Source organism: Sardina pilchardus, chromosome 12 (assembly GCF_963854185.1).
Source record: "Sardina pilchardus chromosome 12, fSarPil1.1, whole genome shotgun sequence".
Classification (NCBI taxonomy): Eukaryota; Metazoa; Chordata; class Actinopteri; order Clupeiformes; family Clupeidae; genus Sardina; species Sardina pilchardus.
In genome coordinates, this window is record NC_085005.1 from 31119791 (window position 1) to 31263969 (window position 144179).

The following is a 144179-nucleotide window of genomic DNA, read 5'->3' on the forward strand; positions in this document are numbered from 1 at the left end:
GTTAGCAATTTTAGCATGGTTAGCATAGTTAACATGTTTAGCAGTATTGCTAGAAAACATCAGTTAAGTTAGCTAATCAACCTGGTTAGCATTGTTAGTAAAGTTAGCATTGTTACCATAGTTAACATTGCTAGCATAGTTAGCATTTTTAGCATAACTGCTAGAAATCATTAGCTAAGTTAGCTAATCAACCTGGTTAGCAATGTGAGCATAGTTAGCATAGTTAACATTTTTACCATAACTGCAAGAAATCAGTACCTAAGTTAACCAATCAACCTGGTTAGGGCCCGAGCACCGAGGTGCGGCCGCTGTAGCAGCGGCTGCACCGTAGGTGCAAGGCCCTATTGTTTTTGTACAGATTATTAGGGCCCGAGCACCGAGGTGCGGCCACTGAAAGTGGCTGCACCGGAGGTGCAAGGCCCTATTGTTTTTGCTCAGATTATTAGGGCCCGAGCACCGAGGTGCGGCCGCTGTAGCAGCGGCTGCACCGTAGGTGCAAGGCCCTATTGTTTTTGCTCAGATTATTAGGGCCCGAGCACCGAGGTGCGGCCGCTGTAGCAGCGGCTGCACCGTAGGTGCAAGGCCCTATTGTTTTTGCTCAGATTATTCTTATTCTCTTTTCCTCTTAGCCCGTGCGGCCGTTTCACCAACTTGGCATGCTCCAAAACTCTTGTAATTTGGCAGGCATATGTAGAATTGCATTTGATGCTCAGAGACAGAGCCCTGGCCTAGGGTGTGGCTCAGGGGGTCTATAGCGCCACCTATCGCGCTGTCTGTTGTGGTTGACATGTGCATGCACGAAAATTAACCAAATTTGGTAGGCAGATGTGTTGTATAAATCTGAACAACTTTTACATTTACACTACATAGTGAATCTTAAACAAATTTGAGTTATGATTATGATTATGATTTTTGCACATCATGTATTTTGAAACACTTCTCCTAGACGGTTTATCGAAATCATGTCATATGAGCAGTAAAAGGATCTTGAGGGGTTGCCCGAGAGGAATTGCGAACAGATTTTTGAATTTTCGAAGCATATCGAAATGGCGAAGGTTTGAATTATGGCGTCTTATTACGAAACAGGAAGTTGGTGTTATAAGCAGAAAAAAGGTTATAAATTGGATGTAATTTGGCAGCTACATGTGGAATTGCTTCTGCTAGTCAGGGACAGAGCTCTGGCCTAAGGTGTGGCTTCGGGACTCTATAGCGCCACCTAGTAGCACGTTCTCTGTTGTGGTTGACACAAACATTCAAGAAAATGAACCAAATTTGGTGGACTTGTGTGTTATTGCTATGGCTAGTCAGATACAGAGCTTTGGCCTAGGGTGTGGCGTAGGGACTCTATAGCGCCACCTAGTAGCACGTTATCTGTTGTGGTTGACACAAACATTCACGAAAATGAACCAAATTTGGTGGACTTATGTGTTATTGCTATCGCTAGTCAGAGACAGAGCTCTGGCCTAGGGTGTGGCTTAGGGACTCTATAGCGCCACCTAGTAGCACGTTATCTGTTGTGGTTGACACAAACATTCACGAAAATGAACCAAATTTGGTGGACTTGTGTGTTATTGCTATGGCTAGTCAGAGACAGAGCTTTGGCCTAGGGTGTGGCATAGGGACTCTATAGCGCCACCTAGTGCGTTGTCTGTTGTGGTTGACACATACATTCACGAAAATGAACCAAATTTGGTGGACTTGTGTGTTATTGCTATCGGTAGTCAGAGACAGAGCTTTGGCCTAGGGTGTGGCTTAAGGACTCTATAGCGCCACCTAGCGCATTGTCTGTTGTGGTTGACACAAACATTCACGAAAATTAACCAAATTTGGTGGGCTCGTGTGTTATTGTTTTTGCTAGTCAGAGACAGAGCTCTGGCCTAGGGTGTGGCTTAAGGACTCTAAAGCGCCACCTAGCGCATTGTCTGTTGTGGTTGACACAAACATTCACGAAAATTAACCAAATTTGGTGGGCTCGTGTGTTATTGCTTTTGCTAGTCAGAGACAGAGCTCTGGCCTAGGGTGTGGCTTAAGGACTCTATAGCGCCACCTAGCGCATTGTCTGTTGTGGTTGACACAAACATTCACGAAAATTAACCAAATTTGGTGGGCTCGTGTGTTATTGTTTTTGCTAGTCAAAGACAGAGCTCTGGCCGAGGGTGTGGCTTAAGGACTCAATAACGCCATCTAGCGCATTGTTTGTTGTGGTTGACACATACAGTACATTCACAAAAATGAACCAAATTTGGTGGGCATGTGTTTTGTTATAGCTATTCAGAGACAGAGCTCTGGCCGAGAATGTGGCTTATGGACTCTATAGCGCCACCTAGTGTGTTACCTGTTGTGGTTGACATACATTCACGAAAATGAATCAAATTTGGTGAGCTTTTTTGTTATTACTGCCGCTAGTCAGAAACAGAGCTCTGGCCTAGGGTGTGGCTTAGGGACTCTATAGCGCCACCTAGCAGATTGTCTGTTGTGGTTGACACACACATTCATGAAAATGAACCAAATTTGGTGGGCTTGTGCGTTATTGCTATCGATAGTCAAAGATAGAGCTCTGGCCAAGGGTGTGGCTTAGGGACTCTATAGCGCCACCTAGCGTGTTGTCTGTTGTGGTTGACACATACATTCAGGAAAATTGACCAAATTTGGTGGGCATGTGTGTTGCTCATGCACATGCTCACCAACACGCACGTGTTGCTTTGTTAGATTCCGAAATGTCACAGGTCTCCGCACCACAGGTGCTCGGGCCCGCCATCGCCGCTTGCGGCTATATTTATTATTCTTTCTTCGTCTTAGCCCGTTTGGCCGTTTCACCAACTTGGCATGCTCCAAAACTCTTGTAATTTGGCAGGCATATGTAGAATTGCATTTGATACTGAGAGACAGAGCCCTGGCCTAGGGTGTGGCTCAGGGGGTCTATAGCGCCACCTACCGCGCTGTCTGTTGTGGTTGACATGTGCATGCACGAAAATGAACCAAATTTGGTAGGCAGATGTGTTGTATAAATCTGAACAACTTTTACATTTACACTACATAGTGAATCTTCAACAGATTTGAGTTATGATTATGATTATGATTTTTGCACATCATGTATTTTGAAACACTTCTCCTAGACGGTTTATCGAAATGATGTCATATGAGCAGTAAAAGGATCTTGAGGGGTTGCCCGAGAGGAATTGCGAACAGATTTTTGAATTTTCGAAGCATATCGAAATGGCGAAGGTTTGAATTATGGCGTCTTATTACGAAACAGGAAGTTGGTGTTATAAGCAGAAAAAAGGTTATAAATTGGATGTAATTTGGCAGCTACATGTGGAATTGCTTCTGCTAGTCAGGGACAGAGCTCTGGCCTAAGGTGTGGCTTCGGGACTCTATAGCGCCACCTAGTAGCACGTTATGTGTTGTGGTTGACACAAACATTCACGAAAATGAACCAAATTTGGTGGACTTATGTGTTTTTGCTATCGCTAGTCAGAGACAGAGCTCTGGCCTAAGGTGTGGCTTAGGGACTCTATAGCGCCACCTAGTAGCACGTTATGTGTTGTGGTTGACACAAACATTCACGAAAATGAACCAAATTTGGTGGACTTATGTGTTTTTGCTATCGCTAGTCAGAGACAGAGCTCTGGCCTAAGGTGTGGCTTCGGGACTCTATAGCGCCACCTAGTAGCACGTTATGTGTTGTGGTTGACACAAACATTCACGAAAATGAACCAAATTTGGTGGACTTGTGTGTTATTGCTATGGCTAGTCAGAGACAGAGCTTTGGCCTAGGGTGTGGCATAGGGACTCTATAGCGCCACCTAGTGCGTTGTCTGTTGTGGTTGACACATACATTCACGAAAATGAACCAAATTTGGTGGACTTGTGTGTTATTGCTATTGGTAGTCAGAGGCAGAGCTTTGGCCTAGGGTGTGGCTTAAGGACTCTATAGCGCCACCTAGCGCATTGTCTATTGTGGTTGACACAAACATTCACGAAAATTAACCAAATTTGGTGGGCTCGTGTGTTATTGTTTTTGCTAGTCAGAGACAGAGCTCTGGCCTAGGGTGTGGCTTAAGGACTCTATAGCGCCACCTAGCGCATTGTCTGTTGTGGTTGACACAAACATTCACGAAAATTAACCAAATTTGGTGGGCTCGTGTGTTATTGCTTTTGCTAGTCAGAGACAGAGCTCTGGCCTAGGGTGTGGCTTAAGGACTCTATAGCGCCACCTAGCGCATTGTCTGTTGTGGTTGACACAAACATTCACGAAAATTAACCAAATTTGGTGGGCTCGTGTGTTATTGTTTTTGCTAGTCAAAGACAAAGCTCTGGCCGAGGGTGTGGCTTAAGGACTCAATAACGCCATCTAGCGCATTGTTTGTTGTGGTTGACACGTACAGTACATTCACAAAAATGAACCAAATTTGGTGGGCATGTGTTTTGTTATAGCTATTCAGAGACAGAGCTCTGGCCGAGAATGTGGCTTAGGGACTCTATAGCGCCACCTAGTGTGTTACCTGTTGTGGTTGACATACATTCACGAAAATTAATCAAATTTGGTGAGCTGGTTTGTTATTACTGCCGCTAGTCAGAAACAGAGCTCTGGCCTAGGGTGTGGCTTAGGGACTCTATAGCGCCACCTAGCAGATTGTGTGTTGTGGTTGACGCATACATTCAGGAAAATGAACCACATTTGGTGGGCATGTGTGTTATTGCTATAGCTATTCAGAGACAGCGCTCTGGCCAAGGGTGTCTTAGGGACTGTATAGCGACACCTAGCGCATTGTCTGTTGTGGTTGACACACACAGTCACGAAAATGAACCAAATTTGGTGGGCTTGTGCGTTATTGCTATCGATAGTCAAAGATAGAGCTCTGGCCTAGGGTGTGGCTTAGGGACTCTATAGCGCCACCTAGCGTGTTGTCTGTTGTGGTTGACACATACATTCAGGAAAATTCACCAAATTTGGTGGGCATGTGTGCTGCTCATGCACATGCCCACCAACACGCACGTGTTGCTTTGTTAGATTCCGAAATGTCACAGGTCTCCGCACCGCAGGTGCTCGGGCCCGCCATCGCCGCTTGCGGCTATATTTATCATTGTTACCATAGTTAACATTTTAACATGAATAGAAGTCATTAGTTAAGTTAGAACTGGAATGTTTCAGCTTTAAACTGTCTACCTTCACACTATCAACTCTCTGTAAACTATGCAACAACCATGTTTACCCTAGCTACACCTTAGTAACCATATCTACATTATCTATCTATTTTTGCATTTTCATGCACTGGTAATTCCTTGGAATTGCATTTCTAGTTTTTTCTGACAGCCCTAACCATCATGTTGTGACATTCCCTATTCACAGACATTTCATGTACACAATATGCTCATGGAAAACATAAGGAAGTGACACCAAACAGAGGTGACGTGTGGTCCTGAATGGTCCTGGTGACAGAATCTTTTTTGTATCTATTTTATTCCTTACAGGCTAGACCAAAAATCTCTCTCGGTCAATGAGAAAACATTGGTATCACAAATTTGAGAAATTGAGTAGGATAATTGTGTTATTCTTAACTATATGTCATCTTATAAAGGATAGATATGGTCTTTACTAAACCTGATAACAGTTTCAGTCGGTCATTTTGTTCCATCATGAGTGACTATAAATGTTTATAACTGGCAAGATAACAAAGCTAATATCAGTATTGCATGGAGTGCAATATTGCAGCCACTGAGTGGAAATTCCCTCATGCTGTAAACTAAAATCTTTGAAATCATTTGCTGAAAAGGGAACAGAAAACATAGGTTACTCAAAGAAGTAAAGGATCAATTCTGATATTATAGCACCCATATTACACTTTTTGAAATGTGCACATCCAATATTACCCTCATCAGCATGGCCACTAAAGTCAGTACCCATATGGCTTGTCTATGCTTAACCATAAGCTGTCCACTTTGCACTATATTGACATTCTAAACATTGTACTAATAACCAAATATTCTAGACACACTGAAATAAAATACAGTACTTTGCGGTTTCAAACTGCACTCAACATCTTTACATGTCACACAATCGCTGAAACAGAAAAATTCTGCACCAAATCTGCCAAACCATGAGTTACCTACAGTATCAATCAGTTATTTGCAAGACATTACACACATAGTTGATATTCTAAGACACGACTGGGCAGACTTTGATTGGCCAGATTGAAATAGTTTGATTGACACTGTAATTGATGCTGACGAGACCCAAACAGGAGACTGGGCATGGCAGTGTGTTCTCATAGGGCTGTTCTTTTCATTTTCTTTAAACGTAACTTTCTAGAACACAACAAATGTGTAAAGTATGGCGGTGTATTGCGAACATACACTATCATCACAGAATCAATAAGTGCTTTATCTCAACATTATCTCTAATTATTGTAATACAATCAAATAATCAAATGTAACTTGTCGATGTGGAAAGGCTATTGGCAAAACAAGTGCGCCAATGAGAAGATGAAAGTCCACAGTTTCACCAGGAAAGCAGTGATGTTACAGGATGACATTCTGACTGAAAATAATAAAAGTTTTTTATAGTCCTTTTGGATGAAATCCCACTATTCATTCCGCATATCATGTTGTATCGGGCATCTAAATTGCTTAGATTATTGTTATTGTCTCGCAGACCTTTGCTTTTACAGCTATTGGCATCTCTACTTCAGTTGACCAACAGCATTCACTTCCAGTTTGCTTTGTAAGCTCTATATAAAAACCAGCCAAAGGTGGACTCTTCCATCAGCTTGGTTAGACACAGTAAGGGATTTACACGGCAAGTGCAAAGGCAAGATGGAGCGAGTGTCGTGGAAAAAATGTTCCACTATGCGAATCCAATTATCACTAATTAATACTTAACACTTAACTATATACTAAATAGCACTCCGGAACAAAGCGTCCGTAGGAGACAATACAGACAGGAGACTTCTGTAGACTGTTGATCTTTATTCCCCATATTGCAATGATAGTACAGCGAAAACAAAGTTTCAGGCTGACAGTCAAGACAATAGGGAGAAGGTGAGGTGTCATCCGCTGGCCATCCCGATGAACGTCCTACCTAAGATGGCAGGGTCTAATCTTATATACCTAATGCACACTTCTTGGCGTCCCCGCTCGCATCACCCCATATTCTTTTAGCCAATCAGCGTAAAGTTTATGTCATTTTCCTCGGACCTTGTGTTCTTGTGTTTCTTTGCTTTGATATGCCAGGGGATGATATAGACTCTCTCTCAGACACTTTCTTCTTGACATTTCTATTATGGATGGTTGTTCATAATTAGTTGTGTGGCGAGTTTTCTGGTACCTCAGACAGTGTGCCTCCCATTGTCCTCTATCGGACCCCGCCAGCTCGGACCCCGCCAGCGGATGACATCCCCTCTCCCTTGATCATGAAGATTCACCTGGTCCTTTCTCGGACCCGACCAGCGGATGACCTCCCCTCTCCCTTGAACATGAGGGTTCAGCCCTAATATGGCTTTCCGTCCCATATAACTCTTTGGTTTGCTTAGATGGTCAGTTAAGATATTCTAGATGAAAGTGCATTCAGCAAAACCAGATGCTAATGCTGGTGCTGATGTTTGCAGAAAAATGCCAGACACAGGAACACACAAGAACATACAGTACTGTATGCAGTAGGCCCCATGTTACAGCTTATGAACCACACTAAGATCAAAGGCAGTAGGCCCAATTTTAAAGCTTATGAACCATGAATGCATCCTGTGAATTCTGACTAAAATATCACATATAATCTGAAAACCACCACATATTCCCCCCTTTGAGGCTAAACTAGCCTCACTCCACAGTTGACAGCATATACGATGCGCCATGTGACTGAATATACTGTCATGGCATTACATCAAAACGCGTGAACATGCACTGGGGAACACCACATATAATTGTCCCCTGAAACAAGTGATGATTATAGTAACTATAAAACGTAATATACCATGACTTCAGGGAATTAAATGATGACAAGACATTATTAATATGAATAATGGTCATATACAAACATCATGTAGGAATTGTCACAAGTTTTTTTTTTTTTTTCAACTGGCTTACACCCATCCGTGTGTGCCCAGACAAGTACCCTTCTGAAAAAATGGTTAAACGATTCCATAAACATACATAATTAATATCAAGCATGTGTAAATAGTAATATGACCCATATTATGTTAGGCTATGTGTGAATACTAATACTATCAAGATTATGTTTTGTGTAATGTGTTCAATACTTTTAAGATTATATTATGTGTAACTATTAATACTAATGATCAAACCTGGGACGCCCAGATCGGGTGACAGAAAGACCAATTTCCTGCTATGAACAATGGCTAGGACCCGAGACGGATTTGTCCCTAGAAGTGACTGGTAAGTTAGTCCTTCTAAACATAAAATACAATTTTATGCAACGGCCATCATGCCAAATCAGTGGTTCTTAACAATGTCATGAGTATTTTTGTCCCTAATCTGACAATCCGTTCGCTACGACTATATGTGATATAATCAGTAGATATGTTGATTATATATCGATTATAGTTTGGTTATACTACCTACATGCTCCACCCGCCTGTTGTCCCGTAGCATCACTTCCCTTGGATATCTCACAAGTACCACCACATACATGCCCCTTTCGGGCTGGGTGGGCGTCACTGGTCGCAAGTGTACGCCACACCATGGAGAAGTGCTGCCAGTACCCTGTCTAGGTGGCCCCTGCTGACCAAAGTGGGGTCCTACCCGTCCTTGGGTACTGTCTGAGCCACAAACTCCACCATATCTTCAGGCGGTTGGGGTGAGCATATGGCAGGCCGGGGTGAGAGCATCTTTTTGTAGGTTCCAAGCAAGCATTACAAGCAAGAGTTATCCAACTCTGCTGGACGGTCTTGCAAATGAGGGCTAATCCTCCACAACTCTAAGTTCCATCTACTAAGTAATAATAAGAGTAATAAGTATTTGTTTGCGCGGCTAAAGTTTTTGGGGCGACTTATTCGTTTCAGGTCACAGCCCATGACTGCTATTTTTCCTCTGTCACCTGGGCGTGCAGGTACATGTCTTGTGAGTTACCTGTCAGTGTTGTGCGGGGGTGTGTGCAAAAAAATAGCACTTGTGTTATCTACCATTATTGTGTGGGCGTGTGTAATCAGTGTTTACATAAGTGTGTGGACATGTGTAAACATAATATTTATGTATCATTGTGTGTAGGGATGGGTGCCTCTAAGGGCTAGATAAATCATTTCATTTTTCCCTAACTGTCCATGTCTTCATACACATTCTCCATGACCATCATTTTTTTTTTTTTTTTTTCACGGTCGTTGAAAAGATCTTTCTGCAGCATTGGATGAGTCAGTAAAACAGTCCTATCACAAGGACGGCCCCAAAGTAGTATCTTCAGAAGAATCGCCACAATCTGTGCTCTCAGTGACCCATAGGTGTTCTTCAGCCACTGAGTCACTGGCCCAAAAACACTTGACACGTCGCCTATGTTGAACGTCAGTCCTTTTCCGGAATTTGCGTGAGCTTCTTTGTTTAGATCTTTAATTCTGTTCATCGCCTTCGTGAAATCCTCCATGTCTCCATCTTCTCCAGGTATATACGTGCAGCATGACTCTGTCCCCACGATGGCACATACTCCTCCTTCTTTGGCCACCAGCCCGTCTAGTACCATCCTGTTCTCCATTACCATCCTGGTGGTTCTATTCAGCCTGTGTCCACTGCATTAAATGCATCAGAGGTGGCATTCATAAACCGTAGATGGTTGTAGTGGATTGTGTTGATCCATTCTGCATTCTTAGCAATTCCTACGGCTGCTCCATAGATTGGGATGGCAGCCGCCTCGGATCCTGCGACCACCTCGTCACATACTTTGAATTCCTTTGGAATGTTCTTTGGCTGTCCAAATACGTCCAAGTAGATTCCTCCAGAGGTGGCTGCTCTAGGCTTCCTTTTCGGGCTGCCTTTCAGACTCTTTGTTCGTTTTTTGGAGTCTTTGAGAGTTGTTCTGATCGGCGTGGGAGTTGTTGTGGTTGGCTTGGGGATTTTATTGGTCACTGTCCCATTGCTTTGCTTCCAGGGGATGATGTGGGCCGTCTGGGCCAGCATTACTCGGGCGCATTTTCCGGTCCAGTATAGGGGGAGTGTGTTTCGCGCTCCCCTCTCTCGTCCACACACCCACCAGGCGTCTGCTAGAGGAACGTCTTGTGGGTAGTAAGAGAATATTCTCGTTGTTGCATTGTCTGGGGGTGCGACTGTCCATTTTTGTCCACTTTTTTTTTAACTAAACGGAATGTGAAATCCTTTGGCTGGCGAACCCACTCTGCTGAACAGTTTCCGTCAAATACTCCTACCTCCTCCATTTTTATTTGTGGTCCTTTCTGCTTCATATTTGGAATGGCTTTCATTATATGTTTTATTGCCTGTCATTATCTTTGCTGCCTTACTTGCTGTGCCTGATGACATTTTTAATGGGTCGTGTTGGAGGCTCAGTGTGCCTTTTCGTCCATAGGGGCTCTCAAAGCACTCAAACTGTGCATCTTCTGGCACCTTGATGTATGGGTGGGTTGTCTGTATTGTTGTGGTTCCCAACCCTGGGTAATCCTTTGCACATCTCGCACCGTTATTCTTCGGTGGTGGTGTTGGGCTTCATCCTTACTGCTATCTCATTTAGTCTTCGCCCTCTTCGGCTCCCCATTATCATACGGCAATGAAACGGGGAGAAGCGGTCCTGTAGAAACGTTTTCCCTGATCTCATCTACAACTTCTACGCATGTTCCAGTCATGGGCAGCGCTGTCAGTTTTGGTGCTATTGTCGAGCACACATAGCAGTTTCCCTTTGGGTGTATTTAATGTAGCCTATATATACAGCAGCATCTGAATTTTCTATATACAGAATATCACTCTGTTCTTCTGTGTGCAGCGTATCGTTTGACAGGGGAACCATTCTATAGTGTTTTCATGGCTGAAGTCTTCTGTTGAGGCTCTATTACTGGGAAGACTTAGAGAGTACCAGGTGTCCCAGTCGATTGTGCTTTCCTGTTGGTGCGGGGGCGGCGACCACGGCACTTCCCCTCCTTCTTCCGGTCCTCGTGCTCCTTCCGGTTCCGTTTCTTCTGATCCTGACGCTCCTTCTGATCCTGACGCTCCTTCCGATCCTGCTCCTTCTGATCCCGACGCTCCTTTCGATCTCGTTTCTTCTGATCCTGACGCTTCTGACGTGGAGTTGGCTGCAGGCATTTCAGAACTGGCTGTAGGGTAGTTGGCTGTCGGGATGGCAAAAGAGTGGTTGGCTGTCGGGATGGACGTAGGGACGCTGGCTGTTGAGTTGGATGTAGGGACGCTGGCTGTTGAGTCATACGTAGGGATGCTGGCTGTTGAGTCATACGTAGGGACAGTTGCTGAGTTGTTGGCAGGGACTTTGATAGAGTCGGCTGTAGGGATGGTGGTGGGGTCGACTGCAAGCCTCATCTTGGATACCTGGGGTTCGGGAATGGCTTCAGCATCGGGTGAATGTGTCCACCTCCTCCTGTCTGGACCTGGTATGATCCCCTTATCACCAGCACCTGCAGAAACAGATAGGGGAGAGAGAACACTACGCCTCCTAGGCACATCATGCTGTTCTGGAGGTGGCCTGGGTTACTCTGTAGCATCCTCTGCTCTGGGTCCCCTCCGGTCTCCTTTGCCTTCTCCTCCGTTCTCTGAAAATTGCCCTGTGAACTTGAGAAAGTTGTTTAATATGGCTGCTCACTTCCTCCTCTAAAATGTCTCATTGCGCTGGTGTGATAATGTTTCAACACATGAGTAATACAATCTCGACGTGATGGTGCCCAAAACCCTCGGCTGCCTAACCTCCCCCCTTGCGCAATGATTAACATCATGCGCACCATGAATAAGGAGATCAAGCAGCTGATTCAAGACCACCATCCTTCAATCATGATTTTTCCACACCCCATCAAACCATATTACGTTACCATTACATGAAACAGCCTAGTTCTGGAGGAAACATCCTTATTGTGCTCAAATAGTCATTTCGATGGAGTAATTACAGTAGCTTTTTCTAATTGAATCAAGTAAGGTAAACATATTTACTAGGGGTAAAAGGAAAAGATTGATTGTCATATTTACTAAACCTCAAAACATTAATTTAAACAACAATGATGTTACGTGGAACTAACGTATTTTGCCGCAACACTGAATTCATTCAACAAAATCATGTTAGTGTGAAGACCAGTAGAATTTGGAGTCAAGTTTTTTCTTATGTTATGCTTTGAGATTAACCATGCTTTGTTCCTACTTCCTATCATGAATGTGTTAAGTATTGAGCATGCACAAAGTAAGTGTTTACACAGTATTTGAGTGAACTTCAATGAATGCTTCTTAACACTGTTGCACACTATGCTTAAATATTCTAATTGTTCTGCAACATTTATGTTGCTATACCAAGTACACTTGAGTGTTTACTGCTGTATTACACGATGACGTTGAAATTACATAAATACTTCCTTCTGTCCCTGGGGCCCTGCATCCATAATTTTGATCACCTGTGGGACTCCCCACACAGTGACCGGGTTGTCCAGTTTTATTCTGAACATTGGGCCGCTTTCTGGGTCGTTGGCCGTCTGGAATCGATCATTCAAGGTGTATTTCCACTTAGCACATCGAGCTCTGAGCATTGCTGGGCCTATCTGTCTTGCTCTGTACCCAACTGCCACCCTTAGGGTGATATGTGGCATTGTTCCAGGCATGTCAAAATGCACGCCTATATCCCATCCTTTCACGAATTTCACTAGAGCAGCGACTCCCTCTTTGGCCACTACTATTGCAAATATGTCCAGTGGGATACGTTTCCATTCGCCCATCTCTCTGTTCCACTTTTCCTCTCTCTGCTCGTTTGGCGTCTGGTCAAACTTGATTGTGCAGTGAAAAGGACATCTTGGTGCGCGTAGGCGGCCATGGAGGTTGTTTATTCGATATTCATGCTTGTTGTAGATCTCTTGTTCCAGGTCTGGTTCCAACTCACCGAGCCAGTAAACTTGCCGGATGTAGTTTTGTGAGGGGTCGTGTATCATCATAGCCGTCTGGGTTGCTAAACCTGTTATCTGTGTTCCTGACGGGGAACATTCAATTTGGTGCCTGAGATTACACAATGCGTCTCGTCCCAGCAGTTTGACAGGTGTGTGTTCCGCTATTAAAACTGGTATCCTAATGTCCCTGGGGAGGTGTTGGGCATCATTTGGGTTTGGGTGAAGACAAGTGTACGTTGCTGTCGTGTCCACTAGACATTTAACCTCTCTGCCCTGTATTAGAACCTGCAGCATCGGTTCTGTATCAGCTCCCTTTGTCAGAGCGGGGAACTGACCCTCCCATGGGTTTTCCGGACCTCGTAAATAGTAGGCTGCCCCATAGGGAGAAGCCAGGCCAGACTGAGTCTGTCCTTGTGGTGGATTTCCTCCATAGTGGGTCACCTGGTTTCCGGACTGGGCTTGGCTTAGTGCTGGATGTCCTCCATAATTCATAGGGGCCTGACCACTCTGTCGAATTTGCCATTGTGGTGGTGGTGCTGGTCCCCCTTGGCTGTTAGCCCTAGTTGGGCATTCCCTGGGAATGTGTCCTACTCCTCCGCACACCCAGCATTGGATGTCACTTTGTCCTTGATTTTGTTGATTCCATTGTTGTCCTCTTCTGTAGTCTCCTCTTCCTTGTCCAGATCCTCCTCGGAGGGGCCCACCTCGGCCTCTTGACTGCTGGTACCATTGCTGACCTTGCTGTTGTATAGGCCCATACATCACTGGTTGAAGTGTCTGCCCTATCAGTGGCATTGGCTGTGACTGTACTATAACTGGTTGCTGTAACACCACCGGTGTTAGCTGTTGCTGTTGGGCAGGAGCTTGGCCAGCCGGCACAGGGTCTGTGACTGGCATCACTGGGGCTTGGGTGGCAGCCTTCTTTGTGCTTTTTGTCTCTTGTAGCTGCATTTGGATGAGTTTTCGCATAATCTCCTTCTCCTGTTGCTCCTTTTTTTCCTCTCTTTGTCTGTAGAGTGTCACATGGTGTGCTACTGCTAGCCTGAACTCATCCCTTGTCATGCACCTGAGGCGCCAGTCTTTTTCCAGCTGTGCTTTTACTGGTCTTGGCAAAACGTCCATAACTGCCTGTCTGAATTGTATTGTGGATGCGTATGAGTCCTCCGGCCGCTGCTCCATCCTGGCGGTCCATTCTTGGGCTGCCCGCTCCACAAAGGCTGTTGGGTTATCATCGTCCTTGAGCTTCTCTAAGTAGACAGCTGTGGGGCTGTACTGATTTGGGTAGGCTGCTCTCAAGGCCTTCCATATTCGGTGCCGATAGCTATCGAAGTCCCTTGCGTCTAGGCTGCTGTCTGTCATCAAATACCCTAACTTTTCTCTTTCTAGCACAACCTCTGTCTCCGCCTTTCCCAGCACCATACTGAGTACATATTTGATGTCTCCTACCGCCAACGTACGGCCTTGGACCTGAGTTTCGAACTGAGAAATCCAGTGCCCTCCGGCCTCGTGTAACACTGGAAGCCGTGCTAGGAGACCGCTTACGTCCGAGTGGGCCCATGGTTGGTAGTACGATTTTCTCTCTTTTATTATTAGTGGTGCCATCACATGTGTTTCTTCTGCATCTGATTCTTCAGAGGCCTCTTTCTGCATTCTCTCTCTGTCCTTTTGTGTCTTCTCTCTTTTCTTTTTGTCTTCTTTGTCTAATTTTTCCAGCTCCCTTTTGTTTTCTTTTAAACTTTTCTTCACTTCTCCTTCAATCTCATTTAGTCCTTTCTTCATAGCTTTCCAAATTTCCTCCAGGCCTTTCTCCATCCCGTTCTTTACTCTGCTTAGTCCCAAGAGTCCAGTGGTGATCATACTGGGTGGGATCATCGCTGGGAGCATCATTATTCCTCTTCCTCTGCATTCCGGTCTCCTGCTCTGGTGGATTCGCACTCCTTGTGTGCCTTTAAAGTGTTTATGGCACCCTGCACATGCTGTGTGTTGGCCCCGCAGATTTGGTACTGTTGCCTGGGTCTGGGTCTTCTCCGGCAATTGCGGTTGTCCCTGGAATAGTTCCATGAGGTTATCTTGGTCCTGCTCCGTTGCCATGTCGTCTTCCTCTTCACTGGGTTCTTCGCTTTTGTCTGTGTCCAGATCTGTATTGGGCTTTTCTATACGGATTTTCAGTAAGCACTCCTGCTCTTGGCTTCTGTCTCCCAAACTTTGGGGGCACTTATATATTTTTCCCAGGGTCTTATGAGTTTCCTTTGTTAGCTCTCCCATTTGGATTTTATCAGCTGCTTCTTTTGATGGCCTTTCTCCCTCTTTTGTCTGTCTCAGCTGTTTCTCTTCTTGTTCCAGGAGCTCTGTCCTTATCCTTTCTTCTTCACAGTTCTCCATCTCCTGTATGACCCCATCTAGTCTCTTCCTCTGTTCTTGTATGAACTTCAAGAAGGTGTCTTTATATTTCTGGTGTTGTTCGGATTCCCACACGTTTACTCTTCCTTCTATCCATCTCATAGCGTCATCCATTGCTTTAAGAGCTTTGCCTACCAAGTTTTCTTTTTCTGACGCATCATCTTCTGTTTCCATGAGTGTATCTATTAATTCCTTTGCTTCGAACGCTTTCTTGTCACTCCAGCGATCAAGTACTTTCTCAGCCTCTCTTTGTGATGTTACATTGTATTCTTCTTCCAGTACTCTCTGTTGCTCCTGAGACGTTCCTTTGTTCTGTTCTTGATCTTTTGTTGCCATCTCTGTTCCTCTCTTCCTTTCTGGGGTTTTTGGAGTGCTGGTGTGGGTCATCCCGTCTTGCCATTGCATTAAAGCGTGCCTATGGTTCGCCGCCACCTCCTCCTCACTTTGAAACACCTCTCTCCACTTTCTGGCCTCTTCTGTTTCAGCCCTCCGTGTGTCCACTGGACTCTCTCTGTTCATCTCCATGTCTTTCGTGGCCTTTCCGGACCTCTCTCTCCTTGAGGGGGGCTCATGGACCTCGAGGTTGGTGGGAGGCGCTGATGGTCGTGAAGGCTGTGGTGCTTCTGATGGGGATTTGTGTTGTATTTCCATCATTCTTTTTATTTCTTCCCACACTTCTATATGGTCTCCTCCCAGGGTGACTTCTCTTAGCACTAGGGCTGCTTGGATTGCAGGTACTCGTGATCCCTCTACCCCTTGACCTTTCTTCTCTGTATCTTCACTCTGTTGTGGCATCATCTCAGGGCACAGTCTGTCCTTTTCTCTGTATGGAGATGGTCGTTGTCCCTCCGTGTATGAGACTCCTGGTGCTGTAGCCTGGGTCGGGGATGTTTGTCCTTGTCGGGCAGGCTTGCTGTGGGCCTCATCTTGTGTTGTTTGTGCACTTGGTGTTGAGGGCATCGCTTCGTTCGGGTCATCCTCCTCTCTCCCTTCTTGCTCAGCTAGTTTTGCAAAGGCTGCTAGAGTCTGTAATTCTTCTTGTCTTTTCCTTTGCCTTGTGGCCCCCTTGTCGTGGGATTTGTGGTTTATGATCTTTTCCTGCATTTGAGCTATTACGTTCCATTCAAATGTCCCATCATACGTCCAGGGAGAGTGGTCTTTTCGTGTCCTTTTTTCCCATTTCTTGCTTATTTCTCTGATCCTTTTTTCAGAACTTTTGTTTTCTCTCAATACTTCCTCCAAAGGTGTCATTCCTTCCTCCTCCATCTTCACAACCTTGTTACCAGCGAGTACTCTTGGTCTTCAGACTGGCTGTGGTCCTTTATGTGGATGTTAGGATTGTTTTCCTTCTTCCACTAGATAGCAGTCTTCCTTTGCCTTTTGTTCTCTGTGATTACGTTGTTATCTTCTTTGTTTTTTCTTTGTTGTCCTCAAGGTTAGAGTGGTCTCTTTTCCTTTCTTCTCCCTTCTCTTATTTATGATGACTCTACCGTACTGTTTATCTTGCCCTGTCTCAGGCTAAGCTTCTGTAGTTTATGTACTTTATACAGTTTTCTTCTCTGCAGACAATTCTCAGAGCTTCTGCTTGAATGGTGGGGTATGTGGTTGCTACCTCTGTTCCTTGTGCTAACATCAGTCTATTTCCAATGTGGTGCACTTCAGGACCCCTACTGGAGCTCTAATTATTATTATCAAGTGCCTATGTTGATAACTTGACTCTTTGCTCTTTAGGGATGTTTACTGGTTATCTTCTGTAATTACAAAAGGCTTTCTTTTCCCCTCTCTTTCAACTGTGCCTCTGTGTAAAGGGCTAACTAACTAGCCTGGATGTGTGAGTGTGTAAGATTGTCAATGTCAATGTCAATTTATTTATATAGCACATTTAAAAAACAAACACAGTTGACCAAAGTGCTGTAAAATAAAATAAAATAAAAATAAAATAAAGATAAAGTAAAATAATTATAAAATAACTTTAAAGAAACATAGTAAAGATTACTGTCAGCTAATTATTGTGTCAGCTGTGGCTGTGTATCAAACGGGCCTAGGTGTGTGTGCGTCAGGTCCTTTGGCCTACTAGCCAGTGTGTGTGTAAAGGGGCTAGCCTGTGTGTATAGGTGTGTAAAATTCTTTCAGCTGTGGCTGTGTATATGATGGGCCTATTGGTGTGTGTGTGTGTGTGTGTGTGTGTGTGTGTGTGTGTGTGTGTGTGTGTGTGTCAGGTCCTTTGGCCTACTAGCCAGTGTGTGTGTAAAGGGGCTACTAGCCTGTGTGTATAGGTGTGTAAAATTCTTTCAGCTGTGGCTGTGTATATGATGGGCCTATTGGTGTGTGTGTGAGAGAGTGTGAGTGTGAGTGTGTGTGTGTGTGTGTGTGTGTGTGAGTGTGAGTGTGAGTGTGAGTGTGAGTGTGAGTGTGTGTGTGTGTGTGTGTGTGTGTGTGTGTGTGTGTGTGTGTGTGAGTGAATGTGTGTGTGTAAGGTCCTTCCAGCTGTGGCCGTGTATATGAAGGGATCTACTAGCCTATGTGTTTTGTTTAAGATTATTTTGGCTCTGAGCCAACTCTGGGCAGCGAGCCAATTTTTAGCCTGTGTGTGTGAGATTTCTGATCTCCCCCGAGTCCTCCCCACCTTTGTGCTTAGTAACTGTGGGCAAATACTGTTGAACACAATTATTGCTCTTTTCCTTGTTTGCAATATCTTTACATATTTATGGTCTGGCTCTTTCACCAATTGCCTTGTTTGATATCACCGACTCATTTGAGACCTTTAATTTTTATTCTGAGTGGTCTGACTTTTACTCAATTGCCTTATTTGGGACCACAAACTTTCTAATACATATGCCTGTCAGAGCAATAAATGTATTCTTATACAGTACATATACCTGTCGGAGCCTCTCTGGTCACTCGACTTTATTTGAAACAAAAATGATATTCTTACACATATACTTGTCAGAGCCTCCCATCCAACGTTATTTGAATCAAAACATGTTATTCTTATACACTGTATACTTGTCAGAGCCACTCTGGTCACCCAACTTTATTTGAAACAAAGAGAAAAAAAAATTCTTGCACATATACTTGTCGGAGCCTCTCTTGTCACCCGACTTCATTTTAAACAAAAAATGTTACTCTTACACATATACTTGTCAGAGCCACTCTGGTCACCCAACTTTATTTGAAACAAAGAGAAAAAAAAAAAAATTCTTACACATATACTTGTTGGAGCCTTTCACCCGACTTTATTTTAAACAAAAATGTTATTCTTATATATACACTGTATACTTATCAGAGCCACTCTGGTCACCCGACTTTATTTGAAACAAAGTAAAAAAACTTCTTGCACATATACTTGTCGGAGCCTCTCTTGTCACCCGACTTCATTTTAAATAAAAAATGTTACTCTTACACATATACTTGTCGGAGACTCTCTGGTCACCCGACTTTATTTTAACCAAAAAATGTTACTCTTATACTTGTCGGAGCCTCTCTGGCCACCCGACTTTATTTTAAACAAAAAATGTTACTCTTACACATATACTTGTCGGAGCCTCTCTGGTCACCCGACTTTATTTTAAATAAAAAATGTTACTCTTACACATATACTTGTCGGAGACTCTCTGGTCACCCGACTTTATTTTAACCAAAAAATGTTACTCTTACACATATACTTGTCGGAGCCTCTCTGGTCACCCGACTTATTTGAAACAAAACATTTTATTTGTATACATACTGTATACTGCTGATAACATAAAACATAAAGCTACCATATAAGCGTAAATGTACATGCGCTTTTAAAGATCAACAGTATAAACAAATCTCCCCTCTATGTCTCCATTATTCTTTTTGAGGACTTCAGTAAACAGCCCCGTCCCTAAGCTACTCACAAGTCAGCAGCAGCCTGATTCCCCCACATATAAGCAAAAATCGCTTACCTTGTTTTTTAGGGCCCTTGGAGAACCGGCTGCTGAGACCTGCTTCACCCGGGGCGGTCACTGTTTTCTTGATGAGTCCTTTTCAACATCTCGGTCGAGAACCTCCAATTCTGTCGTGGAAAAAATGTTCCACTATGCGAATCCAATTATCACTAATTAATACTTAACACTTAACTATATACTAAATAGCACTCCGGAACAAAGCGTCCGTAGGAGACAATACAGACAGGAGACTTCTGTAGACTGTTGATCTTTATTCCCCATATTGCAATGATAGTACAGCGAAAACAAAGTTTCAGGCTGACAGTCAAGACAATAGGGAGAAGGTGAGGTGTCATCCGCTGGCCATCCCGATGAACGTCCTACCTAAGATGGCAGGGTCTAATCTTATATACCTAATGCACACTTCTTGGCGTCCCCGCTCGCATCACCCCATATTCTTTTAGCCAATCAGCGTAAAGTTTATGTCATTTTCCTCGGACCTTGTGTTCTTGTGTTTCTTTGCTTTGATATGCCAGGGGATGATATAGACTCTCTCTCAGACACTTTCTTCTTGACATTTCTATTATGGATGGTTGTTCATAATTAGTTGTGTGGCGAGTTTTCTGGTACCTCAGACAGTGTGCCTCCCATTGTCCTCTATCGGACCCCGCCAGCTCGGACCCCGCCAGCGGATGACATCCCCTCTCCCTTGATCATGAAGATTCACCTGGTCCTTTCTCGGACCCGACCAGCGGATGACCTCCCCTCTCCCTTGAACATGAGGGTTCAGCCCTAATATGGCTTTCCGTCCCATATAACTCTTTGGTTTGCTTAGATGGTCAGTTAAGATATTCTAGATGAAAGTGCATTCAGCAAAACCAGATGCTAATGCTGGTGCTGATGTTTGCAGAAAAATGCCAGACACAGGAACACACAAGAACATACAGTACTGTATGCAGTAGGCCCCATGTTACAGCTTATGAACCACACTAAGATCAAAGGCAGTAGGCCCAATTTTAAAGCTTATGAACCATGAATGCATCCTGTGAATTCTGACTAAAATATCACATATAATCTGAAAACCACCACACGAGCCGATGGTGTTTTCCACAACCACTATGATGAGCGAGTCCGGCCATTGATAGATGTCATCGATGCCCTCCGCTTAGTTGGCATCGATCAGGATCTGGCCCTGCCTGCGATAGCTGTGATCGGAGACCAGAGCTCAGGGAAGAGCTCTGTGCTGGAGGCGCTGTCTGGAGTGGCTCTACCCAGAGGCAGCGGTGAGGATATTCATATAGCAGACACATGCTTTACTTTCAATATACATTACAGTACAGCATCCGAATGTGTGGTCCCTGGGTATCAAACCCATCACAGGCTCATCAATCATTTTCCACACAAGCACTTTTTTGACATTATGATGTCAAAATATATTTTCCTATCCAATTTTGGTAACACTTTGCCGTAAGGGTACATGAACAGTGTTGGGTAGGTTACTTTAGAAATGTAATGTGTTACAGTTACAAGTTACCCTGTCTAAATTGTAATAGTAGTGTAACTATTTGAATTACCTTTTCTGAGTAACGTAACTAATTACTTTTGATTACTTTTTGATTACTTTTCCGATTTTTTTATGATATATATAGTCCCCAAATCCATGCGAAGATTTCGGCCTTGGTCTACAGGCTGCCGAGCAGTTCTATACAAGCGCACAAGGCAGCAAGGGCATTCAATACATGAATTAGCATCACATTTTTTGTGAGGATAATATAATGATAATCATAACACGTTTACAGGCAGGCATGTAGGCCTACGCTGATGGCGCTGTAGACGTGATAGAGCATATCAGAAGGTCCCGTATCAAACTATGGCTGTGGAGGGAAACAGTTATTTTTACATACAATATTCTTTGCCAGGTTTTGCTGACAATATTGAGATGTAATTCAAATTGTAATTTTGAAAAATTTCAAAAGTACCTGTAATTGAATTACACATTTTTCTACAGTAACTGTAATATATTACTGTTACATTCATTTTGTAATTAAATTACGTAACTCAATTACATGTAATGCGTTACTCCCCAACACTGTACATGAATCATCATGAATTCATACATGAATTCATTCATGATTTATGCATTACTTAATGGCTTAATATCTCATGAATCATCAGGAATTGACATGAGTTCACATATGTCATTCATGACATCCTGCATGAACAACGCATCAACTAAAGCATTAAGTATGGTGGCTACATCATTATGAACTATGGTTTATTAAGCATGATCATGCTGATTTATTTTTCTGTACATGAATCATAATGAATTCATGCATGTAAGCCTTCCTGAATTATTAGGAGATTAACTAAGCATTAGCTACTATGACTGTTGGGCTTAATTTGTACAAACTCTCTAAACACACTTTCTTAAACTCTTTCTCTAAACACATGTCATTATTCACCACTTTAGTTGAGGGGCCACAAACATGATGAACTCATGAGTAACTAATACTAAGTTAATCCCCTAATATTTCAAGAAGGCTTACATGCATGAATTCATGATAAATTATGTACAGAAAAAAAAATCATCATGATCATGCTTAATAAACCATAGTTCATAATGATGTAGCCCCCATACTTTAGTTGATGTGTTGTTCATGCATGAGGTCATGAATGATATATGGTGAACTCATTTCAATTCCTGATGATTCATGATATATTAAGGCATGAAGTAATGCACAATTTATGAATGAATTCATGTATGAATTCATGATGATTCATGTACCCTTACCGTAAAGTGTTACCCTAATTTTTAACAAAACTTAAGCCATAAACCATAACCATACATTATGACTGTGTATGATATTATTCCTAACTAAACTCAATATCATGGCTGTGTCTCCTTCAGGTATCGTGACGAGATGTCCACTGGAACTGAAGTTGAGGACGCTGAAGCCGGGAGAGAAATGGACTGCTATCATCAAATACAGCGGGACAGAGATCAAGTTTGATGACCCTTCCCTGGTTGAGGAACGTGTCAGGGATGGTGAGTTAAAAGGGAGGCTTGAAATGGCAACACTGGAATACTATCATATTTTAAAACCTAAAGTAATTACAGACATGGACTTTTATAAAAGAGTTCAAAAAGTCATTAAAGTAGACTACATCACATGATTACTACTACACTATATGTAAGAGAGATGGGATGTGTCTTTACTGGATAGGAGTTAGTATAGGAATAGCCTCCCCTAAGAAATAAAAAGAAATATATTAATGATACATGTAGTAAAGTGGGTTTTCTTTGCAATGTTTTGTTATCCACTAGATGGCGCTAGTTATTGGGTGGGTTAACCTTACGGCTGTGTTCCAGAATAGAGCGAGTAACAAGTAGCTATGAGCCGCAAGATGATACTGTTCCTTGTTACGTTGTCTTTCAAATAAAAAAATCTATATTAAACATGGACTCGGTTACTACAATACAGAAAACTAGTCAGTCAGCTCCGAGCCTAAATAACTGATTCAAGTATGGACAGAACAAAAATGGATGTGGGGGCCAGTTTGACCTCCTCCTGAATGTTCCCAAAAGCCCAGGATGAGTTGGCGGGAGATGGCGTTGGGATCAGCAGCTCTCTGATCCATCTGGAGATCATGTCTCCTGATGTGTCTGATCTCACTCTCATTGACTTGCCCGGGATCACCAGAGTCCCAGTGCCTGGACAACCAGACGACATCTCAGACCAGGTGATGGAATTTATGAAATTTTATAAACAACTTTCAAATGTTCATACACTGTATACAGTCCCCTCCAAAGTTCAGTATATATAAAATCATCTTTTGGAAATTAATCCTAATGCCTTAAATGAAAAAAAAGACCAATATCCAACCTTTAAGGCCTATGTTACTGTAATCCTATGTGCTAAAATTCCCATAGAGGCTAGCAGAATTGCATTTGTTTTATTTTTTAAATGCCAGTCATTTCATGGATCCAGGACACTATGCACCCTGATGAAGTCCCCTTGACCTTTGGAATTAAAATAACCCCACATCAACACATACCCTTCACCATACCAAGAGATTGGCATGGTTTTATTTCAGTTAGCCTATTAGCTGGTTTGAATTGCATTGAGTTCAGTGAGAATGAAACCAGCTGATAGGGGACCAAGGGGACTTTATCAGGGTGCATAGTGTCCTGGATCCGTGAAATAACTGCCATTCAAAAAATAAAACAAATAAAAATCTGCTAGCCTCTATGGGAATTATGCGACCTTGTAACCGCAGGGTTTCCGGTTCAATCCCTGACCAGTAGAAACAAATGTGGGCAGGGGGAGTGGTTGAGCACCGCTCTCCCATGTCCACATCCACAGCTGAAGTGCCCTTGCGCAAGACACCTAACCTAACCCCTCACTGCTCCCCAAGCAGTGCTCTTGAGCAGGCAGCTCTCTGCTCCGGGTTAGTGTGCCTAGTGTGCCTAGTGTTCACTAATTCACCGATTGGGATAAATGCAGAGACTGAACTTCCCTCACAGGATCAAAAGAGTATATATGCACTAATATTATTATTAAATGTATTTTAACAATGATTTCTTTCTTATTAAGATTAAAAAGCTCATATTGCACTTTATTGAGAAGAGTGCAACGATTAACCTGGTGGTGGTCCCATGTAATGTTGACATAGCAACAACTGAAGCTCTCAGAATGGCCCAGGAAGTTGATCCAGAAGGGAAAAGAACTTTGGGTGAGAACACTGGAAACAATCTCCTTCTCCTTATTAACCACAATGTGGGAAAATGTCATTAAATATTTCGGTAACACTTTACTTGACGGGTTCATTCATAACACATTCATAACAGCTGTCATGAACTGCACATGAAGCATTCATGACTGATTCATGAAACGTGACTCAACATTCATACCAACACTTTCATGAATGTGGAAGACAAAACGACGAAAACTTGTCAAAATAAAAGTCCAACAATCTAGTAATCCATATACAGGGTATTATGAATCCTCTCCAGCATTTGTAAACATCTCATGAATATTTTATGAAGTCTTCTTCAAATGTCACTTTACTATACGAGTTGTGAAGTATTCATCATACTGGGAGGTGAACTAGGCTACTGACCATTTGTGGACCTCTGAATGGTTGGACATTCCTCTTTTATATATAATTTTGCATTCTTCAGAGGTTACTATCATAAAATAAACAAACAGACAAACTAAATTCTCTTGGACACTGGACTTCCCCGTTGACTAAGATGTGACATGATCAGGTTGGCTAAAACAAAAAAGACAGCAATGCTCCTTTGCGATTGTTGGACTTTTATTTTGACAAGTTTTTGACGTTTTGTCTTCCACATTCATGAAAGGGTTGGTATGAATGTTGAGTCATGCTTCATGAAACAGTCATGAATGCTTCATGTGCAGTTCATGACAGCTGTTATGAATGTGTTATGAACGAACCCGTCAAGTAAAGTGTTACCAATATTTCTAATTCCTGTTATTCTGTATGTTCTTATACAGCCATTCTGACAAAGCCAGACCTTGTGGATGGTGGAACTGAACCAAACATTTTAAAAATTGCTCTAAACCAAGTTATCCCGCTCAGCAAGGGATATATAATGGTGAAATGCCGGGGTCAACAGCAAATTCATGACAAAATGTCCCTGGCTGAGGCCACTCGGATGGAGAGAGAGTTTTTCCAACGTCACAAGTATTTTAGGCAAGTTGTTTCTTTATCCATTCTTTTTATCATCTTAGTTGAGAATACTGAGTCACTTTTCTGCCTTAATTAATTGAAATGATAGTCACAATTACAATTCAATTAAAGGAGACATAGAATGGAAACTGTCTTGGTTTTCATGAATCAGGAGAGGTTGTGCATAACCAAAGAGCTATCATGAACACGAGGCATGGTTGTGCCCTCCTTCATATGAAAATAGAGATAGGGCGTGTTCACACGGGGATGATTTTTCACCGGTTGCGGGTGGATGTTTTACATTATATTCCTATGATACAGAGAGGTTTTCTTAAAAAAGGTACTGGGCGCTTTTTAAACCACCGCCACCGGCGTTTTTTTCCACCTACCCCGGGTGGTTTTCAAGTTGAGAAATTTCTACTCTCCAAGAAAAAACACCCCACGTCAAGTGTTTTTTTGACAGCTGACCAATGAACAAGAGTTTGCGTCACAGTGAAACTTTATTGAAAGTTCTTTTTTCAGAAAAAAAAATGGCGACCAAAACAAAGAAAAAAGATGCCAGCCGAACAGCTAGTTGTTCTTGTGAGTGAACATGTAGAGTTATACGACATGACCAACAAGTTATACCACAACATTTACCATAAGGAGACCATCTGGGGGTCGATTGGTGGGATTTTGGGCCATAATTGTAAGAATTAATTCTCCGTTTTCATCCGCTCACCTGGCAAGCTAAGCTAACCAGTAGCAATCACGTAACGGTACTTGTGCTCTAGAACGGCAGTTGTCATGGGAATTGAAATCAACGTTCGGTGCTGTTTTGGGGGAATAGAAAAACCCCTGTCGGCTTTCTATCTTTTAAAAAAACACCCAGGTCAAGTGTTTTCTGTAAATAAAAACCTCCTCGTGTGAACACCTCCATAGTCACTCAAAAATGGACAAATTAGAACAAAGCCTGTTTGTGATGTCAGATATCGCAAAGCCATTGAAGTTCAATTGTGGTGGCCAAAGAGGGCGCCATTTAGTCAAACTGACCATTTCTACCCAGACTAAATGTAAGGTTTTAATTGGAATTGAGTTTTTTTTAATGTTTTTTTTTGTATTTTTTATGAATCAAAGTTGAATATATACTATTTGTACACCAGAGAACACAGTGCAATACTCAATTCATCCATCTTATGTCCTCTTTAAATCAAATATGAATAATTCCCAGCTGCCTTCTAGAAGAGGGAAGAGCCACTACCCAGTTCCTTGCTACTGAACTGACCCAGGAGCTGGTGAAGCATATCAAGGTGAGTAGTGATGTTCAAGAGGACAGGCCTCTGCTATGACAGTATCTACAGGGCACGGCAGGTTTTTACTCATTTTATACGATGACAACCTTCTTGCTAATTATATTTGTTTAGATTATGAGGTATGGCATAAACAGAGCACTACTACTACACTTTACTTGATGTACTGTATTACTGTAAAGGATTTGTCAAAGGAAGTCTTTATTTTAGTTCAGTTTCTGTTCTAACTCTAAAACTAAATGTTTTTCACTGTAACGTTCACATTATCATTCTGAGAGTGTGCCTGTGTGTGTGTGTGTGTGTGTGTGTGTGTGTGTGTGTGTGTGCGTGTGCATGTGTACATGTGTTTGTGTGCGTGCGTGCGTGCGTGTGTGTGTGCGCGCGTGTGTGTAAATTTGTCAGGATTCTCTTCCAAGATTGTCTGATCAGGTGAATTCAAAGCTGAGCGATACCAAGCAACTCTTAACTAAGTTCAAGAAAGGTCCTCCACTGGATCCTGAGGAGAAGAAGGAGTACTTTGTTGAGGTACAGTAAGGACATAGGATGACATGTACACTGTAGGATGACATGACTACATGACAGGAGTGCATGCAGTGTTGGTTGCTCAGAGCTAGTAGTGTTGAGTTGATCTGTAATGCTGCTGTTTCTCCACAGACCATTAGCCGGTTTAATGACAAGATCAAATGCCTGGTCTCAGGAGAAGTCATTAACAGTGAAAACCTCTATGTGCTCCTTCGTGCCCAGTTTGGAGAATTTAAAAGGGTCCTTGAAAACAGCAAGAATTCATGTAAGTGCAAGAGTTCATTGTATTAAGCAGCAGATGAATTCACACTCTTAGTGCATTGACACTATGATTTATCACATGAAGAGAAATCACTGTAATGTAGCTGTTCAATGTGATAACCTAAAACACATATGGAAATTAACAGTTGGCCAGAGAGTGGAAGAGGTTGTTGCCGACTATGATGCAAAACACAGAGGAAGAGAGTTACCTGCTTTTAGCGATTACAAAGTATTTTTGAAGACAGCACAGGATCTGGTGATGGAACAACAGCCTCCAGCTCTTGAGACTTTGAAGAACATAAAAGGTGTCTGTTATTTTTCGCTTTTATGTACGCTATCACAATGATCAGGATTACTTATTTCTTTCAAAATAATCTCATCTCTCTCAAATGAGAGTATTGCCTTATTTTGCTTTATATATTCAGGTTGTGAAAATATTTCTTCCAGATATTGTCCAAGATCAATTTAAGGAAATCTCAAAAACATGCTTCTCAAACTATCCTTACCTCAGACGTTTCACAATGGTGATTATGACTTATCTTATTTAAAAAAATGTTGGGGGGTGGAAAACAATTCATCTTAGTAGTCATCCACATGAACAAATATTTTACATGATCTCAGGAATCAGTAATACTCCATAAAACAACAATGCCATTGTTACTGCCTGTTAGAAAACAATAGAAGATATCCAGTCGAGACAGGAGACCACAGTGGCAGAGAGAATCTGTGAGCAGTTTAAGATGGAGAAGCTGGTCTTTACACAGGACAGCATCCTCAATGAAAGACTGGACGCTGCTGAAGAGAACTATGCTGATTTAGACAGCAGGAAGAACTACCCCAAGATACTTAAAGAGTATTACCAGGTACTCACACAAACATTGTCAAGAAAGGACCTGCACACCTTGATAGGGTTTTTTGCAGGTGCAGCTTTTTCACACAAACATTAACAGTACGGTATTTATTTTTTTCTCTCTCCCTCCCTCTCTCTCTCCCTTTCCCTTTTTATTTGCTTTTTCCCCATTTGTTTGTTTCCTTGGGATTTGTGTATTGTATTTTTGGCTTTCCGGTGCTTGAAAATGTTAACTCACTGCAATTCTCCGTCTCTCCTGTCCTGTCAGATTGTGGTGCAGCGGCTGGCAGACCAGGTCCCCATGCTGATCCTGCACTTCCTGCTGCATGAGTCCATGCGCATCCTGTGCCTCAAGGTGCAGGGCCTCATGGAGATCCACAAGCTGGACGAGTATCTGGAGGAGAGCACGGAGAGCAGCCGCCGTCGCAACGAGCTGCATCACCGCCAGGAGCGCCTCGTCTTCGCGTACGAGAAGCTCAGTGTGTTCTTCTGAGGAGATCATAAGTGAGAAGCTCAGTGTGTTCTTCTGAGGAGATCAGCAGTGAGAAGCTCAGTGTGTTCTTCTGAGGAGATCATAAGTGAGAAGTTCAGTCTGTTCTTCTGAGGAGATCAGCAGTGAGAAGCTCAGTGTGTTCTTCTGAGTAGGTCAGCAGTGAGAAGCTCAGTGTGTTCTTCTGAGGAGATCAGCAGTGAGAAGTTCAGTGTGTCCTTCTGAGGAGATCAGCAGTGAGAAGCTCAGTCTGTTCTTCTGAAGGCGTTAGGCCAAGTTAATCACATTTCTCTGATACAGTTTTGAATTACTTTTTTTTTTTAGACTCATGTGTCATGGTTATATTATGAATTCAGTCACAACAATTATGTGCACAGTTGCCAGTACTTGGAGGAGGAATTCCAACAGGATCACATATGACCAGGCAAACTCTGTAAGGGCCCTTAAATGTGATAAAAAGATGTAGGGTCTGGGAACTCACCGTAGGCAGGGCTCAATCCGAGGGGTGGGATATAAACAGTTGTCTTTCAAATTCCCTCTCCGCAATATAATACTAAACGAATTGTCTTCTTGTTTTCAAATAGCAGGATGTGTTACCGTCACAACTTCTGGTCGCATGTCAGTCACCATTATGTTAAGCCCGCCCCCCGACTCTATACACGCTGTGATTGCCCGTCCGTTTCTTGGTTTCTCAGCTCCTAAGCTCAATGGAGCGTAGCTAGACCAAAGACCATAGACTTCAATGGAACAGCTCTGCATAAAGGGGGATTTTGCCCCCCCCTCCCTCTTGCAGGAAGTTCCAGGAAGTGACTTCTCATGAAGTATCTTGCTCTGCCCTTAATGATCTTTTGCTAGACTGCCCCGCCAGCCAAATTACATTTGCTGCCACTAGGGGCGTCTAGATTTCTAGGCTACTAGAGGCCTCTGGACTGGATGACCAACTGAAGAGAAGAGCAGGGCTGCCCTCTAGTGGCTGGACTGGGTGCCTGACCAATTGAATGTAAGAGAAGTGCGGTGTTGCCCTCTGCTGGCTGGCTGGAGCAAGCTGTGTGTGTGTCAGCCATTCACATACAGTATTGTCAGTGTGTTCATGAACATTGCAGGTGAAATGAAATGCAGGTGTGTGCTGGTTTCTAATAGCTGTTTCACGTACATTACAAATGGGCAGATTAAGGAGTCACACCTTAAAATGGCATATTCAGGTAAAATTATGGGCCTGTTTTCCAAATTAAGGACCACTTAATATAACTTTAACTAAGTGGTTTTAGTATGTTTTCAGGGGTAAATTAAAGCAACACTTTTCACCCTTTCACCCTTCACATACACACTATTTGTTTTTAAAAAAACTCTTTAGTGTTGCTTTAAGGTAGATCTAAGTACATCAGGTTTTGTAGGGACACATGTCGTGCCTCTACCCGGGTAAATATGTCCGGGTGACTTCTAGAAGTCATGTGGGAAAGTGGCTATAGTTACTAGTGTTCCTTGCTCTCGGGGCTGAGGTCACTCCTGAAGATGAGATTGTACTGTATCTCCAAGTGTTCAATTTACCTAATAAAATAACAAAATGACACAATAAATGAATAATGGACAAACATTGCCTTTCCTGTTTTTTTTTTTTTTTTTTAAATCATATGACTGTGGCTCCGTTCGAATCGGGTAAAACTGCTGCCTTCTAAGATATCTAACTAGAGAGCAAGGCAGCGAAGGCCGTTCGAAACCGAAAAAACGATTTTCGCTGCCTTCTAAGATATCTTAGATTTCCAAAATAACGGTCATTTTTGAAGGCAGCATTGATGTACACTACAAGCTACCTACTACCCATGATCCTCTGCGGTCAGCTGTCAAATCCATAAAAAAAAAGATGGCTGACGAGACAGCAAAAGCCGACTTCGTGTACAAATGTAAGTATTTACTTTACTTTTCATACACTTTTTCACTTCTTTCTCTGTATACTTACCGACAAATACATAAAATACTATCAGATAATGTCGCTATTGTAACCAACAGTTTATTACATATGTGAGTTTTCACAACTTTTAGCCAGCTAGCTAATAGGAATGAATGGAAACCGTAACGGAACAGTAAGCTAACCTCGAGACGACGTTAACGTTAACGTCTTTGCCAGTTTCATGATACAAATGTCTGAATTCACAATGAAGTTATCAACAAGTTTCCAGTTATGATATGATACGAATCTGAGCTGCAACTCGATCCAGTAGTAAATAGCCCTGTTAACGTTGTTACGTTACGATGGCAAGACTAATCACTGTGACATTAACGTTAACATTTATGTGTTTTTCGCAAATTACGTTAGCATCAATAGGTCGCTGCTTAGACTCGGCAAAACAAACCACTGTCATCAAAATAGTTAGCCCATTAGGAGCATCAAGCTATCGTGTAGTGAGAAAATAATAAACTAAAGTGTTTGATGGCTGTTTCCTTGTAGGGACATCCAATGACACAGGGAGGTTCATCCGGGCGAGGGGTGTGGCAGACCGGCTCTTCACAGGGCAGAGGAACAGCGCCATGGATGGTTGGAAGTAAGTTTAAGTTAACTGTTACTGTTAGAGGCTTTGAAATCAAGTGTCTCGTAAAAAGCTCTGGATATTAAATAAGCATACTGTGACCTTCTTTATATGGTCTTAGCTCTGACTCAATTGACTGTTTGTTTTAGACAGGTCCTTAGGTCTGTTGACCTGGAGGGTAAAGTGACCCCACAACAGGCCCGCAAAAAGTGGGACAACCTGAAAAAAAAATATAAGGTATGACCAGACCATCGACCCAACAGTAACATTTTTATGTTTTGGTGTAGGCTACATTATGATCCAACAGATCATTAGGAAAAATAAAAGTGTAGGATAAAATAACAACAAATAAGACTACTACTTAATTGTCTGTGAATTCTGTTACTGTTACTGGTTACAGTAAATGATAATGGTAGCTGAAAAGCTGATTTTTCCATTGTTTTATTGCTAATTACATATTCCTCATACCTGTAGGAACTGAAAAACCCACCGACTGGGACAGGGACAGATGCTGGGGAGGACACGGCAGCCTCGTGGCCATGGTTCTGTGCCATGGATGAGTTTCTGGGGCAGAGGCATTCCATCTCCCCTCCAATCATCAGGTCCTCAATGCCCCAGAACTCATCCAGGGAAGCAGAGCCATGCCGCGAAGCTGCCGTGTCCTCCCCAGCATCTGTCCCTGAGACAGACAGAGAGCCGCAGGGAGAGGCCAGGGGGCAAAAGCGCAGCAGCTTTGCTGCGTTCCTCAAGGAGCAGTTTGAGAGGGAGGAGGCCATGGAGAAGGAGAGGCAGAGGGCAGCCGACGATCGGTTTGCCCGTCTGCTGGCGGTGTTGGAGAGGATGGCAGAAAGATAAAAAAAAAAAAATATTTTTAAAGTAGTTTTTAAAGTAGTTACACTGTATTTTGTCACTATTAAGTGAGTTAGGTTACACTAGGCAAGAGGGACATCAACATGACATTTACTGTGAAGTGTAGTTAAGAAATTATACGAATAATGTGACACAACAACAGAGTTTATATAAGGTTAAAAACATTTATTTGGTATGTATCTAATCTAGTTATTAAAAGCTCCCCAAGCAAGCCGAATCTCTACACTAATTTAAGTGGCGAGGGAAAACTCCCGCATGGGAAGAAACCTCGGGAGGGCCCAGGCTTGGGGAGCGACCACCCTCCTTGGTCATGCTATTTAAAAGTTCCTGCAACGACATGAACAACAGGTTATTCAACATTGTGAACTGATTTCATCAACAGTGATTACAAGTGAAACAGGAATTAATGTGGTAATGACAATATTTTGATGCAACAACATGTAACTTAACAGCAAGATCTGATTTCTGACAACAGCATTCAGGGAAAAGTTTTTTAGATTGTGCTAAAACGAGTAACCCAGGCTCCTTTTGATGCTCCTATAACAATATGATCAGGTTATTAAACAGTGTGAACTGATTTCATTAACATTAACAGTTATAACTGGAATAATAATAATATAATAATAATATAATGCCATGCTAATCACAGCAACTCACACACACACGCACAAGATGACTCTCCTCTCCCCTCCTCTCCTCTCCTCTCTCTCCCCTCCCCTCTCTCTCCTCTCCTCTCCCCTCCTCTCCTCTCCTCTCTTCTCTCTCCTCTCTCTCCTCTCCTCTCTCCTCCCCTCCTCTCTCCTCCCCTCTCCCCTCCTCTCCCCTCCCCTCCTCTCCTCTCTCTCCTCTCCCCTCCTCTCCTCTCCTCCACTCTCCTCTTTTCTCCTCCCCTCTCTCCTCCACTCTCCTCTCTTCTCCTCACCTCAGCCTCTCCCCTCCTGACCTCCCCTCTCCCCTCCTCTCCAGGTAGACAGCACAAGATGACCTGCCAATTACAGTGAACTACACAGCAACAAATTACAAGGTCAACTCATCTGTAATTCTGTCTCGTAGTGCCATCCCACTGGCAGTCTCAGCCTCGCCACATGCAGGCTCGTCAGGGTCCATGTCGTCCACTGCCAAAACATCATCATTGCCCAGACAAATGTTGTGCAGCACGGTGCATGCAACAATGACGTCTGGGTCGAATGAGACGCTCACCTCCAAGGCATGCAGGAAGATGGCCCGCCACCGAGTCTTCATCATTCCAAATGCCCGCTCTACTATTGCGCGGGCTTTGGAGTGGTATCCGTTAAACCTGTAGGTAAGTGTTGGAAATAAATTGATGTTTGAATAATTGCAATGTTTAACATTTCAATTGGAATCACATACTTTATGGAGTACTGACCTCTGCCTGTCCACTCCCCTAACAGGGTTCTTGTATGGAGTCAGGAGACCGATGGGCTGCTCCAGACAGGGGTAGCCTCCATCACCCAACAAGAACGTACCAGGGGGTGGATAAATGGCACGGCGGTAGAGCGGGCTGCTCCTGAGGACCCTGGCATCATGGACCGAACCTGGAAAACCAACAAAAACATCGATGAAACGCCCGGCGTGATCGCAAACAGCCTGTAACTGGTACGATGCAAACAGCTTGCGGTTCATATAGCACTGCGCATGAGGTTGTCCCGGAGCCTTGATACGAATATGGCAGCCATCGATGGCCCCCATGACCTTCCGGAACACCTCATGCCCAGCCAACCGAGCAAAGCCGTCAGATACAACCTGCTGCTCGTCTGCAGTGGATGGCACCCTGATTACTTTTGGCATCACTGCCACGATAGCCTCACAGACACGGTGCACAACATTGTGCACCGTAGTCTTTGGCATATCAAATGCTCGAGACACAACCCGATAGTATGCCCCACTAGCCAGCCAAAACAGGAAAACCAGGACTTCGATAACTGGACCCCATCCATGATGCCGCTCTTGCTGCAGCAACACCAGCAGACCTGTGATGGAGGCCCTGCTCAGCCTAAAGTCTGCCCTGGTTTCCTCCTCCGCATAGAAGAGCCTGAGGACAGGCATGGCCCGGTTGATCTGGGCATACACTGTGAGACTCTGTAAACAATATGGCATGAAATGATAATATAAAACAATGTTAATAACAATGTTAATAAATTGATTTGTTTATCTATGACAATACGCATCTTTAATCAATGTTGTACTTTGCGCATTATTATGTATTAGACATTAATGTTGATTATCTTTAGTTGTATCTATAACTATATCACTGTTCATTATTCACACTGCAGTTGAGCCGGCAATTTATATCACTGCATCATTTCAGAAATGTGACTTATATACTATTGCGGGTTTTTTTTACTGAGGATGTATGTTTATGGTAGTCGACTTATCAGTGAGCTTTCTGGCTAAAAGGGACTGAGTAATGACTTCAGTAAGCAGCAGCCTATCACACATTACAATTTACAAGAGCAGTAAACAACAGTTTATTGACTAGTCTAATCGTTAGCACATAATATTGTTAATATCGTTAACTACATGGAACTATAGGCGATATTTTTGGCCAGCTAGGTAACGTTAGTCACTGTACAGCTAAGCATTTACCTCAGGAGGTCACCTAACGTTCTGGATGGAGATGCCGCCGGACTTACCTCGATATTCGCCAGATGCCAGTAAGCAGCTAGCATCATAACACGTCTCCGGTGGGCTCTTCTGCGGAGGGCTTCCTCTTCCTCCAACTCCATTAACTGGTGAAGGACCATGGCTATCACGGTGGTCTCCATAATTAAGATTCCGGTATGTAAATAGGCTAGTAGAGTAAAGTGGTGACGGGGAAATTGACGGGACGTCAGACGCGATAGAAAGCTCGGAACAGTAATGGATAGTGACGTACCTGGAATCCTAGATAGAATGTTTGTTTAGGCAAAGACGTCAACGTGATGACGCCACATATTCTCGCTATCTTAATAGAGAGTTCGAAACCAACTGCCTACCGAGATATCTCGTCGCAAGTCATGTCTAGTGAGAGAGCTCTCTACTTAGGGAGGGAGGCAGTAGGCAGCTGCCTTCCGATTCGAACGGACTGACTGGACCAGTGGCCCGACCCCAGGTGTTCGGATAACCCCACTGTTTACCAGATTGGGTTTTCAGAGACCACTCCCTGGGAAATCCCCTGGACTTTCACAGATTTCTAAACCATTCTTTCTCTTTCGAGTGCACTGCCTGATATTGAATACTTTGCAGTCATGTGACTTCCATGGATACTTGGTGGGCAAGAGACGCTGCCGGCGAATGACAACTTGATAAAAAAAAAATAGATAAAAAAAAAAAAAAAAAACATAACACCGGTCTATCCAATCAATTATCTGGCATGTTGTTTTCACGTCAAAACAGCAACTTTCGCATAGTTAAACTTGTGCCATCCTGGCAAGATCTTTCATCAGTTTACTGGGTTTCGTTGCTGGAGAATGATGCCTCCCAGGCACCAGCCAGTAGTAATTGTGGCGTCTTGTCTCATGCATTAACAGATAGGCCTATGGAAAAGCAGTTGTACGGACAAACATTAACTTTTGACTATGTACACTACACCTTATACCTGCACCAGAAGGATCTAAGACCATAACGTGAATGCTTGACGTTGAGGTATCCCGAACACACTTCTTTTTTCCCCCATGGTTTATTTAAACTTTTTCAGTTACACAATCCATGCAAAAATTAAACTGTAAGAATAACATGTACTGTATGTAATAGTATACAAATGTTCTATTTAGATATAGGCAATACAGTCTGTTAAGCAAAAAAGAGAGAGACAAATCAACAAAGAAAGACAATCATATAAGTCCCCAACACATTTTGTGTGTACAGAGAGAGTGAAGTGACATGCCCCGCACAGGATGGAACAGTGTTTGCATGTGGGTCTTTTTCAGGCCTTAAGGCCATCAGGGCATACAGGGAAATTCCCATCCGTCAAAAACACACAAGGAAGCATTTTAAACGCCGCTCCGTCTGACATCTTTTATCTTGTGTGTAAATCTTGTACGCCCTTCAATTTGGCATGTTTTTATCTTGTGAGTGGAGCACTTTGGGTTTGAGTTGAGTTTGTTTGTTTATTTTGTAAACCACTTTGTGCTATATGTTTGAAAAGTGCTACATAAATCAATTTCATTATATTATTATTACATCAGATTGAGCAGCATCTGCACCCATCAGATTAAGATAGTGTCAACTTCCCCAAAACTGCAACACACACACACACACACACAAACAAACAAACAAACTATACATACCTGCAATTTCAATGGATGAACAACAACCTACAGTATTGTGTTTCTAAACAAAGGATAAGAATATAGTTTATACGTTACTATCATCACTTTTTGACATTAACGTGTTGCCTCTTGTTTGACAGGGTAGTGAATATTGACAAAAGAGGACAAGAATAGCCTTGTTAGCTTATGTTACTGTGAGTCAACACTGGAAGTTCCTCCAGGAGCTCTTTCAGTTTCACTATTAGACAACAGGATATAAATATGGGTGAGCAAAACTGCCTTTCTGCACTGATTATTGGCAGAGCTGGGAGAAGTAGGGTAAGTTTTCATCAGTTTTGCTAAAATAATAAGTTGTCTAGATGGGGCCAGGTCATAGAATCCAACAATAGATAGAAATTCATATTTGTATTGGATGAAATGCAATTAAACAATTAATTTGTCTTCAGAACCATGGACAAGTGGAACCCTGTGGATAGCGACGAGGAAATCCAATCTCTCTCTGAGGAGGAGATAGGGAAAGGGTATGTATCTCAGCCAGTAACACAATAGTGCACACATTGTGATTCGCCTGCTTTTGATAGAGTGACGGTCCTTCCCTTTCTCTTGTATAGTAGCATCAGAAAAGAGATGGATGGGGTGTTCCATAGCCACTTGAGTGGACGGGTGCGGCCCTATTTGGACCTCATCGACTCACTACGCCTGATGGGTATCGACCAGGATCTGCCCCTGCCAGCGATAACAGTGATCGGGGACCAGAGCTCAGGGAAGAGCTCTGTGTTGGAGGCGCTGTCTGGAGTGGCTCTCCCCAGAGGCAGCGGTGAGATCATATTACCAGACTTAGCCCAGTTTATATAAACATCTACACTCTGCACACAGGTGGATGGGTAATTAGAGACACTTTGCCCATAGAAAATGTCCTATTTGTTATTTATTTACTTATTTTTTGTTAAAGTCTGTATAGAAATATCTTCCTTTCTTTTCCCTAGTATGGTGAGGTTTGCTATTGAAAAAAGAAGACAATAGCCATGACCCTTATTTTTCCTCTCATGACTGTTGAATACTGGTAGTTTTCATTGATACTGTCTTTTTGTATCAGCCACAGGCACTTTGAGACACTTTGTCTACAAAAGACATTCTATTGTTTATTTGTTTTGTTTTGTTCAGAAAGAGTGTCCTTGATTTGCCCTGTTTGGTGAGGTTTGCTATCAAACATTCTATTGAAAAAAAAGACACTTTGCCATCACCCTTATTTGGTTTTCTCATGAGAGACCTGTTTTATTCTGTATCTATGGTTTTGCTTGCTCACTGTTACTCCTTTGGTGGCCAAGCATTCATTTCCAAGAGCATAATCACAAGTGGCTCAATCACAAGTCTCTTTCCATCAGGCATTGTGACTCGATGCCCACTGATGCTCAATCACAAGTGTCTTTCCATCAGGCATTGTGACTCGATGCCCACTGATGCTCAATCACAAGTCTCTTTCCCTCAGGCATTGTGACTCGATGCCCGCTGATGCTGAAGTTGAGGAAGCTGAAGGGAGGTATGCAGTGGAAAGCCATCATCTCCTACAAAGACACGACTACTGAGTTCACAGACCCCTCTCTGGTTGAGGGCTATGTCAATGAGGGTAAGATGAATAGTGTATTGCACTTGGAAACACAATCTTTTTTTAATGTGATGAGATGCACTGTGAATTATGGTGAAAAAGACAGTATGTGCCTCGTTGATGGCATGTCTAATAGATCATTACGAAGATGATTGCATGTTATCTCTTCTTTAATTTAGAAATGTTAAAAACCATGGCACTGCCTTGTAATAGTCAACTATTCATACAAGAATTCAATAATTATTTTGTTAATGCAAATTTAAAACGTATTTTACATAAGTAAACCCTGTCATGACAATTATGGACAGGACACTTGTAATATTTTCACTCTAAACTTTCCTTCTTCAATGTGTCTGTTAGCCCAGAACGAGCTGGCTGGAGACGGAGTTGGGATCTGTGATGAGCTGATCATTCTGGAGATCCTGTCCCCTGATGTGTGTGACCTCACTCTGATTGATTTACCCGGCATTGCCCGGGTTCCTGTTAAAGGACAGCCTGAGGACATTGGAGACCAGGTGAAGAATATAATTTAGGTCTAATAGGCACTTTTCTAAGTTGAAATACATTTTGATCCTATGAGACCAAGGTTAGGGGAAAGCAAAACATACTAAATTGATATGATGGATGGTCTCAAAACCGATTTTAGTTGTTGATGAACCTGCTGAAATGTATTCATAATAAAGAAATATATTTCTAAAATTCAGTTATTAGACTATGAACCCCTTCTCAATTTTGTCTGTTGTAGATTAAAAGGCTCATCCTCAGCTTTATTGAGAAGAGTGAAACCATCAACTTGGTGGTGGTCCCATGTAATGTTGACATAGCGACAACTGAAGCTCTAAAAATGGCACAGGAAGTTGACCCAGAAGGGAAAAGAACTTTGGGTAATACATTTCTCAAACTGGATATCAATATCCCCTCCAAAAGATATTAATATGTCCAGTAATCCGAACATACATTTCTTAAACTGATAACATCCCCACTGAATTATATGAATGTATCCTAATCAGATTTGTTTGTTTTTACAGCTATTCTGACCAAGCCAGATCTTGTAGATCGTGGCACAGAAAAGAACATATTGGAGATTGTTCACAATCAAGTCATCCCGCTGAGCAAAGGCTACATAGTTGTGAAATGCCGTGGTCAGCAGCAAATTCAGGAAAAGGTGTCTCTAGCCGAGGCCACCAGGATGGAGAGAGATTTCTTCAGACAACACAAGCACTTCAGGTAAATGGGTATATATAAAAACATTATTTGATATCATCCAATTGAGTAGTTACTGTAGATGTCTTTACAAGACACAATCTGTTGCAAAATAATATATTCACTTCATGTTTGGGTTCTGAGTGCCCTTATACTGTATCATGACAATGATTAGCATACAATACATGATCCCTTTCAAGGTATGTTTGATCTTTTTATTTTTTGTTTCTATTTTTCCTCATTTCCTCATAGCTGTCTTCTCATTGAGGAAAAGGCCACAACCCAGTGTCTTGCTACTAAACTGACCCAAGACCTGGTGGGACACATCAAAGTAAGTATTTAAGATCAGTGCAAAACTAATATGTGGCTGTGGGGATGCAGGAAAACTAAAAACTTATTTCTGTTTTGTTGTTTCCTGGTTGTTTTCTCACCTGCATGGCCGCCTCTTTTATTCTCTTTTTTAAAATCTCGTATACATACTGTATGTGGCAATCTTGTTCATCAACTTTCAGGAAATTGCTAAAATCTTTTGACATCACAGTAGATTCATAATATGATTATAACTAAAATATGTTTTATGGTATGTGTGGCAAAAACACAATGAATTGACAATGTCAATGACATTTATGAAAAATGTTAAAATGTTTTAGATACCAGATACCATAGAAACTATAAACTCGTAGTGCCATCTAGTGGCTGTAATCTAGTAAAGCACTGCATCATCAAGAGTAGCTGGTCTGTGATATTGTTTTCCCCACAAACATACAGATAACTTATTCCGATGTCGTGAATTAAATTAACTGACTTTTAATGTGTTTGAATTAAATTTTGTCCTTGTTTGGAATTGTTTGGAAGTGAGCAGGGATTGATGTATTTGTGTTTGTGTGTATGTGTCCTTACTGTTGTCATGTCCTGTCTGCCCTGATGGTGTCCTGGGGGGTATTCCATCAAGCGAGCTAACCGTAAATCGCGGCTAACTTTGATAAGCCTCGCTAATTTTAGAGAGAGCTCGGTTCCATTACTCCCGCTAACAGGAATCTCAGCTGAGTTGCTGGGGTAACATATGCTTCTGAACTAACCTGGTCGGTGGCAGGCTAACTGCCGAGCTAAATTAATCTGTGTTGCAAATAAAAAACACCAGTCGGAAAACGAGTCCCAAACCGTTGGTTCCGTCAACCTGTGCTTTCGTCACCTGTAGCCTACAACTTAAAAAATAGAAGGAGAAACTTTTTTCCGACAGTGTTGCAAGCATTGATTAAGGCTACCTATCCGCTAGTTTAAATGGAATTCTGAAAATTATGTGTGTGGTTCAAGGAATCTTGCGGCTCTGCGCAACGTACGTCTTTCGTGGTGTCATGCGCAGCGTGACAGGAGAACAATCGAGGCATGTTTTGCGTGTTCTCGGGTTCGGTTCCCATGCGATGACTTTACATAGACTATGTTAACACATTAATATTGCCATGTTTAGTTATACTCTTTAATGAAATGCATCATTATTAAGGGTCATATACAGTAGCTTCAGTGACAGTAGGCAGGCTGTCAGTGTGCTATACGATGCAAGGCAAGCCAGCCTATAGCCTAATTCTGTAAAGGCTATAATAATTAAAACCGCTTCATATAGTCGAATTAATTATGCATGTAGTTCGGATATCAAACCAACGGTATTACAGAAATTAAATATGAAATGACATAGCCTATTGAAAGCCAATATTGCATTTCAGATAGGCTAATAGGCTATTTCACAAACACTTTGGCAGAACTATATGCTTATGGGAGACAATAGGCTAGGTTTTCTCCCAATACTCCCAGGACAATATATAGGCTACCAATTTATTTTCTGACCACCGAAAAAATATTTCAGAGTGAACCCTTTTAATTTACAAACGTAGGTTATCTTTATTGTTGAATAGCCTATGCCAAAGTTGTTTTGAGCTTAAATAGCCTGCTTATTCACTCGTTTTGTTCAGAGTGAAGACAATCAAAGTCCCAATTCAAACTAGGGTGACCACCTCCAGTCAGACAAAATGTGGGACAAGTAGCATGGTAAAGAGGGACAATGTGGGACAGACGTAGTAACTTTAAACTTAAGATAGCCTATATTGCCAGATCTAATTTACTAAGCAACATTTTTTTTAATCTACCGACATAAGATTTAAGACACTACCTAGGCTAAAAGACAAAACATTAATTTTGCAACATCTCATCTTTATTGGGACTATCAAAATTGTCAGCTGTCCAAGGGACCAGGCATCATGCAGCTGAAAGAATGCACTCAGTGAATCAAATTCACTTTAAAATACAACACACAAAAAAATATTAGACCCACCTAGCCTAAGTTCAACAAAATACAAGGCCTAGTCTATACAGTGCAAAATGTTACGGCTTGCATAGAAAGTTGAACTATTTCAGTGCAAATAGGTAAACCAGAATATTTCTTTGATGTGCTTTTTATTATCCGCCAATGAGGCTATTTTCATCGGGGCTTGTTTGTCTGTTTGTTTGTCTGTCTGTCTGTCGGTTCGCAAGATAACTCAAAAAGTTATGGATGGAATTTTCAGGAAAGGTCTGAAATGACCCACGGAACAAACGATTAAATGGGAGTTATCCAGGAGGCGGTTGTGTTTTCGCTTGGCTTAGATCTGCGCTCTCGGAGTGTTTTTCTAGTTTTGTAGGACTCACTTGCACCATGTCGCTTCACATCGTATTCTCCACCATGCCCCAGAGAAAAACGTAAATGCAAAATGCGTCTTTGCCAAGAGTAGCCTATATGTTGCGGTCCATTCGCTAAAAGCGCATCTTCTCTTTCTCGTGGCCACACTGGCCATGGCTGCTTAACCTGACCGAGGAGCGCGCTCTCCAATAGGGAGGGAAAGTAATCTCATCGCCACCTGGTGGTTGCGTTCCTAGAGGCTAGCAGGAGTGGATGGGATTTTCTTCTAGAAAAAATATATCTCGGCCCATGATGGGAAGTTAGTTAAATGCCTTCAATATGCTATACATGTAGGTCAGCTCTATTGCTTCGAGTGGTCATACTTTATTTTTTAGGATCAGTTTAATTGTTTTGAGTTTGTTTGTAACATGGTGATAACGAACTACAGTAGCTAGCTACAGTAGCATTTGACGTCACCAGTTTGGGCGCTTCATCTCCAACTGATCAAAACGGCAATTTGCTTAACTGGCAATCATATTTTTGTAATAACAGAGAGCGATGTAAACCGCGTGGTAATTACCTTTATGTTGGGATAACTTGTGTTGTGCTCCTACTCACACAAGAGCTGGCAGTAAGTGTGATTGTCTACTAACTAACCAACTAGCTAACAGGCTAATAAACAAACCATGCTAGGCGAGTAACGTCGTGGAAGGGTGTCACGTCACTTGAAGTTGTAGTCCATTTATGAAATGAAACGAGCAATTACGGTTTTTTTTAAATAAGGCGAAATAGGGTCTGATATTTTCACAGTTAGTAGATTATTACAGTATGCAGACTGAAAAATATTTTTGGTGGATAAGATCGCTGGTATAGCTGCGTAGTATTTTTTTGAAAAGTCGGTCTATGGGACTTAACATTGGAGCTGTTCTTCGATAGGAACGCAACCACTTGGGGCGCTGGTTTTCACTTTCCCTCCCTATAGACCTCTGAAGTTCGCCTACAAAAAAGCTACCATCTTTGCCCATATTTGGAGTTACGGTATCTGACGATTTTTCCTATGGGAAATTAACATGGGGATTTGGAATTATCACACCTGTTAAACTCTCGCGGGGATGACAAAATCGGAAATTCAGGTGTTTTCCTGAACACACTTTTGTCCTCTGCCTTCGAGAGGAATCTGTGATCTCCGGTACGCGAAGGCGGCAGACTTTGATTTTTGCTACCCCAGAGCTAACTTGCGATGCAACTTGCCATTAAGTTAGTTAGCCAGTTAGCTCTGGGGTAGCAAAAATGAAAGTGTGCCGACTTCACGTACCGGAGATCACAGTATGCACAAGAAGGCAGAGGACAAAAGTGTGTTCAGGAAAACGTCTGCATTTAAGACTTTATCGTCCCCGCGAGAGTTTAACAGGTGCGATAATTCAAAATCCCCATGTTATTTTCCCATAGGAAAAATCGCCAGATACCGAATTTCAAAGATGGCAGCTTTTTTGTAGGCGAACTTCAGAGGTCTATTTGAGATCTTTGACAACATTGCGGAGGCGTCATGCACCAGGCAACAGTTTCATTGACGTACAACTCAGCCTATCGACTACCGATTTTATTGCTCTCCTTTGAACTATTGGACATAAGTTAACACTACGCCTATGGGCGTATCGTTGTATTTATTTTCAATTGGCCAGGGTCGAACGAAAAAGCGGGACAGATGCTCAATTTGCGTGAGGCGGGACAAAGGGTAAAATTGCTGTACAGTACAACGTAAAGCGGGACAGGTGGTCACCCTAATTCAAACCATCATAATTACTGTTTCGCGATTTACGGTAGGCCTACGATTTCGTTATTCTCCCTTTTAGGCAACTACTGTATCTATTTTTTTCTCTCGTGTTCAATTTGATTACTTCCGATGAAAATCCTGTAGATGGCGCTTGTAAATCGAACTGAAATCTTCTAGTTTGCCTTAATTTTACGACATGCATCCTCTTTTCGTCAATCTATGGTTTTGGTCTACTTTTCTACCTCGTGCACGAGCAGACATGAAGCTGATTTTAGCCTCGTTTGAATAAACGAGGGCAAGATGCAGCTAACTTGAGTTAATGGAACGGCTTTAGCTTCAAGTGGAAGTCTACACTAGTTCAAGCCAGGCTATTTCTGTTGAGCGCCGCCTTGTTTAGCGAGGTTGATGGAATACCCCCCTGTTCTGTCTTGTCTGGATGTATGTCTACACATGGGATAGCGGGGAACGTAATTTTGATTCCTTTGTATGTATAAACACATGTGAAGTATTGACAATAAAACTGACTTGACTTGACTTGTGTGTGTGACTTGACGTGTGTGTGTGTGTGTGTGTGTGTGTGTGTGTGTGTGTGTGTGTGTGTGTGTGTGTGTTTCAGAACTCTCTACCAACACTATCAGAGCAGATTAAAAAGGAGCTGTGGGAGTCAAGGAAATGCCTGAGTGAGTGTGTGGGAGGTCCTCCCATAGACCCCCCTCAAAGAAAAACCTTCCTTGTGGACGTGAGTATTAGTGCGATCAAACTGAAAAATGATTGAAAATGAATCAACCATAGTCAGTCCAGATGGCATTGCTGTGCCTAAAACAAACTCATTTCAAAAAATGAAAATAGATATGAAATCTCTTCACAGACCATAACTCAGTTCAATGACAACATCAACCGGCTGTCAGCTGGTGAAGTTGTCAATGACGACAACCTGTTTGTTCTCCTGCGACACCAATTTCAGAATTGGAAAGATGAACTTGAGAGGAGTCAAAACTCATGTGAGTGCTACCAACTAAATCAATCTCTACATTAAAAAATTCTCAATAACAAAGAATAACTGGAAGCCAAAAATAATAATGCTATAGTATTCCAAAACCTAAAGTATTTTCTTTCATTTACAAATGATTTGCTATTCTTCTACAACAGATTCTGAAACGGTACAGGATGTGGTGAACGAGTATGACTTGAAGCACAGAGGAAGAGAGCTCCCTGGTTTCAGTGACTACAAAGTGTTTGAGCTGGTCGTCCAGAGACTGGTGATGAAACTGCAGAGCCCTGCTCTTGACACTTTGCGAGTCATCAGAGGTAACCTAACAAGGCCTCAATGAGCAACCTGGTCTCACAGGAATCCATGAAATGTCCAGGGGGCCCCAAACTCAAAATCCGTGTAGGCATCACGGAATCGCCCAAAATTCCGTTTTGCTACCATGTAACTCAAACGCAAGTCGATGTCACTCATCTTACGTGGACCAGACACAGGTGCCCGTTTCAACAACGGAGCACAGAACCAATGAGACATGTTCTCATTAATTTGTGAATCTCTGTCACCTAACACACCTTAATGTTTTTAAGTGGTCCTTAGATATAACAGTAATAAACAAAAAAAAAATTTAGAAGCATGTGAGTTGTCATACGTGTAATAATAGACATACTTTTTTTTTTGGTAGAAACCATCGAGAAGCAGTTCAGCGAAGTCTCAAAAACCTGCTTCTCAAACTACCCTTTCCTCCAGTGTGTCACAATGGTAAACCTATTTTAATTGCTTTTTCACATGGTATGGTTTCACTGTGCTATTGGCAAAGACCTCTGTCAGTTATAAACTCATTCCAAAATGTTCAGTCCTGTCGCACAAATGCCCTGATCTGCTTTCATTTCGTGTGCACTCCCAGAACAAGATCGACAAAATTCAGTCGAGTCAGGAGGCCAAAGTGGAGGAGAGAATCAAGGAGCAGTTTAAGATGGAGCAGCTGGTCTACACACAAGACAGCATCTACTTCAAGACCCTGAAGAAGGCTGCAGCCCCTGTGGAGGGTGACCCATCGGCAGTGAACTGCGCTGAATATGATAGCAGGAGCAAGTATCCTGAAATGCTTCAGGCGTACTATGAGGTAACGAATCAACCTTATGTTTGAAAATAAAATGAATGTTGTGTGACGGTAGTTATGATGTATGATAGTATTGATGATGGCAAATGATTTTGTACCAGTGGGATATAATCCTGGAATTTAATATATGTCCTGTATTATTATGGAATAGAAAAATAAATTGTTAAAATAAATAAATTAAATAAAATGAATGTTAACCTGAAGGGATAGGCCATCTGCTTCTGGAAATATCTGAAAAAGTCAGGCCGGCTCTGCTAACTCCAGTTGCTTCTGTCTCTTTCAGATAGTGATTCAGCGCCTGGCGGACCAGATCCCCATGCTGATCCGGTTCTTCCTGCTGAAGGAGTCGGCTCGGGTGCTGTGCAGTGAGATGCTGGGCCTCATCGAGGGGGTGGACGTGGACAAGGCCCTGTGCGAAGTTTCAGACTGCAGCCGTCGCCGTAACGACCTGCAGAGCCGCATCGAGCGTCTCAGCCAGGCTCAGGAGAAACTCAGCCATTTCCTCTGAACAGCTGAACCATTGACATGTGACTGTTACTGTAGTGGTATGGTTTATGATATCAAAACATAAAGCTAAAGTTATGATCATACTATACTATAGCCCATACATTGAAGTGGTGCTAGGCAGTTTCCATAATTCAGACACTGTCATGGTCTTAGTAGACCATGAATGAAATGTATATTGTTTCTTGATTCATTTCCTATGTTTACTACTGGTCACAAGTGATTATTATGAAATATGGGAATATGTTCAGCTCACTTCCTGTTCACGTGTGGAAAATAATTACGGTTTACTGTACGTGCTTGTTCATTGTGTCATGTAAAAGTTTACAATAAGAATAAGTTGCTTTAAAGATGATTCCTTTCCCTATGAGGGCAATGGCTGTAAGAACTATTTGTTTTCATTGCATATATTTGTGTAACATTACTTATGACATGTAATAGGCCATTTAGATTTGGGCTGAAATTATTGTCTGTTACTGTTATGTTGGCTAGCATGGTTTCAGTTAATGTAGTGATGAAGCGTATATGGTTGATATACATACTGTATTCAATGATGATTTACACTTTTCTAGAATAAGAACATTATTTCTTGTACAGTTTTGCAAATTATTAAAGGAATGGGAGAATAGAAACAAAAGATCAAGCTGCATCCTTTGTATCCTATCACCTAATGTCTAACTTGCTGGATAACTAAGTAGCTACACTTAGTGTGGCCACTACAGACATGAATATGATTTACACAGCTACAGTAGCTTTTCTTTTTAAATATATATTAACAAATCTTAGTCTGTTTGACATTCTGGTGTCCATTCTACTGGAACACTCTTTTTTCTTCTTGTACTGTATATTATAAGAGGGCATTAAAAAGCCAAGCTATCTTTGAAAATCCTTCAATTAACCATTGGTCATACTCAACTAATTCTACAAAGGACCTCATATCATGGACGGTGGATGGGATTTTCCAATTTTGCACTGCAGATCCAACCGAACTCCCCCTGAATTCACCAGGTGACCCCTGCTTTTGGAAGAGTGAACACTTTTTTGTCTGAAGGAACACAACCTATCATATACCTTTTCTAGATGTTGTACATGACTTTCAAAGCTGGGAGAAAATACAGTCACAACATCAGAATAGATTCATACAGTATCTAAATGCAGGTCCCTCAAGCATTGCTGCCTCAGTTTTTGAAATACCACAGGTGCTTTTCATAACCCAAAAGACATTCTTTGGAATTCATACAGGCCCATGGGTGTGACAGAGGCTGTTTTCTCTTTATCCTATCCTTCAACCTCCACTTGCCAATATCCAGATGCCAGGTCAGTTTAGCTCCATTGAGATTTAGGATCTCAATGGAGCTAAACTAGAGCCCCTTCAGTTCTCAGGAGTGGGTATGCATCTTTGTAGGTTACAGAGTTTAATTTCTGGTAGTCTACACAAAAACAAAGACATCCCACTTTTTTGAATGTGGTTCCCCCCAGGGTCCTCTAGCTTAAATTCAAGATCTATTTTGTAATACCACTTAGAATTACATTTAGTAACAACTTTTTGTACCTTTTTACAACCAGCGTATCCCACTTCAGTGTCACTATACAGTATGTGTGTGTGAAAATGCAGTCCAGTGATTACGACCACCTGATCACACACCTGGAGGACCCTTCTAGAGGCCATAATAGAGTTCTGCTTCTCTTGCGTGACAGAAAAGACAGTCAAGCATTGGGATGGAGCTTTAAACAGTCCTTTCCAGCAACACACAATATTGTGCGTTTGTAAACCAAATTGCTCACGTCCGCCAAAGCTTGAACGCAGAATCCAGAAAGGCTTTTTTTTTGGTAAAGAAAGTGTGTATCATATGCTTAGGTTTATTTACTTTAAACAGTTTAGGACCCATTTCTGTTGCCTTGTTTTCTGTTTTTGATATACCCAGTTTTTCCATGACGACATCTTTATTTGACATTCACCACCAGCTGTTCTGCATGCACCTAATTCAAGTTATTCACATAATTCTAGTTCTAATTTCGAAACGCAAAGTGTACTGTAGCTATTTATGCACAACACTGAACTTTCAAGAGGGGTAAAACATAAAGGCCATATAATTTAGCCAAAAATGATGTATAACCACGGGTTTGTTTATTTACAATTCAGTAATGGTCCCTACCAGAGCTCAGACCAAACCAACGCCCTTGCTCCAAACTCTTTCAGTTTCATTTTTACACAAGGGTATATATATGAGGTGGCAAAGCTGCCTTCTGCACTGCGTCTCTGCCTCTCTGCACCGATGACCAATCTGAGACAAACAGGGTAAGTCTCATCAGTTTTGCTAACAGAATAAGATGCCTCGATGGGGAAAATGCATAAGATAGATACATCCATATTTGTGTTTATTCAATGCAAACCAATTTATTTGTTTTCAGAACAATGGATGAGGAATTCCAATCTCTGTGTGAGGAGGAGCATTGGAAAGGGTTTGTATCTCAGTCAGTATCACAGTAGTGCACACATTGTGACTAACCTGCTTCTGATAAAGTGGTGATTCTTCCCTTTCTCTAACATCAGTAAAGCAATGGATGGGGTGTTCCATAGCCATTTGAGTGGACGGGTGTGGCCCTATTTGGACCTCATCGACTCACTGCGTCTAATGGGTATCGACGAGGATCTGTCTTTGCCTGCCATAGCTGTGATTGGAGACCAGAGCTCAGGGAAGAGCTCCGTGCTGGAGGCGCTGTCTGGAGTGGCTCTCCCCAGAGGCAGCGGTGAGATCATATTGCCAGACTAAACTCAGTTTATATCAAGACGTATTTGTTGCTTTTGTTAAATTCTGTTTAGAAATATCTTCCTTTATTTTCCCTATTTTGGTGAGGTTTACTATTAAAATTCTTATGACTGTTGAATATTGGTAGTTTTTATTGTTACTGTGTTTTTGTATCAGCCACAGAAATGGCTGAGAACTATGGCTAATGGCTAAGAATGTGTATAGAACACAGACAGAATGCCAAATGGTGTACCTAACTAATTGCTTACCCCAGAGGAGACATCTTATTTAAATCTACCCCAATCAAAAATTAAATCAACTTAGTCAGATCGGTGTCTCCATTTTGGAATTAAGGAGACAGTTTTCAATAGCATTCTTTAAAAGAAATGTTTTATTCTGTGTCTGTCATATGTTTTTGCTTGCTCATTGCACTCATTTCTTGCAGCATAATCACAAGGGTAACTCAATCACAAGTCTCTTCCCCTTACTCATTGTAACACAATGCCCACTGATGCTCAATCACAAGTGTCTTTCCATCAGGCATTGTGACTCAATGCCCACTGATGCTCAATCACAAGTCTTTTTCCTTCAGGCATTGTGACTCGATGCCCACTGATGCTCAATCACAAGTCTCTTTCCATCAGGCATAATGACTCGATGCCCACTGATGCTCAATCACAAGTCTCTTTCCTTCAGGCATTGTGACTCGATGCCCACTGATGCTCAATCACAAGTCTCTTTCCATCAGGCATTGTGACTCGATGCCCACTGATGCTGAATCACAAGTCTCTTTCCCTCAGGCATTGTGACTCGATGCCCACTGATGCTGAAGTTGAGGAAGCTGAGGGGGGGTCTACAGTGGAGGGCCATCATCTCCTACAAAGACACGACTACTGAGTTTGCTGACCCTGCTTTGGTTGACACCCATGTCAGAGACGGTAAGATGAAAAGTGTATTGCACTTATTGCCTTTAATTACACCTTCTTGGCTGCTATCAATCCTCTCCTTCATTTCTATATTTTAGAAATGTTATAACCATGGCACTGCCTGGTGACATTCAACAGGGCTAATTTGTCCAAGAAGTCAGGAATTATTGTCTTAGAGCGAATCAAAATTTCGCTTCACATAGTCAAACCCTTTCATGACAGTTATGGACACTGTTTTATGATATTTTCACTCTAAGCGTCCCCTTTTCACTGTGTCCATCAGCCCAGTTATGGACACTGTTTTATGATATTTTCACTCTAAGCGTCCCTTTTTCACTGTGTCCATCAGCCCAGTTATGGACACTGTTTTATGATATTTTCACTCTAAGCGTCCCTTTTTCACTGTGTCCATCAGCCCAGTTATGGACACTGTTTTATGATATTTTCACTCTAAGCGTCCCCTTTTTCACTGTGTCCATCAGCCCAGTTATGGACACTGTTTTATGATATTTTCACTCTAAGCGTCCCCTTTTCACTGTGTCCATCAGCCCAGTTATGGACACTGTTTTATGATATTTTCACTCTAAGCGTCCCTTTTTCACTGTGTCCATCAGCCCAGTTATGGACACTGTTTTATGATATTTTCACTCTAAGCGTCCCTTTTTCACTGTGTCCATCAGCCCAGTTATGGACACTGTTTTATGATATTTTCACTCTAAGCGTCCCTTTTCACTGTGTCCATCAGCCCAGTTATGGACACTGTTTTATGATATTTTCACTCTAAGCGTCCCCTTTTTCACTGTGTCCATCAGCCCAGTTATGGACACTGTTTTATGATATTTTCACTCTAAGCGTCCCCTTTTCACTGTGTCCATCAGCCCAGTTATGGACACTGTTTTATGATATTTTCACTCTAAGCGTCCCCTTTTTCACTGTGTCCATCAGCCCAGTTATGGACACTGTTTTATGATATTTTCACTCTAAGCGTCCCTTTTTCACTGTGTCCATCAGCCCAGGATGAGCTGGCTGGAGACGGTGTTGGGATCTGTGAAGAGCTGATCAGTCTGATGATCCTGTCCCCTGATGTGTGTGACCTCACTCTGATTGATTTACCCGGCATTGCCCGGGTTCCAGTTCAAGGACAGCCTGAGGACATCGGAGATCAGGTGAGGGAAAGATTATAAATCTACCGAAGGTCTCCAAACCTTTTTGTGGTTGATTAATCTGCTGAAATGTAGGTACAGTACATTCGTTTTACAGAAATACAATTTCCTGTCTGAAATGAAGTGCTCTGTCAAATAAACCCCTCTCAATTTTGTCTGTTGACAGATTAAAAGGCTCATTCTCAAATGTATTGGTCAGAAAGAAACTATCAACCTGGTGGTGGTTCCATGTAATGTTGACGTAGCAACAACCGAAGCTCTAAAAATGGCCCAGGAAGTTGATAAGGAAGGGAAATGAACTTGGGGTAATGTTCCAAACATGTTTCTTAAAATGACTATTAACATCCCCTCCAAATTATATGAATGCACATTTTACACACTGAATGTTTTTGTTTTTACAGCTATTCTGACCAAGCCAGATCTTGTAGATCGTGGCACAGAAAATAACATTTTGGAGATTGTTCGCAATCAAGTCATTCCGCTGAGCAAAGGCTACATAGTTGTGAAGTGCCATGGTCAGCAGCAAATCCAGGAAAAGGTGTCTCTAGTCGAGGCCACCAGGATGGAGAGAGATTTCTTCAAACAACACAAGCAGTTCAGGTAAATGGACACATAGTTGGACTTAAAGGGATAATCCGCCATTTTTGGAAATGCGCTCATTTTCCACCTCCCCTCGAGCAAAACAATCGATATTTACCTTGTTCCTGTTCATCCAGCCACTCTGTGAGTCTGGCAATACAACTTTTAGCTTCAGCCTAGCATAGATAATTGAATCTGATTAGACCATTAGCTTCTCACCTGCTAGCTTCATGTTTAAAAGTGACTAAGATTTCTGGTAATTTTCCCATTTAAAACGTGTCTCCTCTCAAGTTAGAAAGTGCAATAAGACCAACTGAAAATGAAACCTGGCGTTTTTCTAGGCTGATTTGACATGGAACTACTCTCAGCGTATTTCCAAAAATGGCGGAATATCCCTTTAATGGACTTAACATAATGATGACTGACCTGCGACCAGAAGTTGCGACTGTTAAGCATCCTGCTAAAAACAAGAAGATGATTCGTTTAGCGCTATCCTATTGTGTGGAGAGACCATTTGAAAGACAACCGTTTATCCCACCCCTCCGATTGAGCCCTGCTATGGTGAGTTCCTAGACACTACATCTTGGTGTGGGTGTCTGGCTCGTCAGGCGATGTATCCTCTGTTCTTTGGACAGAGGCACCATTAAAAGCATATACTAACCGAATGCATATCTCTCTGGTATGGGAACTGCAGTGCTCACAACCGCAGAGTAATTCAAACGGTTGTGAAGACAGCACAGAGATAGCTCTGTGGCTGTGAGCTCCCTGGTTTACAGAACATATTTGAGGATCAATGTAAGTCATTAAAGACCCCAGCCTTCTTCCACCAGGCAATACGCCTGTTAAACACCTCCTAATGTCCCTATTTGTTTTAAGGTATTTTGGTATTTTGGTATTTTTTAATATATGCAATATAAATTAAAATGCAACAATAATGAGATCTGAATCTGAATCATAGACTATGTCCTTCCTGGCTATATAGTATTTGTTCACATTTATTGTAAAAACAATTTTGCATCATTACTTCATAGCTGTCTTCTCAATGAGGAAAAGGCCACAACCCAGGTCCTTGCTACTAAACTGACCCAAGACCTGGTGGGCCATATCAAAGTAAGTACTTTTCGATAAGAGCAAACCCAATATCAGATGCAGCAGTGGTGATAATTGTCTGTGGAGATACAGGAAGACTTTAATTAATTATTTCGGTGTATTTCCTGGTTGTTGTCTCACCAGCATGGCCCCATATACGTACATTTTACTGTTGATTTTATTTTAAAAAATAAACTACAAAATGGTTACGGTATTGGCTGCAAACAAGCAGATTACTGTAATGCAATTTTTTTTCATTCAGTCATTGTTTGGAACTGTTTGGTTGTAAACATGCATTGATGTATGTGCATGCATGTGTGTGTGTGTGTGTGTGTGTGTGTGTGTGTGTGTGTGTGTGTGTGTGTGTGTGTGTGTGTGTGCGTTTCAGAACTCTCTACCAACACTATCAGAACAGATTAAAAAGGAGCTCTGGGAGTCAAGGAAAAAACTGAGTGAGTGTGTGGGAGGTCCTCCCATAGACCCCCCTCAAAGAAAACCCTTCCTTGTGGACGTGAGTATTAACAGTAGGCCATTTTTTTATGTACTGTATGTAAAATACAAAATCAAACTGAAAAAATGTAGACATGAGTATTTGACCTACTGTAGGCCAAAAAAGTGTAGACAATCTTATCAATCAGACTGAAAAAGGAATCAGATTGAAACTTAATCAACCAGTCCAGATGGCATTGCTGTGCCTCAAACAACTGAATTTTCCAAATATCTTCACAGACCATAACTCAGTTCATTGACAATATCAACCGACTGTCAGCTGGTGAAGTTGTCAATGATGGCAACAACCTCTTTTTCCATTTGAGGGGCCATTTTCAGAAGTGGAAAGATGAACTTGAGAAGAGTAAAATCTCATGTGAGTGCTACCAACAGCTAGCCTGGCTAACGGCCGACCTCATCTTGATTGAGGTGAGGTCTGGGAACCAGGCAGCCATTTTCTCATATTTGACGCATGGTTTACATACTGTATGCCCAGAGCTGTTCACACAGGCAAGGGGGCCTTCAAGGGGAAACAAAGTTGGTAAGCAGTGGGCTAACCAACAGCAGTATCTACATTAAAAAATGTCACGAGTGGGCGCTGTGGCACAACTGGTTACAGCACCTGAACCATATTTGATTGCACGGGTCTATGAAGACCTGGGTTGGAGAGTCCGGCCCCGGGTCATTTCACAATCCCACTCCACAGGCCTCCTGTTGCTCTCTCTACTATCCTGCCAAATGAAAGGCATAGAGGGCCAAAACATGTACAGTATCTTGTCCACAGCAAAGAACAACTACAAGCTAACTGTTAGTAAGTACTCCAAAACCTAAAGCAGTTTCTTTAATGTACAAATGACTTGATGCGTTTTTACAACAGATTCTAAAACGGTACTGGATGTGGTGAACGAGTATGACTTGAAGCACAGAGGAAAAGAGCTCCCTGGTTTCAGTGACTACAAAGTGTTTGAGCTAATCGTACAGAGACTGGTAATGGAACTACAGGGCCCTGCCCTTGACACTTTGAAGGTCATCAGAGGTAAATTACTGTAACAAGGCCTCAATGAGTTGTGTTCACATTAATTAGTGAATCTCTGTCACCTAACACCTAACATACCTTAATAACTCATTATTATTTTTAAGTAGTCCTTAATAGGTGAAACAGTAATAAACTAAAAAGTATGCATATTTCAATTTAGACGTCTCTGAGTTGAATAATAAATATTGTACTTTTTTTGGTAGAAACCATTGAGAAGCAGTTCAACGAAGTCTCAAAAACCTGCTTCTCAAATTACCCTTTCCTCCGGTGTGTCACACTGGTAAATGTCAAATCTATGAAAACAAATAATGGTATTGTATAACATTTACCTTTTAATCTGGTTTTGCTATGTTATTGGTGAAGATCACAATCAATCATGGATTTTATCCATTCCCTGCTTTTATTAAAAAATGTTCAGTCACCAAGCCTTGATTTGCTATCATTTCGTGTGCACTCCCAGAACAAGATCGACAAAATCCAGTCGAGTCAGGAGGCCAAAGTGGAGGAGAGAATCAAGGAGCAGTTTAAGATGGAGCAGCTGGTCTACACACAAGACATCATCTACTTCAAGACCCTGAAGATAGAGGATGATCCCTCTGTGGAAAACTCTACTGAATATGACAGCAGGAGCAAGTATCCTGAAATGCTTCAGGCATACTATGAGGTAACGAGTCATCCTTGTGTTTGAAAATAAAATGAATGTTAAACTGAAGGGATATACAGTATAGGTACGTATAGGCCATCTGCGTCTGGAAACATTTAAAACAAGTCAGGCCAGCTCAGCTAACTCCAGTTGCTTCTGTCTCTCTCTCTCTCTCTCTCTCTCTCTCTCTCTCTCTCTCTCTCTCTCTCTCTCTGTCTCCCTCTCTCTCTGAGTCTCCCACTCAGATAGTGATTCAGCGCCTAGCGGACCAGATTCCCATATTGATGCAGTTCTTCTTGCTGAAGGAGTCGGCTCGGGTGCTCTGCAGTGAGATGCTAGGCCTCATCGAGGGGGTGGACGTGGACAAGGCCCTGTGCGAGGACTCGGACTGGAGCCGTTGCCGTAACGACCTGCAGGGCCGCATCGAGCGTCTCAGCCAGGCTCAGGAGAAACTCAGCCATTTTCTCTGAACAGCTGAACCATTGACATGTGACTGCTACTGTAGTGGTATGGTTTATGTTATCAAAGCGTAAGTTTTTATAGTGCATGCATAATCTGTAGGCTACTATTACCCTAGAAACAGTCATCTCAATCACCCTAGCAACCAGTAACATAATGTCAACCTAACAACCACCATATCAACTAACTTGATTATCCTAGCAACTATCTTAGCAACCATTTAAACACTATATCACCCTAGCAACCATCTCAAGTACCCTATCAACAATGAAGCAAGGATAAGCAAAATGTAACCTTCATTGTGTCCAACATCATTACCCTAGCAACCAGCATAGCAACTACTTTATATAGCGTAGTAACCACTGTTATTACCCTCTTTACTATCTCAATTACCCTAGCAACACCCTACCAACCACAACTATGATGTCAACCTAGCAACCACCATAGCAACCAAGCAATGACCTCTGTGCTTGCATTATCTATGTATAACTGAGATTTTTGCATTTACATGTTGGAATTGCATCTCTAATGTACATTCTACATCATAAATACTGTATGCCCATACATTAAGTGATACATTGATAAAGTGGTGTGAAAAAGTTTGTGTGTGCGTGCGTGTGGATGTGTGTGTGTGTGCGTACGGGTGTGTCTGTGTGAGTTTGACAGTATCATTATTACGTAAGCAACCCTTCGCTCAATAGCATCACCTGCAGGCTGATGGGTGTATAGTCACTAAATGTACACATACATTTTTTATTTTATTTTATAGCCCCCCATGGATGAAATTCCACAAAACTTGGCATACTCCCAGAGGATGTCAAGTTAATCATGCACAGGAAATGTGATATATTATATTTATTTTATATTTTATTATATATATATACTTTTTGTAATTAAAAGGTGTGTGTAGAGGGCGTGGCCACCAATCCATCTCTGCCAGAGCTCTGTGGGCCCCTGATTGGTCCAGGCCCGTGAGAGATTGAAGTCTATGAATACTGGATACACACCTTCATCTACACACACACACACACACACACGAAAACACACATACACACAAAACACACATACACACACACACACACACACACACACACACACACACACACACACACACATACGCACACACAAACACACACACACACACACACACACACACACACACACACACACACAAAACACACATACTTGCCCAATGTGTAATCAACATTTTGATCTGAGCTTTGCAGAAATGTCTATTCTGAGACTGCATGAGAACAGACTGCAGTGTAGAGACTAGAGAGTGACCCTCCCAGAGGAAAAGTACACAATGCAAATATGTCCACTTTACAGCAATCTCACCTAAAGGGGATAACTGTATGAACGAAACACATTACCGTGAGAGAAAGCTGTGTTGGTGAGGTCTTTGATGCTAGAGTCACAGGAGAGGGTAGAGTTGATTATGCCACTTAGGTTTAGCTGAGACACACAGTGTCTAAGGCAGCTGGGAGCTCCAGCAGGATAAGGATGCTCAGATGATGGCATGCAGACTGATTACTATTCTATATGTTACAGTAACTAGATATTGTTCATAAGTGTTGTGCCTACAACTGAGTTGTTGGGTTACGTTGATCAGGATGCAGCGCTGTGTCATCTTATCAGGAAGTGATGCGTGTGTGACAGACAGATACATTCTCATCACACCCTGTGTGAGGCTCAGAGCAGAGACACTCCAGCTCAGAGAGCAGAGGAAATGGCAAAGCTGCACATCCCAACAGTGGGACGACTGCTGACTGTGCTGCTGCTACTGCAAGGTGAGACCAGGACACACACACATTAGAGGATGGAGCATAAACATTTCTCATACTTCAAGGTTGGGAAAACCTATTAATGGGCTTTCAAGGTGATTTAGACTAAAATAAAATCATTAAACATTTGTAAAATGTAGATAGAGCGCACAATTTTAAATAGTTTTGTGTTTTATAATGTCTCTGAAATGTTTCCACTTCCCAGGTACCAGAGGAGACCCTATCACTGTGTTCTCCAGTGTTGGAGGGGCTGCCACTCTGCCCTGTAAGAATGTGATCCCAAGTTACCCAAACTGCTCATCAACTACATGGACCTACACCAGAGACGGAGTGGATACTGTTGAAAAAGTCACTCATGGGACACTCAAACCAGACACATCCAGAGTGAAGAGACTGAGTCTGCTCCCTAACTGTTCTCTCCACATCACTAATGTCACCACTGGGGATCATGGACTCTACACCTGTCAGCAGCTCTCAAATGGAGGACGTCAATATGGACCTGATGCTCCAGTTCATTTCTCTGTTCTCAGAGGTAAGTGTGATAAATCAGACTCTCTCACTGAAAAGCGTTAGCTTCTGCTGTAGGATCATATTTCATATCCAGCTGCACATATGGGTCATTACTTGTGTTACTTGAGGAGATGGATAAAACATTACTGTACAAGACACGTTCTACACACTGTAACAACCTGTGATGATGTGATCCATTATTTACAGTAATTAGTAAGTACACATATCCACAAAAACTAAATCTGACACAGTGGCGGAACCAGGTGTTTAACAAGTCTGTCTGTAGCAGTAACAGGTGTGTTTATAGCAGAAACAGGTGTGTGTGTGTGTGTGTGTGTGTGTGTGTGTGTGTGTGTGTGTGTGTGTGTGTGTGTGTGTGTGTGTGTGTGTGTAGTAGTAGTAACAGGTGTGTGTGTGTGTAGTAGTAACAGGTGTGTGTGTGTAGTAGTAACAGGTGTGTGTGTGTAGTAGTAACAGGTGTGTCTGTTGTTCTTTCTCTGTTGTGTAGTTTACTCAGGACAGAGAGGAGAGAGAGATGGCTATGATCTGTACCTGGAATGCAACCTGTACACCTATGGAGACTGTAAGACTGTAGATAGTTTTAGTAAAATTCATCTGAGCTGGGTGGATGAGGGAGGGGCTGAACTGAAGAACAGCAGCAGCCTCCAGATCAGCAGAGTATCTCCCTGTTACATCACACTGACTGTGAAACCACATGATCCAAACCCCACTCACACTCAGAGGACATGGAGATGCCAGCTCACTGTAGGAGGACAGACTTCTGTCAGAGTTCCAGGTCAGTGATTGTGTGCTTCTCTCATGTCAGACACATGGTGTGTCCTAGCATCACATTCACTATAACCTCCAACTCCACATCCACCAGACTTCACTCTTCTTCCACCTTTGCAGTGAAACCAACTAGAACCCCAGTGGTGACGAGAGGACCTGCACCACCACAACCAGCACCTCCACCCAAAACACCACCACCACAACCAGCACCTCCACCCAAAACACCACCACCACAACCAGCACCAACTCCAACATCTCAAGTAACTCCACCACAGCCTCTGTCAACCCTGCGTAAGCTCCAATGTAGTGTTCAGTCAACAAAGAACTCACACACCACATATTGCTGCACTCTTTCATGCAAGGAAACACATATACAGTACATATCTTTGCGTTGGCGCGGTATCTGGTGTGCAGGTGCTTTTTGGAATTTGTGGAAGTAACATCAGGGCTTTTCAGTTGCTGCATCCAAACCACTTCTCTCCAACTCCGACTAAACTTCTTAGAACACCCTCAGTAACCCCACCCCTTATTAAACACTGACATACCAGAAATACTGATTATTTTTATTTGATTTTATTTGATTTTATTTGTTTTCCTGTTTAAAAACTAGCAAAGATAATCTCTGAAGAGCCTTGCGGACTGACAAGGTAATAATGCCCCTCTCCCCTGGTCAGACACCTTACTGTAACTAAAATATATCCCGTGGGAAACACTGACTGCAGCTTCTGAGTTGAGCAGCTTCTGTTCTGAGTTGAGTGTATCGTTACATCCCAACTCCCATCAAAATGACTTCAAAGCTGTTATATGAGGGTAAAAAAATGTGCATAGGATGCCTTTACCTTATGTTGACTGCTATGATTTGATGTGTGTGTGTGTGTGTGTGTGTGTGTGTGTGTGTGTGTGTGTGTTTGTTTCTGTGTACCCCAGAGACTGCCATCAGACTCAGCATCTTCTCCATGGTGCTGATTATTCCTGCGCTCATTGGAACTGTTCATTTAGTGAGGAGGAGGAAGCAGACAAGTAGAGGTTAGAGTGGTACATACACACACACACAAACACACACACGCGCGCACACACACACACACACACACACACACACACATACACTCAAGAGATGACGTTACACAGGCATGATCTTTGAATTTGCTACGCCCCCGCCCCTGAAGCAGACCATTGGAATACATCAACGTGGGGAGTGAAAAGGGCTTATTATACTCATGAAATCTTTGAGTAAACGTAAAACAAAAGGCACAAAATAAGATTGGAGTGGGAGTTATCTGTGTGAACGCTGCATTTAGGATTTAACACTTCTGTGAAGATCTGTCCCTTAGCTAGAATAGTCTGTTGTTATCACAGCTGCGCTAGTTTGTGACTGTTACTGACGTTCTTAAATAATTTTCTTCATTTCTGTCCATCCACAGATGACCCCCCAGTCATGGCACTACAGGTACTGAACTAACCGGATGACCTCAGAGTCCGCATGATTTCATTATCCGTGCACCTTTTCCAGCTCAGTATGGGAATAGATGTCGACTTTTAAAATGTGCATCTTCATTCTTCTTTTTTCATATGAAAAGGAACAGTTTGTGTTGTATGATTGTTGTATGATTGTATGACTATGATGTTGATTTTGTGATGTTCATTCTGAATATTTAGGTCCAGCGCCATTACGAGTTGATTATGAGCTTACGACTTATCGTCTCAGAGTCCCAAAAGGCTTCATGCTCTTGCCAGTGCATTTGTCAAAGAAGTTTCTCATCAGTTTCCTCCACTGCCACAGTTTTCATCTTTGTGCCTCTTCATCTGATCATCTGATCATGTTTTTTTTTTTTACTGCCGCACTTCTAAAGTGAAGGAGACCAGTGATGCATTCAGTAAAATAAAGTTAAGTTCTTAATGCCATATTGAGACCTCCGCCTCTTGTTATAAATTAAAGAGTACTCCACTAAACACACTTATACAGAGGAGTACAGAGTGTTTTAAAGAGTACTCCAGTAAACATACTTATACAGAGGAGTACAGAGTGTTTTAAAGAGTACTCCACTAAACATAGTTACACAGAGGAGTACAGAGTGTTTTAAAGAGTACTCCACTATACATAGTTACACAGAGGAGTACAGAGTGTTTTAAAGAGTACTCCACTAAACATACTTACACAGAGGAGTACAGAGTGTTTTAAAGAGTACTCCACTAAACATACAGTACTTACACAGAGGAGTACAGAGTGTTTTAAAGAGTACTCCACTAAACATACTTACACAGAGGAGTACAGAGTGTTTTAAAGAGTACTCCACTAAACATACTTACACAGAGGAGTACAGAGTGTTTTAATGGGTACTCCACTAAACATACTTACACAGAGGAGTACAGAGTGTTTTAAAGAGTACTCCACTAAACATACTTACACAGAGGAGTACAGAGTGTTTTAAAGAGTACTCCACTAAACATACTTACACAGAGGAGTACAGAGTGTTTTAAAGAGTACTCCACTAAACATACTTATACAGAAGAGTACAGAGTGTTTTAAAGTGTTAAAACAAGTTAAAAGTGTTCTTCACTATAACACACTTAAACAGGTTAGGGATATTGTACAGAACTTTTCACAATAGCAGAGCAATGCCAGCAACAAAAAAGAAAATAGAAACAGGGCGTCCGACAGAAGTTCTCTCAAAAACGTAGCGTTGCATCATGCTGCTTGCGTCAGGAGTCAGGACACTCCAATTGAAAACAATGTTTGCTCGCATCGCGTCCGGTTAGGACAAGGTGTTACTTACTAGCTGACTAGCTTCAATGAAATTCCATTGTAACAAGCGAACAGACTTGTTGCGGAGTGATATGAATTAGAAGCACAAACTCTATTGCCACTGACAGCGGTCATTATTATTTATTTATATTTTCACAGGTCCTCTAGTCAAAAATAATGACTGGTAGAACTTTGGGAAATCCCATTGAAGTCAATGGACCATTCTTGTTAAGAGCCGTATAATAAATGAGCTTAATTTACTCCACTAAAGGTTTCTTCTCCAGAGGGCCAGAGAGCTGCACTGAGTTGTTGAGGGAAAGGTGGGGGTGGGTGGAGAGACAGGATGTTACATCTCTAAATGGCGCTTGCGTCTTTAACACAGACATCAGGTCACATGTCCATATCTTTACCCATCTTGCACCACTGCACTAGGTCCTCTGCTATCAGATTTGACGCTTGTTAGATATGCAGGTGTTGCTTGTCATGACACACATTGGGATTAGGTCACAGTAGTCACCGTAGAAATAGGACTGAATTATGAAAAATGAAAGGGCAGCTTTAAGGGTAACTTAACAAGAGTTGCTCTTGGAGTACCCCTCTGGAACTCAATAACGAACTAAATATGCATCTTTTGCAACAAAGCATGATCTCTGAATGTGTCTCGGACATCAGACTTGGAATATGGCTGTAAGGGCAGCAGAGAAGTGATGGTGCGGAGGATTTGTCCCAACAACAAAACCACAGCAGGGATTTGAATCCATAGAGAGAGAGTGTGTTAGAGAGAGTGTGTGTTAGAAAGAGTGTGTGTTAGAGAGAGTGTGTGTTAGAGAGTGTGTGTGTTAGAGAGAGTGACAGTCATAATGCTGTTGGTGCATTCCCTCTATATTAAATCAGTGTAGAGACCGAGTGGTGGTCACAGGTGGTCACAGGTGGTCAGAGGTGGAAATGACCGATAGAGCCGTAGCTCATCTGCACAGCAGTGATATGAGAAGCAAAGCAAGCAGATTATGGGCCCCAGAGAGCACTGAGACTGTGCAAACCAGGACATGTTGAACAAGTGCCCTGTGAGCTATAGGATTCAAACCAGGACATGTTGAACACGTGCCCTGTGAGCTACAGTAAGATTCAAACCAGGACATGTTGAACAAGTGCCCTGTGAGCTACAGTAAGATTCAAACCAGGACATGTTGAACAAGTGCCCTGTGAGCTACAGGATTCAAACCAGGACATGTTGAACAAGTGCCCTGTGAGCTAGGATTCAAACCAGGACATGTTGTACAAGTGCCCTGTGAGCTACAGGATTCAAACCAGGACATGTTGAACAAGTGCCCTGTGAGCTACAGGATTCAAACCAGGACATGTTGAACAAGTGCCCTGTGAGCTACAGGATTCAAACCAGGACATGTTGAACAAGTGCCCTGTGAGCTAGGATTCAAACCAGGACATGTTGAACAAGTGCCCTGTGAGCTATAAGATTCAAACCAGGACATGTTGAACAAGTGCCCTGTGAGCTACAGTAAGATTCAAACCAGGACATGTTGAACAAGTGCCCTGTGAGCTAGGATTCAAACCAGGACATGTTGAACAAGTGCCCTGTGAGCTACAGTAGGATTCAATCCAGGACATGTTGAACAAGTTGAGAACGATTGGAAGAAGTCACACAAGTAGTTCATAACTTAGATATATGTACTGTATACTGTATATATCTCACTTGTAAAGTGACACACAAAGACTAGGCGGTGGTCTTGGTTAATAGTTTGGTTAATATAAGATTGGTTAATAGGAGCATGCACATGAATAGACATGGTGGCATTAACCAATCGGCTTTCTCTTTTATTGGTGTAAATATGTCATGTCTTGTACAGTATGATGTGTTGCTGTCCTCTGTGCACCAAAGCTCTCAGCAACAGACAGACAGACAGCTTCACATTTACACAAAACAGACTATTTTGGGAAAAGAGTATTTTTATATCAAGGTTAGACTGACTCAGGCCTGTTACTTCAGAGATCCCTGTCTCACACACACACACACACACACACACACACACACACACACACACACACAGGCCTACACCTTTATCATGATAGAACACTTCATTGCACGTCAGGACTCTGAGTGTTACTGATCTGAGGTTACCACATACTGTAAGTGAGCTCCATGGAACTCTAGCATTACCTTGACAACCACACGCTACATTCTGTCCTCTGTGCATGAGACTACCAACCCCAAACTACAGAGGGAACCACCAATCCCCCAGGAGAGACACAGAGAATCACCAACCCCCCAGCACAGAGACACAGAGAACCACCAACCCCCCAGGACAGAGACACATAGAACCACCAACCCCCCAGAACAGAGACACAGAGCTTCGCTTTCACACATAGACTGTATATTTATACAGTCTATGCTTTCACACATCAACAGGCAGCATTTTGAGGAAGGAGTATTTATAAACAAGTGAGACTGGTGCAGAATGGTTAGTTTACCGACCCACTCATTACACACACGCACTCTCTCTCTCTCTCTCTCACACACACACACACACACACACACACACCCACACACACACACACACACACACTTTGATCATCACCAGTAACACATAATTGCACGTCAGACTTGGTAAGGTCTGGTAATTCTCTTCATGTTTCTAAAGCTGAACATGCAGTGTGTGGGTACTCCGATAGTGTTGTTGATTTGCCTCAGTCAGTTTTTCCCTTCTACTTCGACAGTCTTATCCATTTATGGCTAGTCATCTTTAAGTTCTGTGTCTGCATACATGGGGAGGGCTTGTATACAGCTTCCCAAATGGGTTGATCACTGTCCTGAGTTGGCACAAGCTGCCTAGACGATTTCCTTTTTAGCAGACACGACCTGCCCCTGAATAGATCCACTCCAGTCATCATAAACAGCCAGCAAATAGGGCTGAGTGTGGCTGGGATGAGTACCCACTCCTACTCACACACACACACACACACACACACACACACACACACACACACACACACACACACACCACTCTCTCTCTCTCTCTCTCTCTCTCTCTCACACACACACACACACACACACACACATGCGCGCACGCACACGCACACACACATACCACTCTCTCTCTCGCTTTCTCTCTCTCTCACACTCATGAATAGAATGAATACATACTTTTTTGATCCCGTGAGGGAAATTCGTTTCTCTGCATTTAACCCAATTTAACCGAATTAGTGAACACACACAGCAAACAGTATACACACAACCCAGAGCAGTGAGCTGCCAACCAGCGGCACTCGGGGAGCAGTGAGGGGTTAGGTGCCTTGCTTAAGGGCACTTCAGGCGTGGACTGGTCGGGGATCGAGCTGGCAACCCTCCAGTTACAAGCCCCAAGCCCTAACCAGTAGGCCACGGCTGCCCCAAATGCACCTGCACATGCACGCGCGTGCGCACACACACACACACACACACACACACACACACACACACACACACACACACACACACACACACACACACACACACACACACACACACACACACAGGATAGACTGATCAGATCAGCCCTCATTCTGACTCCGCTTCCGTGTTGTAGGCTATTTGATTGGTCCTTACTTTCTGGGTGTGGTCTGACTACTCAAGCTAGAATCCCCATTGGCTGTCTGGACCACAGCATTGGTGTTGGGGTCAGAGTTGTCACAACATACAGCAGCAACAGGTGTGTCTGTAGCAGGAACAAGTGTATCTGTAGCAGTAACAGGTGTATCTAACAGGTGTGTGTGTAGCAGTAACAGGTGTCTGTATCAGTAACAGGTGTCTGTAGCGTCGAAACGTTAGTCAATGTTTTGCACCTTTTAAATAAATACTAAAGAAGACATCTGCGTTGCACCGGCATTCCTCTTCTTTTCATAAGCTTCATGTGCCTACAACTGAGCTATTGGCTTATGTTGGTCAGGACGCAGCGCCGTGTCATCTTATCAGGAAGTGATGTGTGTGTGATAGGCAGATAAATTCTCATCACCCCCTGTGTGAGGCTCAGAGCAGAGACACAGCAGCTCAGAGAGCAGAGGAAATGGCAAAGCTGCACAACCCAACAGTGGGACTACTGCTGACTGTGCTGCTGCTACTGCAAGGTGAGACCAGGACACACACACACACATTAGAAAATGGAGCATAAATATTTCTCATACTTCAAGGTTGGGAAAGCCTATTAATGGGCTTTGAAGGTGATTTAGATAGACTAAAATAAAATCATTAAACATTTGTAAAATGTAAATACAGCGCACAATTTTAAATAGTTTTGTGTTTTATAATGTCTCTGAAATGTTTCCACTTCCCAGGTACCAGAGGAGACTCTATCACTGTGTTCTCCAGTGTTGGAGGGGCTGCCACTCTGCCCTGTAAGAATGTGATCTCAAGTTACCCAAACTGTTCACCAACTACATGGACCTACAGCAGAGACGGGGAGGACTTTGTTAGAGAAGTCACCCTCGGGACAATCAAACCAGACACATCCAGAGTGAAGAGACTGAGTCTGCTCCCTAACTGTTCTCTCCACATCACTGATGTTACCACTGGGGATCATGGACTCTACAACTGTCTGCAGTTCCCAAATGGAGAATCTCAATATGGGCCTGATGCTCCAGTTCGTTTCTCTGTTCTCAGAGGTAAGTGTAATAAATCAGACTCTCTCACTGAAAAGCGTTAGCTTCTGCTGTAGGATCATATTTCATATCCAACTACGCGTATGGGTCATTACTTGTGTTACTCAAGGAGATGGATAAAACATTACTGTACAAGACATGTTCTACACACTGTAACAACCTGTGATGATGCGATCCATTATTTACAGAAATTAATTTCCACTCAAGCATACACACGCACACGCACACGCACACACACACACACACACACACACACACACACACACACACACACAGACACACACACACACACACACACACACACACACACACGTACACATATCCACAAAAACTAAATCTGACACAGTGGCAGAACCAGGTGTTTAACAAGTCTGTCTGTAGCAGTAACAGGTGTGTTTGTAGTAGTAGCAGGTGTGTCTGTAGCAGTAACAGGTGTGTTTATAGCAGAAACAGGTGTGTGTGTGTGTGTCTGTAGTAGTAACAGGTGTTTCTGTTGTTCTTTCTCTGTTGTGTAGTTTTCCCAGGGCAGAAAGGAGAAAGAGATGGCTATGATCTGTACCTGGAATGCAACCTGTACACCTATGGAGACTGTAAGACTGTAGATAGTTTTAGTAATGTTCATCTGAGCTGGGTGGATGAGGGAGGGGCTGAACTGAAGAACACCAGCAGCCTCCAGATCAGCAGAGTATCTCCCTGTTACATCACACTGACTGTGAAACCACATGATCCGAACCCCACTCACTCTCAGAGGACATGGACATGCCAGCTGACTGCAGGAGAACATGTTCAGACTTCTGTCTCCCACACAGTCAGAGTTCCAGGTCAGTGATTGTGTGCTTCTCTCATGTCAGACACATGGTGTGTTCTAGCATCAGATTCACTATAACCTCCAACTCCACATCCACTAGACTTCACTCTTCTTCCACCTCTGCAGTGAAACCAACTAGAACTCCAGTGGTGACGAGAGGACCAGCACCACCACAACCAGCACCTCCACCCAAAACACCACCACCACAACCAACACCAACTCCACCCAAACCACCACCACCACAACCAGCAACTCCACAGCCTCCAGCAACTCCACCACAACCAACTAGAACTCCAGTGGTGACGAGAGGACCTGCTACACCACAACCAGCACCACAACCAACACCAACGACAACTCCAACACCAACTCCATCACAAGCAACTCAACCACAGCCTCTGTCAACTCCACCTGAAACAGCACCCACTTCCACTCCAACTCCAGGTCCTCAAACTGGTAAGTTTGGAATGGATCCCATCTAATGTTGTATATACACCAGGAAATTGGTATTGCACCAAGACATCAAAGCCTGGCAGGTGTGTAGGTTCCAATGTAATGTATCATAATCTATTATTATAACTGTCCAGAATCAACAATGTATCGTAAATAAATATGTTCTTCCTTAAATGCTAGGGCGAAGGAAGAATTTGACCCCCATGTAACACTATGGGAATTTAAAGGAACACTTCACCGATTTTTCATATTAAACTGCGTTATTCCCTTAACTAAGACGAGTTGATACATACCTCTCACGTTTCAATGCGTGCACTCACTGGCTCTGGCGCGCAGCGCAACTTTGATAGCACTTTGCTAGTCCAGTTCATTCATTAGGATCCAAACAGAGATGAAGTTAGAAGCGACCAAACATCTCCATGTTTTCCCTATTCAAATACAGTTAGACGAGTAGTCACACGACCAAATATGGTGAGACAAAATAAAACGTGATGTATTTCTAAGCAGGTAAGAGGGATATATTCTGTGGCGCAGTAATATCCTCACTCTTGCACTTTCAGTTTCATTTTGGAGTGAGGATATTACTGCCCAGAGTCTAAGTGCTCCCAATGTTATTCCGCCACACAATATACAACGTTTTGCCTTGCATGGTCACATTATTATTATTATTATTATTTAGTAACTGCTCTTTCCGCCATCCCTCAGTCTTGCTCGCTGTTCTCATCTCTACTGGGCTGCTGGCTGTTGTGGCTGTTTGTGTTGCAGCACTTGTGGTGAAGAGGGCCAGAGCACGTGAGTGGCTGAGATCCATCTGTGATATTGCACTTTAAAACACTGGAAAACACCTGATCATGTAGTTGATTCTGTTGTGTTTACCTGAATGTCCTGTTATCATTTACCGCATTGAACAGGTGGAACCAGAGATGGAGGACGGACCCCGACAGGCACCGTGAGTCACACACACATCACCTGCCAACTCCATCACATACTGTAGAACCCAACCCACACACACATATCACCTGTCTCCTCTGTCACACTCATCACCTGTCTCCTCCATCACACTCAACCCAACCCACACACAAGACTGTAGAGTTCATCAGGATTGGCCCCATGAGAGAGTGTTTCTCTAGTTCTAGAAGACTAAAGAGTACATGTATGTATTGAGTGTATCATCCTGTGTGTGAGTGTCATGGCTGTTTAGATGAGACCATGTAACCCTCTCACACACTCTCTTTCTCTCTGTGTGTATCATCCTGTGTGTGAGTGTCATGGCTGTTTAAATGAGACCATGTAACCCTCTCACACTCTCTCTCTCTCTATGTGTATCATCCTGTGTGAGTGTGTCATGGCTGTTTAGATGAGACATGTAACCCTCTCACACACTCTGATCTGTTCACACTCAGGGTGCAGGAGATGTCCTCTACTCCACTGTGAATAAATCAGCTGCTCCTGCCAAGTCTGCTGGTCATGTGAGTTTGTGATGACGTTAATCTCTAACTTTAATTCACACACGCTGATGGTCTGTGTAACATGTAGGACGTTTGCCACTGGAACCGTACTAATGCTCCCATGGATGAGGCTAATTTTCATCATTACTTCACTCTGAGATCCAAACATGTTTCCCAAACACTCCTGATTCCAGATGAGAGCATTTAAAACATGCCTACAGTAGTTATCTCAAGCGTTGTGTGTCTCTACAGAAGAAGTCCGGAAACGTAACGTATGCTGAGGTTGCCCACCATTCTAAAGCACACGCCCTCCCTCCTAATGTGAGTGTACAGTGTGGACTGAGTTACCTGTGAGTTACCTGTGGTCACAGGTGATATATTTCATATGTAATAACCCTGTAATTAACTGCCCCACTTTGATCTGTGGTGCAGGCTGCAGACAGTGTGACCTACGCCACCGTCAACATCACCCATTAGGCCTAAAGCAAGAGGAGACACCAGGAAGAGGATCTCACAGCTATTTCCATTGTGTTTTTGTAGTCACCATTCAAATTAAGTTTGTTTGTTCTTTTAGCAAAATATTAGCTACAGAGTCATTGGAGAGCACAACACAACACCATATGCCACATACTGTTCAAATTCAGCTCCACCCTATACTGCTGTTGTGTGTGGGCTAGTGGAGAGAGAGGAAGTCCCATCTCCAATAGCACTGGTCTCTACACCACAGGCCTCTCTGGGTCAGTTGGCTTCTTCACACGTCTCCATTCCTGCTGCAACACCTCCTCACACCCTCCACCCCTCCACATCCTGCACCACCTCCTCACACCCTCCAATCCTCCACATCCTGCAACACCTCCTCACACCCTCCAACCCTCCACATCCTGCGCCACCTCCTCCAATCCTCCACATCCTGCAACACTTCCTCACACCCTCCAACCCTCCACATCCTGCAACACCTCCTCACCTCCTCACACCCTCCACATCCTGCAACACCTCCTCACACCCTCCACATCCTGCACCACCTCCTCACACCCTCCACATCCTGCACCACCTCCTCACACCCTCCACATCCTGCAACACCTCCTCACACCTCCTCCAACCCTCCACATCCTGCAACACCTCCCCACCTCCTCACACCCTCCAACCCTCCACATCCTGCACCACCTCCTCACACCCTCCACATCCTGCAACACCTCCTCACACCCTCCACTGCTGCAACACCTCCTCACACCCTCCAACCCTCCACTGCTGCAACACCTCCTCACACCCTCCACATCCTGCACCACCTCCTCACACCCTTCACATCCTGCACCACCTCCTCACACCCTTCACATCCTGCAACACCTCCTCACACCCTCCACATCCTGCACCACCTCCTCACACCCTCCACATCCTGCACCACCTCCTCACACCTCCTCACACCCTCCACATCCTGCACCACCTCCTCACACCCTCCACATCCTGCACCACCTCCTCACACCCTCCACATCCTGCACCACCTCCTCACACCTCCTCCAACCCTCCACTGCTGCACCACCTCCTCACACCCTCCACATCCTGCACCACCTCCTCACACCTCCTCCAACCCTCCACTGCTGCAACACCTCCTCACACCCCTCCACTGCTGCACCACCTCCTCACACCTCCTCCAACCCTCCACTGCTGCAACACCTCCTCACAACCCTCCACTGCTGCAACACCTCCTCACACCCTCCAACCCTCCACTGCTGCAACACCTCCTCACACCCTCCAACCCTCCACTGCTGCAACACCTCCTCACACCCTCCAACCCTCCACTGCTGCAACACCTCCTCACACCCTCCAACCCTCCACTGCTGCACCACCTCCTCACACCTCCTCCAACCCTCCACTGCTGCAACACCTCCTCACAACCCTCCACTGCTGCAACACCTCCTCACACCCTCCAACCCTCCACTGCTGCAACACCTCCTCACACCCTCCAACCCTCCACTGCTGCACCACCTCCTCACACCTCCTCCAACCCTCCACTGCTGCAACACCTCCTCACAACCCTCCACTGCTGCAACACCTCCTCACCCTCCAACCCTCCACTGCTGCAACACCTCCTCACACCCTCCAACCCTCCACTGCTGCAACACCTCCTCACACCCTCCAACCCTCCACTGTGCCTCTCACATCCTGTTTGTTTCTCGTCAGGGAGAAATGATTGTGTGTGTTATCATGATGCATACCGTCATTGGTAGTGTCATCACTGAACATGATAATGAGCCTTTTTCACTTATACGCTCCTCACAAACACACACACACACACACACACACACACACATATGCTAAAATAACTTGCAGTCCTGCTGTAAACCTACTGTGCATTGGGTGTTTTTAAATACTATGTTTTTGTATGAAGCTCGCCATTAAATGTTAAAGGAACACTTCACCGTTTTTTCATATTAAACATCGTTATTCCCTTAACTAAGACAAGTTAAGACATACCTCTCACGTTTCAATGCGTACTCACTGGCTCTGGCGCGCGGCGCAACTTTGATAGCGCTTAGCTAGCCCAATGCATTCATTAGGATTCAAACAGAGATGAAGTTAGAAGCGACCAAACCTCCATGTTTTCCCTATTAAAATACAGTTACACGAGCAGTCACATGACCAAGTATGGTGAGACAAAATAAAACGTGCATTTTGTAAGCAGGTAAGAGGGATAACTATATTGTGTGGCGCAGTAATATCCTCACTCTTGCACTTTCAGTTTCACTTTGGAGTGAGGATATTACTGTGCAGAGTCTAAGTGCTCCCAATGTTATTCCGCCACACAATATAGTTATCACTTTTTGCCTGCTTAGAAATGCACCACGTTTTATTTTGTCTCACCAATTTGCATATCTAAACTAGTAGAAAGGTCTCATGTTGACAAAAGTTTCTTTGGAGAATGGAGAATACCTGAACTCTAACTGATAATGATGTTTCTCTAACCCGGGATATTTGAGGCCCTGTTTGATAATTCACCCCCCATTTATACATTTCTTCTCCTGTGCCATGCTACTGCTCTCTGCTCGGTAATTATTCAAGGTCAATTTCTTACTTTTATGGAGTCAGACTAATTGTATAGTTTCTTTTAATATTTACCACTGCTTCACCGTTGTGTCCTAATGTTCAATACATGTTGAAACCTTTGATGGCCAATACAATTCTCATCCTGAGGACTGTGTGTGCCATTCTTTACTTTTGTTCACACAATACTTAATGGCCGAAGCTTTCAGGGCTGAAGGGTAGAATAGGAATTGGGCCTCGATCATGTTTTGACATAAGACTCTTAGTTCGGCAGTGTTTGTGAAGTGAACTTAAATGGCTGACACCAAGATTTTCCACAGTATCCGTTGTGTTAAGCCCTTTTGCGTCAAGAAGAGCGGCAATCCTGTCCTCATTTTTACCCAACTAAGTTAACGCAATATCATATTATGCAACTGTATATTTATTTGAACTTGCTAGCACTAGCATCCGTTTCTGTGTCACACAAAGCACAGTATCTACATGGACACAAGTGTGCAAACTGATGAGGAAAAATTTTTTTGCGATGAAAAGATTTTATTGAAATTACACCATAATGGACAATGCAACTCCTCCTACTAGTGATTCAGTCAGGCTTAAAGTTTATGTTATTATTGTCCGGCAATTATGTAATTATGTACCATTACAAATGTGCAGAGAATGACAGCAAAAGCAAAATAGAGCATATTCCATATAGAGCATATTAATCCATATAGAGCATATTAATCCATATAGAGCATATTAATCCATATAGAGCATATTCCATATAGAGCATATTCCAAAGTGATGGAAGCAAAATAGAGCATATTCCATATAGAGTATATTAATCCATATAGAGCATATTCATCCATACAGAGCATATTCCATATAGAGTATATTAATCCATATAGAGCATATTCCATATAGAGCATATTCCAAAGTATGGGCTGAGTGATGGAAGCAAAATAGGGCATATTCCCTTGGGGGAATCAATAAAGTATCTATCTATCTATCTATCTATCTATCTATCTATCTATCTATCATATTCCACAGTATGGGCTGAGTGATGGAGGCAAAATAGAGCATATTCCCTTGGGGAATCAATAAAGTATCTATCTATCTATCTATCATATTCCAAAGTATGGGCTGAGAGATGGAAGCAAGACTCTTTAGTCCACTTGTCAAAGTGCAGCAAATTTAATATGGCAAGTAGGACAACAGCAGGTATATTTCCCCCGATTGCTGCTAGTGAATACTCTCTATTTATGCCTCTTGCCAAATTGTGCCATACTTTGACCTCACTATATATGGGTGACCATTGCTACTCTTGACAATGACACTGAGATCAGAATCCAAGACTTTTGTTGTAATTGAATTGCTATAGCTACTATCACTAAACAACATTACAGTGACTTGACCCTTATCCGTTTGGAATGATACGGCATTATTTGGTGGAACTTCTTCCTTGACGGACTGCTGCGGAGCGGTCACTTTAACGTAGATCGTTTGGTCAGTTGCGTTGGCCACAATGGTGTGGTGTTTGACCCAGCCCCTCGCCTCCCCGACCTACAAAATACAGAAAATACATACCCCTGTAGCATTGCGATAGGTAAACACAGTATACACCCCTTAGCATTGTGGCACATGCAAGCACAGTATACACCACTTAGCATTGTGGCACATGCAAGCACAGTATACACCACTTAGCATTGTGGCACATGCAAGCACAAGATACACCCCTTAGCATTGTGGCACATGCAAGCACAAGATAAACCAGCATTGCGATAGGTACATGCAAGCACAAGATACACCACTTAGCATTGTGGCACATGCAAGCACAAGATAAACCAGCATTGCGATAGGTACATGCAAGCACAAGATACACCACTTAGCATTGCGATAGGTACATGCAAGCACAAGATACACCATTTAGCATTGAGAAAGGCACATGCAAGCACAGTAGACTAACATCAGTTTAGTCAGTTTTTAAAAGATACGGTGTTTTCTAGCATCAAAATACATAAAATATTGGGTAATTGATAGATCAGAGGAAACTCTTACAAATCTAACGATTTCTCCCACTCCTGATGCCACGCTTGACCCAGCGGAGGCTGCTGACGCTGCTTTTCCCATCGCAGATCTGTTCAATAAAACCAATCTTTATTATGTTATTCTGTTTTGATAACATACATGTGCATTATTATTCTTTTATTATGACTTTTTTTTACAACACATTTTATTCCTTTTTGTTTCTGATGTGAATTTACAGACAAGATTGGAGTAAATGTTAAAACATGAAAACAAAGTATTATCATGATCACACCTTAATCAAAGTGGAAGATTATAAACTAAAACATATTTATATGAATACAACATTTAAAAAACAATTGGTAACAATGTAAATGACTTAATGAAGTATGTAAAAGTCTGAAAACTTACACAAAGTTATTAGCTGGACTGAGAGATGATGGTCGTTGGTGAAGAAAATGGCAAAAGTGGAACTGCACTGGGAAATGCTGGTGGATTTATGGGCCTCAGGGAGGAGTCTAATCATCCAAACAGCCAATCAACGACAGCTGTGACCAGGAAAATAACCAATATACTGTATCATTTCATTTCCAGTGTGACAGGGAGTCAACAAACATTGTGCAATCACAATACAACCAACCATGCGCTCATGTTTGTGTGTCTATCTATGTATGTATGTATGTATGTATGTAAGTATGCATGTGTGTGTGTGCATTGTCACTCTTTTTTCGTAACTGACTGTTGCAAATCCTCCTTATAGAATTTGAGAAAATATGCCTCTTTCTTATGAAGCCGTGTCATTGCTTGAGCACACATGCACACCGAGACCAGGCAGGTCAGACGGGTGGAGGTTGGAGGGCCCTTTGTCCTCATATCACTTGGTCTGAGCATGAGGCTGCCTCATTCAACTCCTACCATCATATCACTTGGTCTGAGCATGAGGCTGTCTCATTCAACTCCTACCATCATATCACTTGGTCTGAGCATGAGGCTGTCTCATTCAACTCTTACCATCATATCACTTGGTCTGAGCATGAGGCTGTCTCATTCAACTCCTACCATCATATCACTTGGTCTGAGCATGAGGCTGTCTCATTCAACTCCTACCATCATATCACTTGGTCTGAGCATGAGGCTGTCTCATTCAACTCCTACCATCATATCACTTGGTCTGAGCATGAGGCTGTCTCATTCAACTCCTACCATCATATCACTTGGTCTGGCCACTTGATTGTTATTGCATTACATGACATTACATTCAGCGGACATTACCAAAGTGACATATCATCTACAGTATATAACAAGGGGTTACATTGTCATCACAATGAAGCAACTTGGGGCTAATTGCTTTGCTCAAGGGCACAACAGTGGAAGCCGGGAATTGAACCAACAACTTTCAGGCTACTGCATGCTAGCCCAGCTCCTTAACCACTACAGTACAGTGTAAAGTGGTTACCCTACCACGCCCCACTGTTTTACAGGCTATATTAGCCCTCCTACAATCTGGACTGTGGTCATAACATCTAGCCTACATTTTATAACTTATTGCCATAAATATTTAATAACAAGCCATGTTGTTGCCCTGTTCACTTTTGCACTATCCCCACTGCACACACTCTACCATAGCTTATCATGGCCAATGCATCACATGGTCAGCCTATGTGTGTGTGTTTGTTGTGTTATGGTTGTATAAGCCATACTGGGTGCCTAAAATGTCCCTCCCTCCCTACCTACAGTACAATACCTCCCACCCTATCACTGTTTCCTGGGCCATTACAATTTACTGAGCATATGAGCATCAATGTGAACATTTATTTGTTCATAGGGCTCTGGGAACACATAGGGCCCTTGAACTGGGAACGTAGGACCCTTGAACTGGGAATCATAGGGCCCTTCAACTGGGAACACATAGGGCCCTTCAACTGGGAACGTAGGACCCTTGAACTGGGAATCATAGGACCCTTGAACTGGGAACATATGACCCTTGAACTGGGAATCATAGGGCCCTTGAACTGGGAATCATAGGCTCTTTGTCATAATCCCATTATATGTGCCATATATATCCAGGGAACATAATAGTTCACACTGTGTGTTATATGTGCAGGCTAACATATAGTATCCATGGAGACTTAAGGTTGCCTCATCACACGTTATATTTTGGCAGTTGACCGCCAACTCCGTCAAGGTCAGTCTGACATGATGGGGACTCGACACGACACTGCAGCGACACGGCGCCCTGTCCTCTGTTAAACACAGCAAGACGTTTGGAGAGTTCACACTGTCCCCTTCCCTTTTTGAGTAACCATGAAAAGTAATCATATCAACAAAGCCAGAAGTCAAAGACAAATGTGTTTTATATGGCACATTACATCCATTTCTATACAGCACCATTCGATAGGCTACCAGGAGGAACTTTTATGAGTGTGCAATTAGTCTTGTGGTAGCCAATGCGCTTTGAGTACTTTGTAAAATGTGTAGGAAATGTGGAAAATGCACAGCATTTAAACAGGTTACAATGTAATGTTGTAATGTTGTTCCAGTGGGAGACCCTCACTAACAAAATAAAACACAAAGAGGAAACATTGTGTTATTGAGCAGATTTATTATGCAATTTTATAAAGGTATACCATAAATGCAAATGCAACCTGTTAAACTACCAGTGGATATTCTCATTTCAGTTTCATGATTTTGTCTGAAATCCCCTGGAAATTAGTAGCTTTAGGCCTTGGCCTATGGTGTGATGACGCCAACTCAACATCACCTAATGCAACCAGGCACCTGTTCTCAGAGTAAAGTGGTAGCATTTACCAGACAAATCTGTTGTTTTAGCGAGGTAGCTTTAAATAAATATCTACTGCGAAGGCAGCAGATCGGAGGTCATTTCTATAGTCAGGGTTATTTTGCAGATATCAGCAGTGTTTGGTTCCTTCAAGCCACATGATCTTTGATTGGTTGTTCAGCTACCCCCTCCTGCCTTCTCGCTTTAAATAAAGCAGCAGGACCAGCTTCATTTTCTAAGACAACAACAATCCAGAATTAGTATCCGCAATACCTGATTTATCTGGTCCTCTCCGTACCTCCAGCAACTTACCGTAAGTATCTTCCATACCTTCCACTCTTTACCGTATCGTCCATTTCTTGTGGTGATCAGCTTTATTCTTTTTATGGCATGAATGACCACAACTCATTGTCTTAATAAACTCATTGGTAGGCTTTGTTTCTTTGGTATGCTTTTTGTATCACTGTTACTGGATATTTTCATGCGCTTGTTTATGTCACAGACTTTCATATTGCACTTACAACATTTACAAGTTACCAAAATCAACAGATTAAATCAAATTAAACTTCCCAATCAAGATAGAACAATGTTCCTTCAAATCATTGGTGTATCAATCTATGGAAGTGTTTTGATGTTTGACACAAACCTTTGATGCGTTTAGTGTGTCAGCCTCATCATGGGTCAAGCTGCTGCGGCCGCTGCGAAAACTGCTGCTGCAGTGGACAGTGCTGTGGCAGGCACTGGGGCTGTCATCAAGATAGTAAGCTACATATATATATATATATATATACTTAACATTAAAGGCGTCTCATCAAGATAGTAAGCTATATATACTGTATATATTTAACATTAAAGGCGTCTCATCAAGACAGTAAGATACTGTATATATTTAACATTATAGGCGTCTCATCAAGATAGTAAGCCACATATATAGTGGGGTACGAATTGTCATGAAATAATGGTCCCGTAGGATTTTTTTGCTAAAATTGATTTTTTTGTTTTATTTGCTTTATTTGGGGTCCTACTGTTGAAAAATGACGGGGTGCAAATTTTCTGACCCCGTTTTGCCCTTCCTCTGGGGGGCGCTTTCTCACCTTGGCCAGGATACTGACTGCAATCATACATCTACTAATAATGATCACATTTTCACAATCTTGGTGTCAATTTAGGGGTTATTGAGGATGCTGAGTCCATTTATGACAGTTGCATTGTGATCAGAAGTTGTTATGACTCATTTTTACATAACATTGCAGTAATAAAGGCAAATCCAATGGGGCAACGTCGCCAAACAGTAAGTGAGCTCATATCTTGGGAACGCTTTGATGTATGTTAACGAAACTTGGTCACATGACAACTGACCCCCTCCCAAGGGTACACAACAAATTTGGTGTAATTTGGCCACTAGGGGGCGCTATAATTAGCGAACCTGCGTTTAGGGGTTACAGTATATCATGATGACGTTGGTTAGAAAAATTCCAATGGCTAGTCATACTCTTCAAACTCATATTGATGATCATTGCAAATTTTACCCACTCATTATAAACAATTGCCCATTTTGGATTTTCCTGAAAGAGAAACTAGATCATCAGCAGTCAGAACTTTGTTTGGCCCCCTCATTGCTGCTTACCAATTTTTGTCAAAGATAACTATTTCAACACAAGATATGTCTTTTAATTCTGTCTGATGACACAAAGCTGAGAATCACATTGCTAAGATACAGACAGAAGATACAAGAAGACAAAATTATCAAATGATGCCATTTGTAATGGATCCCTTTTAACCCTATGAGCCCTATTGACCAAGTGCGTCAAAAAACACTCCCACTCTTCTCTGTTACATTGCTCCGCAATTATTAGTTGCAGCGAGATGAAGCCTTTATAATACGAAAGAGCAGAACTGGGGCTTTCCAACGAGACTAAACACTTGTCATTAAATTAAATCAAAGTATATCATATTTATAGTCTATACTGCTCTCTGCATTCACCCGCACATCCATTACTCTCGCTTGAATTACTCACGAACCCGGGATCGCACAGACATGCACGCATATCAGATGAAAGAGGAGAAACAGAGCTTTCCATTGATACCAAATACATCCTTCTGTGTTGTAAAAATAGACAAAGTGACAAACAAATAATAATGTCATATAGCTTAGGCTACCATTACTCTCATTTGATTTACTCTTGAACCAAAGATCAGAAAGCTATGGCACACATGTCAGATGAAAGAGGAGACACAGAGCTATCCACAGATACCATACAACCTTCTAGGTCATGAAAGAGACGAAGTGACAGCAAAATAATAACTTCATTTAGCTCCACTTACCCCATGTTTTTGTGTATTTCTTGTGGCATAATAGCTTATGTTCATAATCCAACATTATCATGTGTTTCTCTATGGCAAGGCACATTCATAATCCAGTTTTGAGATCCTAGCAAATTCCTGTATGGTATCCAATTCATTTGCATCCAAATTTGTTTGACAAATAAACACTTTTTTGCCTTTACTTTGTTCATTGCGATGCAGTAAAAAGTTATTACCGTAATTTCCCGACTATTAGCCGCAGCTTATACATTGATTTTGCAAAACTTTTACCGCTATGAGGTTAATACAGGGGGGGCAGTTAATATGGTGTTAATATGGTTTTGTTTCTTTTAACTTGCATAAAACACTGTCCTGTGGCTTATACACAATGCGGCTTATATGCGGGAAATTACTGTATAGAGAATCATCATGTGTGCACGTAATGTGTGCCACGCAAACAAGTCAGGTTAGATCAGCTCGTGTCACAAATATGGAGCACAAAAAGTGTCAAAAAATCATTTCTCATCACTAAATCAAAATTGCCATTTATTTCTGTAAGGCACACACCACATATTTCTGTAAATTGCTCAGCTCCAAAGTATCCCTCCACCATGGTTCTTGTATTATGTAGCATGTGTGAATGGCACTTACAATGACCAGGATAAATACTTCTAACTAAAGGTAGTGGAAATGCCCTTAAAACAGCCTAGGGCTCATAGGGTTTCTCCTATCCTTTGGATTTGAAGAACCACCTTATTTAGAGAGCTAGAATTTTACATGTGATTTTTCCTCTCATCTCTCGGTTTAGATTTTCTTGCTCCAAATTTCAAATTGAAATCGAGACTTTCATATAACACACAGTCTTCAGTTTACTGATAGTGAAACATTTCTGGGGTATTTTGTGTCATACTGCTTGTCACACTTTACAAGAAAAAGATAATTTTCTCATTTCATCCGATATTGATTTTCATACATTTTTACATAACGATTTTTAGCTGCCATCCATTACAAATGGCATCATTTGATAATTTTGTCTTCTTGTATCTTCTGTCTGTATCTTAGCAATGTGATTCTCAGCTTTGTGTCATTAGACAGAATTAAAAGACATATCTTGTGTTGAAATAGTTATCTTTGACAAAAATTGGCAAGCAGCAATGAGGGGGCCAAACAAAGTTGTGACTGCTGATGATCTAGTTTCTCTTTCAGGAAAATCCAAAATGGGCAATTGTTTATAATGAGTGGGTAAAATTTGCAATGATCATCAATATGAGTATGAAGAGTATGACTAGCCATTGGATTTTTTTTGCTAACCCAACATCATCATGATCTACTGTAACCTCTAAATGCAGGTTTGCTAATTATAGCGCCCCCCATTGGCTAAATTACACCAAATTTGTTGTGTACCCTTGGGAGGGGGTCAGCTGTCATTTGACCAAGTTTCGTTAACATACATTAAAGCGTTCCCAAGATATGAGCTCACTTACTGTTTGGCGACTTTGCCCCATTGGATTTGCCTTTATTACTGCAATGTTATGTAAAAATGAGTCATAACAACTTCTGATCACAATGAAACTGTCATAAATGGACTCAGCATCCTCAACAACCCCTAAATTGACACCAAGATTGTGAAAATGTGATCAGTAGATGTATGATTGCAGTCAGTATCCTGGCCAAGGTGAGAAAGCGCCCCCCAGAGGAAGGGCAAAACGGGGTCAGAAAATTTGCACCCCGTCATTTTTCAACAGTAGGACCCCAAATAAAGCAAATAAAACGAAAAAATCAATTTTAGCAAAAAAATCCTACGGAATTACAATTCGTACCCCACTAATATATACTGTATATACTGTATATATATATATATATATTTAACATTAAAGACGTCTCATCAAGACAGTAAGATACTGCATATATTTAACATTATAGGCGTCTCATCAAGATAGTAAGCTACATATATATAGTAGATATATATACAGTGCCTATAGAAAGTTATCATACCCTTTTGAAATAGTTACTTTTTTTGTCTTACAGCCTGAAATCAAAACCCATTTTAAAAAAAATCTTTTCCAGTTTTATTTACAAATGTAGCTGTACAAGATCAAAATAATGAAAAAAAAGTCAACAGTTCTGAAAATTAATAAAAAATGAAAAACTAGAATAACAGGGTTGGAAAAGTCATCATACCCCTGACTTAATACTTTGTAAAGCTTCCTTTTGCTTTCATTACAGCCATCAATCTGTTTGGATATGTCTCTATTATAGCTTTGCACACCCAGATAGGGGAATATTTGCCCAATTTCCCGTGCAGAAATGTTGAAATTTAGTCAAATTCTGTAGGGAATGGCGATGGACTGCTCTCTTCAAGTCAACCCACATATTTTCTATAGGATTTAAGTCAGGGCTCTGACTTTGCCACTCAAGGATATTCACCATCCTATCCTTAAGCCACTGCTTTGTTCTTTTGGCAGTATGTTTAGGATTTTTGTCGTGTTGGAAGGCGAATGACCTCCCCATCCTCAGCTGTTTAGGAGAGGGACGCAGGTTTTCCTCAAGAATTTTGGTGTACTTGGCAGCATCCATTTTCCCTTCTATCCTGACCAATTGCCCAGTCCCCGCTGAAGAGAAACATCCCCAAAACATAACGTTGCCCCCACCATGCTTCAAAGTAGGTATGGTGTGTTTTGGGTGTGTTTGGGTGTGTATACAGTGTTCGGTTAGCGCCTGGAGCTCAGTCCAAAAACTTCAATCTTAGTCTCCAAAAAGTTCGATCTTAGTCTCATCTGACCATATAAGCTTTTTCCACATGGTAGCAGAATATTCCAGATGTGTTTTTGCACTTAACTCCAAGCGCAATGTTTGGCGAAAACCAACACAGTACACCACCCAAAACACACCATACCTAGTGTGAAGCATGGTGGGGGCAACATTATGTTGTGGGGATGTTTCTTTTCAGCGGGAACTGGGCAATTGGTCAGGATAGAAGGGAAAATGGATGCTGCCAAGTACACCCACATTCTTAAGGAAAACCTGCGTCCCTCTCCTACACAGCTGAGGATGGGGAGGTCATTCGCCTTCCAACACGACAACAATCCTAAACATACTGCCAAAAGAACAAAGCAGTGGCTTAAGGATAGGATGGTGAATATCCTTGAGTGGCAAAGTCAGAGCCCTGACTTAAATACTATAGAAAATATGTGGGTTGACTTGAAGAGAGCAGTCCATCGCCATTCCCTACAGAATTTGACTAAATTTTAACATTTCTGTACGGAAAATTGGGCAAATATTCCCCTATCTAGGTGTGCAAAGCTATAATAGAGACATATCCAAACAGATTGATGGCTGTAATGAAAGCAAAAGGAAGCTTTACAAAGTATTAAGTCAGGGGTATGATGACTTTTCCAACCCTGTTATTCTAGTTTTTAATTTTTTATTAATTTTCAGAACTGTTTACTTTTTTTTCATTATTTTGATGTTGTACAGCTAAATTTGTTAATAAAACTGGAAAAGATTTTTTTAAAAATGGGTTTTGATTTCAGGCTGTAAGACAAAAAAAGTAACTATTTCAAAAGGGTATGATGACTTTCTATAGGCACTGTATATAGTAGATATATAGTAGATATATATATAGTATATATATACACACTGTATTTAACATTAAAGGCGTCTCATCAAGACAGTAAGATACTGTATATATTTATATAGTATATAGTATATATATATATTTATATAGTATATATATACACACTGTATTTAACATTAAAGGCGTCTCATCAAGACAGTAAGATACTGTATATATTTAACATTATAGGCGTCTCATCAAGATAGTAAGCTACATATATATACTGTATATATTTAACATTAAAGGCGTCTCATCAAGATAGTAAGCTACATATATATTTAACATTCAAGGCGTCTCATCAAGATAGTAAGCTACATATATATATATATTTAACATGAAAGGCGTCTCATCAAGATAGTAAGCTACATATTTAACATTAAAGACGTCTCATCAAGATAGTAAGCTACATATATATATACTGTATATATTTAACATTAAAGGCGTCTCATCAAGATAGTAAGCTATATATATATATATATATTCAACATTAAAGATATTAAGCTTTAACAGCAGTAAAGGTCTCCGCTGATTTAGCACTGTATGTAATTCATCATGTTGATGGTTTAATGTTACGAGTGAAAATGTCTCCATGTTTTTGTCTAAATGTATGGTCTATTGGTCTCCTTTCTTCTCTAATTCCACCGCACACACACACTGGTGTGTGTTGTTGTCACTTGGTGTGTAGGTGGGCGAGGTGCAGAGCTGGATCAAACACAACACCATCGTGGCCAACGGTTACGGGAGCACCATCTACGTGAGAGTGAGAGCGCCCAAACAAACGTTTGCAGAGCAAATCCCAGCAAACAGCGCTGTGACGTTCCAAACGGCGAAGGGCCAGGTCACTGTGATGGTGTCTCGTGATGATGACCGCGGCAACACTCTTGCTACAAGGACACTGCAGTCTGATCTCAGTGTTATAGTCAAGAATAGCAATGGCCATCCAAACATTGTCAGGTCAAAGTACGGTACCATTTGGCAAGAGGACTAGAACCACACTGGATTTGGGAGTGTAGCCTAGTAGTCACTTGCCGGCACCAGCTTAAATAAATCAAATAAATCAAATAAAAACAGTGCAATGACATCAATACCAATTGCTATTCCATTTTGCTTAAAAAGACATCTTGGTTAAAAACATGTTCTTTTGTCATTTCAATAAAATACTAACCCAGAAGAAGGTCCAAGGTGTTGTGCTTGTTTTTAAACACGTGCAGTCCTAAATACAGTAAAGGCTTTCTTGCACTTAGATCCACTTGAGGGCCAGAATCTGAACTGAAAGCATGTAGGGTGAGGGATGTTCTGATGTGAACTGGCTACATTTTGATGACAAGTATTGTAAATTGTAAGTTACACCTTAGTGTATGTGGAAGTTTGATTGGACAAGATTCCCATTTAGGCCTTTACTGTTTGTGTAGGCTAATTTGTTGACAGACCATGTCATTGAGGCTACAGAGAGTAAAAGCCAGTATGCTACTGCATATAGCACAATGGGAAAAAATTAGAAAAAAAATAGAAATGTGAACATACAGGACAATCTCCTTATAAAACTGCACATGCAGTGCTGTAGGAATTACAGCGCAGTCTTCCTACTCTTCCTGACGTTCTTGTCTGTTGGGCCACAAATTCTCAATCCACATCACAACTTGGCGAATAACTTGTGTTGTAAGGCGATGAGTTGGGAGTATGTTTGGTTTGGGAACCACATGTGAAGTCTTCATGAGGTAAATTGGAATAAGTGCGCCATCTGGCGGTCGATGTGTGTTAAACAAAGAGGCAGGATTGACTCACTCATATCTGGAACCGATGGTAGGGAACGTCACAAATTGAGGTTGGATTGTGTAGTTGGGTTATATATTCAACGAACCTTCATAGCCATTGAAGGTAAATGTATAACGTGCTTGGAGATAAATAATCGCGTAGGCCTACACTTAAAGGCTAGAGCTAGACCAATGAACAGACGACAATGGACCGCGCGGGCAGTACCCATAATGCAAAGCCCCGAGAGTCCGAACAGACTTCGGCAACATGTGGACAATCATTCCAAATCAGCTACATAAATAATGTCGATGTGCAATGAACTATTGGTTAGTAGAGTGGCGGGTTTTGAGGTCACACATGCACCGAATTCAGTGTATTAGTGATGGAATTACAGATTGGAGTGGAACACCGTCATGTAGGCTGATCTATGCCATCTCGACTATATATCTGCCGCGAACCGTCATAAGAATCGTGCTCGCTTCGGCAGCACGCCTACTAAAATTGGTACGATACAGAGAAGATTAGCATGGCCCTGTGCAAGGTTGACATGATAATTCGTGAGGCGTAATCAATTTTTAAGTTTTTCGCTATAAAAACGGTAGGCTAACATTTTCGTAAAATCACATGTTTCTCTGTAGACTAAAAATACACAGAGCAGCCGCCAGAGAGAGCACTTGGCCATGTCGTACATTCCTAGTCACTGCAGCACACCAAGCTACCACCAGATGGCGACTTTGATCATGGTAAGCAGGCCGTTTTGCCCTTCTCAGAAGACACGTTGTATTTGTCTGATTATTTAGTGACGGACTGAAATTAAGTTTATTGAGGATTCAAACATAAATGATTTTAAACATGAGAGCTGTTCATCCTGAAGAATCACTAGCTGTCCCAGATTTTATATAGTAGAGAACTTTATTGTCCCCATGGGGAACTTATTTCTCAGCAAATGGGGCTTGGACATGAGCTAATAGCCTACAGTATCAAAACATAAAACAATAACATAACAGCCCCCAAGCACATTGACGTCACACATTAAGCCCAAGACATGACAGGGACGGTGGGACATGTAAACATTAAACATTTAGACAAACAGGAAAAACAGTTTCTACACATGGCATCAATGCATAGTGACCAGTAATGCACTGAGGCTGTTTGAGTGCACAGGATATAATAATAATAATAATAATAATAATAATAATAATAATAATAATAATAATAATAATAATAATAAATGATAATACTAAAATGTACAATGATAAATGTACAAATGTACAGATGTGCACGTTGGTGATTGTCCAGATGTGACGTCTTGCTCAAGCCCGCTGAGCAGGGTACGGCACAATTTAAATCCAGTGTTTTACCTTGTAGGCCTATGTTTATTAAAAAGGCTAATTGCTGGTGGGGTGGATGATTTCTTAGTCCTGTTCTTAGAAAGGGCAGGGTAACAAAATCTGCTGCCATCAAAGATATTAAATAATGGATGTTTGGCATCTGCTAAAATGGTGTCTATCTTACCAAGTGATCGTTCCCTGTGGATCTGTTCCAGACTTTTTATATTTGTGCCCATCAACTTGCTAGCAGTTGTTACTATTTTCCTAAGCCTACCTTTTTGCGCTTCTGTTGCATTACCAAACCAACAGAGGATGCCAAAGGCTAGGACACTCTCAACAAAGGCACTAGAAAACATCTTGGTTATCCTCTGGGCAACATCAAATGAGACCAACTTCCAAAATTGGTTTATTTGATTTATTTTTTACCAAATAAAGTCTCCGCTGCCCCTTTTTTTGAATAACTATATTTCATCTTTCTGGATGTGGGCCCATTTCTTTGTATGTAAGAGGGATTTCAATTGTTTTGATACCCAGGGTGTGTTATTAGAGTGCATCTTGAATGAGCTGTGATGCAAGCTCTAAGTGCTCAAGTTACAACATTGAGCTCCCCAAGCGAGCTTCTCGTTTTCACGTGCATGCCCATTAAAACACGTGGTGGTTAGCATGCAGGATAGCATTCCAAGTCGCCGGTTCGAATCCTGATAGAAGCCTACTGTAAAATCTGCAAAAAACATTTTTTACATTATGGCTCATTATCTCCTGTGTGTGCAGTTCACTGACAATAGCTATATAAAAACTCTTTATTGCTTTAAAATTGATATAGGACCAGACAACAACGATAACAGCATATAACAACACAATTTCTTAGAAATATGAAGCCATAGGACTTAATTAATGCATAATAAAAGTCCATGAAATAAAATTCATGGACACACAACAGCTCGGGCCTGGAAATAGCTGGTCCCAGCCACTGGCTCGGCTGGATGTGCTGCTGGTGCTGGCCCCTGGAAGGGTGCATGGCTAGTTTTACACAGCAATGTGATAGATTGGTCCACACACTGGGTATAAGCTCCAAAATACACTTTATTTTAATACATAAAAGGCAACGTTTCGATCCCCTAGTGGGATCTTCCTCAGGTTTTACACACACATCGATAAGAACACTGGGCAGTGTAAGGTGTCAAAGCACAGCTGCCAAATAACAACAGCACATCACGGAGGAACACACACGGCATACAATTCGTTTTATTTTTTTACACAGCACACCAATCACAACACAGGCAATGTAAGGTGTCAAAGCACAGGTGCAGAATAACAACAGCACATCACGGAGGAACACACACGGCATACATTCTTTTTTTCCCCTCTTTTTTTTAAACACAGCACATCAATTCCAACAATAGGCAGTGTAAGGTGTAAAGTACAGGTCACAGCATACACAGTGTAAGGTGTAAAGCACAGGTGACAGCATAGGGAGTGTAAGGTGTAAAGTACAGGTGTATTAACACCAACAGCACATCAGGGAGGAACACACATAGCATTTTTTTTTCTTAAACCATATGATAGGCAGGAGATACACAGTATAACTTGTCAGTGCAAATAATCCTAACAGCTCCAAGGCATGACAGTGTTGTACAGGAGTGAATGGGGCACACAATGCTTTTCCACAGTGTCCGTGTGCTGTAGAAGAGTTGTGGCAAGGCGGGTGGACCAGAGTCGAGGGATGGGGAGCACCCTCACAGTCTGCAGGGGCAGTGAGAGGTCCAGGAGGAGAGGCTGTGTGGCTGGAAAAGGTCCCGTTGCAGCTGCAGCGGCAGCAGCTGTTGGTGGTACGGCCACCAAAGGAGCGGTAGAGGCGCCAGTAATCGTACGGGCAGAACAGGCACCGGTGCTGCCACAGCCAGAACGCATTTGAACATATAGTATTGTAGTTACATGTGCAATTTTGAAAGCATGTGTTTTAAGCATGTCATTATCATATGATAGTCCAAAGCATCAAACATACCTCAGCGAGAGGGTCCTGCAGCTCAGGGTTGACCGACCGTGCACACAGGTGCCCGAGGGGATCAAGCGGCAGAGCTGGGTGCATACGGCCTCTACCAGCCGGCTTGCGCTGGGACAGTTGGCAGGACCAGAGGTCTGTCCGACCAGGCAGCTGTGGACAATGGACTAAAACAATAACGGACATGAGCATGATGTGAACATTACATAAAGCAGCTTGTGTGTACATCAGGGAAATATATGATTGATATATAAACTTACAGTTTACAGTTTGCCTCCTTGATCCTCGAGGGGCGTTCCCACTGATCTATAACTAACACTGGATAGACTCCCATTGTTTCCCCCCCATCATTCTTTATGTAGATCATAGTGCTGCCACTAACGACTAATTTTCTAACGATTAATCTTTCGACTAATTTTTCGATTAGTCGACTAATCTAAACGACTATTTTTTGTTGTTGTTGTGTCCGTTTTATTTTTAACTCAACTGAAGGGCCAAAACATGACATATAGCCATATATATACAGTATATGTAGCAGGGTTGGTTATGCTTCTCTGAATTTCCCCACTTTCCCCTGCATATTCTGCGCAGGTTTGTAGTTTTCCCACGCCTCTGGGGTACAGTAGGTAGTAGGGGGGTGTGGCTTGGGTGTGGCTTGGGTGTGGCAGAAGTTGGTTCCCGCGCTGGAGACCCCTTTAAGCTTCCATGTAGCCCCCCTCCTCTGCCTCTTTTTCAACTATCCTGAGGCAGAGGTATGTGTCTTATTGAAGTGTGCTTTGTCTTCTGTTTTATGATTTCTTTTTGTCATGCATCTAGTGTGATAACTAGCATAATGTCTTGTGCACTATACATGAGACACGAGATGACATGCATTTTCATGTGTTCCGACCGTGCACACTTTAAATATGACGTTTAAATGTTTCTTTCGCTGCAGCCGGTTAGCGGACTGCAGGTGTATTAGGCTGGTTAGCGTGCTGCTAGCTGAGACATGTGGTGTTTTAACGAGTGGTTTACCTGATCTGTTTGGCAGGAGCTGTGATGCGCCTTGCTCGCTCCATGCCTGATTTATGCTTTCTTTTCCGACATCTCAGGTATGCCATGTATTGTATTATTGTTGAAAACATTTTGTGATGTAAACTGTACACTGTAAACTGTGCGACTGTAATTGTTTGTCGTGCGCCTTTTTCAACTATCCTGAGGCAGAGGAGCTGTGATGCGCCTTGCTCGCTCCATGCCTGATTTATGCTTTCTTTTCCGACATCTCAGCAATAAAAATTAAAGCAACCAAAGTTCCAGTTGGTTGTGGCGTCCGTCCATTAACACACAACGCAGAGTGATCGAGGGAGGGGAGAGACGACCTCTGTTACATATAGATATGCTCATATCAATATCAGCCTACTTTTGTAGAGTTAATAACAGAATTAATAACATTACAGGCATTGGAGACGGGAGACCAAAAATAAATAGGGGGTCAAAAGCAAAACGATTAGTCAACTAAAAAAATTGGCGTCGACTAATTTTCATAATCGATTAGTTTGATTATGTCGATTAATCGCGGCAGCACTAGTAGATCAGTGAGGATCGAGGCATCGAGGTGCGAGGGAGGACGTATAAATGCTGCATGAGAGGCACCCTATGTCTACCCTTGTTGTGCTTTTGTTCCTTGACCTGATCCCTCACCTGAGCCTTGTTCCCTGATTATTGCAGTGTTCCTTTCACCTGTGTCTTGTTAGTCTTGTTAAGTTCTGTGTATTTAAACCCTGTCTCTACTTGTGTTCTTTGCTGGATTATTTTGAGTCTTTCAGTCCTTCTCAAGTCGTAAGTGTCCTCTGCGCAAAATCTTGATTTTTGTGAGTTTTGACTATTTTTGGATTTCCTTTTGCCTTTTGGATTGTGATTAGATTTTTGGAGGTTTTTTTAGAATCTTCTGAGTGTTGGACTATTTTTGCCTTGCCTGTTTAGAGGGGTTTGTTTTGTCTGAATCCTAATTTTTGGAACAACCATTTTGAAGCTGAGTTTTGACATTGAGTTTAAATCCTACGAATCCTGATTTCTTGTCTGCTTTTGGGTCCAATCCTGCGAGCCAGTCCTCAGACCGTGACACTTTCAAGTTGAAGTGAATGGTAACCGATATTCTGTTATTCATTGTTTTCAAAATGTACTAAGATGTATCGAGAACAAACAAATGTTGTGGATAGAGAGAGCAGTTTTAGATTACTTGACGCTTACACTCGAGACCTTGTTCCAGTGTTGCCTGCTACTAGCTTGTCTGAAGATGGACGTGAGCGTAGGCCTAGAGAACTTTTAGAGTCTCTTTATACATGTCTGCAGAATATATTAACAGAGTTTTATACCGCACAAGAATATGAAACGCACCTCTGCCCAGGTGCAGCCTTCGAGGTCGTCCACGGCACAAATACAGCACTGCTTGAATCTGGGATTAAACTGGCAGGGGATGGCAAATTTCCTTGGTATCGGTTGTAGATCTCTGTTTAGACACAGGCATCGTCTACGCATCCGACCTTTATGCTTCACCCCACTGTCTAACGATCAGCTGGCAGCAGTTATTCAGGAAATGTTGGGGAATACGCCAAACACCGGTGAAAGTTACTGTGGCAGTTTGAGAGCTCGTAATCTACATGTCTAGCACTGGTGGGCTCGACTGGCTCTTCAATCAATAGATCCCATCAATCGGAGTTTGAGGCTTACTCATACTATTCACAGGCGGGTGTAGAGCTATAGTCGCACGATTATTTACTTGGAATGTCTCAACAATAACCAGTTTCCAGCAAGGGGTCCGACAGTATGGCTTGCCATCTAGAGTGAGGAGCGACCATGGCACGGAAAATGTTCATGTAGCCAGATTTATGCTTGACCATAGAGGACTGAACAGAAGGGGCATGATCACTGGTCGCAGTGTTCATAACCAGCGGATTGAAAGGTTGTGGGCTGAGCTAAATCAAGCAAATACTACTGTGATTTGTACGGCTTTATGGAGGATGAAGGAATCCTCAACTCCCTTTGTGAACTTCATCTATTTTGCCTGCATTACATTTATTTACCCCGTGTTTGGAGATCGGTCACCGAGTTCCGAAACCAGTGGAACAACCATGGGTTATCTACCCAAGAAGGTTGCAGTCCGTTGCAGTTGTGGCACAGGGGTATTGTTGGACACACTGGAGTAAATATAGCTGTACAAAGCGTATTTGAAGTCGAAGACGTGTTTGAATTAATCAACACATGTATTAATTAGTCTGTGTGTTTTCTTGTAGATGGAGAAAACGAGCAGGACCATGTGACGAGCCTCCCGTCAGGCTTAAGTGCATCGCAGCCTCTTCTAGAAATGTAGCCTAGCTTCTAAATTTGCTATCAGATGGAAAGAGTCTTTATGCCTTAACAATCCTGACTGGGTCCAATCCGGTCAGACATTTATGTTCAAGCGCAGCGTATTGAAGGACGATCGCATTTTTCAATGATGATACGGCAGTCTTCAAGTTGGACAACTTTAGGCTGGCTTACATTGCACGATTTTGGTCTGTTTTAACAGTCTGCGACTAAATTTCCAAAATTGGGCAGAAATCTTGGGAGTTGTACTAGAATCTCGGCGCGCTCCCGTCATCTAAAGCCTACCTTACATTGACAGACTTTGCAAAGATTTGGAAAAGATTTTTGAAAGACTACAGTCTCTCTCACATCTCACATCTAAAGACAATTCATTGAGTTTTTAGTCACAGGCCAGTCTCAGATTAGGATTTAGCAAAGACTGTGGGTCACTATTTACAAGACTGCTGCTAGATTCCTTCAAATTATTTCCATTCTGCAATAGGCTACACGTCATCATTAACAGGAACTCACATGATAGCCTACTCATATCAAAGTAATTTTTTCGCGTTTCTGCAGCATTGTTTGATGTGTGACATCACTAACAGATATAGAGTTGTTCAGTCTCGTAGAATAGCCGACTAATAAATTATAAGAAATGAAATAACAAATAATCATATAGGCTACAGCTGTCGCCTATTTTGCCCCTTCCTGTTTTCGTGTTCGCACGAGGTTACTATTGGTTTTTAATGTTCACGTCACTATTTGCATGAGCCACGACTGAAAAGGCTTCCGATATATTGTCGTAACGGCAAAACTAGAAAAAGACTGCCTCCGACAGACTTAAAACCGCTAAGATTGGCACCTTTTATCGTTTATGCCCAGATCATGGCATGAGTTTCGCTTATATAACGCGACAGTTTAGCGTTAGAGGGAAAATGCCTGTTGTGGGTTATTTAATTTCCAGCATATAGGGCATTACAGATGGTGTGGAACTCGTACTCAACTTGAATCGATAGTGACTCGACTCGGACTTGACTTGGAATTTCGTTGTAATGACTCGGACTAGAGACATAGTGACTTGACTACAACACTGTTATCTGTCCAGCGAACTAAAGCCGAATTGACGGAAATTCTACAATAGATGTGAATAACAGGGTTACATGTCGGCAGTCCGACATCCTGCCAGTCCGACATCCCTTTCGTCCGACATGCCGCTATTCAGACATGGTGTTATTCCAACATGCTGCCAATCCGACACATTTTAGTACCCCCATTCCGACAGTTTACAAATCCTATTTTTTTTCCACGTCAATTTGACGGACCCTATGAGCCCGACGGACGCAAAGTGCGTCAAAAATCACACCCATTCTTCTCTGTTACATTGCTCCACGATTATTAGTCACAGCGAGATGAGACCTATATTGCATGAAAGAGCTCAGAACCGGGGCTTTCCAACGAGACTAGACACGTGTCTGTACGATCAAGTATGAAAATAAAAATAAAATCATGAATTTAAATGAAAGTATATCATATTTACAGTCTATTGCTCTGCGTTCACCCACGCAGCCTGCTCTCGCTTGAATTACTCCGGGACCAGGCATCGCACAGACATAACACGCATATCAAATGAAAGAGGAGAAACAGAGCTTTCCGTTGATACCAAACACATCGATCCTTTTGTGTTATAGAAACAGACGAAGTGACAAACAAATAAGAATCATATAGTGTCGGCTACCGCTATACTTTCGTTTGATTTACTCGTGAAACCGTGGTTAAAAAGATACGACTTGCATGTCAGATAAAAGAGGAGAGCTAGAGCTATCCACAGATACCAAATACAACCTTCTAGGCCATAAAACAGACGAAAATAATAACTTAATTTAGCTCCACTTAGTCCGCGAATAATGAGACAGAGAAGAAAACTTGCCATGTCTAGAACTGCTTTCACTTCCCCGAGTCGTGCACGCAACAGACACATAGTCTAACCATATCAAGAAGTCTTCACAATGACATTTTAAATGTGAATCTTTATTATTTTACACAATTGGATATAGTTCTGATATTAATAGCCTATTGATGACCTCATGTCGGAATGGCACGTTGTTTGAAAAAAAAGTTAAATACCGCCACTGCGACCATGGAAAAAAAAAATATTGGAGTGGTGGGACTTTCTCGCATAAAGAGACATGCCTCCACTACGACAATTGGACGTCAATGTCGGAGTGCTGGTATGTCGGAATGAACGGCGGTAGCCGAATAACAGGTGATCGTATACATTTCGCATATATAGCCCTTTTTCCATTATAAAGTTAATTCGCTTAAAAACGATGCGCATCAAAAGTTATTGCGACAAATGTGATGGAAAATGGCTTATATCGCTCTAACCTCGGTTTTGTCGTGATAAGTTAATTCGCTCGCCAGAGGTGGTTTAAGGAGAGTTAAATCGATATAAATGTGATGGAAAAGGTTTGTAGCGATATAAGTCACTGTGACGCCTGCTCAGAATGTTCACAATGTAGGCGCGAGAATTTGAGTTCTCGCGCATACAAAGACGTTCACCTCACAATGGTGTACCCGGGTGTACCACTCACTACCTTTGATTAATTCGCTAGAAGTGTTCCATTCGCTACAACTGTTGATGGAAAACCATCTAGCGCAGTAGAAATATGCGCATTAACAGGGCTCTGATGACATCATTTTGATTCGCTAGAATTGTTCTTTTGAATGGAAAACCGTCTTGGCGCTTCTTATGTTGCTAAAACATAATTTGCTTTAAGAGTTAATGCGCTTGAAAATCTGATGGAAAAAGGACGCATGTTTCATGTCTGAATGTCTGCTACCGAGTGTGCGAACGGTTTTAGCACACACAGATTTTTCATTTGCAAATGTTCATCTCTTTTCTGCAGACATGAAACAGATTTACGGGTGCGAAACAAATTTACAAAAAACTTTTGTAAAAATTTTCCCCAAACAGCCAATCACAGCACTACTTACTGACCAGCCAATCAGCTAGCTTCCTTAATTCTGAAACACTGGACATACCGGTACATCCATGCAAACACCACAGTCAGAAGAGGTGAAACACTAGCAACAGAGGACGACACTGAAGTTGTGATTTCGTTCTTGTTAGGAATGTACTTAGTTAGCTAGATCAAAACTGCTTAGCTACTTAACGTTAACTAGCTATGTACATTCCTACCAAGGACGAAACAAAATTAAGGCTGTTTCATGTACAGGGCAAAGAAATTAAACCTACCACAACTTCAGTGTCGTCCTCTATTGCCAGTATTTTACCTCTTCTGACTGGTGTTTGCATGGATGTACCGGTATGTCCAGCGTTTCAGAATTAAGGAAGCGAGCTGATTGGCTGACTGGCCGGTCAGTTAGCAGTGCTGTGATTGTACTTGTAAATTTGTTTCGTACTCGTAGGTCTGTTTCGTGTCTGTAGAAAGCTGATATGGACTTGTGAAAGGAAAACCTGTGTGTGTAAACCCCGATACAAACTCACAAAAAAAATCCACACAGTGACTATGGATTTGCAGATTACCAAATCAATTTTACATGCACAAACATTTTTTTACAACCACAAAATCTTAAGGCATGTACATAAAACATTTTCACGAGCTCAAAAATATTTCTACAGACAACAAACTTTTGGCAAGAATTTTATACCATACACGAAGGGCATGCAGAACGATTCTATAGTGTCAGGCAGCCTCTTCATGGTTGCAAGAACCTAGACCTTCCAGCCTCTCAGGTTGGTTGCAAACATCATTTTCTTTTTTGGTCACATTCACCATATTAATCTGGACACCAAATCACAACTAGAAAATGTAATTCCATGGAAGGAATGCATGTTAATGCAAAAATGTTGCTGGCTGTGTAAAACATTGTATTAGGCCTATAGTTAAAAAGACAACTAGGCTACACAGAAGAATAGATAAATAACAATTACCCAATTACAATTCCACTGAAATTACTTGGAAAGTCACATTTAAAAAGTGATTTATGAAAATGCATCAAAATTGTGGATGTAGGCTATGTTGGAAAATAACTCTTCATTTATTAGAATTTAAAAGACTGAAATGAAGTTGCCAACTTCAGACGAGTTGCAAGAGCTGACTTCAGTAGCCTGCAGTGAAACGACTGGTAGGATTGTTTACATTGCCTTCATATCTACACTAATGCAGGTTAAAAGTAGGCCATAGGCTATATAGACTTAGACACCATTGGAATACGGAATACAATCTCAAACAACGCCAATCAACGATGATGCAGCAACAGGTAGGATATCTATGTAACGTTAGCTAACAGTAGGATATTTTATGTAGGCTACACATATTACAGGATGAGCTAGTATGTTCTTTGTAGTGTTTCCAGATGTGTGATTGTCCTAATAGGGAATACAATAAGCTGTTAACAAAGGCTTTTAATTTGTGAATGATACTGAAAGCTTTAAATGATCGCCTGGCTGGCAAGTCCCTATAGCTGAAACGACTAGCTTGCTAACAAACAAACAAAGTGAAAATGATAGCAATGCAGTTTGTACTAGAAACCACTGCGAGAAGAAAACTTGAACCTAAATAGTGCAATTATAGGCTGTCTATCAGGTTGGACAAACGCTGGGTGAAGATCGGTGTCGTGTAGGCTGCTCTAGCTGCCGAGATGCCTACCGTGCTTGTCACTAGCTACAGTGTTTACATTGACGTTAGGTTAGATTGTCTTTAGCTGTTGATAACATTACCGAGAGCAAACCAGTTACTGTAACGATATAAACAAATCAATTAAGGAGTACCCTAACAGGAGACAAGACAATAATGTCCTGGTTTACAGCAGCTGTGGCATGGTAGAATGTTTTCATAGCTGTTACAGCTTAATGAGTAGACATAACATTCAGGTTTAGCCTGGTTTAGCGCAGCGGTGGCATGGCTTTGGATCAAAGATCCTTGATTACTGACAGCCTAGCACTGACGTATCAATTAATCTTTGCCGCCAAAGGGTCTCAATGCAAACTCTATGGGAATTTTAAACTCTTTTATCGTAAATATCTCAAAAAGTACAAAGTTCACAAATGTTAGAAAATACAATCGTCAAATCTACAAGACCTTTGTAGGAGTGTTTGAATGACGTGAAACAGTTCAGTGGTTTTAGCGTCATTAACCATTGATTTTGGTCGGGAGATATAATAATAATAACAGTGATAACAGTACATTGCATTTGCATGCAATGTAATTAGGTCAGCTAGAAACCCAAAAAGATCTGTTTCGTTGTCATTGTCTCGCTTGAAGGTTCTCGTTAAGTGGTCATTTGGCTCGGCACACACTCTACATCTGCCGCCCTTGCCTCATCTTGATCATGTTTCTGCCTTGAGACTGGAATTGCAGTAAACGTCAAATACAATGTCTGTCCTAACATACTTTGGAGTAGGCCTGAATCTTTGGAACAACCTCTTGAACACCATATTCTTCAAATGTAACTGATGCCTTAACAATGAATAAACAAGAGAAGACCCATCGATTATGATGGGATCACATTTGGGTTCTTTGTCTGGAGGAGAAAATACTTTTCCAGAATGTTGACAAGCTTAGACTTCTGACCCATGTGGAGTTTGTCAGTAAGTCACTCAATGCTGCAGGGAAAGACTGATTTTCATGGTTAAAGAACTCAAACAGATCGCATTCCTTTGCTTATCACTATGAGAACCTGTGAGAATTTTTTAATTATATTTGAGGGTGAGATGATAAAGGATATTCGATAGTTAACTTCGATAAATGATATTCGCGAGAGCGTAAACGATATTTGATGGGGCCCGATGATCTACAGCGAAGGGAGCTTTGCTAACCAATATCAAGAGTGAACTTCAATGAACGATATTCGAGAGGGAGGGAGAGATAAGAGGATAACTGATACTTGAGGGGGAAATGTTAAAAGATAATCAATCTGGTTAGCATGCTACACACATTTGTTTGATAACTCTTGCATTCAGTCCTCGACTCAAAAGAGCCTGTCCCAAGGAGAAAAGTATTACCTTAACACTTAAACACATGTAGAATTCTAATAGAAATCATAGGGTATATAATCTGTAAATTATATTTTAGAGAGAGAAAGAAAACAACTGAGATTTGAGAGAGCGATAAAAGGATAAACAAAGAGTTAGCTTCGATAAACGATATTTGAGTGCAGTGGGGCAAGTAAAGCCTACCTTAAGGCTGGCTTACATTGCACGATTTTGGTCTGTTTTAACAGTCGGCGACTAAATTTCCAAAATCGGGCGTTGTACTGAAATCGCAGCGCGCTCCCGTCATCTAAATCGTTTAGTGTAAGGTGCCAATCTTAGCGGTTTTAGGTCCGTCGGAGGCAGTCTTTTTCTAGTTTTGCCGTTACGACAATATCAAACATGTTTGATATTATCGGAAGTCTTTTCAGTCGTGGCTCATGCAAATAGTGACGTGAACATTAAAAACCAATAGTAACCTTGCGCGAACATGAAACAGGAAGGGGCAAAATAGGCGACAGCTGTAGCCTTTATGATTATTTGTTATTTCATTTCTTATAATTTATTAGTCGGTTGTTCTACGTGACAGAACAGCTCTATATCTGTTAGTGATGTCACACATCAAACAATGCTGCAGAAACGCGAAAAAAATACTTTGATATGAGTAGGCTATCATGTGATTTCCTGTGAATGATGACGTGTAGCCCATTGCACGATGGAAATAATTTGAAGGAATCTAGCAGCAGTCTTGTAAATAGTGACCCACAGTCTTTGCAAAATCCTAATCAGAGACTGGCCTGTGACTAGACTGTGACTAAAACCTCAATGAATTGTCATTAGATGTGAGAGGGTCTGAGACTGTAGTTTTTCAAAAATCTTTTCCAAATCTTTGCAAAGTCTGGCAATGTAAGGTAGGCTTTACACTGACAAGATTTGGGAAAGATTTCTGAAAGACTGTAGTCTTTTAACTAATGCCCCTCATTCAAGCTTTACTCAAAAGACTACAATCTTTCAAGAATCTTTCCCAAATCTTGCCAGTGTAAGGTAGGCTTCAGACATCGAGGCTACACAAAGTCTTAATCTGGGTATTAAGTTATGTGATCCTACGATAGCAGTTATGTGATAAATTTGTCAAACTAGGCTTTCATCTTATGTCTGTGCGCGATCTCGGGGGTTGAGGTGATGGTGGCCAATCGTGACACGTAGAGATGCACAAGACCGCCTATATATAAAAAACCCCCGACTACTTCCGCATTTATTTAGGGTGGTCATTTTTAGTGGAACTGGAACTACACTCTCATCTGGCGTTATAATCAAGGCAACTTACGATGGGCGCAGTAACATAACGCAGCATCTGAAAATAGTCCCCATAGACAACAAGCAGTAGTAGTGCCAGTAGTTTGCAAGTTGCTTTGATTATTACGCCAGATGAGAGTGTAGTTCCATGTCAAATCAGCCTAGAAAAACGCCAGGGTTAATTTTCAGTTGGTCTTATTGCATCTAACTTGAGAAGAGACACGTTTTAAATGGGAAAATTACTGGAAATCTTAGTCACTTTTTAACATGATGCTAGCAGGCGAGATGCTAATGGTCTAATACGTTTCAATGATCTATGCTAGGCTGAAGCTAGAATGCCTGGATGAACGGGGAAAAGGTAAATATCAATTGTTTTGCTCAAGGGGAGGTGGAAAATGAGCTTATTTCCAAAAATAGCGGAATATCCCTTTAACACCGTCTGCATTGCCGCCTCGGCAGAATGAACGCTATTTCAAAAATGCGCCAAGGCGGACTGAACCATTTCGTGCAAGGGAGAGTGCCTGCCCTTAAACCATGTAGGCTTGGACAGAATTTAGTACATCAATCAACTGATGCATTTGCTCGAAATATTTCCATCTATATTAATTAACAAGATCTTTAAATTAAATAAAATTCAACTCCTTAGGGGCCCTCCCCCCACTTGGGGTCCGGGTAATTTATTTCCAGTCCTTGTTGGCCATATGGGAAACCCGCGAAACAGCAGCATCTTGGATCCGGAGTTGAGTGCGTTAACAATCCAGCTAAAAGCCCAGGCTACTAGCTTTCATGCCAGCAGCGCTCTTGAGGCGTCGGGGAGTGAGGTTTACTAATGTTCGACAAGCACAGCTAACTAGCTGGCATCCGTTACACATGGATACATAACGCAGGAACATTAGTGTCGGAGTACCTGTGGCTTACAAGGCTTTTTAATTTAACCAGGTGGCGGCAATAGGGACAGTGGCAACAGCAGTTGAGCCAGCACCAATGGCAGTTCGGTATCTTGTGTTGCAGCTACTGGACATAACTACAAAGACAGTGATCACATTAATGAACATACCCACATGTCCACAAGGCCTAGACAACTTGTCGATGCATAGAATCAGAACAGCAAAAGGCCTGATTGTGTTATATTTCTTAAACCATATGATTGGCAGCAGACACACAGTATAGGCCGATATTACTTGTCAGTGCATAGAATCAGAACAGTAGGCCTACCGTTATTTCCCAAGGAAGGACGCGACAGTGAACTCCAGAAGTCGTGAGAAGCTTGCGGATGTGGTGAAGTTGCAGAAGGCTAAGCCGCCTGTAGTATCCTAGTAATATGTGCGATATCAGAGTTGGTGGAAATATATGCGATATCAGAGTTGGTGGAAAGCAGCTTGCTTCATCGTGTGACTGAGGCTAATGCAATGTCAGATATGCTACTGGTGTTAGTTCTCTGTTGGTGCCTATGCTAGGTTAATGATCCCATCGTGATGCATAAGGGCTATGTAAAACAACATGATTTAAGAAGCGACAAAAAAATAGGAGAGTGTTTTGCTTTCCTGCAGAAGACACTAGCAAGGAAGGGGACTTGCAACAAGTGGCAATGCAAAGGGTTTACACGATTAAGCTATTCCCTATAATACTACATGCCTTTTGTGATCTTCGGGTGCCTAATAGTTGTCCCAGCCTTGTATCTGCAGAGTTGACTGCCCGGTCTTTTGGGGTTTTGGGAGCTTATGTTTTTGAGTGAAGCTGGTTTTACTTCTATCCTGCAATCTCTCCAGAGACGAGGTCCAGATGTCACTGACGTTTCTATCGTGCTCACTCTTTCAGCTATTTCAATTTTGAACATGACAGCAGTTGCATGGCTACAACAGGAACCTACAGTAGCCTGTGAACGTGAATCAAATGATAAAGATTAACAGTGTTGACGGAGAATGATCTGTGAGAACGTGTCCAAAGAGTCTGATGATAACAAAGTTAGCTTGTGTAGCAACATCGCTATGACAATTAGGCATAGTGTTTAGTAACTATTACGTTATTTAGACGATCAATCTTTTAATTCAGTTACATTTCCAGTTGCTCTCATCCACTACTACATTATTATTGAGGGGTTTATGGTTTGCTTTTTGTGCCATTTTGTGTTTTGTTTGCTAAAGGCCTATTCGGACGGGATTAGTTTTATGGGGGGACGTAGGTTTATCATATGACCTCTGTAATATAAATGTCCAATTCGGACGGGACTAGACATCTCTGTCATTTTACCTGACATGGGAGGAGTAAAGATGTTTACATTCTGCCGTCACATCTTCGTCGCCGTGCACATGATATTTTGCGTCAGGTACGTGCGGCATTCAGATTTGAAAGACTACACAAGTTGGTTAAACTAGCAAACGTTAGCTTTATGTTATGCCATAAGTGGTTTGAAATGGCTAACAATATCAAGCTATTAGGCAAACTAGCTAACGTCCTATTAGGAGCTGCACATCATGTTATGTTTCATTCAGACTATGGTGGAATTGTTTTCAAATCAGGATGTGACGAAATATTACAGACATCTTTACAGAGGGTCGCGTTCGCACGGGATTAATATTACCTAAGGTAATTTCTCCGGACCGTTTTACGGAAGGTAAAAGTGTCTGTAAATGTCACCGACATTCTCCGTTATGTTTACTGACATGGTGCGTCCGGACGGGACTACATTACCTGGTAATTATTAATTTACCTGACGTCACCCCATAAAACTAATCCCGTCCGAATAGGCCTTTACAATACTTCCTTACCCAGCTATGCAGGTACAGTTAGCGGTCAATATCCAACTGTCAGATTTATGAACGATGGCCCCAGGCATCATACATGTCTTTGCCACTTTGCCTCTGATTTGGCAGGACATCTGCCCGTACAACACAAAAGTCTGTTCCATTAAAATCGCGATAGGAAATTTCTTGGACGTGTCCAGATAAAACATATTTGTATGCATCTAACGATTTGTAAGCCAGCAGTTTGTCTTTTGTATATACGCTCGGCGTTTCGATAACATAATTGTAGACATTGGGCCATTGAATTTTAGGCCACCTGCTGGGGTCCTGTATCCAATTGTTAATCCTGTACGGATCTGGAAGCACTTTACCGTTTAGCAAGGTCAACTTTGCAGCGTATCTTTGTCGGTCTAAAGCGGACAGTTCCTGACAGTAATTCGCCATTTTTTTTTCTACAGTTATTTACTGTACAAAGGCATGACAGTGTTATACAGCTGTGAATGGGACACAATGATTTTTTTTAAGAATGGTGTCACTGTGCTGTAAAAGACGATCCGGTGTTTGTAGAAAGCCTCCACACCGTGGCAAGGTCCTGAACCTCGACGGCAATGGAGAGCCATCTCCCCGCAGCCTCCACGCTCTGGTGTGGGACGGGAAGGTCAGCTACATCCCCTGCACCTCAAGCATCCTCTTCTCTGCGTTGAGCTGCGTCCTGTGGGTCCCACAGGAAGACAGCTGCTGCAGATAGGCCTTATACAGCTGGCGGCTTTTGGTGGTGACACCTGACGTGAAGTGCTGCATCAGGTGCCAGGTGTCCCACTCATGGAACATAGCAGCTGTCTTGGATCCCCGTGGGACGAACAACAGTCCCGCTCAACCTAGAGGTGCTGTGGAGGCTCTACCCACATGCTCATGACATCTCTTGATGTGAGGGGCTCCATGATGCTGAGGTAGTGTATGGACCGCCGCATCTAGGCCTCTGCGTGTGCCTAACAGAGTTGCATGGCGCTGTTCCCCAGAGTACGCTTACGCAGCTGGACGATAACCCGCCGGTCGCAGGCAAGCCTACAGAGGAGCACATCTTGTGTTACAGAAGAGTCACATGTCTCACTCATGGAACATAGCAGCTGTCTTGGATCCCCGTGGGACGAACAACAGTCCCGGTCAACATAGAGGTGCTGTGAAGGCTCTACCCACCTGCTCATGACATCTCTTGATGTGAAGGGCTCCATGATGCTGAGGTAGTGTATGGACCGCCGCATTGGGTGTCGTCTCTTCATGTGTAGCTTGAGATTTTTTTTTATTTAGGACAACTGCACATTTAGGGCACTGCACCCGTATCACAGAAGATCTACCACCTGCTATAATTTTTGCCGTTGGCGTTGATGCTGGTGTCACTGCTGGACAGTTTCCACCCAGTACGTACATTTGATGATTGTCCTTCATGTTGCAGAGGCTGACTGGTGCGGAGATGCTTTTAACTGAGCTTGTGCTATAGAACCACATTTACCTTCTTGGTCGAAACCATCTTCTGAACCGTTCCAAAGATGGAGGTGACCCGGACCTTCACAGCCTGTAGGCGGGATGTTGTGGCAGTACACCAGTAACAGCCACATGTAGCCTCTCCTTCCTCCTCCTCTTCACTGGTCGGCCCCCCCAGGTGGCGTCTCCTCCACTGATGTGGAGGGTGTGTTTGTACCTCAGCCGGAGCAGGAGTGGGTGTTACGGGCTGCTCCATGTTCCTCTCCTTCCTCCTCCTCTTCGCTGGTTGGCTCCGTCTCCTCCACGCAACAGGGCTCCTCCCTGGTCAACGCTGGAGCCCGAGCCGGAACCTCGAACGTAGGTGGAGCAGCTTCAACCTGAGGTGTGTGTGTGTGATGATATGAGCACCGTGTGTATGGAGCATTTCAAATCATTATACCTATTCTAGAGCAGCAGATGTCCCTGAAATAGGTGCATTTCAACTGTGCACCCGTTGGTTCTACAAAGCTGGTCAGGCTTGTGTTGTCTCACAGGGGAGTTATTCTTATTCTATTACATCTGTATTGATTTCAACCATTACCATTCTCACCTTCCCTCCTTCTCTTTGTCTGCTCAACTTCTGTTGGCTTTCCAAACGTTAACTTGAGGTGGTGATGGTGGGGGGTGGTGGTGGTGGGGCGGGGGGGTGCTGGAGAGGATCATGACAGAGGAGGAGGTGGTGGTGAGGGGGGTGGTGGTGGGGGGGTGGTGGGGGGGGGCTGCTGGAGAGGATCATGCCTGTGGAGGTGGTGGGGGGGGGTGCTGGAGAGGATCATGCCTGAGGAGGTGGTGGGGGGGGGGGGGGGGGGGTGCTGGAGAGGATCATGCCTGAGGAGGTGGTGGGGGGGTGCTGGAGAGGATCATGACAGAGGTGGTGGGGGGGGGGGGGTGCTGGAGAGGATCATGCCTGAGGAGGTGGTGGGGGGGGGGGGGGTGCTGGAGAGGATCATGCCTGAGGAGGTGGTGGGGGGGGGGGGGGGGTGCTGGAGAGGATCATGACAGAGGAGGTGGTGGGGGGGGGTGGTGGTGGGGGGGGGGGTGCTGGAGAGGATCATGCCTGAGGAGGTGGTGGGGGGGGGGGGGGGTGCTGGAGAGGATCATGCCTGAGGAGGTGGGGGGGGGGGGGGGGGTGCTGGAGAGGATCATGCCTGAGGAGGTGGTGGGGGGGGGGGGGGGGTGCTGGAGAGGATCATGCCTGAGGAGGTGGTGGGGGGGGGGGGGGGGTGCTGGAGAGGATCATGCCTGAGGAGGTGGAGATGTAGGCGCCACCACCAGCGGGAGGGTTTGAAGGACCTGCTCACACACACCCCCTAGAACCGCTCACACACACCCCCTAGAACCGCTCACACACCCCGTAGAACCGCAGTTCCTCCGCAAAAGCAGGGTGGGCGCACGAGTACTGGGCGAGTGTGTCCTTGTTGCCCATAAGGGGACTTTTGGAGGCACTTCTCTCCCGCTCCCGCCGGTGGCTAAACACCACATGACATAAATGGCGTAGCCCACGCCGTTCTCCAGGATCCAGCGGAACGTTTGACCCCAGGACTTACCGAACTGGATGCAGTGGCAGCCCAGCACCAGCATGCGGTTACCGGGGTCACCGCCCTTGGAGATGACGTGGGCTGGGGCCTCCTTCTCCACCTCCTCCAGCGTCTTGGCCCTCACAGCAGCTCCGGTGGTCCCGCGTGGGCCCTTGGTGGCCTCATCAGAGGGCGGCAGGCGAAGCTGCTGGTTGCGCTGTGCCCTCAGATTTGCGAAATCCATCTCTACAATTACAAGAAATGACACACAGACTGTCCATGTTGCAGAGGCTGACAGGTGCGGAGATGCTTTTAACTGAGCTTGTGCTATAGAACCACATTTACCTTCTTGGTCCAAACCATCTTCTGAACCGTTCCAAAGATGGAGGTGACCCGGACCTTGACACCCTGTAGGCGGGAGAGGATGTTGTGGCAGTACACCAGCTACAGCCACATGTACTGGGGCACGGATAGCAGTGTTGGTGGTGGGGTGCACCTGCTCACGACACCTCTCATTGTGAGGGGCTCCATGATGCTGAGGTAGTGTATGGACCGCTGCATCCAGTATTAAACGAGCACTGCATTGAGCGAGCATTACAGGTTCAACTACATTTAATTGCAATATTACCAGGAATAACACACATAAGACTTACGATACACTAGTACTGCACATTCACTATTGAAGCATAGTGAACAACATAACAAATTAGCACAATGTGACACAACAGGTAAATGATGACCCCCAGGGTTAGCCCCCTATGCATTTGCAGCCAGGGGGGAGGGAGGAATGGGGAGCAGCCTCACAGTCTGCTGGGGCAGTGAGAGGTCCAGGAGGAGAGGCTGTGTAGCACAAAAAGGTGCCCTTGCAGCTGCAGCAGCTGTTGGTGGTACGGCCAGGACAGCAGGACAGGGGGCAGCAGCTGTTGGTGGTACGGCCAGGACAGCAGGACAGGGGGCAGCAGCTGTTGGTGGTACGGCCAGGACAGCAGGACAGGGGGCAGCAGCTGTTGGTGGTACGGCCAGGACAGCAGGACAGGGGGCAGCAGCTGTTGGTGGTACGGCCAGGACAGCAGGACAGGGGGCAGCAGCTGTTGGTGGTACGGCCAGGACAGCAGGACAGGGGGCAGGCGGTAAAGACGCCAGTAACCGTAACAGCGTTGGTAGAGCAGGCCCCTCTCCCGGCTGACCAACTGAGTCCTCCTCCCTTGGAGACGCAGTTCCTCCGCAAAAGCAGGGTGGGCGCACGAGTACTGGGCGAGTGTGTCCTTGTTGCCCATAAGGGGACTATTGGAGGCACTTCTCTCCCTCTCCCGCTCGTGGCTGAACACTAGAGGAATGGTGTAGCCCATATTACGATATCACTTTGGTATTGCAATAAATATGAGCGAGACCGGGCGTTCAGATCACAAAATAGGAAGTTTATGGAAACATGGAAATAATAATTCTGAATTGGCGTTTACATGGAACATAGGTTAATTCCGCTTTATTGTATTCCGCTGAACGTCTGGGGGTCGGGAAGGTTTCCGATTGGACAGGCGGCACATGAATGCAGCCTAATTAAGGTCTACTGTAAGAAATCAAACTTTAGCTGGCTAGCGGCTTTTTTGTCATCTCGGGTTAGCTCTCATGTAAACGCAGCAAATGTCTGATCACTTGCTCGTGATCGCCCCAAGCTGAACTGCAACAGGAACTGCAGGTACAATGGAGTTAACAGCGAGTGGACCGGCTCTCCCTAAATGGGCTCTACTTTAACTCCCAGTCCATCACCAGGCCAGGTGCTGCCAATTGAGGTCATTGCCAGCAGAGCACCTGAGCCAGAGCCCATTTAGGGAGAGCCGGTTCACTCCCTATTAGCCTATTTCACAAGATGTCGCCACTGTGTAAACTAACTTCCTCTGGAACAACTCAGTCTATAGGAAAGACAGAAGCAGGAAGATGTTTTACCCTAACCTGACTTTCGCCAGATCCTGTAGTTCGCTGTCTGCTTCACACAAGGATCTGGGACTTCTCGATAGGAGATGTATTTATGAAGGCGGGTCCTTGTAAAACATCCTCGCATGTGATTTGATAAACCACTTGCCTGTTATCTTGAATGACGTGCTAGGCTTCTTCAAGCTCTTGCCAAACCCGGTCGGAAGAAGAGTAAAAACATCCTTGCCACTATTAAATGTCTTCAAAACTATTCTCTGTTAATCTTTTAAAGAATATGAATACTCGATAGATTCGACAAAACTCTTGAAATAGCAGAATCAATGTCAGCACAAGACTCCTCCCTGTGTGTCGCCATTGTTGTTTGAATCAAACACTCGCTTCGGCGCTCCTGATTGGTTCTATCATTTTCTGATCACTGGAACAAGTTTGGATTCCCCTCGAGTCCAGACCCTTGTGTGGAGCTCAGCGAAACGCCTCTGGTGGAGAATGGCGGAAATGCAAGGGTCTGGCGAGAGTCAGGCTAGTTTCACCCTGCCAATTAAGGCATCATTAACATTAGGGCTTTGACTCCGAACTTCGTTATTCGAATATAATTCGAATTTTTGAAAAATATATGATATTCGAACGAATTTTAGGCAGCTCTTAATATTCAAATCTGTTATGAGCATTATTTTTTTGTAGGCCTACATGTGTTTGCATGCAAACGTTGTTTTCAGATTCAGCGGCTTTCTCACATCTGGTAAAGTCGTGAATCATGAGCTCATTAGCAAGGCTATTAGGCTTACTCATCTGGGCTCCTGTAGGTGATGTTAGCGAGTGGTTTGACTGGCCTATTCAGTTTCCCCACGTGTGTGTAAGTTTCAAGGTAAGCTAATAGTAACTTCCTCATTGGGAAAGGCCCTTTTAAGTCTTGGAGTTGGAAGACATTGGTATTGAGATGGTCAATCAACTTGAATGCAAGAGTTTTAATCTGTGCAGCATGCTAATCATGCTAACCGGATAATTTAGCTTGTTGTCTTCTATGCGTTATTGCTTTCACGATTGTGAATGTTTAGGATGCATGTCGAGGGACGGGTGTCCATTGAGCGCGCACGAGGGAGGACGAGAGAAAGCGGGCCATGGAGTATGAGTTTAGGCTACTTAGGCTATACTGTTTGGTAAAGTTGTATGCATAGTGCCTCCACCTGAACAGCGTTATGTCGGTGCAATCAAGCTTCCAGGGATCTTGTTTTCATGGAGACAGACGCGGTCTGCACGGAGTGGAGGGGCTGTGTGTGTGTGTGTGTGTGTGTGTGTGTGTGTATGTTTGTGAGAGAGAGAGAGAGACAGACGCATGAGTGACAGAGAGACGGAGGGAGAGCAGGAAAAGGAAATTCAGCTTAATGAATGCTGCATGTTTTTCCAATAGCATAAAAATAATGGTCAAGATATTATTAACAAATATTCGAATACATTCGAAGTTTGATATTAATAACCAAACGAACTTCGAATATGATTTTTGGCCAAAAGTCAAAGCCCTAATTAACATCAACTAGGCCAGACACCTGGACACTGTGAAATTGGCTCATTAACAGAGAATGTCTAATAGGGGGAGAACGACCACTTGCTAAATACCTCCGCATGGTACTGCAACTAGAGGGCGATCGCGAGCAAGTCGAGAATGAATGGAGTGTCTCCTAAAATCCACTTTTCTCTGGATATAATTTTTTGTGTAGAAATCAGAATATTGTATGCGAAAGGGGGGTCAAAGAAAATACACACCGCTTAGTATTAGATTTTTTAAGTCCCTTAATTGTTCTAAAAAGACTTTCAAACGTGTCAATGACAATATTCCCCATGGTCGCCCCTAGTGGAACTGCAACAGGAACTGCAGGTACAATGGATTTAATAGCGAGTGGACCAGTTCTCCCTAAATGGGCTGTGCTATTAACTCCAATGTAACGGCATTTTACCTGCAATCTGTTGCAGTTCCACTAGGGGCGATCGCGAGCAAGTGCAAAAACAATGGGGGTCTATTGTGACAATATACGCGTGTGATAGAATGAAGGGACGGCTATTGTGACGCTATGCGTGTGTAGTGACAGAGTGAAGGGATGGCTATTGTGACGCTATATGCATGTAACACCTTGTCCTAACCGAACGCGATGCGAGCGAACATTAGCGATAAAATCAGTTTAATTCCATTGTTTTCAATTGGAGTGTCTGACTGAAGCGACGCGAGCAGCGCAATGTTTTTGAGGGAACTTTTGTCTATTTTCTTTTTGTCGCTCGCATTGCACTACTATTGTGAATGAGAAATATGGAATCCCGTGACACAACACAATGGCATATTTAACGGATTCAGTGTAGACAGACAATATCATTGCAGTCGCTCGCTTGGATCCGGTTAGGACAAGGTGTAAGGAGGAGGGGCTGTGCAGGTGCATAACACCTCATCATGCCACTCAGTCATTTCTCATTTAATACGGACACAAAATCACACTACACACGCCAAAGAAATGAATTTAGAATGTGTGAATCACCTCATGTTTCTGCGCAAGCTTCATATAAATGTAGACTATGTTTCTTCATCCCCGTGCATGTGAAATGTGCATATTTTGAGAAAGGTGTCCTTTCTAACCTTGATAAAGTAAACAAAGCTGGCTTTTGCATTTGCATTTAAGCTCAAGTTTTATGTACTGTACAGTAGACCAGTGTATTTCATTGACAGTTATCATCCTTGCAATACACCTCCCCTAGTGGACAAAAGCAACGTTGCATCCCTGTAATTATATGTGACTCAATGGAGATTTATGTCATATTATATTAAGCATGCCTATACTAAAAACAAAACTGTTTCATTGATGAGATTGGAAGATTCTACACTAGAAGACACTTACTGTGATCACACTAACAGAGAGGTTTGTGTCTGGCCAGGAACGAAAACACAACAAGTCAGAATGGATTTGTTATCATTTTGTTGATGCCACCAGAGCATTGGGTCAAAGCAGCAGTTTAAGATGCGTAACGTAGCTCTTTTGGGGGCTTGGAGGGAGGACGGTGGGAGAGAGTGGGGCGGATGAGAGGGGACTGAAACTGCAGAATCCGGAATCCGGCTCCCGATCCAGATTTTCCTGTTTGCTGGAAGCCTGTGGAACATGCAACGGATGTCTCCTCTATCTCCCTCTGTGGCTCTCTCTCTCTCTCTCTCACTCGCTCTCTGCCTCCGTTCTCTACCTCCCTTTCTCTTCCCTTATTTTTATCCCTCTATCCCCCATTTTTCTCCTTTTCTCCATCCTCTCTTTCTCTCCATCCTCTTCCCTTCTAGCCTCTTGTGCGCACTCTCCCTCCATCCTCCTCTCTCTCTCTCTTTTCCCTCATTCTCTCTCTCTCTCCCTCTGTCTCCCTTTTCTCTCATTCTCTCTCTCTCCCTCCTCTCTCCACTGCAGTGAAGGACCAAGACCACTGTGATACACTCACACACACACGCACGCACGCACACATGCACACTCACACACACACACACACACACTCACACACACACTCACTCACTCACACACACACACACACACACACGGGAACCCGCGCTAGCACCTCTCCTGTCTCACTCGCACGGCTTGCATGAGAGGAACGGGGACGGGGAACCTGCTGGTTTTTCTTTTTTCTTTTTCTTTATTTTTTGGTTCCGTTTTCTGTTTTGATCTTTTCCTGGGGAGGGATCTGATGGATGGCAGAGGCGGCCGGACCCCCATCAGCACCAGCAGCAGCGGCAGCATCCAGCCCCCCCAGCCCCCAGCTACATGCCACACCATGACTGCACGGAGCTCCACTGCGCTGTGAAGGAGTCTGCACGCGCCCAGATGTGGCCACCGCGCCAGCAACCGACTGCCAGGTAAGGGCTGCCGCTCAACAGCTGTACGTGTGTGTGTGTGTGTGTGTGTGTGTGTGTGAGAGAGAGGGAGGGAAAGGGCTGACATGCTGCAGGGATTTGATGTGGCGGCTGAAGGTGATTAGACATTGCTCTGTGTGCCAGATGTTGCTTTTAGTGTGAAGGAGATGCTGTGTGTGTGTGTGTGGTGAGAATCACCTGTGATGGGGGGGGGGGGGGGGGGGGGCTTCCATACTGACAGAAGAGGGGGGCGAGAGAGAGACAGAATACAGAGAAGGAGATGAGGACAGGACGAGGAAGAGAGGGACATAGAACAGAGAGAGAGAGATGGAGGGAAAGGGATACAGGAGCGGAGGAAGAGAGAGAGATGGAGGGAAAGCGGAATACTGGAGCAGAGGAAGAGATGGAGAGAAAGGGATACAGGAGCAAAGGAAGAGAGAGATGGAGGGAAAGAGGGATACAGGAGCGGAGGAAGAGAGAGAGATGGAGGGATATAGGAGCAGATAAAGAGAGATATGGAGAGAAAGGGATACAGGAGCAGAGGAAGAGAGAGAGATGGAGAGAAAGAGGGATACAGGAGCGGAGGGAGATGGAGGGAAAGAGGGATATACTGTAGGAGCAGAGGAAGAGAAGGAGATGGAGGGAAAGAGGGATATAGGAGCAGAGGAAGAGAGAGAGATGTAGGGAAAGAGGGATACAGGAGCAGAGGAAGAGATGGAGGGAAAGAGGGATATACTGTAGGAGCAGAGGAAGAGAGAGATGGAGGGATATAGGAGCAGAGGAAGAGATGGAGGGAAAGAGGGATATACTGTTGGAGCAGAGGAAGAGAGAGAGATGGAGGGATATACTGTTGGAGCAGAGGAAGAGAGAGAGATGGAGGGATATACTGTTGGAGCAGAGGAAGAGAGGGCACTGGGTTGAGAGGAGAGGAATGATGGCGTGATAGAGGAACACAGAGAAGAGATGCGGAGGCGATGGAGCACATCTGTAACATCTGTGTTTCGGACTCTGAGTGCACACACACACACACACACACTGTACGGCCTTTATCTCATGCAACATCTCTCCCTCTCTGCCTACATGAAGCTGAAGAAAAGGTTGCCTAGCAATAATCCAGAGAATGGGCTGATTGGCCGGTGGAGAGGGGGAGAGGGAGGGGGGGGGGGAAGCGAGAGGCTGAATGAAGGAAGGAAGGAGAGAACGATCATTTTCAGTTTTTTTATTTAGTGCAAGTGCTTCCTCCACTGAAACACACTGTACATGTGTGTTAGCTCTGTACATTGTGCTGTGTGGGCTGAGAATGGACTGCATAGAGAAGGCTGGAGGAGAGAGAGAGAGAGAGGTGCAGCATGCATTGTGCATGACAGAGAGAGATGGGACAGCTGTATGAGTGAACGTGTGTGTGTGTGTGTGTGTGTGTGCATGAGAGAGAAGAGAGAGAGAGAAAGAGAGGTCTCTCCAGCCGATGCAATGACATCTGCATCCCATTAGATATAGAGGCATCAGAGCCCTGATAAGATTCATGACTAATATTCAGCCTCTGTGTGTGTGTGAGAGAGAGTGTTCATCTACATTGGAGTATATGTGTGTGTGTATGTGTGTGTGTGTGAGAGAGAGAGAGTGTTCATCTACATTGGAGTAAATGTGTGTGTGTGTGTGTGTGTGTGTGTGTGTGTGTGTGTGAGAGAGAGAGAGAGAGAGAGAGTGTTCATCTACATTGGAGTATATATGTGTGTGTGTGTGTTCATCTACATTAGAGCCTACCACTGGATCTCTGATTAAGATTCAGCACTCCTGTGTATGGACGTGTGTGTGTGTGTGTGTGTGTGTATGACAGTGGATAGCTGACTTATTGATTCACTTTCTTGAAGATCACCATCATCACCAAATATCATAGTTGTGTGTATATGAACATTTGTATGATAGCAAGCAAATGGCCTACTGATTAAAAATTCATCTGTAAAACTACTAGTGTGTGTGTGTGTGTGTGTGTGTGTGTGTGTGTGTGTGTGTGTGTGTGTGTGTGTGTGTGTGTGTGTGTGTGTGTGTGTGTGTGTGTGTGTGTGTGTGTGTGTGTGTGTGTGTGTGTGTGTGTGTGTGTGTGTGTGTGTGTGTGTGTGTGTGTGTGTGTGTGAGAAAAGTGAATGTCTACTTAGGTGTGACAATGAGTTGAGCTATGGTGTCCTGATTAAGATTCATCATTCATTGTGTGTGTGACACAGGATGTGGGTTTAATGTGAGTGTGTGTGTGTGTGATATTGAGCCAACGGCTTCCTTATGAAGATTCATTACTAATGTCTCTCCAGTGTGTGTGTGTGTGTGTGTGTGAGAGAGAGAGAGAGAAAGGGAAAGAAAGAGTTCAAGCGTATTTGTGAGTGCAATCACCACCAGCCAAATAATGAAGATTCATAAATGGTGTCCTGCCTCTAGAAGTCTGTGTGTGTGTGTGTGTGTGTGTGTTTGTGTGATACAGTGATAGTGATACATGAGTACGTGTGTTTTGTCTGTAGAATTGTGAGTTCAGGTGTGAGTGTGTAGGTGGACGTATGATTGAGATCCGTCACTAATATCTCCTGCTTCAAATCAGTGTTAGACTTGTGTGTGTCAGTACCCACTCATATGTTCTGAGTGTTAGACTTGTGTGTGTGTTAGTACCCACTTGTATGTTCTGCGTGTTAGACTTGTGTGTGTCAGTACCCACTCATATGTTCTGAGTGTTAGACTTGTGTGTGTGTTAGTACCCACTTGTATGTTCTGAGTGTTAGACTTGTGTGTGTGTTAGTACCCACTTGTATGTTCTGAGTGTTAGACTTGTGTGTGTGTTAGTACCCACTTGTATGTTCTGAGTGTTAGACTTGTGTGTGTCTGTAACCACTCATATGTTCTGACAAGATCATGCTAGAGTAGAGCAATGAGCAAACACGTTTGTGTGTGTGTGTGTGTGTGTGTGTGTGTGTGTGTGTGTGTGTAAGACTGACATGACTAGTTTATCTATTTGTAAGTGTGTGTGTGTGTGTGTGAGAGAGAGTGAATGATAGCGAGAAAAGTGTCAGTCTGTTTCCATGTGTGTTGTGTCTCTGCTAGTGATTATCAGCTGTCTCTGTGAACATACAGTAACTGTGATAAGCTGTGTGTGTGTGTGAGTGTGTGACAATTACACTATAAAAGTGTGTGTATTTGTAATAGTGTATGTTTGACTGAATGACACTAAAAGTACCTTAAGTTTGTTTTTGTCTTGGAGTAAGTTTGAGTGAGATTGACAGCCCCAGTGTGTGTGTGTGTGTGTGTGTTAGTCAGCCTTGTATCTGTGTGTATAGATCTGAGTGTGAGCTAGACTGAAAATATCTTTTTGTGTGAGAGTGTGTGTGTGTGTGTCTGTGTCAGAGCATCATTACCAGTCTTTGTGAGTGTGTGTGTGTTGACTGTCGGACAAACTGACATTTCCAGCATGTGTGATCATGACAGTTAGTCAGACCATCAGGTGTAAGTTTCTCTCTCTCTGTCTCTCTTTCCATCTCTCTGTGTGTGTGTGTGTGTGTGTGTGTGTGTGTATGAAAAAGCATGTGTGATCATGGCAGTCAGCTAGAGAACATTAGGTGTTAGCCCCCCCCCCCCATCTCTCTCTCTCTCTCTCTCTCTCTCTCTCTCTCTCTCTCTCTCTCTCTCTCTCTCTTTCTCTGTGTGTGTGTGTGTGTGTGTGTGTGTGTGTGAAAAAGCATGTGTGATCATGACAGTCCGTCAGAGACCATCAGGTGTGTGTGTGTGTGTGTGTGCGTGTGTGTAAAACCATCTGTTTGGGCCCCAGCCGTGGCGCGACTGGCTGGGGCACCTGCACCACACGCCGGCGACCCGGGTTCGATTCCCGCCCCGTGGTCCTTTCCGGATCCCACCCCAGTTCTCTCTCCCTCTCGCTTCCTGTCATACTCTCTACTGTCCTGTCCAATTAAAGGCATAAAAAAGAATAAAAAATCTGTTTGATGGACCACCAGTATCATCATAAATTGGTGAAAATCCAGCAGCAACTCTGCAAGCTCACTGAGGGTGAACATGGGATGACCTGCCAGCATGGGTGTGTGTGTGTGTGTGTGTGTGTGTGTGTCTTACAGCATGGGTTTGTGTGTGTGCAAATGTGTGTGTGTGTGTGTCTTACAGCATGGGTTTGTGTGTGTGCAAGTGTGTGTGTGTGTGTGTGTGTGTGTGTGTGTGTCTTACAGCATGGGTTTGTGTGTGTGCAAATGTGTGTGTGTGTGTGTGTCTTACAGCATGGGTTTGTGTGTGTGTGTGTGTGTGTGTGTGTGTTACAGAATGGGTTTGTGTGTGTGTTTGTAGTATGTCAACAATATTGATTCTGCACTCCATACTGTATGTGTGGGGTTCATGTCATAAGTATAGATTTAGAAGCGGTGTGTGTTGGCATGTGAAATTAGAGTCGGTAGGCTCATCTTCCTCTGCACTGATTCTCACACACACCTTCCCTCGCCCGTGGACACCCAGGCTACTGTACACACCTTCTCACAGATGAGTACCTGCACCTGCTCACCTGTCGGAGTACCTGTGCCGGCCCACCTGTAGTACTGTACTGTACACACCTTCTCACAAAGGGCTACCTGTAGTACTGTAGTACTGTACACACCTTCTCACAAAGGGTTACCTGTAGTACTGTAGTACTGTACACACCTTCTCACAGAGGGTTACCTGCTCACCTCACCTGTGCCTACTAACCTGTAGTACTGTACACACCTTCTCACAGAGGGTCACCTGCTCACCTCACCTGTGCCTACTAACCTGTAGTACTGTACACACCTTCTCACAGAGGGTTACCTGCTCACCTCACCTGTGCCTACTAACCTGCAGTACTGTACTGTACACACCTTCTCACAGAGGGTTACCTGCTCACCTCACCTGTGCCTACTAACCTGCAGTACTGTACTGTACACACCTTCTCACAGAGGGTTACTTGCTCACCTCACCTGTGCCTACTAACCTGCAGTACTGTACACACCTTCTCACAGAGAGTTACCTGGTCTGCTCACCTCACCTGTGCCTACTAACCTGTAGTACTGTACTGTACACACCTTCTCACAGAGAGTTACCTGGTCTGCTCACCTGTGCCTACTAACCTGTAGTACTGTACACACCTTCTCACAGAGGGTTACCTACACCTGCTCACCTGTGCCTGCCAGTACATCGGCCTAACGTCAGCATCAGACAGTGCTAGCCTTGTTGACCGGTATTGACAATAATATATATATTGGTGTGGTCAAATGCTATGCCATTTACTAGCCTTGTTGACCGGTATTGTGGTCAAATGCTATGTAATTTACTAGCCTTGTTGACCGGTATTGGCAATAATATATGGTGTGGTCGGTATTGGCAATAATATTTGGTGTGGTCGGTATTGGCAATAATATATGGTGTGGTCAAATGCTATGCCGTTTACAGATGGCAGTGGTTAATGTTTATGTGTTATGTCACATCAGCTCTGCATCAGCTAAGTGTCTCATTACTCATCAGAGCCAGGACAGCTGGAAGGAATGGAAATGGTTAGTTTCAGTTTTATGCTGAATATTTATTTTCCAGGGAATACTTGTTTCACATGTCAGAATTCTTTATTTGGGAAAAGGGCAAGCTCCCAGTTTTATGTCAACGGCATAACACGTGAATTAAACAGAATTCAACCTGTAGCACCCGAGAAGGTTAGCTGGGCTAGTCATGAACTACTACTGAGACATGATATTGTGTGTGTGTGTGTGTGTGTGTGTGTGTGTGTGTGTGTGTGTGTGTGTGTGTGTGTGTGTGTGTGTGTGTGTGTGTGTGTGTGTGTGTGTGTGTGTGTGTGTGTGTGTGTGTGTGTGTGTGTGTGTGTGTGTGTGTGTGTGTGTGTGTGTGTGTGTGTGTGTGTGTGTGTGTGTGTGTGTGTGTGTGTGTGTGTGTGTGTGTGTGTGTGTGTGAGAGAGAGAGAGAGATAGTGAGTGAGTGCTAATAAATAGGCCTTAATGTGAGCAGTTTATACCTGCCTCATCTACAGTGCTTTGTCAGAGAACTGAGACGTGTAAAAAATGTTAATACATCATCATCAAGCTAAGTTTCCAATAATCGTGATATTGATTAATTTGTGATTGATTCATCTGCCCTAGTGCGTGTGTGTGTGTGTGTGTGTGTGTGTGTGTGTGTGTGGAGGGAGGATGGTGCTATGGATGTTTTTTTTAGGGTGAGTGTAAGTGTGTGTGTGTGCACAAGGGGTCAGTTTGGATTACATGAACCAAGACACTAGATTTTATGAGTCAGGACACTTGACATAATCTTTATCGTGTCACTAGTTCTATGTGTGTGTGTGTGTGTGTGTGTGTAGCTGAGCTTATTGAGGCATAAGACACACAAACATTGCATCCGCGAGTGTCTGTATGTACTGTCCTTGAGTCATTGAGTTGGCAGGTGTGTATCTACCTTGAGAGTGAGTATAAGAGGGTGTGTGTGTGTGTGTGTGTGTGTGTGTGTGTGTGTGTGTGTGTGTGTGTGTGTGTGTGTGTGAGTGTCTGTATGTACTGTACTTGAGTCATTGAGTTGGCAGGTGTGTATCTACCTTGAGAGTGAGTATAAGAGGGTGTGTGTGTGTGTGTATGTGTATATTGGGACAGAGGTTAGCTGGGTTTATCCTTGGGAGGCCTGTGGCACAGACAAACACACACACACACACACACACCCACACACACAATCTGGGGCAACCGTAAATACAGATCAGCGCATTTTCATTTGACCAATCGGGACATTCTTTACCGTCTCAGTGTCCAGTAGCAGACTGAGACAGAGCAAGGTGAACACTGCTGTCTCTTGTAAGGTTCAGCAGAGGTGCCTGCAGTGCTCACGTCTGTATCATGGATCATGTAGTTTCATATCAGGATTTCACGTCTGTATCATGGATCATGTAGTTTCATATCAGGATTTCACGTCTGTATCATGGATCATGTAGTTTCATATCAGGATTTCACGTCTGTATCATGGATCATGTAGTTTCATATCAGGATTTCACGTCTGTCATGGATCATGTAGTTTCATATCAGGATTTATACAAGTATGTAGAAGCCCTTTTGAAACGGCTGCGCTTGCTATAGGACCAAACGCTGTGTGCCTCATAGGCCTAATACAGTATATCACGCAGCAGGAGAAAATAAGGCTTATTTTACAGAATGCTTCATGTGTGCGTTACTGTGTGTTCACACCGCGGGCGACTTGAGCTTCCAAAGATTCCGGAAGTCATTCATTTTCAATGGAAGCCGGCTTCTCTCAGCTGCCAGCAGCGACCAATCTGTCGGCGCCGCGTTTTGGGCGTCTTGAGCGACTAGAGAAAGTTGAAAGTGGTTTAACTTTATGGTAATGAGCTATGACGCGGTTCAGCGACCAAACGACTTTCAACGAACTTCCCAGCTTCCCACGGCGTCCTTTACTGGGCGTCCTGGGCGATTTTGGAAGCTCAAGTCGCTCTTGGTCTGAACACACAGTTATAGGCCTATTATTATACGGCTCTCTAGAATGTTGAGAGAGCTCCCATTCACTTTGAATGGGCCTCCCCAACGTTCTGCGGTGAGTAATATATACTGTATAAGCACCGGTGCGCGTCGGGGTTCTGTTCATCTTGTCGGGAATTATTTTCCGATAATGACCGGCGTTCTATACATTATCCCTTACATATATCACGCTTACATTACAGAATGCTTCATGTGTGCCTTATACTGTAGGCCTAATATATCACGCAGCTATAGAACCAAAGGTGTACATTACAGAATACTTGATGTGTGCTATGGTTATAGGCTATGGTTATAGGCCTAACCGTTGTGTGTGTTGATCCTGACTGCACTAGCACAAGCATGTACGACAGGAGCACAACACACACTCTGCTTCCTTGCTTCGGTCTATATTCACGTAAATAGTCAGATGAAATGTACTTATGCACACACAGTCATGCGTGTCACAGTCTTCGCTCAATTTTCATGCATAGCCCAAGTTATGACATCGTCCTCATAAAATGTATACGACTCTGTGCCTCTACACAGGCCTCGGTTCGGGCTCCACGTCGGGGCAGGCAGATGTGAACAGCGTAGGAAAGGCACGCACATCCAGGGCAAGTAGCCTGGTCTGAGGTTAGGGCTCTGGACAAAAGCAAAAGTCACAGCAATAAGAATAAAGTCCACACGCCAGATGTAGTTCCCAAGCAGATATTTAGCGACGTGGCGTTTTGGGGCAAGTCCTTGCAGATGATGCAGGCTGATGTGCCTGGGTGAGGTGTGGGGAGAGAGGAGCTGGGAAGCCTATTGCTTAGCTGTTACACTGGGTGAGGTGTGGGGAGAGAGGAGCTGGGGAAGCCTATTACTTAGCTGTTACCGCACTGTCTCTGCACTAGACTTTCCAGAGTAACACGTTGGGAGAGTTGTGATGCTCAGGCGTGAGCGCCTCGACTTGGGGAAGCCCCGACACACACACACACACACACACACCTTTAAAAGAGAACGGGGAATACAAAGCGGAAAGGGAGAGTCTGCCATTTTAACTTGACACCCTGTTTGTCAGATTGCAGTGCTAATTGCTTCTTAAAGAGCGCTAGCCGTCTGATCGCGTGAGCTAAAAAAAGGAGCGCCATTATGCTCTAATTTCGTATGATGGGCAACAGGCAGTGGTTAAAGCCCTCAGCCCCAGAACAAAGACTTGTTTCATTGTACACATGTACAACCCTACACACAAGCAGTGTGTCAGTACAAGGCCTGGCTGTGCCCTTGAGGTGTTAACACAGGTACAGTACAGTACAGGTGTGCCCTGGTCTGGGCTGTGTTATCATGTCATCAATACATTTGGAAATATTGGACTCTAGTTCTCACGCGGTTCTTACACCACTGAAGCCTATTTGTGGTGCATATTGGGGTCCCAATTTAGAGGCCATATTGTTCATAGCATCCTGGCTATTTAAATGGTAAACACGCACAGTTGCTCAGACTGAGCCATCCACCACTCTTGCTCCACATCGCTTCAGGAGCAGGGATAGGAGGGGGTACATCTTTAACTCAGATATGAGTCCGTGCAATTAAACGCGGTGTAACAGTGAGTCATGGTGATTAATGGTGATTCATCGCATAGTGATGGTGATGGTACTTACACATATTACGAGTAAAGGTGACGGTCGTGATTCGTGTTATTATTAGAGTCCAAGTTATTATGTCCAATTTGTAATGACATGTCATGTGTTGTTATCCACAGATGATTCATGTGTAACGACGCCTGTAGCGCTGCAGTGAGTAACAGTATATCAAAGTGAAATAAAATGATAGCGGTGATGCAGCGAAATGAAATAAAATAATAAAGTGTCTAAACTACTGTACATAAAGTTTAATTGGTAGCGGTGAGGAGTAGTGAATCTTAGTAGAGGAATAGATGTTCTGTTTTAAAGCGATAATTGATGTATTCCACCGTGCGTAAGGGTGTGATTATGCTGGGCCGATAGCTCCTTAAGTAACATAACGTGGTGCTGTGTGAACTTTAGTGTGTGATAAGGTAAGGAAAGGGAGTTTAATCATTGGCTGTGAGTGTGACAGACGGATGAAGGCAGAGGCTGCCTCTTGTTCAGAGCTGCTGTGCTTCTCCTGCAGGGCGGAATCCAATATCCACACTTTAGCAGAGACGGGGCTCTTCCTGTGAACGCTAACGGGATTCCTGCAGCTAGCTGCAACACCCTATTGACACTGATCTCTGATCTTTTGTATTTTTACACTCACTCACACACACACACGCACACACACACACACACACACACACACACACCAGCCGAATCATCTGTTTTGTGCTGTTGCATAAGGTTTCCTCTTCATCGCTACGTAGCCTCCCTCCATAGCTCCCTCTCCCTCTCGCTCTTACTGAACTTCTGCCTATAGACTTCCCATCGTACCTCTCACTCCCTCATACACACACACACACACACACACATGCGCAAACAGCCTCTGTAACACGGCACACAGAATAGGATGAGCTGCTCCCGGCCTGTTTCCATGGCGATGTGGAGGAGGCTGTGTGTGTGTGTGTGTGTGTGTGTGAGAGAGAGAGAGTGTGTGTGTGTGTGTGTGTTTGTTTTTCTCTGTGCATTCCTCCAAACGGATCCAGGCCAGAACAGTGTGGCAGAGTGGAGGTGGTTTTAAATATTTCTGTACATGTGTGTGTGCGCGTGCGCGCGGATGTGTGTATTTGTGTGTAAGGCAGAGAGCGGGTGAGAAGGGGTGGTGTGTGTGTGTGTGTGTGTGCGCGCTGTGTGTGTGGAAGGAGTGAGAAAGGTCCAGCACACGCACATTTATATGTCTGTGTTATATGTTGAAAGATGTTCCTTTGTGTGTGTGTGTGCGTGTTTGTGTGTGTGTGTGTGTGTGAGAGAGAGAACAAGCGTTTGGTGCCCATTTTACATAATGCTGTGAGAGAATGTTAGCTGTGTGCTTATGATGCTGCATGTATGAGACAGAAATTAAATGGTATCATTTGGGAAATTTTAATTGTGTGTGTGTGTGTGCAATTTAGTATAGATTGAGTGGGTTGTTTTATGTGTGTTTTGTGTGCACGGTTGGTCTCTTTACTGTTTATTCAAGTATCAAACTGTGTTTTGATGGCTTACTTTCTATCTGCCTGTGTGTTTGCAGGATGTGTGTGTGTGTGTGTGTGTGTGTCTCTGTCTGTCTGTCTGTCTATCTCTCTCTGGAAGCTACACATGATTGTGTGTGTGTGTGTGTGTGTGTGTGTGTGTGTGTGTGTGTGTGTGTGTGTGTGTGTGTGTGTGTGTGTGTGTGTGTGTGTGTGTGTGTGTGTGTGTGTGTGTCTGGAAGCTACACATGATTGCATATCTCTATATTCTGTAACTGCAAGCAGGGTAGTGTGCATATCCAATCCTTATCACTATGAGCAAACTATGTTCAAAGTTCTTTCTACTAATAAGACATCTTCTCTTGACAATGATTCTGCCAATATACATTTTTCCTATACATGTCTGCTAGCACACTCTAGCTCTACTAAAACACTGTTTGTTCTACAGTAGCTAGCTTTAGCCTCAGGCATGTGATATGTTCAATGCTATGCCAGCTAGCATACCTGTTCTGATGAAGCGTCAGCAAGCATGCCTCTGCTGCTGCTGCTGCCGCTCTGTCCAGATATGATCTGCAGATATGATGTTGCTATCGGGGGTCATTTAGACACGAGACGAGAGGGAGAGACCAGCAAATAGTCAGCGTTTAAGTCTCTCTCCAGGTGTAGTGTAGTTGCTGTCATAAACCCAGCAAATAGTCAGCGTTTAAGTCTCTCTCCAGGTCAGACCCTGATGAGGACGATTGGATATGAATTGAGTGCTGATTTCAGTTCTCTTTACCTCTCTACTAAGTCGTGGTACAAAAGGGGGTAGACTGTTGGTCAGGCGTGTTGACCCGCTTGTCGAAGCTATTCTTCAGAATTGTGTGTCACAGAAAAATAATAAATGGCCCAACTCCTGGATGTGCGATGTGGTCGGTAGTGATCTCAGGACGCTTGTGATGTCCGATGCAGTCGGTGGTGATCCCAGGCCGCTTGTGATGTGTGATGCGGTCGGTAGTGATCTCAGGACGCTTGTGATGTGTGATGCGGTCGGTAGTGATCTCAGGACGCTTGTGATGTGTGATGCGGTCGGTAGTGATCTCAGGACGCTTGTGATGTGTGATGCGGTCGGTAGTGATCTCAGGACGCTTGTGATGTGTGATGCGGTCGGTAGTGATCTCAGGCCGCTGGGCGCTTGTGATGTGTGATGCGGTCGGTAGTGATCTCAGGCCGCTGGGCGCTTGTGATGTGTGATGCGGTCGGTGGTGATCTCAGGACGCTTGTGATGTGTGATGCGGTCGGTGGTGATCTCAGGCCGCTGGGCGCTTGTGATGTGTGATGCGGTCGGTGGTGATCTCAGGACGCTTGTGATGTGTGATGCGGTCGGTGGTGATCTCAGGACGCTTGTGATGTGTGATGCGGTCGGTGGTGATCTCAGTGATGTGCTGATTAGTGCTTCAGGTGCTGATTAGTGCTTCAGGTGGTGGCATGGAATTGCTCTCTGCTGCACTCTTACATAACGCCATTTGGCTTTGCAACTTTATGGCCTCAGCTGCTCCTGAGACACTCAGGCCTGTTTCCTCGTTACTCATGATATGCAAAGCGCACTCTGAAGCCTCAGTGGTCTTCCACCGAGCTGCTGCCATACAGTAGGAGTGGTGGTGGAGCTCACATGAAGGCAGCACTGTTGAGCTGATGATGAATGGTGCTTCACACAGTTTAGGTTTTCTTTTTTTTTTGCTTTTTTTTCTTAACAGGCTCTTTTAATTAAGTGCTGTATCAGATAATAAGCGCCAATTTCTTGAAGTTCATTGGAGAAACTCTATAGCCTGCAGACAGTGTAGTGTGTGTGTGTGTGTGTGTGTGTGTGTGTGTAGTGTGTGTGTGTGTGTGTGTGTGTGTGACACCCCTCTGATCTTCCAGCCAGCCATGTGTTGCTCCCGGAGTGTGAGTTATTGGAGGGGGAGTGGGTGGGGGTTCAGTACAGACTGTACACAGCCAAACACCATTTAAAATGTACACCATGAAACGCTTCAGCAACCCACATCACTTTACAACTCCACACCAGAGTACACACAGCAAGTCAAGTCACTTTACTGTACAACTCCACACCAGAGTACACACAGCAAGTCAAGTCACTTTACAACTCCACACCAGAGTACACACAGCAAGTCAAGTCACTTTACAACTCCACACCAGAGTACACACAGCAAGTCAAGTCACCTTATAACTCCACACCAGAGTACACACAGCAAGTCAAGTCAAGTCACTTTACAACTCCACACCAGAGTACACACAGCAAGTCAAGTCACTTTACAACTCCACACCAGAGTACACACAGCAAGTCAAGTCAAGTCACTTTACAACTCCACACCAGAGTACACACAGCAAGTCAAGTCAAGTCGATGCTTTATTGCCAGCAGCATGGAGCATCGCCTGCAGTTTGGGTTAGTGCTCACAGGCACATACAGTAAGGACATACAGAACATACAGTAGGACTGTGCAACATACACAGCACATACAGTACAAGACATATAGAAGACTAAAATACAGTCAGACTGTATAACATACAGACATTCAAGACGTATACATACATTAGAAGACAGAACATACAGTAAGACTGTATAACATACACAACATATTCAAGACGTATACATACATTAGAAGAACATACAGTAAGACTGTACAGCATGCACAACATATACAGGACGTACACATACATTAGAAGACAGAACATACAGTAAGATTGTATAACATACAGTACACAGCACATACAAGACGTATACATAGAAGACAGAACTAAATGTAAATGGCAGTACAGGATACAGGATGTCTGAAATACAGGATGTCTTACGGTATGCAGACAGTACAGAGCTAAACACTATTTAAAATATACACAATGAAATCACATCACTTCACAACTCTTTGGGAGGTTAGTGTCTTAAATGGGGTAACAAACGCTCGTTGAAATGTGCACTGTAGTTAATTGCATTGGTGGTGCAAGATGATTGGGGAGGAACACACTTACCATAACCCAGTCAAGTGCGTCTTGTGGCTTCAACTCAATTAATTGATATGAACATGCAATGCAAAAACGTTGACACAATTAGTTTAGGTAACTCAGTCAAAGCAACACAATGATTTGACTGGGAGATATTGAGTGAGCCAATCTTTTTCTCTCTGGAGGAATCGACACTGTTAACAGATGGAGTGAATAATGTCTCCTCTTCAAAATAAAGTGCTGGTGTCAGACTGATCTCAGCCCAGTCTCCTCACGGGCCACAGATAGCATTCAGCACACAGCCAGTATTCCTGCCTGCGTCCACTACTCACACAGCCAGTATTCCTGCCTGCGTCCACTACTCACACAGCCAGTATTCCTGCCTGCGTCCACTACTCACACAGCCAGTATTCCTGCCTTGTTCCCACTGCTCGCTCAGCCAGGGGGCTGCCAGTAGGGTCTCTCTTTCTTGGGCCAGTTCACGCCTCCTCCTCTCATGGGCAGCGAGACGCAGCGGGCAGATCTCAGGATCTTAAAGCGGAGTGCTCTAGAATCTTTGATCTCCAGCAAAGATCTTAAAGCGGAGTGCTCTAGAATCTTTGATCTCCAGCAAAGATCTTAAAGTGGAGCGCTCTAGAATCTTTGATCTCCAGCAAAGATCTTAAAGTGGAGTGCTCTTGAATCGTTGATCTCCAGGGCCTGGGACCTGTGAGTGAATGAATGAAAATGATCTGGAAACGAGCAGCCTGAAGTCCATTTGAAATGAAACACAATTATGAGTGATTTAACCGGTACAGCCATTTAGTATTTACATTTCAAGTGAAAGGTCTGTTGCTTTCCATGGGCAGGGGACGGTGTGAAGGTCAGTGAATTATTGGGACACTGCCTTGACCTCAGGCTACATCTGGGCATATCACCCAGACTGGAGACCAGGCGACTATTGGAACGCATTTGAATTTGAAAAAAAAAAAATCCCTATGCTGATGAAATTGACACAACCAATGCCTTTGCTGATGAAATTGACACAACTGCATTTAAACACCTTTGTTTCCATCATAAATGTACAGGGGCCTAATATCTCTAATATCTCAATTGAGAATTGGTCTGCTGTCGGCAAGGCTAAGTCTCATCAGATTACATCCATGACCAGATTTGACAAATAAAGTGATGATTGGAAATGTATTAAACATAGTCATCGAACCAATTCAGTAAATACACATATAACCTAGTAGCATAATGTAGTACTTATTGCAGACAAGGGGGAGATGCTGTTGGTCGTAGCCTACTCCACGGGATCATAAGTGGTCTCTGGTCATGCATTTCATAATGTTGTTTAACTGTAGGCATCACCATTTTTAAAGCTAACACCTCCTGCTAATAGTGGTGGTCCTCACGGTGCATTGCTCCCTCAGCAGAAGGGTGGTCCCTGGGTCATAATCAGCTGGTGCCTTGATGCTGATGCTTCATGTCCAAACTGGGCTCTGTCAGGCACCTTGAGGCTTATTCATGTATTTTGGTGCTAAAATAAAAAAATGAATTTAATTGAATATCTGTTGTGCTCTATGCCTTTAGGAAAACACTACTTTGTATTTGTGTGTGGACGTGCAGTAGGATTTACACGCACACACACACACACACAGCAGTGTGCTGTATGGGGACAGGAAGTTGTGCGGTTTGGCGTAGAGTACGTGGACCGAGCAGATTATTGCAGCCGGTACCCTGGGGGCAGGTTCTGCATCTGATCCCAAATTAGCCCAGAGCTAAGCTGTGGTATGCCATACAGTTCAGCTGGTTCTTATTCAGGAGAAGGTGGCACTTGCCAGCTTGGCTACCTGTTGACTTATCCAGACGGGAACATCTCTCCCATAGCCAGGTGACTGCTCCTGATAGAGCGGACAGCTTCCGCGCTTCACCCCAAATGGGTCCAGATCTGCTGTTCCGCTTCTGACACCACACAGCTCGCCAGGCTGCTGCTTTGGAAAGGCGTGCTGTACTGTACTGTACTGTACTGTACTGTGCTGTACTGTACTGTACTGTACTGTACTGTACTGTGCTGTACTGTCCTGTACTGTACTGTGCTGTACTGTACTGTGCTGTACTGTCCTGTACTGTGCTGTACTGTACTGTACTGTACTGTAAGGCTTTGGAAAGGCGTGCTGTACTGTACTGTAAGGCTTTGGAAAGGCGTACTGTACTGTACTGTACTGTAAGGCTTTGGAAAGGCGTGCTGTACTGTACTGTACTGTAAGGCTTTGGAAAGGCGTGCTGTACTGTACTGTACTGTACTGTAAGGCTTTGGAAAGGCGTGCTGTACTGTACTGTACTGTACTGTACTGTAAGGCTTTGGAAAGGCGTGCTGTACTGTACTGTAAGGCTTTGGAAAGGCGTGCTGTACTGTACTGTACTGTAAGGCTTTGGAAAGGCGTGCTGTACTGTACTGTAAGGCTTTGGAAAGGCGTGCTGTACTGTACTGTACTGTACTGTACTGTAAGGCTTTGGAAAGGCGTGCTGTACTGTACTGTAAGGCTTTGGAAAGGCGTGCTGTACTGTACTGTAAGGCTTTGGAAAGGCGTGCTGTACTGTACTGTACTGTACTGTAAGGCTTTGGAAAGGCGTGCTGTACTGTACTGTAAGGCTTTGGAAAGGCGTGCTGTACTGTACTGTACTGTACTGTAAGGCCAGGTGTGATTTCAACACCAACGAAAGTGACTTGAGAGCCATATGCGTTGTTTTGTCTGTACAAATACGAATGTGAAGGTTTGACCAGAGACTGGAGGACTCCAAGAAAGATAAACCAGTTGGTTATGAATGATAACATCCACACGTTAACATGGTTATCCCTATAGTTTATGAGTGGACGTTATTATTCATGTTAGCTAGAGTGATTGACATTATGATTATAGTTATCATTTAGTGGCATGAACGGCCTTTGACTCTGACTTAGTAAATCAGACCAGTTGTGGGAGCTGTTAGAGAAAGCAGCATTTCAAAATGATAAATAAAAGAGTTGTGTGTACGGTTTTGGAGAGACATTTCAGTGAATCCTTTATTTAGGAACAGGTAGCTCGGCAACTCAGCTCTGAGTAACCAGAGCGCCCACATGTTGGTGCCTTTCTACACCAGTCAGCATGTGCCTAACCAAGAATCTGATTCCAGAACAGCTCCAAAGCGCCAGCACATTCTGTAACCAAGAGTCTGATTCCAGAACAGCTCCAAAGCGCCAGCACATTCTGTAACCAAGAGTCTGATTCCAGAACAGCTCCAAAGCGCCAGCACATTCTGTAACCAAGAGTCTGATTCCAGAACAGCTCCAAAGCGCCAGCACATTCTGTAACCAAGAGTCTGATTCCAGAACAGCTCCAAAGCGCCAGCACATTCTCTAACCAAGAGTCTGATTCCAGAACAGCTTGAAAGCACCAGCACATTCCCTCAGGGAGCAGCAGGCTGCAAACGCATGCATGTTTAGGCCCTGAAGGCCAACACACGCTTACACACACGCTTACACACGCACACACACACACACACACACACACACACACACACACACACAGACACACACACGTAGCTGTGATTAAAACACAGGTGAAGTCCTCTACTCCTCGACTGGTCCGTGCGTTGGTTGAGCGATGCAGTTTCCATGACGATGCTCCATATTCATACCCACATTCAGACTGTATTTTTTCCATCAACAGAACTGTCCAAACCTCCCGCCTCCCACACGCTCCGCTCCGCACCGCTCCGCGCCAGTCAGCCGCTGTGCCAGGCGCCCGCTCGCTCGCTCGCCCGCTCGCTTGCGCCCGCCCGCGTGGTACGCTGGGATTTCAACGTGCTGATTCCCTTCCACATCTGTTGCTTGATGTGGACTAAAACAGCGCCTGGTTTTAAATGATCGTCATTGCCATCATTTTGTTATCTTTGGTTTCAGGAAGATGTATTTCCACCACTGTCCATGGTGCTGGAATGCCATTGACGGTGATAAGAAGGATAGTGATGGTGCTCAATGGGGTAGTGTTATATTATGTAGACATTTAATTCAGTCCATTCTGAACCGATTGGCATGAAATTTAGTTTGTTAATAAATGTGGGAAATTGAACATGATATTGGTTACTTTTTGGAATCTGATTCCATTAGGAACCTAATCAGCTGTTTCTACCAATTCTAAAATTCTACCAATAATGACTAGCCAGACCTTCATGTTTTGGTGGTAATTACATCTGCCCTCGCAACAGAATTAATCAATTCTGGTAAGTAATCAGAATCATGTTCAGCTTTTCACGTTGATATTAGACCAATTTTCATTAACATTGTTTCGGAATTAACAGTTTATTTTGTAGGGAAGTCTGTATTCTCTCAATACACGAGCAGTGAATCTTAACCACTGCAATGTGCCAAACGCATTGAGGTATTCCATCCTATTTTATACACACTGTGATTCCATCCAGTTGAACTGAATGGAAATGTGCTATCTCGGTTTTTGTGTGTCCTAAATCCCATACGTGCACTCAGCTCAGTAACCCCAAACACACACACACACACACACACACATGCAGCAGCACCACCACCACCAGAAAGCGAAAACCAACAAAACGCCCACTCACACCTCAGGCAACATCTACTCTCCATCTATCTGTATAGTCCTTTGCGCACTCTAACAGGGATTAAATAATGCTTCATTCAGTTGCTGTTGTCAGGGATCATGTTGTTCTCCTCTGCGTAGTTAGTCGTTTGTCAGGTTGTTACAGAGGAGGAATTGTATTAAGTGATATCGCATTCAGTTGATGTTTCTGGGAAGCGTGTGTGTGTGGGACAGGGGAGTTGACATGACCTGCATTGCTAGCATGGTGAAATCATTCAATAAAGGGTGATGTACAGCCTGGGGTTTAGCATAGCCTGAGTTTAGCCATGGGTTTAGCATAGCCTGAGGTTAGCCATGGGTTTAGCATACCATCTTTATCTCAACTGGGATCTTTTCAAACAACAGTCTCACCTCCAGTCCTGTGTCACCGTCTCTTAAAAGGAGCGATTTCTATTTGAAGCTTAATATGAACACAGCAATTTCCTCGCAATAAATGGTCTTTGTGGGCTGTGTAACAGATAGGATTTTAAAAGCTGTGATGGATAAGATGTTAATGAAAGGGTGCAGCCAGAATGCTTGTCTAAAAAATAACAGGAGAAAAGGGTGCTTTGAGTTGTACTGACATAATGCTAATTAGTGACAAGAACTACATTCAAGTACGTTTCGAAAGGAATACTTTTTTTTTTATGTATTTAAAAAAAAAAATTAGTATAATTTAAAATGTCAGTTTCACATTTCTACCACAGTAATAACCTGATTTAATTTCTCTTCGTGATAAAAACAGGTGGTCATTTAGTCTTTACTGTAGTTAATTAGGTCTAGATGAAGGTGCTTCATGCCTGTACTGGATGTGTGTACTGTATGTGTAAAATTGAGCCAGCTACAGTTTTCCTGCATGTTTCTATCAAGTCTTATATTGGCTGACTGCCCAGCTGTACATGAAGCAGAGCCAGTTGTGTGCCAGGCCTGAGTATTATATAAGGACTGTATGAGGTCCAGTGCGGGCTCCATAGCAGTGGGCCTGTAATGCAGATGGTACTGTATGGTGCCCTTAGTTGGGCTGCCAGCACAGAGGTGGCAAATGTGGAAAACAGCACTAGTGTGTAGCCTACGCCACGACTGGTGAGCTTTATGGGATCAAGTGTGTTGGGAATACACACTGTGTGTGTGTGTGTGTGTGTGTGTTTCAGTATGAATTTCTGACTGTTGATCAGCAGTGTGTGTGTGTAGTGTGTGTATGCCTACAGTATCTCCATTGGAGCGGCTGTTTGTAACTGTGTGTCTGTGTGTTTGGGGTACTATAACACCATAACGACTGTTGTGTCAGATGTTATGAATACTTTTAAACCTATATAAATGGTAATTTACACTAAACATTCAGCTAAATACTATCATCATTATATCTGATTGTGTGAGGAGGTACAGTGTGCATATAATTTGTGTGTGAGTGTGTGTGTGTGTATGTGTATGTGTTCATTTGTGGCAGTAGCATATTGTGTATGTAGCTTGTATGTGTGTGTGTTTGTGTGTGTGTGTTCATCTGAGAAATGCGTGTGGTTGGAAGAAACCAGCGAGTGCATTGATTATGTGGAGGAGGCTGAGTGTGTGTGTTTTCTCCGTTGGCTGGCGGGTTAGGGACTGGCACACACACACACACACACACACACACACACACACACACACACTACTCAGCCGTGCGGTGGACGGAAAAACAGGACGCAATAATCCCTCTTCTCTTCTCCGCAACCCCTTTGTTCCTTCCTTCTCTTCCCATTCTGTTCTGTTCATTTTCCTCTCCATCCTTCTTTTCCTCCTGTTCTCCTCTCTTCCTCCTGTTCTATCATCCTCTCTGTTCTATCCTCCTCTCCTCTCTTCCTCCTGTTCTGTCCTCTGATCTCCTCTGTTCTCTTCTCCTCTCCTCTCCTCTCCTCTCTGTATTCATATTCACCCCTCCATCTGTTTTCCCACCCCCTCCACCTGGAAGCATGTCAATCTCTTCCTCCTCCTGGCTTCTCCCCTCTTTCTATTTATGTGAATGCTGTGTGTGTGTGTGTGTGTGTGTGTGTGTGTGTGTGTGTGTGTGAGAGAGAGAGAGAGAGAGAGGCAGGGGGGTCTGTTCTGTGTGCGTGCATTTTTACTGTATGTGTATTCTGTCTTTGCTCTTTAGTCTTTGGTCCTTAAGCACCAGTATGCATGTGTGCGTGTGTGTGCGTGTGTGTGTGTGTGTGCGTGTGTGTGCGTGTGCGTGTGCGTGTGTGTGTGTGTACAGTATGTTCTCCCCAGGTCTTTAGGCTCTCGTTATGCAGCCCTGCAGTCCACACTTGAGGACTGAAGCATCAGATAGCCGTTGCTCTAATGTGTCCCCTGCTCTCTCTCCAGAACAACTGCTCTATTACCCGCATCACTCAGCCTCTGTTTTAGCTGTTGCCAATACTGCTGTCAATTTGCTCCCTGCTAATGTAAGCTACTAACAATTAGTTCCTAAATAGTGGCAGCCTTTTCTCCACAGCATGCTGCAAAACTGCAGTGTGTTACACAACGGCATGGTTCAGTTAGAAACCGCCATTTCCTTTCTTACTCTCACCGCCTGCATCAGAGAATCAAATCACTTTAAAAACAATATCTCACGGTATTGTACTTGTTCTGTCCGTGTGTTTATGAGGATGTGTCTTGAGTGTGTTGACCCTGTGACTCCCTGTTGTTTGGCCCTGAGCGTTAAGGAGGCCACACACACACGCTAAGAGTGCTAAAGAGGAGACGCTAATTAGCTTGTTATCCAACTGCTTGCTGCTGCTGATTGGCAGAGCCACAGATGCTCTGTGGGGAGAGAGAGAGTGTGTGTGGAGGAGTGAGATGGGAAGAGAGAGAGAGTGTGTGTGGAGGAGTAAGATGGGAAGAGAGAGAGTGTGTGTGTGGAGGAGTGAGGAGAGAGAGTGTGTGTGTGGAGGAGTGAGGAGAGAGAGTGTGTGTGCATGTAGTGAGATGGGAAGAGAGAGAGTGTGAATGTGTGGAGTGAGATGGGAGGAGAGAGAGTGTGTGTGAAGAGGAGTGAGATGGGAAGAGCCACAGCCGATCTGAGGAGAGTGTGTTTGTGTGTGTGTGTGTGTGTGTGGAGGAGTGAGGAGAGAGAGTGTGTGTGTGGAGGAGTGAGATGGGAAGAGCGCAACAATATCACACATTTACACCACATCATACATGTTGGCGTGGCAACACACAAGCACGACAAGGAATAGAGAAAAAAGCTAGAAATGAACATTAACACAGAACAACTGTGCTTAGCAACGAGTGATGATTAAATGAGTAACTCACTATTTTATACTAGCAGAATAGATTTCTTAGCTTAGCAACGAGTGATGTTTAAATTAGTAACTCTGGTATAGTAGCAGAATACTATACCATGTAAACTACGGGTCAAGTTCTGTAAACTACCACTGCGTGAACTACGGGTCAGACTCTGTAAACTACTGGCCATACTCTGGAAACTACCGGTCAGACAGTGTAAACTACCAGTCATACTCTGTAAACTACCGGCCATACTCTGTAAACTACCGGTCAGACAGTGTAAACTACCGGCCATACTCTGTAAACTACCGGTCAGACAGTGTAAACTGCGGGTCATACTCTGTAAACTACCGGTCAGACAGTGTGTTCAGTTGGAAGATCCTAAAACTGCACTACACTAAAGGCTGCTACAGGAAGTGACTGCAACTGCCATAGCAGTATTTAGAGCACAACTATAAGCATATACACTGACTCATACCATACTGTATCTATTTATAGAGCACAGCTATAACCATATACACCGACTCATACCATACTGTATCTATTTATAGAGCACAGCTATAACCATATACACTGACTCATACCATACTGTATACATTTACTCACACCATACTATATATTTGTGACGCACATCCATAGGTATACACTGACTCCATACTATGCTACAGTATATGCATTTATTTCCGCACCTTATGTTGTGTATCTGTGGGATTCACTAACCAGCTGTTTCTCTTCTCTTCTTCTCCCCTGTACACTTCTCTCTTCTTTCAATCTCCTGTCTTCTCTTTTCTTCCTCCTCTCTCCATCCATCTCTTCTCTTTTCTTCCCCTTTTCTCTACCCATCTCTCCTTTCTTATTCTTCTCTTCATCTATCTCTTCTCCTGTCATCCTCTTTCCTCTTCTCTCCATCTCTCCATCCTCTCCTGACCTCTCACCTCTCTGCGCTGCTCTGTTCCCTCTTTCTCGCCTTCTCCTTCATCCCCCTCTTTCTCTCCTCTCCTCCTCTCCTCCTCGCCTCCTCCTCTCGTCCTCCGCTCAGTGCAGCAGCGTCCCCCCTCCCCCGCGTCCTGATGTTCCGGTGAGGCCCGGCGCCCCCCCCTCAGGAGCATGAAGAGCCTCGCCGGCGGGCGGCCGCAGTACCCGTACCCCCCCCTCCACAGCCGTGACCCCCGTTACGCCCCCTCCTACCTGCTGAGCCCCACCGAGGGCAGCTTCCCCCTGGACTCCCCCCTGCTGCAGCAGCACTCGCCCCGCACATCCCTGCACTCCGACTGCCTGGTGACGCACGCACGCACACACACACACACACACTCGCACACACACACACTCACACATACAACACACTCACGCACGCACATGCACACACACACACACACAACACACTCACTCACTCACACACTCACTCACTCATGCACACTCACTCATGCACGCACGCACGCACTCACTCACGCACTCACACAACACACTCACTCACACACAACACACTCACTCATGCACGCACACACACACAACACACTCACGCACACGCACACACACACACAAAACACACTCACGCACGCACACGCACACACACAACACACTCACTCATGCACTTACGCACACACACACACGCACTCACACAACACACTCACTCACTCACACAACACACTCACTCACTCACGCACTCACTCACGCACTCTCTCACACACACAACACACTCACTCACACAACACACTCACTCACACACTCACTCACACAATACACTCACTCACTCATTCACTCACTCACGCACTCATTCATTCACTCATTCATTCATCCTTTATTTACTTTATTTACTTGGGGGTAGCCCTCATTTTCAAGAGATGTGGTAACAGTATGTGATTAAAAGAGAGAGAAGGAAAAATAAATTATATAGGTCTAGTCCTGTAAATAAAACAAAGTAAAATAAATAATGAGACAGACATTACCGTAGACATCATAGAGGAGGATGGGAAAAAATCAAAATACATCACATAATAATGTCAAAATAATAATAATAATAATAATAATACTAATAAAGACGTTTCCTTGAAACAGGTGATGGCGCCCGGGTTGCTCCCGGCGACTGGCGCGCTGCCCGCCGAGCACATGTCCAGCAGCACGTTTCCCAGGATGCACTACAGCTCGCCGTACTACAACTCCATCCCGCGGGAGGACTGCGTGGCGCTCACGCCCACCGTGGCACACGCGCCCGCCTCCTACGCCACCTCCGCCCATCACCACCACCAACAGCAGCAGCAGCAGCAGCACCATCACTACGGCAACGCCCTGGCCGGTCACCACAGCAACCCGCGCAGCAGCAACCGCCTCCCGTCGGGGATGCTGGTGGAGCAGGTGGAGAAGCAGCGGCCGGGCCAGCGCGAGGGCTTCCACACGCTGCAGTACCACCGCGGGGCCGGCACCGGCGAGAGCCCGGGCCGCATCCGCCACCTGGTGCACTCGGTGCAGAAGCTGTTCACCAAGTCGCACTCGCTGGAGGGCTCGTCCAAGGCCAACGGCGGCGGGGGCGGGGGTGGGGGGGGCGGGGGGGGCCGGGCGGACAGCGTCCACCACCATCACCACTCCTCCACCTCCTCCCGGCACGGCGGCAGCGGCAAGCGCAGCAAGAGCAAGGAGCGACGGCACCGATCCTCCGGCGACTGGTGGAGCTCCGACGACAACCTGGACAGCGACGGAACCTTCCGCGCCGCCACCGCCGCGCAGCAAAGCATGATGGGAGTGCGGCAGCAGCAGCAGCAGCAGCAGCAGCTGGAGTACGCCGCTCAGGCTCAGCACTGCCCCCCGCTGGAGCACCCAGCACACTTCGGCCGCCTCTCGCTCAAGACGTCCAAGAGCAGCGGCGACATCAAGTGCTCGGCCTGCAAGAGCGCGCCGCCCGACGGCAAGTTCCTCAAGCGCAGCTCCTGGTCCACCCTCACCGTCAGCCAGGCCAAGGAGGCCTACAGGAAGTCCTCGCTCAACCTGGACAAGCCCTCCGCCTCCGCCCTGCACCACGAGCACATGGGACACCGCCTGCACCACTACCTGCAGGTGAGATACGCTACACACACACTACACACACTACACACACACTACAGGAAGTCCTCGCTCAACCTGGACAAGCCCTCCGCCTCCGCACTGCACCACGAGCACATGGGCCACCGCCTGCACCACTACCTGCAGGTGAGATACGCTACACACACACTACACACACTACACACACACTACAGGAAGTCCTCGCTCAACCTGGACAAGCCCTCCGCCTCCGCCCTGCACCACGAGCACATGGGACACCGCCTGCACCACTACCTGCAGGTGAGATACACTACACACACACTACACACACTACACACACACTACAGGAAGTCCTCGCTCAACCTGGACAAGCCCTCCGCCTCCGCCCTGCACCACGAGCACATGGGACACCGGCTGCACCACTACCTGCAGGTGAGATGCGCTACACACACACTACACACACACTACAGGAAGTCCTCGCTCAACCTGGACAAGCCCTCCGCCTCCGCACTGCACCACGAGCACATGGGACACCGCCTGCACCACTACCTGCAGGTGAGATACGCTACACACACACTACACACACTACACACACTACACACACACTACACACACACACACTACACTGCACCACGAGCACATGGGACACCGCCTGCACCACTACCTGCAGGTGAGATACGCTACACACACACACTACACACACACTACACACACACTACACACACTACACACACTACACACACAGGCCAAGGAGGCGTACAGGAAGTCCTCGCTCAACCTGGACAAGCCCTCCGCCTCCGCCCTGCACCACGAGCACATGGGACACCGCCTGCACCACTACCTGCAGGTGAGATACACTACACACACACTACACACACTACACACACACTACACACACTACACACACTACACACACACTACACACACACTACACACACACTACACACACTACACACACACTACACACTACACACACACGCCAAGGAGGCCTACAGGAAGTCCTCGCTCAACCTGGACAAGCCCTCCGCCTCCGCCCTGCACCACGAGCACATGGGACACCGCCTGCACCACTACCTGCAGGTGAGATGCGCTACACACACACTACACACACACTACACACACACTACACACACACTACACACACTACACACACACTACACACACACTACAGGAAGTCCTCGCTCAACCTGGACAAGCCCTCCGCCTCCGCCCTGCACCACGAGCACATGGGACACCGCCTGCACCACTACCTGCAGGTGAGATACACACACTACACTGCACCACGAGCACATGGGACACCGCCTGCACCACTACCTGCAGGTGAGATGCGCTACACACACACTACACACACACTACACACACTACACACACACTACACACACAGGCCAAGGAGGCCTACAGGAAGTCCTCGCTCAACCTGGACAAGCCCTCCGCCTCCGCCCTGCACCACGAGCACATGGGACACCGCCTGCACCACTACCTGCAGGTGAGATACGCTACACACACACTACACACACACTACACACACACGCCAAGGAGGCGTACAGGAAGTCCTCGCTCAACCTGGACAAGCCCTCCGCCTCCGCACTGCACCACGAGCACATGGGCCACCGCCTGCACCACTACCTGCAGGTGAGATACGCTACACACACACTACACACACTACACACACAGGCCAAGGAGGCCTACAGGAAGTCCTCGCTCAACCTGGACAAGCCCTCCGCCTCCGCCCTGCACCACGAGCACATGGGACACCGCCTGCACCACTACCTGCAGGTGAGATACGCTACACACACACTACACACACTACACACACACTACAGGAAGTCCTCGCTCAACCTGGACAAGCCCTCCGCCTCCGCCCTGCACCACGAGCACATGGGACACCGCCTGCACCACTACCTGCAGGTGAGATACGCTACACACACACTACACACTACACACACACTACACACACACTACACACACTACACACACTACACTGCACCACGAGCACATGGGACACCGCCTGCACCACTACCTGCAGGTGAGATACGCTACACACTACACACACACTACACACACTACACACACACTCTACACACACTACACACACACTACACACACTACACACACACTACACACACACTACACACACTACATACACACTACACACACACTACACACACACTACACACACTACACACACACACTACACACACTACACACACTACACACACTACACACACACTACACACACACTACACACACAGGCCAAGGAGGCGTACAGGAAGTCCTCGCTCAACCTGGACAAGCCCTCCGCCTCCGCACTGCACCACGAGCACATGGGACACCGCCTACACCACTACCTGCAGGTAAGATACGCTACACACACACACACACTACACACACACTACACACACTACACACACACACTACACACGCTACACACACACTACACACTACACATACACTACACACACTACACACACACTACACACACACTACACACACACATTACACTGCACCACGAGCACATGGGACACCGGCTGCACCACTACCTGCAGGTGAGATACGCTACACACACACTGCACACACTACACACACTACACACACACACTACAAACACACTACACACACACTACATACACTACACACACATACTACACACACACTACACACACACTACACACACTACACTGCACCACGAGCACATGGGACACCGGCTGCACCACTACCTGCAGGTGAGATACGCTACACACACACACTACACACACACTACACACACACTACACACACTACACACACTACACTGCACCACGAGCACATGGGACACCGGCTGCACCACTACCTGCAGGTGAGATACGCTACACACACACACTACACACACACTACACACACACTACACACACTACACACACTACACTGCACCACGAGCACATGGGACACCGGCTGCACCACTACCTGCAGGTGAGATACGCTACACACACACACTACACACACACTACACACACTACACACACACTACACACACTACACACACACTACACACACACTACACACACACTACACACACTACACACACTACACTGCACCACGAGCACATGGGACACCGGCTGCACCACTACCTGCAGGTGAGATACGCTACACACACACACTACACACACACTACACACACACTACACACACTACACACACACTACACACACACTACACACACACTACACACACACTACACACACACTACACACACTACACTGCACCACGAGCACATGGGACACCGGCTGCACCACTACCTGCAGGTGAGATACGCTACACCACAGGTGTCAAACTCAAGGCCCGCGGGCCAGATGCGGCCCGCCACGTTTTTTCATATGGCCCGCGAGAGCTTTAAAGGGATAATCCGGAGTGAAATGCACTTTAGATCAATTTTTCGGACTATTGGGAGTAAATACGTTGAGTTGACACCAAAATCATGTCATTCGGATGTATTTTGAGAAAGTTCCAGAGTTGAGAAACCATTGGGCTGATGTGGCCCTCGGTGAAAATGAGTTTGACACCCCTGCGCTACACACACACTACACACACTACACTGCACCACGAGCACATGGGACACCGGCTGCACCACTACCTGCAGGTGAGGTACACTACACACACACTACACACACACACTACACACACACACACACACACACACACACACACTACACACACTACACACACACACTACACACACACTACACACACTACACACACACTACACACACACTACACAAACATTACACATACACTACACACACTACACACAAACACACTACACACACACTACACATGGACAGGCCGTCCGCGCTGCACCACGAGCACATGGGACACCGGCTGCACCACTACCTGCAGGTGAGATACGCTACACACACTACACACACTACACACACACTACACACACACTACACACACACTACACACACACTACACACACTACACACACACTACACACACTACACTGCACCACGAGCACATGGGGCACCGGCTGCACCACTACCTGCAGGTGAGATACGCTACACACGCACTACACACACACTACACATGCACTACACACACACTACACATGCACTACACACACACTAGAGCAGAGGTGCACAAACAGACACAGTCATACATTACAGGAGAGCTCTACAGAAGAGGTCTGCAGAGGGACGCAGAGGTGCACTAAACCGCTGGCCCCCGCTACTTACAGTGCTGGGCCTGGTGATCCGTCAGAGGGCCCTCTTGGCACTAGCAGGCTGCCATTTAGCACCACCATAATGCCTCCCTTATAATGAACTGACAACGTGCGCAGGTGTCACAGAGTGTGTGAGCGTCTGACACTCATAATGTGTGCACTTGGCCCTGATGACCTCAGAGTACACACATTACAGGCGCTGGGGTCTCAGAGTACACACATTACAGGTGCTGGGGCCTCAGAGTACACACATTACAGGCGCTGGGGTCTCAGAGTACACACATTACAGGTGCTGGGGCCTCAGAGTACACACATTACAGGCGCTGGGGTCTCAGAGTACACACATTACAGGTGCTGGGGCCTCAGAGTACACACATTACAGGCGCTGGGGCCTCAGAGTACACACATTACAGGCGCTGGGGTCTCAGAGTACACACATTACAGGCGCTGGGGCCTCAGAGTACACACATTACAGGCGCTGGGGTCTCAGAGTACACACATTACTGAGGGAAGCAGGCGCTGGTCAGATTGCTAAAGGAAGCAGGCGCTGGTCAGATTGGTCAGATTACACTTCACAAGAGTATTCTAGGAGCTCCCCAAAACATCTACTGGTATCTACGGCAACGTGAGACAGGTCATTTATTTAGCTTAATGCATTTTTTTGCATTTGTACATAATGCATTTTTCAATACGCTAACACATTATCCTTAACATTTCCTTTCATACATATTTCATTATTTGTTATGAATTTATTTCATTATTAATATGTCTATTTAGCTTGATCTTTCGTCTCTTCCAATCGTCATTACCGGTTCCTGTTCCTCTTAGGACCATAAAGAATGCCCTGCGGAAACAAACACGCTTGAGCATTTGGCAACGCAATCAGAGTCCATTTCTCTCATCATAAAATGGGCAGCACAGTGTTTGACATGGTGGTTGTAGTGTAGTCATAGTTGTTGTTGTCACATGCGTGGTGGTTGTACAAATACAAATGCAAATACAAATTCAATACATGTATATATACAGTATATATACAGTATATATATGAGAGAGAGAAAGAGAGAGACAGACAGACACACATGGCAAGGAGTTTCATCAACTACTCAACTCTACTTGTCTGTGCTGTAGGCATTGAACTAGACGTATAGTCCAGTCTTGTATCTAGTCCATGTATAGATGGTAGGCGTCTTACTAAAACTTACTAATAACTAATAAAAGAAATCTTAGTTTATCCTTCTGAATCCCTCAGTAGCCTAACTAAATTGGGTTAACATCACTTATGTCATTGTGTTTTGTGATGAAACAAATCAGTTTTATTTGTTCCAGACGGTTATAATGAAGTATTTACTTTTGGGCGCTCATCTCACACATTAGCATGTGATTAAAGGAAAGGCCAGGCCACAGTGTCTCTGTCTGTGCTGATTAGCAGAGAGTAGCGTAGCTGCAACTACTGTAGTGCGTTTGGACTGTTGAACATGAACATGGACAAATCCATCACAATAACTCACACTGGACTGGACACGGACAACACTGATATCACACTTACATTTGACATCATATTTAACCTTATGAAGAACTCTGAGGCCGCATGCAGCGGACGTTAAAGAGGAACTATGCAGGATTTGCGATTTCATCTCTGGTTTCGGTTTCGTTTTTCGTTTTCGCTTGTTTTATGCTTGCATTTTCTCTGCAGAGCTTCCCCGACAGCTTTAGCGTGTATATTTATACATGTATAGGCTATATTTAAATATATAAATTGCAAGCGTGGTTCTTCGTCTCAGACTTCCAGATGTAAACAAGGAGCGATCGTCTCCTGCAGAAAGTTGCATAGGGTCTCTTTAAGGTGACCAAAACCGGGGACATAATCCCAAAAATGACATTTTCAGTTTGACTTTCAATCTGATTGAAATACAGACAAGTATTACTGGGACATAAGCAGTTTTTCTGTATTTAAACGGGGACAAGCAACCAAAAACGGGGACTGTCCCCTGAAACCGGGGATGTCTGGTCACCCTAGGCTAGGGTATGTTGCTGTACTATTTATCTGAGTGCTGGCACTACTTGTATGTTGAGTATTGCTATGCATAAACACTGAGATGTGTTTTATAGGTTAACCCACCTTTGCCTTTAGCATGAATAACACTAGAGCCTCAGAACCCAAGAGGCTTCACCGTCGTGCTTTGTCTAGATTCACTTCTATATGTCTGTGCTATTCCTGGGTGTTGGTTTACTGTACATGAATACCAATACAGAATAATGTTTCTCCTTATTAATGAAAGCTGTCTGGTCTCCTAATTAGTCTAGTTTCCTTGCAAGGGCTTTACGGCTGTATGCAGAGGCCTGGGAACTCTGCTGCCTCTAATCACAAGCAGTTAGCCCAAATCAAACAAGCTCGCTATGCAAATCGTTTGCCATAAAACAAGACGATAGAAGCAATTCTGCAGATTATTTGGTTGGGTATGGGGTTATGATCAAGATAAAGATGGTCTGATTGCCATTTCAACATGCAGTATTTGGATGGGGATTTGGTTTGGTGGGCTCAAACAAGATCAGAAGACCGAGAAGAACACAAGAAAAAAGACTAGACCAAGGCAACTCGAATACAACAAGGAAAACACAAGTACACCATGTTTACATCACTAAATTAAGAATTACGGTGAAAGAAAAGAATCATGGTGGCTGACTTAATTTTGTTTGCCTGTTCCAGATGTTGATATTTACTTACTAAGGCTACGGAATGCTGCTGTGGTTTTCATATGATTGGTTGTCTGTGGAGTGGTTACAATTGATTGGCTATGGCGTCGTTGTGATGTTAATAGACCTCTTGTTGTCCCATGACTGTGAAATGGGACCACAATCCATAATAAACCGATCCACCTGAGCTTTGAAAGGTCTATAGTGAGACAAGCCATAATCGTTTCTTCAGCATTTCATGAACGTGATTCTTGTTTCCCCCCTGAGAAGATATACTTGGTCCCAGTGGGCTTTTGCAAGGCAGGGAAATGGCTTTTTCATGGTTTATTGTCTCCATTTCACAGTGATGTGAGAATGAAGACAACGCTGTCTATAGGTCACCTGCTGATTAATTGTTGCAACCATTCATCCATCCCTCTATCTATCAATTCATTCAAGCATTCATCCATCCACCCACCTATCTATTCATTCATTCATTCATTCATTCATTCATTCATTCATTCATTCATCCATCCATCCATCCATCCATCCACCCATTCATCCACCCATCTATTCATTCATTCATTCATTCATTCATCCATCCCTCTATCTATTCATTCATTCATTCATTCATTCATGCATTCATCCATCCATCTATTCATCCACCTATCCATTCATTCAGTCATGTATCCATCCATTCATCCACCATCATGTATCTGTAGTAGAAATATTTCATGATTTGCTTTAGACATGACCATCAGCCTTTGATCACGCCAAACCTTGGCAACCAAATACCCATGTGACCTTTTGATCATTTTGTTGATGATGCAACTGCCCTTGTGACCTTGTGACTGACCATTGTTGATGAGGCCTTTCCTCTTGATTGTGTCGAGAGGAGGCAGAGAGAACACACAGCGTGGGAGGATCAGTAGGCCATCGCCCGGCCTAAGTGATGTGCCGACGCTGAGTCTCCGGCCGTAGTCTTGGAACTGTTGTTAGCTAATAAATGTCTTACCATGTTTTCCAAACTCTTAAACTGCCTTTGTCTGCTTGAATTGAATTTTTCATACTTCATATCCATTCATCCATTCATTCATTTATCCATTCATCATTCATTCATTGTTATGGCACTGCCTTTGTTGTGTTCTTTCCTCTCCTGCCTGCATTGCAGGGGTGGAGCCTAGTGGACAGGTGTGCCTCGCTTGCCCTAATTATGCGGCAGGGACGTAAAAGGGCTACCTGGTAGCTGGACAGTGTTCCTCCTCACCACCCCAGAATGCTCTGCACCTTTGCTGTGCTTTACACACCACACTGCATTCATTCAGACTTGTTTCTTACCTTATAACTTATGACTATTCTGACCTTTTCTCTCTTTATTATTTACATTAAGAAATAACGTTTCATTTTGATGTTATCCTTGCGTGGTCATTCTTTATATTGCCGAGCCATACCAGCATGGTTTGGTAATAACATCCACTCATCCATTCATTGGTGTTTGGGACAGGACAGTAGAAAGGTAACATAATTCATCCATCCATTCATTGGTGTTTGAGAACACGACGTCTACGCCACTACTTCCTGTATGACTGACGTTTGGGTTCTTCTTCTGTCCCTGCATAACTGATGTTTGGGTTCCACTCCCTCCCTGTATGGCTGATGTTTGGGTTCTTCTTCTGTCCCTGGATAACTTCTGTCCCTGGATAACTGATGTTTGGGTTCCACTACCTCCCTGTATGGCTGATGTTTGGGTTCCACTACCTCCCTGTATGGCTGATGTTTGGGTTCCACTACCTCCCTGTATGGCTGATGTTTGGGTTCTTCTGTCGTGGTGGTGGTGGGGCACAGGTTCCCGGGGACGAGTGGAGGGGTTACCCTGGCGATGACGAGATTCCGTGCCGGCGGATGCGGAGCAGCAGCTACGTGAAGGCCATGGGAGACGAGGAGAGCGCCGGCGAGTCCGACCCCAGCCCCAAGAGCTCCCCCACCAAGGCGGTCCGCCCCGACGCCCTCGTCCTCAAGTCGGCCATTCAGAGACCACACCTAGAACCCCAAAGGTACCTGAGCATGCAGAGACCACACCTAGAACCCCAAAGGTACCTGTGCATACAGAGACCACACCTAGAACCCCAAAGGTACCAGTGCATACAGAGACCACACCTAGAACCCCAAAGGTACCAGTGCATACAGAGACCACACCTAGAACCCCAAAGGTACCTGTGCATGCAGAGACCACACCTAGAACCCCAAAGGTACCTGTTCATACAGAGACCACACCTAGAACCCCAAAGGTACCTGGGCATGCAGAGACCACACCTAGAACCCCAAAGGTACCTGTGCATACAGAGACCAGACCTAGAACCCCAAAGGTACCTGGGCATGCAGAGACCACACCTAGAACCCAAAGGTACCAGTGCATACAGATACCACACCTAGAACCCCAAAGGTACCTGTGCATACAGAGACCACACCTAGAACCCCAAAGGTACCTGTGCATACAGAGTCCACACCTAGAACCCAAAGGAACCTGTGCATGCAGAGAACACATCTAGAGCACCATAGGCACCTGTGTATACAGAAAGCACACCTAGAACCCCAAAGTTGAGCTGTACAATTTGATTCACTGTTCTACAACCGCTTTATAACACATGATGACATGTTGTAATGTCTTGTGCCATGTGGGTCATACCAAGAGCACACAGACACACGGGCCCATGATGGCACCTGTACAGTTTGGTTCTCTGTTTCACAGCCCCATCCTGGCACAAACGATGAGAGGAGCAATGCCGCTCACACACACACACACACACACACACACACACACACGCTTGCAGCTGACACACACACACTCACATGCACAGGGAGAGAGAGAGAGAAAGAGCAGAGAGCTTCTCTTTTCTCTGAAGCTGGTCTCTCCTGACATGCTGCCTTCCTAGTGCCACAGAGCACACAGCCCCTTTCAGTGTCACCTCTCATCTACACACTCCTCTATCCTTTGTTCCTCCCCTCCTCTCTTCTCCTCTCCCCTCTTCTCCTCTCCCCTCTCCTCTCCTCTCATTTCCTCTCTTCTCCTCTAGCCTCTCATCTCCTCTCCTCTCCTCTCCTCTACTCTCCTCTCTCCTCTCCTCTCCTCTCCTCTCCTCTCCTCTCTCCTCTCCTCTCTCCTCTCCACTTAGCATAGACCACAGGTCCTCAGTGTTTTTCAGGCCAAGGACCCATTCATCCACTATTGCACATCTTATAAAATGATATTGCTTATTAAACCCGGCCAACTGTGATGTGTAGGGCATGAAGTATGGGTCATTCCACATCAGCTCTAACAGCCTTGCTCATAGATATTTTGCTAATGTTTTGGCCCATTTTTGTGATATGGAATAACCCGTACACAGTCCTAATATTACTACATGACACATTGCAGTACGTCTTTTTGGAAGCGAAACAAGTTTGGTATAAAATGTGCTGCAGAAATATGTTCTTATTCTGTGTTGAAGCTGTGTTCAGAGATTAGAGTTTAAAAAGATTGAAATTGAACAACAGCATTTTA

At 43.9% G+C, this 144179-nt stretch overlaps 4 protein-coding genes, 1 long non-coding RNA gene, 1 other non-coding gene and 1 pseudogene across 7 annotated transcripts in view; 5 read left to right on the plus strand and 2 right to left on the minus strand.

The window, feature by feature from the left end:
- The first annotated feature begins 20315 nt into the window (after positions 1-20315).
- On the plus strand, positions 20316-29850 carry LOC134097449 (interferon-induced GTP-binding protein Mx2-like). Its single transcript, XM_062550321.1, has 13 exons — positions 20316-20352; positions 20443-20631; positions 22257-22394; positions 22935-23089; positions 23944-24082; positions 24868-25066; positions 26253-26331; positions 26734-26856; positions 26986-27118; positions 27261-27419; positions 27562-27638; positions 27786-27977; positions 28233-29850. The coding sequence occupies exons 1-13, from the start codon at positions 20316-20318 to the stop codon at positions 28455-28457; spliced, it is 1845 nt and encodes a 614-aa protein (XP_062406305.1). The 3' UTR covers positions 28458-29850.
- A 3016-nt stretch (positions 29851-32866) lies between these two features.
- Positions 32867-34946, minus strand: LOC134098444 (putative nuclease HARBI1). The gene is made up of 3 exons (XM_062551494.1): positions 34504-34946; positions 33237-33949; positions 32867-33146 (listed from the first exon to the last, which is right to left on the minus strand). The coding sequence occupies exons 1-3, from the start codon at positions 34633-34635 to the stop codon at positions 32867-32869; spliced, it is 1125 nt and encodes a 374-aa protein (XP_062407478.1). The 5' UTR covers positions 34636-34946.
- A 1466-nt stretch (positions 34947-36412) lies between these two features.
- LOC134097661 (interferon-induced GTP-binding protein Mx2-like) lies at positions 36413-46610 on the plus strand. Of its 2 annotated transcripts, none has more exons than XM_062550593.1 (14): positions 36413-36438; positions 36567-36641; positions 36732-36937; positions 37610-37747; positions 38087-38241; positions 38472-38610; positions 38755-38953; positions 39182-39260; positions 43970-44092; positions 44222-44354; positions 44503-44661; positions 45024-45100; positions 45246-45464; positions 45745-46610. In XM_062550593.1, the coding sequence occupies exons 2-14, from the start codon at positions 36571-36573 to the stop codon at positions 45967-45969; spliced, it is 1923 nt and encodes a 640-aa protein (XP_062406577.1). In that variant the 5' UTR covers positions 36413-36438; positions 36567-36570; the 3' UTR covers positions 45970-46610. The 2 variants fall into 2 exon arrangements, with proteins under 2 accessions (XP_062406577.1, XP_062406578.1); XM_062550594.1 differs by having other exon boundaries at positions 36416-36438; positions 36735-36937.
- A 1808-nt stretch (positions 46611-48418) lies between these two features.
- LOC134097663 (interferon-induced GTP-binding protein Mx2-like) lies at positions 48419-55146 on the plus strand (annotated as a pseudogene).
- Positions 55147-71847: 16701 nt separating this feature from the next.
- On the minus strand, positions 71848-73784 carry LOC134098054 (uncharacterized). Its single transcript, XR_009940994.1, has 3 exons — positions 73736-73784; positions 73358-73436; positions 71848-72862 (listed from the first exon to the last, which is right to left on the minus strand). It is a non-coding gene; the product is annotated as an uncharacterized LOC134098054 (long non-coding RNA).
- A 10465-nt stretch (positions 73785-84249) lies between these two features.
- On the plus strand, positions 84250-84355 carry LOC134098575 (U6 spliceosomal RNA). The gene has a single exon (XR_009941072.1). It is a non-coding gene; the product is annotated as a U6 spliceosomal RNA (small nuclear RNA).
- A 47507-nt stretch (positions 84356-131862) lies between these two features.
- Positions 131863-144179, plus strand: part of LOC134097450 (disks large-associated protein 2-like) — a 67890-nt gene continuing 55573 nt past the window's right edge. Inside the window, exons 1-5 of the mRNA XM_062550322.1 lie at positions 131863-132033; positions 132811-133007; positions 133071-133491; positions 133546-133803; positions 142484-142692. Coding sequence (XP_062406306.1) covers positions 131863-132033; positions 132811-133007; positions 133071-133491; positions 133546-133803; positions 142484-142692 — 1256 coding nt within the window. The remainder of the gene's footprint in view (positions 132034-132810; positions 133008-133070; positions 133492-133545; positions 133804-142483; positions 142693-144179) is intronic.

Coding starts and splice junctions, on each gene's coding strand:
- LOC134097449 (XM_062550321.1), top strand. CDS start 20,316: ATGTTACAGCTTATGAACCACACTAAGATCAAAGGCA. Junction 22,395..22,934: donor TGAGGAACGTGTCAGGGATG/GTGAGTTAAAAG, acceptor TGTTCCCAAAAG/CCCAGGATGAGTTGGCGGGA. Junction 27,420..27,561: donor GACTTTGAAGAACATAAAAG/GTGTCTGTTATT, acceptor TATTTCTTCCAG/ATATTGTCCAAGATCAATTT.
- LOC134097661 (XM_062550593.1), top strand. CDS start 36,571: ATGGACAAGTGGAACCCTGTGGATAGCGACGAGGAAATCCAATCTCTC. Junction 38,611..38,754: donor AGAAGGGAAAAGAACTTTGG/GTAATACATTTC, acceptor TTGTTTTTACAG/CTATTCTGACCAAGCCAGAT. Junction 38,954..39,181: donor AGACAACACAAGCACTTCAG/GTAAATGGGTAT, acceptor ATTTCCTCATAG/CTGTCTTCTCATTGAGGAAA.
- LOC134098444 (XM_062551494.1), bottom strand. CDS start 34,635: ATGGAGACCACCGTGATAGCCATGGTCCTTCACCAGTTAATGGAGTTG. Junction 33,950..34,503: donor GGCATCTGGCGAATATCGAG/GTAAGTCCGGCG, acceptor TATTGTTTACAG/AGTCTCACAGTGTATGCCCA. Junction 33,147..33,236: donor AGGGGAGTGGACAGGCAGAG/GTCAGTACTCCA, acceptor ACTTACCTACAG/GTTTAACGGATACCACTCCA.